Source organism: Gordionus sp. m RMFG-2023, chromosome 1 (genome assembly GCF_954871325.1).
Source record: "Gordionus sp. m RMFG-2023 chromosome 1, tfGorSpeb1-WG-v2, whole genome shotgun sequence".
NCBI classification, from domain to species: domain Eukaryota; kingdom Metazoa; phylum Nematomorpha; class Gordioida; order Chordodea; family Parachordodidae; genus Gordionus; species Gordionus sp. m RMFG-2023.
In genome coordinates, this window is record NC_088775.1 from 8,363,210 (window position 1) to 8,507,388 (window position 144,179).

General features: G+C 27.0%; 5 protein-coding genes and 2 long non-coding RNA genes across 9 annotated transcripts; 3 read left to right on the forward strand and 4 right to left on the reverse strand.

Annotated features, from left to right (window-relative positions):
• Window positions 1–6,790: 6,790 nt before the first annotated feature.
• Window positions 6,791–60,142, reverse strand: LOC135931015 (synapsin-3-like). The gene is made up of 11 exons (XM_065467864.1): window positions 59,032–60,142; window positions 42,272–42,329; window positions 41,660–41,751; window positions 38,946–39,096; window positions 38,739–38,828; window positions 21,216–21,278; window positions 17,234–17,376; window positions 10,813–10,887; window positions 9,386–9,488; window positions 7,977–8,086; window positions 6,791–7,786 (listed from the first exon to the last, which is right to left on the reverse strand). Exons 1-11 carry the CDS (start codon window positions 59,715–59,717, stop codon window positions 6,943–6,945), a joined length of 2,415 nt encoding a protein of 804 aa, XP_065323936.1. The 5' UTR covers window positions 59,718–60,142; the 3' UTR covers window positions 6,791–6,942.
• LOC135931016 (uncharacterized) lies at window positions 27,391–37,204 on the forward strand. The gene is made up of 6 exons (XM_065467865.1): window positions 27,391–27,722; window positions 32,185–32,270; window positions 35,295–35,403; window positions 35,632–35,771; window positions 36,581–36,687; window positions 36,831–37,204. Exons 1-6 carry the CDS (start codon window positions 27,494–27,496, stop codon window positions 37,021–37,023), a joined length of 864 nt encoding a protein of 287 aa, XP_065323937.1. The 5' UTR covers window positions 27,391–27,493; the 3' UTR covers window positions 37,024–37,204.
• Window positions 60,143–73,307: 13,165 nt separating the features above from the next.
• LOC135923047 (uncharacterized) lies at window positions 73,308–84,218 on the reverse strand. The gene is made up of 6 exons (XM_065457653.1): window positions 84,115–84,218; window positions 77,829–79,562; window positions 77,323–77,663; window positions 76,739–76,893; window positions 75,561–75,738; window positions 73,308–74,704 (listed from the first exon to the last, which is right to left on the reverse strand). Exons 1-6 carry the CDS (start codon window positions 84,115–84,117, stop codon window positions 74,560–74,562), a joined length of 2,556 nt encoding a protein of 851 aa, XP_065313725.1. The 5' UTR covers window positions 84,118–84,218; the 3' UTR covers window positions 73,308–74,559.
• Window positions 84,219–89,956: 5,738 nt separating this feature from the next.
• Window positions 89,957–91,230, forward strand: LOC135931855 (uncharacterized). 3 transcript variants are annotated; one of them, XR_010573186.1, is made up of 4 exons: window positions 89,957–90,074; window positions 90,135–90,737; window positions 90,774–90,884; window positions 91,022–91,230. It is a non-coding gene; the product is annotated as an uncharacterized LOC135931855 (long non-coding RNA). The 3 variants fall into 3 exon arrangements; XR_010573187.1 differs by having other exon boundaries at window positions 89,979–89,994; XR_010573185.1 differs by lacking the exon at window positions 89,957–90,074 and having other exon boundaries at window positions 90,120–90,737.
• A 1,190-nt stretch (window positions 91,231–92,420) lies between these two features.
• Window positions 92,421–93,301, reverse strand: LOC135931191 (uncharacterized). The gene is made up of 2 exons (XM_065468132.1): window positions 93,098–93,301; window positions 92,421–93,029 (listed from the first exon to the last, which is right to left on the reverse strand). The coding sequence occupies exons 1-2, from the start codon at window positions 93,299–93,301 to the stop codon at window positions 92,421–92,423; spliced, it is 813 nt and encodes a 270-aa protein (XP_065324204.1).
• A 9,785-nt stretch (window positions 93,302–103,086) lies between these two features.
• On the forward strand, window positions 103,087–109,403 carry LOC135931852 (uncharacterized). Its single transcript, XR_010573183.1, has 3 exons — window positions 103,087–103,769; window positions 108,172–108,368; window positions 108,662–109,403. It is a non-coding gene; the product is annotated as an uncharacterized LOC135931852 (long non-coding RNA).
• A 17,005-nt stretch (window positions 109,404–126,408) lies between these two features.
• LOC135931206 (probable G-protein coupled receptor B0563.6) lies at window positions 126,409–128,382 on the reverse strand. The gene is made up of 2 exons (XM_065468154.1): window positions 128,041–128,382; window positions 126,409–127,242 (listed from the first exon to the last, which is right to left on the reverse strand). The coding sequence occupies exons 1-2, from the start codon at window positions 128,380–128,382 to the stop codon at window positions 126,409–126,411; spliced, it is 1,176 nt and encodes a 391-aa protein (XP_065324226.1).
• Window positions 128,383–144,179: the final 15,797 nt, after the last annotated feature.

A 144,179-nucleotide genomic window follows, 5' to 3' on the forward strand; every position in this document is an offset into this window, starting at 1 on the left:
TTTAAAATAAATATTAAAACAAAATCTGGATTCAAATTCATGTGCTTAAAATGTAAAAAAAATATATCATCAAATCAATCGAGTAGCTATAACCTGAAGAAACACCTAAAGGTAAATTGTTATTTTTACATTATAATAATATTTATTTTATTAGGCTGTTCACGCCAATTGCTATAAGGAAATAGAGAAACATATAAAAAATTTTGGTATAGAAGAATCTTCATTCAAAAAGACAAATACTATCCACACCAAATTAACCAATAATAAACATGCCAATATTTCACAAAAATTGGCTGATAAAGTTATTGTTGATTTTATTATTGACACAGTTCAGCCAGTGTCTTTGGTTGATAATCCATCATTTACTCTGATGATTAAAACTTTATCCCCTGGCACAACAGTTTATGTCGCCAGACACTTATGAATAAAATAGCCGACAACTTCAAAGTGATGAAAGATGCTCTAATATTAGAGTTATCAGATATATCTTATGTATGTACCATAGCAGATAGTTGGACACATAACAGAAGGTAAAAACTTATTTATATTTATAAATTGATCTGATTAAATATTTTTAGAGCTTATTTGGGAATCACAGGCCATTGGTTAGACCCTAGGACTTTAAAAAGAAGATCTGTTTTTTGAAATTAAAGATGATACGGGACATGAGTTTCTTGAGGCCATCCCATCTACCAATCTTCAGCTTCAACTATCCAACAATGAATTTACCCATGCCATCGGCATTCGTCTAAATTGTTCCATCACTCACCCCCACATCTGCTCAGGGTGCAACTCCTCAGTTGACTCGAAGGGTAGACATAGTTTACATTGTCGCTCCTGCAATGGACGATTCATCAGACACAAGCAATGTAATACAATCATCCAACATGCTCTGAAATCCGCCCAAATTCCTTCCACGTTAGAACCACAGGGTCTTTTTAGATCTGACGGTAAACGTCCTGATGGGATCTCTCAAATCCCATGGAGGAGAGGCCAACTTTTGGTATGGGACTATTCCTGTATTGACCCCTTGGCCCCATCCAACCACGCCATCAACATCCTTGACCAGAAGGAACAACTTAAAATTTCTAAATACACAGAAATAATAAACGATCATTGCTTCATCCCAATCATATCAACCACTCTTGGCACCTTCGGCAAACTCGCCTTAGCATTTTTCAAAAAATTAGGATCACAAATCAGCAAACTCTCAAAAGAACCCCGAGAGGGTTTTTTTCTTCGTCAACGATTATCCATAGCGATTCACAAAGCTAATTATATCAGTTTCTATGGTAGCCTTCTAGCCAAAGAGCTATCATAGACAACGCTTACGTCCCTTTTTTATTTTTGTTTCCCTGCGTCACACCATCTCCGTTCTTTTTTTTAAAAGTATTATTATATATTTTTCAAACATTTTTAATTATACAAATATATTTTAAAATCCAATTGATATTTTTTTTCAATCAAAAAATATTGAAATGAATATTTTTGATAATTTTTCATATATTAAAAATCTATATATAAAATTTAATACCCCCTTGCCCTCAAGTGCTAGTGTCGAGAGATTATTTAGTAAAGCAAAGCTTATACTTTCTGATCGTCGCTGACTTGGAGATGATAATATTGAAATGATATTATTATTAAAATGCAACAAATTAAAATAAATATTTATTTATATTACTTATTTTTTATAATCTAAACTAACTATATTTTTATATTTATAAATGTTGATTTTTATATATTATTTATTATACATTTACATTATAAGAAAAAAAAAATTTGTTTCATTTGTTTCTAAATTTTTTTTTATAAAAAGTAGCTTAAAAGTAGCTAAAGCTACTTTTGAAAAAAGCAGCTAATAGCGCGCTACTTTTTTTGACAAATAGCGAAAGAGGTAGCGCGCTACTTTTTTTGACAAATAGCGAAAGCGGTAGCGCGCTACTTTTTTTGACAAATAGCTATTACGGTAGCGCGCTACTTTTAAAAATAGCGTTTAACAACTCTGGTCGCACCACCCCTAGTTGGTATATTATATCTTAAAATAATAGTAGATTGTAAATATTAAAAATATATTCGTATTAAAAATTTAACTCAAAACTGTTTTTCAAAGAAGAAAAAAATAGCTTTCCTAAAAACACGTAAAAAAGAGAAAAAAAGATATCTAATTTATTACATCCATTGTAAGATGAATAATAAGAAGTTTAATTTTAATTATATATTTAATGAATAGATGGCGTTAAATAATTGAATGCTAAATGTTATTCATATTTATTATCAAAGCATTTATTATTAAAATTTTAAAATTATTAATTGTAATATATTATATAACTGTCAAATATGTCTGTAAAAGTGGCATTTTACCTAATATTTTATAAATAATTATATATTATAAAGGGTTATAAACTATAAATCTACTTACTTTTTATAAATAAATATCTTATATATACTCATTTGGATTTGGACCTCAAAAATAATTTTAGGAAGAGACATGATAATTAAATTTAAAAATCAATAATGTAGTTGATTAGTGATTTTGAACTCGGCTAATTACAATATTATATTTGTTAATTTTCAATTAATAAATGATTATATTTATTTAATTAAGGTTATATAATAATTTAAATAATAAAAGTCAATTAAGCTTCAACTGTTAATACTAAATTAATATTTATTGAGTGGTATTATAAATTTTTAACACAGAATTTGATTGCAAGCTAACAGAGTGAACATTATTTATATGTATTAATCTAATCTAATAATTAAAATAGTATTCATTTAAAAAAAATTTAGATAGTTTTATTAATTTTTAAATAATAAAATTAAATCTATATATTATTCAATAGAATTATAAAAGAAATCGTTCAGGGGGCAATTAAAAAAATTATTTTTAGTTCAAGGGGATATTAAGGAGCAATTAATAAAAAAAATTTTTTGCTTCTGGAGGCTATTCAAATTTTTTAGGGCCTAGCGACACCATTGGAGCATATAGTGAAACTCATTTCTCTACCAGTTCCATTTTATAGTTATATTTAACAAAATATTTATTTTTATTTTAGACTTCCAACTTGAATATTGAATACTAGTTATACACTTGAGTCGAGTAGAGGACCTAGTATTTATGAATTCGCGTCATCAACTTGAGTCAACTAGAGGACGAATTCTAAAATTTGTATTTTTGTAGAATTATTTAACAAACAACATTTGGTCGACTAGAAGACCAGTAGTTGTTATGAACTCGAGTCAACTTGAGGACGAGTATTTCAGATTAGTTATTATTAATTAACAAAATATTTATTTTTACTTTAGACTTCCAACTTGAGTCGTGAATACGAGTTATATACTTTTCGTCGATTAGAGGAGGAGTAGTTCTTATGAACTCGAGTCATCAAGAATCGACTAGAGGACGAGTAGAATAGTAGGAATAGGGAAGATCGGGGCAAAATTGAATTTAAGCTTTAAGGCTTTTATCAGAATTGTAAATAAACATATAACAATTTAATTAATCCATACACTTTATCCCAGCAAGATGTTTATTATAAAAATGGGGAAGGGGGTGGGTTATTACTAAAAACCTATTATTACTGTGTTGTATTAGAAGAACCAGAGATTTTAAAATTATCTTTATCGAGTTAATTTTTATCGAGATAATTTTTATCCCACAATATTATATTAGCTAGCTCACTATTTTACAAATATTATTTATATTTAATTACTTAAACTTAAACAGCTTTTTAAAAAGTCATATGTCCTTTTTGAAAACTTAGTGTTCTTCTTTAATCCAAATAAGCAAGGTAAATACGTGATGGATTTGGAAAAGAAGAATATGAGACTAAAAACTCAAAAATTCATTTTAATTTTTTTTTAATAGTGCAAGAAAACGAGCATTGGTTTGATTCTGAGATATATCTGTTCAGATTTCTCCCTCTATTATATGTAAGACTAAGAATTATTATTTTTATTTTTTACTATAAAAAATTTTTTTAAAAAAAAAGATTTTTTTGGGGAAAAACGGCAACTGATTTATGTTTTCCTTCTTTAGGCTGTGTCCTAAATATAAAAAAGCTACTAAAAAATTTTAAGAATTCCATAACTTTCGTGAGTTTGAGAGATATGAAACATGTTCCAAATCATCTATTTTCAAATTTTAATTTACAGCGTTTCTTAAAGTCACCCGAAATATCATCTCAGACTTGGTGCGCGAATCAAAATATCGGCTTAGCCTTATAGTGCGAACAGAAGGAATTGCCTTAGCTTTGGAGCTCAAACAAAAAAGATAAACCTTTCAGCGCTAGCTGAAAAAATCGGATCCGTCTTGGAATGCAAGCCATTAAATTAATTAGCTAATTGCATTGATTTTTATTTAAAAAAATTATATAATTTTATAATGATAAAAAAAATCATCATTAAAAAGTATATGTGTTTCTGTTGATAACTTCAAATTAGAGGATGTTTTTACAGTAAAAGAAATATGAAATGTTTTCATTGAAAATGAACTTCCCCATATTAAATGAGTGGTAAAATTTTTTTTATTTTTTATAATTTGAAAAGAAAAGTAATAAATTTATTTATTATGAAGAAAAGAAAAATAACAAGTTAAAATTTTTTTTAATTAGGATGTTATCTATAAAAAAAAATATACAAAATTGTGAAATACACGGAAAAGAAAACGTGGGTTTTTTAAAAAAAAATCTGAACCCGAACCGAATCTGAACCCCATTTATAAAATTTTTAAAACCCCGAACCGAACCAGGGAAATGTATTTTTAAAATCATATATTAAGATATTTGTATAATTGTAAATACAAATATTAATAATTTAAAATATTTTCAAATTTCTAATTAAGTGAAGTGTTAATAAATTTTAAACAACTCAATTCATTTATGCCATTTTTAAAATTGCATAAATTTATTCTGAAAGATTCCTATTGGAGTGTTAATAAATTTTAAACAATTAAATTCATTTACGCTGTTTATTTTTAAATTTTAACTTATTCTCAAAGATTATTAATTAGATGAAAATGAAAGTGAAAGTGAGCAATTCAAAGTAAAAGTAGATTTCGATGTTATTACTCTTACCTCATTCATCGTTACTTTCGAGGCTTAATATTTTAGTGTATCTATGGATATGTACGTTTTACCTATCCATTAGATTTGGATGGTATGGCGTTACATATATTTGAATTGAATATTTTCTTGCTTACAAAAATGTTTAAGCTCCGCCGAAATCAATTGCAGTCCATTATCAGACACCAGTTGTCTAGGTGTTACCAAATCTCGCAAAAACTTTTATCATATTTTCGGCTGTCGTTGATTTAACTCCACTTCCACCCAATTGGAATATACCCCGCTCCCATGGACTTGTTGGGATATAGAGTATAACGGCGTTTCTGCAATTCCTGGCCGTGTTGTTTTACATTTCCGATTAACGGTACCAACAATAAAATTCTAGTATTGACTTTATGGTCTCAATTCCCGTGTGACCCCTACGGAGGTACATTAAAAATTTTTTAAGCAAGACATTTGAAATAACTAATCTCCCATCTAATTCTAATATACCGTTATCTAAGGATAACGCATTTCGTTTCCTCGCAAACTGTTGTAGTTTAAAATCTGCGTTATTATAATCCTGACTAAGCTATATATCTACATAATTTTTTACCTTATATAGATATCTTTAATGATCTCCTCTTTGAGCCGTTTTTCCGTCAGATCCATATACTCCATGTTGATACTTGATATTTCCTGAACGTGCTTTTCATTATTGTTTTCGTTATTTTCATAGGTAGTCGGGATAGTGTATCTGCCATCACGTTCTCGCTTTTTGAATTATAGTGCATCTGCTAGCACGTTCTCGCTTTTTCAATTGGCCATTTTTCAGGCCAATCTTGATTGTCGATTATTTACATGTTTCATTTAGTTGCGCAAAAATCATTGGTTATTTTTTATTTTGTAATCATAAATAATAAAAATAAGTTATTTAATTTTACAATATAATTGAATGAAGAAGCATCGATATCATTAATACAGACTTAAGCGATAATATTAGATACTCTTTATTTGCATTTTTTAAAAAGGGAACAATTGACTGTTTGGCCACTCTATAGCGGCCGACTAGGAGATCTAGAATTTTTAGTTTTTTAAAAAAATAAAATAATTATCATTATAGATGTTAGGGATCAGCATCAGCCATATTTTTCAGGTCCTGCCCGACACGAAATTTTTATTTTAATTTATCTGACCAGACCTGATTCCTAACAATTTTTTTTTATTTGTTCCTGTAACCCCTAACCTAAATAAAAATTTGTCAGCCCAGTCTAGCTCTAAATTATATTTAAAGATAGAATTCAAATTTTAAGCCCCGCCCTGCCGGCTCTTATTTAATTTTAAAGAAATATTAAACCAAACTCAACCCGAACCCAAATTTTTTTCCTAAATATAGGCCCGGCTCGAGCATAATTTTTCAGATATACAAATGAAATCAAACATAAAATATAGTAGTTATGAAGAATAGATCTCATCTAAAGTTTTTAGAACTTTGATCATATGACCATTGATTTTAACTTTCAAAATGTTTAGCCCTTTGATAAAGCTTGTATCAAAGTTATATTTATGATATGATAATATATAAGTATTTTCAAAAAGAGCATGATTAAATGTTTTTTAACCTTTATAGACTTAATCATTATTATTTTATTTAATCGGAAATATTTTTATTGGTTGAAACATAATAATAATATTATTATGCTTGTATTGGGGATACACTGACAATCAAAAAAAAAAGATAAAAACAACAATATTATACAAATTATTGTAGATCATATTATAAATATAAGCGAAAGCTGATCATAATTCTGTGTGTTATAAAAATAAATAATTTATTTATAAAAAAATACAAATAAATTCCGTTTGTTTTGTGTACTGCTAAAAATTTTTTAGAGGATGTCTATAAATCTCCGAAAATTCCGGCAAATGTTTTCCTCAAATTACCCATAGTATCTCCTACAATATCTTTGTCAACCTTTTCTTTGCTATAAGAATTAGATCTAGATCGCACGCTATCACCGAAATTATCGAAAGTGTTTGAAGAACCACTATAAGCACCATAATCAAGATCCATAAGATCTCTATGTTGCTGTTTAGGTGCATTACTGGTGGGAAAAGTGATATTATCTCTTTTGGGGGAAGACATTACGCTATCCTGGTGGCCAGCAGAGGAATCCAAAATCTTAACTAAAGAATTTTGGCGAGACGGGCTTTGTCCCGGGTAACGAGAAGCTGGTGGTATATTGGCCATCGTAGAGGAAGCCACAGTCGATGGAGCTATATATGCTGCTTGAGATTTTTGCGACAACCTATTTGTGGCATCGGTCGTGTTAGTAGATTTAAGAGTATTATAATTAGCGGTATAATTCTTTGGATGAGGTGGAATTGGGGGTGGTCTAGAGTCGCCAGCTCTTGTCGTTTGAGAAGTCTGCCCACCACTACTAGTTGCTAGGCCGTACAAGTTATCTTGACTACGCGCGTTTCCTTTGCCATATTCCTTAACATTGGTGTTTGGTATAGACAAAGGGATCGACGTTGTGTGCTGATAATAATATAAATTATCAGGAGAAGAATCAAATTTTTCTCGACTTGAATCGGTGGCATCACGGGGAGTGAAATTGCTTTCGATATCTTTCATGCTTTGAGATCGCGTTGCTAAGGATTGCTGCAACTGTTGCTGAGGGGTCTTGGATTGGATAGATGATTTTCTCTTATCGCTTTGATGTTCGGTTGGTGAAGGTTCACTATTTTACATATTAATAGTTTAGCTTTAAAATACCATTTTATAGAAACTGTTATATTTATGTTTTTACTTATTGAGGTGTTATTAAATATTTTCCAAATATGCTTTTCTCTAATTTTTAATGAAGGACCACAGAATTATTTTCTTTCAAAATAAGTTAAAGTTCTTAACAAAACACGAGCTTGTATAACCTGATAAGAACAAGTAACGACTGCTCCATTTTATTCACAGTTAACTCAGCTATGATTCTTCTATCTTCTTCTTGCGACTCTCCTAATAGATTCATCGAGCAATCGTTCACCTTTTTTTTAAAAAGTAAAAATATAAAGATTTATGAAAATTTAATTGTAACCTATCAAGAAGTAGAATCATTTTTTCTCAATTTTGACAGAGCTTTCAACATTATGATAGATGGGGAATTCGAAGAAAATAAATAGTCGGGAAGAAGGGTGATGATTTCTCATCACAAAAATTTGAAATTTAAACCATTCTTCAAAAAATTTCAATCAAAATAGCCATACCTCAAGAACCTACATTTTTTTTAGGTAACCCAATACGAAATTTTTTTTTTTCTAATCCGATAAATAGATTATGGAAACAAAGTTTTATTTTGTTGAGCTATTCCCGGTCGGAAATTAATTTTAAAATCGATGCAAAATGAAACTAAATCAAAAAATAAATGTCTGCTCGAGTCAGATCGACCCACATGCCCGATCGATATTAGACCGGATTGGCGCTCAGGTCTGTCCTCGTGTAATTTAAAAATATTTGTCAAAATTGATTGGCTAATCCCGAAAAAAAAGATTACCCCCCCCCCCCCACTTAAGACAGTGATTCATTTTATTTTTAAATAGAAATCTGTTTACCATATTTATAGCTTCCTCTAAACTGAATAAAAAGAGTCAGGCTATTCAGATTTAGTACACACTTAAAAACATCACAGAATAAGGTTGTTAGTTCAAAATCTGAATTGGCTGGTCTAAACAGAAACAAGTTTCAAAAATAATACACTGGCACTGCCTAACCACTCAATTGGCTTTTCTAATCATTTATATAAAATATATTAAAATTGGCTAATTTTTAGGTATGTTCTTGTTTGTATTTTTATTACAAATCTGGCGTTTAGTCCTTAGTTATCTGTCATGCAAATTTTTGTAAGATTTACATTTAAAAAATAATAATTTTTGTTTGAACCAAATTTCTTTATTTGGGACCCACAATTAATATTATTTGATTTTAATCAAAATTCAATCTTCTATTGCATTCAATGCAATGAAACCTCTCATTTTTTCAGAAATCTTAAACTCCAGGTAAAAGTTTTACTTACAAAGTAATAATATTATAGCGGAAATAAAAAAAAAGGAGTATTCTCATTATTGTTAAAAAAAATATCATTACCTATCTATTCGATAAATTTTTGTCAATATTTTTTTAAAGAATATTAAGCCATCAATTTTTAAAACGGTTTTTTTAGATTTAATTAAATTTCGCTATAGTAAAAAAAATGAAATATTTAATCTATGGACACTTGTCAAATTTATACAATTTATAAAAATTATTTATTTTTTTGAAATATTAATTTTAAAACTATTTTTTTTACCCCTATAATATATTCCCTTCCTTCTCTAGCCTTGATGGCCTCCACCGCCAAAATATCCAACCCGCCGAATAATTTAGAGCATTCGTCTACCCAAAGCTTGTATCTATATTTTAAAAAAATCTAATTATTTATTGAATCGAAAAGCGTTAAAATTGTTTCTTTTTTTAAGTCAAAATCTAATTTAAATATTTATACTATTAATATTTTTTATATTTGTCTAATCGATAAGTATAACGCGGTTCGGTTCCATTCCAATTTTTGGTTTAAAATTGCACAAATGATTGGTTCCAATTAGGTTATTTTTGAACAAATCGAATATCGACTCATTTTGCGGTATCTTTTTTGTATAATTATCAGATACATGCAGGCACGGTCCTAAGCCCGGCCCGGATACACGGGCCGGAACTTATTTTAATTTTTGATATACCCGTACCAGGCCGGGCAGCGCGTATATTTTAAAACCTAATATTTTAAATCGCAATTATATATATAAATTTAAAATAAATATGATATATTTTTAAAAAAATCCAGGCTAGGCCTGAAAATTTTTTTAAAAAAAAATAGGGGCAGAGCAGGTCCTAAAAATATAAAACAAGGGTCGGGCTGGATCGATATTTTTTAAATCCGGTTCGGTCCGTGTAAATGGTACCTCTGCAGGTCTCTGATATTTATAAATCATTAATATATTGACTCAAAATATTGATATAAATATATATATATTTTTTTAAATTAAGACGAAGCAAAAATATTTTAAAAACTTAAGAGTAAAAAACCAAGCAAAAACTAATATAAAAAAAATGAGTTCAATTTATTTTATTTCATAATAAAACATGAATAAAAAATAATAAATTAAGTAACGAACTATAACATACAAAACATAAAACCTGTAATTTTTTCTAAAATATTAAATAATTCTTCGATTCCTTTTAAAGTCAATATAATTTCAAAATCGGTGTGACAGTATTCATAACAGTTCGACTTTCCCTTTTCTAAATATCCTTATGATGGTTCATTTACGGTTTGGAAATTTACGGTTCATTAGGTTTTGTGGTTCGGTTCGACACCAAAGTTAAGTTTGTCCTGATAAAATGAATATTATCAGTAAAATGCTACTATAACGAATATATTCACAATCCTGTTTTTTATCTTTACACATTATATTAACTGATTGCCGGAAATATTTAGTTCAACATGAATAAGGAAAGTTTCTCGTAATGGGTATATAATTATAGGGTGGTTTCAAAACTGACTATATATTTAATCTCTAAGTACTAAATAATTAAATATACTGTCAAATATGATGTTAGAAAAAATTCGTTAAAATTAAATTATATTCTGAAACTTATGTATATAATTAGGTATTAGAGGGGAGTTATTAGGCATAATTAGATGTCTATTATATTTAAAAAAGAAAAATTCAAATTAACTTTTCATTGACAGGTATTTCTTCCAATATAGACGATCCCGTATTAGCTTTCCAATTTCCGGAGATGGATTTCCTCCTACAAATAAAATAAACAGTTATGCAGTTATGAAATCAAGTATAGGTAAAAGACAGGCGCGTACGCAGGAATTTGGTCTGGGGGGGGGGGGATAATAAATTTTTTTAAGAAATAATATTTTTAATTAAAAATACTAAGCATAAATTTATTAGGATTAATAACTTTTCTAATACACAATTTTAAACTAATGTGAATTAAAAAAATTATATATATAAACCGGCATTTAAATGTGAATCATAAAATATAAAGTGAATATAACCCACGATATGAATCACCTAAATGACCCAAAATTGAAATTTGAATTTTTTGAGCTTTTAAAATATATAAAGTATAAAAAATTTAAATGTTGTAAATATAAATTAATACACAAAAAGTTTCTTAGGAATAATTGTATTTTGTATGTTTTGAGCTAATTTTTCAATTATCAATCCTTGCTTGGCGTTAAATGTCTATGAATATTCAAAAGATCCAAATCATTCAATCTACTTTCAGATGTTGTATTTCATAGGTATGTTTTTCACAGACTTGCAGGCCCGGCCCCTGAGCCGGACCGTATTTTAATTTTTTTAAATATACCCGGGCCGGGCTCGTAATTTTTTTTTTAAAAACAACCGGGCTGGGCCTGAAAATTTTTTAAGAAAAAATATCCGAGCCGAGTTATATATTTTAAAACCAAATATTTGAAATCGCCATTATTAGCTATAAATATCAAAAATAAATATAATTTATTTTAAAAAATTCGGGCTAAGCCAGCCGGGCCGGGCTTGAAAATTTTTTTAAAAAAAACCCGGGCCGGAAAAAATTTTAAAATAAAATCTGGGCCTGGTCCTGCAAATGGTACCTCTGCAAGGCTCTGTTATTCTTCTTAAAAAAGTGAATGTTCTCTCATTAGTTTACTAAAGAGCTGCTAATATATATATAACCATTTTAATAATTGGGAGTATAATCTAAAATGTGTTTGAAATAAAAAGCATCCATAGCATTTTTTGGGACTGTATCAACCATAGTTAATCTTTTAATCATAGTTATTCAGCTAATAAGGCATCATAAGATATTTTAACATCTTCATGATAAAAATATAACAAATATTTATATTTTTTTCTATCACCATATGAAAAAGGTTGGGAGAGGGGACATTTGTTTTATAATATTCTACTGATCCTATATTAATGTTTTGATGATGAGCTTGCTTGCTGCAAGTCGAGGGGGACAAATATTTAACACGTATAGCTCTGCTTTTGACTCAACAATAACATATAAAATATGAAATTCTTCAACAACACTAGCTCTATTTCCTTGAGTTCTAATAAAATGCTCTCCGCTATTCTCATCTTCTTAATCAAGTCAATGTTATGTTTTTGAAAAGTATTACATAAAATAGTTGTATAATTAAATAATACATTCTAATGAGAAAAAAAATTTGGAATAAGTATTGAATCCAATAATTTTCTTGCTTCTGAGGAAATATTTCTTTCAAGCCATTGTGATATTTCAGTAATAGCATTAATAATCAGCTCTTCTAACTCCAAAATAGCTGTTACTGTGGCGGAGACTCGATCTCGTTGGACAAGCTTGCAATTTTTTTCTCCCTGTTGGACAAGGAGTTTCAAAGATAATTATTATTTTATTAGAAATTTAGATAAATATTACGCCACTAAAATTTGAAAATAATAGGTAAATTACGCCAAGGAAAACTTGAAATCGAAATTGATTGATAAAATAACTTAGTAGATGAATGTGATAAATAAATGTAATTAAATATATATATATATATATATATAAGAGATAAGAATAAATATTAACAAATATAAATTAATATTAACAATAATATTTTTGAAAAATATAATCCGGCATCTGCATTTTTTGGCTTTGGGGGGGGGGAAGGGATTTGTCCCCCTGCCCCCCCCGCTGCGTACGCGCCTGGTAAAAGAAGAATAGTAAATTAATCATAATAAAGCAGACCATAGAAGAAATATGATTTAGTCACACGAAAATATAAAAATAATGTAGATATACTAACCAGACATTGAATTAATGTATAATATATAGAAGATCTAAACTAAATAGTATTTTGATAGAAATATATACTATCCATCCTTCCTCTCTTATCCTTATACACAATCATATATTTACAACGCAATAATCTAATAATATAAAGCTTTCGACAGCATTGTTAGGCAAGTAACATGTTATTTTTACGATTACGAACGGAAAGACAGTAGGCCAAATAAAAATGGTAAGATTTTATAAGTAGACGTTACTCAAAAGGGTAACGTAGTTATATTTCGCGTTACTCTTTCTTAAAATAATAAGCCCCAGTTACATTTAAAAAGATAACGTGGTTATTTTCCCTTTTTAAAAAGTGCCCAAGTCATTACTTTGAATGAGCTTGCTTATTATATAAATCTCAAAATTCAAAGATATAATAACACAGATTTTTTTTATTACGACTATGCTTATTCTATAAATATATTTATTTTTTAAAAATTTTTTTATTAACTTTTAATTTTATTATAACTATTATAATTGTTTGTCAATTATCCTATAAACAATTTCAGCCAGATTTTTTTTATTACGACTATGCTTATTCTATAAATATATTAATTTTTTAAACAATTTTTTATTAACTTTTAATTTTATTATAACTATTATAATTGTTTGTCAATTATCCCATAAACAATTTCAGCACTACCTATTAAACAAGTCAATAGATGCTGAGGATGGCGAGGGGTATATTATTCTATCGATAAAGTCTTAGTATTTTAAAATTTTTCCAAGGATGTATCTATTAAGGCTAAAAATTAAATAATAAATATGATTGTAATATGAAAATAGAAAGTAAGGAATAAAGTGAAAAGTAACAAGTTACTTTAATTTATTATTTTTGTAACATGGTAAAGACATTACCTATTTAGGAGGGAGGGGAGGGTATATATAACGCGTTATATACAGTGCTATTATATATATTAGCGTCAATGTGTTTTTTCCAGCAATTTACAACTTTAAATCATTCTTTGAGCGTATTTTTTTAAGTTTAAAAATCATATTTTACCTGAAAAATATTCTACCATGTTTGGCATACCTATCTTATACATTGTAGACAATTTTTCTGTTAATCTTTAAGTCATTTAAAATTTATATAAAAAATAGAGTCAATACCGTTTAATTGTATAACGCTTAAGTGTAGTGTAAATATTTTTAAATGTGAAAAAAATTCGCCATTTTGTTGAAATCTATAATGGCATATAGTTTTTTAAATGCAAATGGTAATTGCGAAATATCGGTTAAATGAGAAAAATTTTAAGTCCCATTTATATGTTAACAACGCTATTTTTATTGGATAATTGCGAAGCGGTAAATTTTGAATTGGAGATTACCAATAAATAATTAAAAAATTATTTTAGAATTTACATCAACCCCTTAAATTTATGTTACCCAAATGAGTTTTTTTTATTTGAGGGTAGGGGCTTAATTACCGAGTATCACATAATTCTTATTTTATGCTTAAATTATTATAGAAAATTTAGTATAGATAGAATCAAAATTATCACAATGCCTTAAATAAACTACCAGCAACTAGGAAAAATAGCTTTCCAAAAACAAAGACAGCATTATAAATTTGGCTTGCACAGATATTGAGCCCAAATTGCAATCTGAAGGGCCTTTTCATGTTAGAAAAAGATAGAATTTACAGCAAAACATTTGATGAGGTGGTTCTTATTTTATAAATATCTAAAATTTTTCATAATTCTAGGTGGCTTCAGAGATTTATAAAAGGAAAAGATATTAATTTCACACATCTGCTATAAAAGAGTGAGCGCCGACTTGGAAAGTTTATTTTTTTTAAATATAAATAATAAGATTTGCTTTATTACCTATAAAGGTATGTGCAGAAAGTGATTTGATTACTTAAATAAAGTTATAAAAGAGATAGCCAAACCTCATTATTTACCTAATAAAAGCAAAGCTATAAATGAATATGACATCTTTATCCCGTATGCATAACCTAATTTGTAGGACCAAGAATCATTAAGAAGGCTATTATTTCAAATTAATTAATTTTATAAAAATTATTTATCTGTTTATATATTCAATATGATAAAGGAAAATAAAATATCATGTGTGTTGTAATTTTAATTTGACAATTCAAATTTTCAAATAGGAAATTAAAAACATTTCTCATTAAGTAAAATTGGATTATCACTATTCACTCATTTGATTTATTCATCATTGATTGATCCTAATTTATTTAACAGAGTCTTACATAAATTTAAGTATTATCTTAGTTAGCACATTTTAAAGTAAGGTTTAAATATTATATTTCTTGTTACAACTTTCAAGTTGTTTAGATTTCTTATCAAATTTTGCTATAATTAATGAATTTAAGACTTTATTAAGTGTTTTAGATATAAATATAGACAACATTGTAAAGAGGTAACAAACAATATTTTTCTTTCATCCTTATATATATTTATTAAATGTTTCTCTAAAATTATTGAATGTATAAAATTTGAAAAGAAATCTTCATATGATTTTATTTGTGTATTTTGGATCATCCTAAACTAATTTATATAAAAAATTTTTAAAAATATCCCGATTAGAGACAAATTGGAAAATAATATTTTTAATCATTAATTTTTTTTTAATAAAGGCAATAGGTGTACTTTAAAGATGCCAAATTTGATAGCTGTAAAGCTTAATAACACAAAATTGACGTATATTAACAAAAAATTATATTTAATCATATAATTGCGAAAATTAAAATAAGTGCGAAAAAATAATTTTTTTCAGTCCCAACGCTTCGCAATTATCCGGGTTTTGACTGTGTAAGGAAAATCTAATATATGGAATAATGTCTGAAATTTCATAGAGTAGTCAAACATGATGGGATACATTTCTAGTAAAATCAAATAATGATCTGTTGAAAAAATAACACATTGACGCTAACATATTACATTTAAATTATTTAATTACTCGTCACGTTCAATTCTAATCAGCAATTTAATAGTGAACAAATTTTTAATATCAACGGGTGTCATATAAAAAAATCATTGAATTTTTTTTATACATCATAATGATGGATTATATTCCAAATTTACAATTTTGGCAACATAATTCTCGCAGGAGTTTCTTAAGGTACCAAAAATTAAATTCCTAATCTGATCTTTTTTAGATGATGAAATTTCCTCCTCTAAGCAATCAAGCAATTAGCTCTAATAAGGAAAATTCGAGATCAGAATCAGCTCCAATCATGCTGTATTACAAATAAAGATCCCCCTAAACTGAAGTTTAAACAAATCGATTCTGTGTAACAATCAAGAGTAGCGTTCCAAAAAATTTAGTATCGTTTCAAATACTTAGCCATAACAACCTTTAGAGACTTAGATTTAATTGGAGATTCGATAGCACGCATAAAATTTTTAATGAATATATATACTATCTGCTTAACTATATAGATTGGAGATGTGGGTCTTAATAAACCAAAAACCTGCCTCGATTCTATATGTTTTTCAGACAAACTGCCTCACATGCATTATACCCATCATCAGCGGGAGACTCCCGTATTTTTTAGTTTATAACCTCTCGATAAATTCGCACACTTGTTAATCTCCCGCAATTTTATGATTTCTACCGCATTAATTTTTTTCTAGCATTTTAAGGTTTTTATTTATAATTAATAATTTTATAAACAGTAATTGATTATTTTTTCAAAAAACATGTTAGGTTTATCAATTTTCTTCATTCTAATATGTTTTATCCAATAATAACACGACATCATAATAATCATGTGTTTATTTTTTATCTAGACTGAACTATATTTCCTTGAGATTGAATCTGTTTTCTCTTAACACCTGGCAGCCCCGATTTACCATGTATATATTAAACTTTATGTTGAATTTTTAAAGTTATGAAGAAAATAAAAGTTATGCTAATCCAATTGGAATTATGGTAGTATATATTAGAGATCTACAAAGTTAGGCCCCCGTACCCGGCCCGAGTCGCTTGGGCCTAATTATATTTAAAATAATCAGTTCGGGCCGGGCCTTATATTTCTAAAAAATTCGAGCCAGATCGGGTCGGACCTTGGAATTTTTTTTAAATATATCTAAATTTATCAATTTTATATTGAATTTTTTATGTAAAATAAAAATATTTGATTTTATTTATTGAAACTTAACGACATATAACATATATTTTTTATTTTAAGTAATTATAAAAATGAATTTCTATATTTAGATAAATTCAGGCCGGGCCGGGTCGTTAAATTTTTTTTAGAAAAATTTTGGGCCGGGCTTGAAAAATTAGGCCCGATGCAGATCACTAGTATATATATATAAAGATTTACATGAAGGCTTTATAATGCTGTCCGATTTTTTGAACGTGAATATCGTACTTGCTCTCGATGTAAGGTTCTATGGTAGAATAACATTCGCTAACAGCTATAATACTTGTTATGTCTTGGAAGTCATAATGGTTATCTATCTTTATCTTGATTTATATTTAATTTTTTGCATTATATTAATATTTAATTATATAATATTTATTTGATATTCTATTCACCCCAACATATTTTATTATATATCAGATATGGGGATGCCATACTATTGTAAAATAATAATAATAAAGTTATTTTAGAAAATACAAAACTATAAACTTCTGCTTATTTATATTTCAAATTGAATCTCTATTTGGACTTCTCCATAAGTCGCTGTTAGTTATATAAGAAAATCAAACTAAATGTTTATCAAACATGCCTGACATTCAATCCAATTAGAAAAGGGCTTATATAACAATTCCAAATTTTTAAAATATTTGAGTTTAATTCATAATATTAATTCAAAGAATGATTAAAGATATTTCAAGATCTCTATAAAAATAATATGCACAGCTCACTATAATTCTAAATCGGAGATTAGGCCTTATATTCGTATTATCTTAAGGTACTCGAATATACCATGACCAAACGAACATATGTTCCCTTCTGAAATTAAAACAAATCATGATTTTCTATCGCTTAACTTTCAATTTAATGTGGTGATAATTGATGTATCTTTCCAATTATATGACGAAATTATTGATATAAACATATAATGGTATTACAAATAAAACACTATCAAATACTAGTTTTATAAAGGAAAAAAAAATATTTGGTTTAATGTGACAAAACAAAAATAACCTAGTGATTCAGCTAATCAATTTAACTATGGGATACTAATGAATTTACAAAGCACACTAAGTATATTCCAGCAACAAAGTTTTTTGCTAGGTTGCTAGGTCTACCCAAAAATGTATACCACATGTTCCTCTCTGTATATTAAAATTTTTTGAATATACCAAGTTCGGACCTAAAATATTTTTTCTATAGTACCCGGGCCGGGCCTAAAAATTTAAAAAATCAGGGCCGGGGCGGGCCGGACCTAAAAAACTAAAATCGGGGTTGTGCAAATGGTACCTCTTCTGCAGGTCTATGAAATATTAAACCGAAGCTTTCTGCTCTTATCTAAAAAAAATGTATTGAGTTAGAAGAGGGGAGTTATATGAGCTTATTTTGAGATAATAAATTGTCAAATTCATTTTTTAGAATTAATTTAAAAAGATCTTTTTTTTTGAAATTGCAAAAATTATTAAAAAAATATGAGTTTGTATTTTATTTTTTATGTTTCAATCAACATATTTTCTAAACTTGTGTTTTATTTTTTTTTTCTAACTACACACATTTCATGTCCGTCACTAAAAAGTCCCTAGAATTTATAATATCATGTCATGTCATTCTATTTAGTTCTTTTTCATTTAATTTTTTTTCTTAGATTATAATTATCAATTTTGCTAGCAGTGCTTTACTAGATAGTAAACCCTATAGAAGGCCCTGATTTCACTATAATAACTTAGTATCTTCATATATTTATAAAATTATAGATAGAAAGAAAATGTCAGAAGGATATTTTATATTTTTTTAAGAAGCATTATTTTACAATCATATACATATATAGACGGTGGCGTATCCAGGATTTTCTTATGGGGGGGGGGGGGGGGGTAATTTAATTTTTTTATTGAAAATACTAATAGTAGTGTGTATAAAATATTAATGTTGTTAAACGGCTCGTTTTGAGCCGATTTTTAAAAATGGCTAACTCAATATTTTCGCCAGAAAAATATTAACTAAGCCTCGAAATTTCGATACTATATGTCTAGACTTTTGCTCCTTCTATGAGAAAAATTTTCAGGCTTGCATTATATTTTTCTGGATAAATAACTGAGTTAGCCGCTTTTAAAAATCGGCTCAAAACGAGGTGTTTAACAACACTATAAAATATTGACTAGAAAATAATTTAAAAAACAAGTTTTTTTAAACTTCTTATCAAATACAATATTATACAATTTTTTTTTATTAAATACTATAATTATAATGTGATTTTTAATTTTCGTGGGAATGTTGCCAATTCATCTAGAATTTTGTTTGTCGTTGGAACCAAATCTCTGTGAATATTTAACAGAGCTAACCCATTTAGCCGAGATTCGGAAGTAGTACTTCATAAATATGTTTTCAACCTTCTTAAGTTGGAAAGTCCTTTCATTCGTACATGTTATAATAGGCAAACATGGTAGAATATAAAACAACTTCAAAATATTAAGAATTTGAGCCAAGGTTTCTTTACACCGATTGAGCGCATCAATAGCATGCTCAGGTAAAATAGCTAAATATTTATACCACAATTCGAATTCACTGATTAAATTGATTTCAGTATCAATATCATAGGAATAAAATTTTGCTAAATATTCAATTTTACCAATAGTGGCATTAGAAAACGAAGATGGATCTTTGGGTATTAAAACTTGAAGATTGCTAAAGACTTGTTTTATCTAAAAACCGTACTTTTATTTGCGATAAAAAAGTATCTAAGAATGGGATGAAAGTTGATATTTTATAATATTCTTCAGTTGAGCCAATATTTATTTTGCATCTCAATAATTGCCCAGGTGCTAGGCGAGGTTTAATTAGTGTTATATCATAAAATTTAGCCTTCGATTCAACGTCTATATAAATATTATGAAAATATTCATCTACATTCATTCTTATCGTATCTACCTGTTCATAGATATTTTCCGCCAAATCAATAACCTGAACCAAATCTAATGGTTTTTGTAAATTTCTACAAAGTAGTGAGCTATAGGAAAATAATTTATTGATGCAACTAGCAGCAATGATAAACTCTGATTGATCAATTGAATTCAAATAATGATATCGCTTCTGACGACACATTACTTTTTTTCATGCTCAGCCTTATTTAACTTTTGTATTTCTATTTCTTCTGTTCTACAAAATCGAAGTAAAGATAAAATATTTAAAAAATTATAGATATTTATTAATAATTAATATTAAAAATACTTATTAATTCTAACTTACTAATAATTTTGAATTTAATAAAATAATTATATATAATAATAAAATAAATTACCATTTGATTTCAATCTCTATGCTTAAAATTTTTCCATTTTATTAATATTTTTGAATAATGTTAATGTACTCACAAGGAAAGGAAATTTTAATAAAATTTATTTATGAAAAATAAGTTTTATGTTAGAAAATTGATACTCAAATAATTGTAAAATTTTAATTGGGGGGGGGGGGGGTGGAGGGTAAAATTTTTATTAGCTTAAAATGTGCGATAGGGGGGGAATCCCCCCCCTCCATTGGTTACGCGCCTGATAGACGACAAAAGGGTAGTATAGTATATTTTCCCATCTCGTTCTGCCAGTGAGAATGGCTAAAAGAAGGTTTTACCAATTTAAATTATTTACATTAATTATACATAGTATAATCTTATATGCAAAATATATATATATATTTATGACTTCTTTTTTTTTGTCGTATAATCTTTGTATTAGAAATATTACATGCATCATTGCATTTTTATAATTTAAAAAAAAAAATATATAATAATTTATTTCAATTTAAATATAACATAAAATTATTTATGTATTTTTTTTTCTCCCATAGTTATTATATTTTTTTCTTATAAATAAATTTTCTAAGATTAGAAAGCTAATCGCCACACTGTATTGCTGGAAGAAGAAAAATTTAAACCTAGGACTTAGAGTAATTTTTACACAATCGGTGCAATGATAGTGGGGACTATTTTTTAGAAATTTTTTTATACCACAAATTTTAGGTAATTTATAGAAATGGATAGACTAATAACTCCTTTATTTTTATTTGCGTGGAATTGTTTTATATAATTACCACCTCTATTTAAATATGCATGTAATAAAAAATTTAATAATCAATCAATGATAAATGTTTCAATATAAAAAAAAAATTAGCTAACCTTTCCACTCCCATTGTGAAAATGTCCTATTTTGACGACAATCGGAAATTTCGGCGTAATCATCTATCGATAATAAAGAAAAATTATAAGGTTTGAATTAGATTACAAAACGAAATTAATCACGTATTTTTTTGAACCCTGGTTCCGGGTAGTGTTATTAAAAGGCTCTATTTTTAAAAACGGCGAACCCGATATTTTAAACAAAAAATATTACGCAAACTTAGAGGGTTTGCTCATAAAGAGCAGAATGGTTTAGACATCTATAAACTGAATCTCGAAGCTTGCGTAATATTTTCTTTGGCTAAAATATGAATTGTCCGTTTTTAAAAAATCGAGCCGTTTAACAACACTAGTTCCTGGGCTTATAAAAAAAATATGGATAAGTTTTATCAGATATTTATAATATATGACCATATTTTTAAAAAAATATATATTGAGAGGTTACATTATAATTTATTTTCTCTTATAATACATTATTCTTTATTGCTCTTTTTAAACGGCCCGATTAAGATTTTAGCCATAATTATAATGTAAGCCTCCAGGTTTGGCATATAGAGGTCGAAACCCTTCTGCCATATCTACGAGCATAGCAACACTAAATCGTATCCTCAAAATAATTAATTAAGTTTTTTAACACCCCAAGAACCTATCTAATATTTAAAAAATAAGAAAGAAAAAAAAACTTTGTTTTTGAATAAGATATAAATTTATTTGAACAAGATACTAAAACTTATCAAATAAAATTTTTTTAGAGAGTTTTACGAGAAGTGAGTAATTTACAATTGACATACAGTACATCAAATTTGAAAAATATATATGATCCAAAGAGTTGTGTATTTAAATCTTATAATAATCGGTTTATAAGAAAAAAAGAGTTTATCCTACTCCGCATATAATAGTTCATGTCAATAAAATTATCAAGAAAAATTTATATTATAATATATTTAATCCTTATTTTATTATATAGTACATAATTAATGAAATAATATAAGAAAAGAAGGAACATTCATATTTTAATTAAAAATAAGCAAATAGGTACTTTTAAACTTATTGATATGCATCATTTGAGCAGGGTTGTAAACCAGAATTTGGGTTAATAAATTTTAGACTTATTAGCGGAAATTTTTATAACAGGAATTGAATCAAAACTGATTTTCTACAAAGAGGTCCGAACCTGCCCCATGTTCATTTTATCCCGGATTCGATGGGTTGTCAATAAAAAGTCTCGGTTTGGTCTGTAGCCTCAAAATACCCAATAAAACAATTTTAAATTTCTGAACCTGAACTCGGGTTCACAATCCTGCTTTTGGAATTAGCTAGTTCCTTAAAAAACTATGGAACATAAGACAAATTATTACGGCAGAAAAATTTATAGTAAAAAAAATGAAACTGGTGTTGACACCAAAGTAAAATATTTGCATCTATTCTCGTTGTTCATTTGGTGTATAATATAAAAAAAATTTAAAAGTGTTTAAAAATTTATAACTCTACAAAATAGTTTTTTTCTCTATTAAAAGGATTTCTAATGAGTTGTCACTCTTTTTCCCGGTTGATTAGCTTTAATTTAATCCTAGGATGACTCCAGATCCAACAGTGACTTTCGCCCCAGCGTTTAAACTGAATCGTGATTTTAATCACCAATACGTTATATTACTTGAATAACTTTAAAAAAATTAGGTTACCATCGTGATAAATCTTAATAAGTAAATATAAACTAACCTAAAATCAAGCCTGTTTTTTGATCACGGGTATATTTTTAAAAAATATAATTAATATTATTACCCAGCAGAATCGTTGGGTAGGGGCACAACTTCGGTCAAGATCATCTAATAATCTCCTAAAAAACTCTTTTTTTCTCTCTTCGGTTAATTTTAAAATAAAATTTTGCCTCCTTAAGTTGAAAAAAATCTTGCGATACTATTCGTGTTACCAGATTCTTTGTTTCCCTACTAATCTGACAAGAGTTAACTAGAACTTTAAAGTTCCATTGAGAATTAAATAAGTGAAATTGAGGGACACCAAAGAGTAGGGTAAAATACAAATCTAGGGATGTCAAAATTTCTTCTAAACAATGATCGATATATGAACAGTTGTGCTTCAAAATTCAGATCGTAATAAAAATTCATTTAATTTTAATATTTAATATATATTCTTTTCTTTTCTTTACATTTCTTTCCATTTTTAATAAAAATTTATAACCAATTTGTTGCGAAATTTCATGAAAATTGAATATGATAAATATTTACAATATTATTTAATGATTTTATACATTTTTAAATAAAAAACTTATACAAGATAAATTTTCATCTCCGACCTATTATTAATTCTTTTTTTACAGTTGTTCATATTACATCTTCATAAAATAATACTACATTGCATATATAACATACAGATACATTAATGAGATTGGTTAAACCTCTAAAAATGACCATAGTTTTATATTCTAACGAAGACTCGGCCTAGTTCAGTGCCTCCCTATTAAAACCTTACTTAACATCTTCTGTATATTGATCACATCTTTCCATTTTGAAAAAAAAAACGAAATTATAATTGAATGGTCAACTTACAAAGGTTAAATTTCATAATAACAAACAACCAGAAATTAATGTTAAAAAAAAGTAAATTCTAAACAAAAAAAAATATAATAATAGTTTTTTAACGTTTATTAGCAATTTAGCACACCATCAAAATTTGTTAAGGGAAGAAGATGTACTATTTCTTTATAATAAACAGATGTATATCAGTTCCAACTAGGAACGTGTCCAGTTTGGACAAAATTTTGCCTACTCAACAAATTAAATTAAAAAAAACCCTAATCTTCACTGGATTGGTAAAAATTAATATTTTACTATTATCCACTGTATTTAAAACAAAAGAAATAGTGTATTTTTTAAAAAAATCATATTTATTATTTTTGATTTTACATGTTTTTATCTTAGTTTATAAAAATTTTATATAAATATATCTTACTGTAATATATTGGTATTTTTGAGTACAGATTATTACATAGTCATATATATGTTTTTCAATGCAATTATTTCTTTATTTAAATTGTATTTTCCTTTAAACTAATTTGATGAAAATGAGTGAAATTTGTTTGTGTAATAAAAAAATTAATAAATTATGAGTTATATAAAAATTTAAATTATTTAATTATTCAAAATGTAACATTTAGCTAGTTACTTTTCAAAAGTAACTTTTTGCAACACTTGTATTTTCCATATTTCGAGCCATATACCATAAATAATATAAACGATTTAAAGGTATTATGACAAAGTTTTCATTATTTTAAAAGGTACACCTAAGGCTCAATTTATAATAAACGATTATAAAAAGTTAAATTTTTGTCATCAAATATATTTTTAGTCCATATTTTTTTATTATATTAAATTTTTTTATTATATATAAAATATTTTTTTTTACAATATTATATTACATAGTAATAGAATATAAAAACCCATCTCATAAATCATCTCCATTATAATATTTTTTTAAAAAATGCTTGTAATATATATTAAATATCTCAACAATTATTTTGCAATTACATAATTGTAACTTATAAGTGTAACATTTACGTTTGTATATTGAAAAAATGACTTTAAAAAAATACACTTGAAATTTCTTGATATATATATAATTGTATGTAGATTTATATAAGCATATTAATATTTAGAAGTTAATAGTAGTCATCATACAATAGAGTTTTGGTAGGGTAGGTGAAATGTGACATTTTTATTTTACGTATTTTATTTATTGAAATAAAATAACCATTTTTAAATGTTATTTTATGAACAATTATCTAAGATATAGATTATTATTAAATATTTTCTTTAAAAATAATTCGTTTTTATTCTTTATATAATTAAAATAAGATAAACTTTTTTAAAAGATATATTCTTTGCAATTATTTTTTGACTTTTATTGTAAATATTATATTTTTATGTGTATTGATGTTGTGATATTAAAAATTAAACATTCATTATTCACTAAAAAATATTATCGAAAATTGGCGAATGGCGACTTGCACACATTACACACTTACTATGTATTAATTACACATATAAATATAAAATCTTATTCATTTTACCATAATAAATATTATACAATCATGATAGTCAACTGGCTTCTAAACTTGAGTGGCGCTGTATTTATTTTGTCTTTTACTTTCTATATTTTATGAAATGCCTAATCGTGCGACATGGCTTACCTAACATCTTTTACCTTTTTTAAAACTTTAAAAAGTATATAGGGAATCAAAGTTTCTTTATAAATATTTATATAATAAAATTGAGAACTCTTTAAAATCCTAGTGTTAGATTTATATACATTTTACAGTTTATTATAAAGTGGGAACCCATTAACTCTTTTTTCTTGTATTTAAAAAAAAATCTAATTAAAAAACTTGTCCTAAAATTGAATAAAATTATTATTTTATATAATATTAAAAAAATATAATAATTTTGGTCTTGAAAATCTTCAAAAAGATTTTTTTTTTCTAATATATTTCCATAATATTTAATTTATAATATAATAATAAAATAAAATATTAAATATATTCTGTTTCTCAATGATAAATATCGTTATATTTTGATGTAGAATATTTGAATATGTGATTTTTCTTCTCTTGCAATTTTTTTGCACAACCACCCTCTCTCCCCCTAAATATTTATGAATATTATTTGGACAATTATTTTAAAAAAAATATGAATTTCAAAGCCCAGACATTGTGTTATGTTACGTTTATCTTATATTGTATACTATCTATACTATATTAAGTGTAGTTAGAGAAAAATATTGTTTTTTTATTTGCGTTTTATAAAAACGAGCTTGTGGCAAATTATTTGAAAGTATTATAATTATGTATATATAAGTATATTCTATATTATTATAATAATGGCTTAAATTATAATAAAAAGAGGCTTAGAATGTAAATAATGTTATATATTAATATAATAGGTGAGTAGTATAAAATAATTAATCTTATAAAAGTTATTTTTATGATTAACTTGACTCAGGAGGAATTAATTATGTATCATTTTTGTCACTTATTCTTTCATATTATTAAGTACTTAATGTTCGGGTGCGGGAGGTATACAGATTATTTTATTTGTGTCAAAATTAGACAAAGCCTAAAGATTTACGATGAACTGGTTAAAAAATTTAATAATTGAGCTGCTGGGGTTGAAAATATTTTTAAAGTAATAAATTTCAAATTATTTCTTAAATGAGTAGAAAATGGGTTTTTCAAATTAGTATATATTTTAATTTCATAAATATTGCGTCTTTTATAAGTTTAAAGTAAATAAATAAAGAAAACCAAACAAACCCCATCAAATAGTTTTCAAACATTGGGCGGGCCGGAGAGTTAAATTTATATTCAGATAAATGAGAGGTCACCCGCCCGTCCACTCAGAGCCACTATAGTTCCAATTTTAAATCATTAATTGAGCACGTTTTTTTTTTAAATTTAAAAAAAAATTTGATTTTGCGGGAAATTCTAATAAGCATAATTTTTAAATCATTTTTTAAAATAAATTTTCAAAAATTTTTAATATATTAATTTTCCCACATTTTTTTTTTAAAAATAAGATATTTTTTATATATAAATTAAAATCTATTGCATATAAAATTATTAGAAATTTATAAACAATATTTCAGTACATTTCTGGGTAAACTCAAAATTCATTAAATTTAGAAGTGAGCAAATAACAATAATAAAGCAAAACCCATCAACAAAACTATCGCCTTACCAAAAATTTAATATCATTTATCTCAAATTAGCAAAATATATTGAAGAATCTACGAATTTCGCAAGTTTTTCGAAGATAAGTGATTATTTTAAATATTTATTATATTTTTGTGAACCAAAACTATTTTTTTTTTTTGAATGATTAAAAAAAATATATAAAGAATAACATTATTATAAATTTTTTCCACACGCGCAAAAAAAAATTAGCAAAACGGCAAAATACCGAAACGAAAAACGAGTAATAAAAATAATAATAAAAAAAATATATTCTTTTTTATTTATTATTAATTTTTCTTTATAAATTTCACCACATTATCAATACCTAATTAATTGCTCAATTTAAAATTTATTTAAATATTAATATTAATTAGAATATTATAAATAATCATTTTATCTTTTTAAATTGATTTGAATTTTTCTTTTTAAAGTAAATAATTTCCTTCTTCAAAATAAAAGACTATAGAATTATGAATAACATATATAAGATTTTAAATAAATTTAGCTATGTGCGTTCGCTAACTAACACTCAATGATAAAATCAAAATTCTGTTTTTGGACACTTGTCCTAGGCGGTCTCCAGAATATTCTAACCTTTATATGGCATATTACAATTGTCTGCTCTATGGGCTGTAATATTCAAGCATTCATGATAAGCGACTCCCTGATCAAAGGAAAAACAATCAAAAACATATGGGGGAATCCCCAATTCTGCACGTCCCAGAAACATCCACAATATCATGCGTGCCATGACGATTTCGGTATTTAATTTTTTTTCTATCATTTTTGCATATAACTGAAAATAAAAACAGGCAGAGAAAAGAAAAAAATGAAAACCAATGGCATCTCTAGGACTGGGGCAAAAGAGACCTTTTTTAAAACTCTATTTAATTCGGCACGCTTTGAATCCTTTCTTTTTTTCAAATAATTCTTTAAACGGTTCCCTTTTTTGCTATGTAGGTCGTAATCGGATATTTTAATGTTAAAAACATAAAACACGGTATTTATAAATTTAAGGTAAAAAAAATTTAAAAGCACAATCAGTTTTTGATTATCAGAAAAATAATTATTTTTTTAAAAATTGATAAACTATTTTACATTCAAAATGTAATTATTTTAATGGTATCTAATTTCTTACTAGGGGGGCAGGAGTGTGTCAACTTTTTGAAAACAAAATCAAAATATAATATTTAAAATTAATAATATTTAATATTGGTAATAATGGTTAAAATAAATTTCTATTATGTATAATATGAAAAGCGAAATATACTTAATTAATCTTGAGATTTTTGTTTAAATTAAGATGATCGTAACAAAAACTTCTTTAGTTTTAGATCCCCAATCCGTAGAATTAGGTACAGCACAGTACGTGCACTTCAGTTGTGCACTTTAGCGAATTCTTATTTAACTAACACACTTCACAAATTTATTTAGTTTTAAAATAAAGATCACATACTAAACTAGAACCCACTTATAAAGAACCCGCCAAAATCGGCGAAATATGGACTAACTGGCGGATTATCTACATACTATCCTGTTGCTAAAATTCTGCTAAATTGGGTTTAAAATTCCTGAACCCTAATTAGGGTTTAACAACAAGCTTGAAATAACCCGTACATTATTAAGTGCCTATTCGGTTGCTAAAAATAAGAATTTTAATAATAACACAAAAAATATTTAAATATAATATTAAAATCTATACATATTTATCAATTGTATATAATGATTATGATTTATCGATCATTTAATAAATATTTTTAATTTAGAGCATCTTTAATTTTCTTTTAAAGTTTGTCGTCATTAAATAAATTGACAATATCAATTAGCGTAAAATAAAAAAAATAAAAATCAATCATTCTAATTTCTTTTATTTCTCATCTTTAAATTTTTAAAATGAAAAAAAAATGTAAACGGGGTTAATATTCTCTAAACGTAAATGAAATGCACATTACATTTTCCCTTTTGATTTACGGAACTAATCAACTCCCGTTATAACCATCCTATTTTTTTAGATCTGTTTTACGAGCGCTTTACCCATGAATTAATAAAATTTTTTATATGACTTGAAGTCTACTACTTACCTAAGCAAAGATAATCCTAAGATTTTGTTCATTTCTTTCGGTATCAGATTTATTAAAATTACTATTCGAGAGAATTCAAATTTTTCTCTTAATGAACGACTTATGGCCATGATCAATATTGGCATTTAAAAAAAAATTATTTTACACAATGTTATGATGGGAAAGTATAATTCTTTCCTAAATCTAAATCTAGTATATAAAGTGCCAAAATTATAGATTACAAATAGCGATCCGAAATTCACCATTTTTTTTGAAAAACTTTAAATACATAACATAATAATTTTTTTATATATTAAAACAAAATTATTATTGTTTTTAATGTCGTGGTTCTATGGTCAAAACGTTCGAGCTATATTTTTGTTCGAGAACGTTTTTCTACAGCTGGTGGTCTTTTTTTTGGAGTTATAAATAAGAGGCCTACAATGGGAAGGTTTTTAACCGTGACGCCTGCCTGCACATTGTTATAAGAGAATTTAACCCGAATTCCCATATCCGTCTTTGGTTTTTTTTAAAAATCTCCCACCCCCATTTATCTGAAAATATTATTTAACCCGCTATCCTACCGAATATTTGAGAATTTTTCTTTATTATATTTTAAATATATTTTTACTTTTAAACTTATAAAATGTGCAATATTATGAAATAAAAATATATTACTTATTAAATATATGCCCGTTATGCTCAAATATTATTATAAATTCACCAGCCAGTCCGCCCAGTGGTTTAATAATTATTTTAACCAGCTCATCCGCCTGCCAAATGTTTAAATTTTACCCGCCCGCCTACATCCACTCATATTATGAGCGGATCGCCTATTATCTATTATGAATACCCTCTATAATTCTAAGATTCATTATGCATCAGCTAAGAATAAACTCTTCCCCTTTCATACCTAAATACTCTATTTTAAAAGCACATTTGTCCATTTCTAATAATGACATTTTGACACCTTCTTTGAACTTTATTTTTTTTAAATAAAACTTTGGTATATATCCATTATTATTGGGTGATTGTTTATCTTTCTGCATTACGATACATAATCTTCAGAGCTATGGCTTAACTAGTCTTCACAATCTTAGGGGACTTAAAAATGACCTTTTCTTTTTTTTAGCTAACATTTTGAAAATGACCAAAAAAATACAGGGATTTTCAAATTTTTTATGGGGGGCTCGAACCCTCTAAGCACCTCCACTTTCCTAGTAACGCTACTGCTTTAGAGACCCTAATATAACAATGCTCTATAGGCACTCCCATAAAAATATTTTAATTTTATTAAAAAATTTTGGGTCTACTTTATCTTTCTCGTTAGGAGGTCCGATACCCTCGTCACATTCACGTGACTATGATAAAACCTTAAAACAAAACAAATAAGACATTTTTAAAAAAGTAAAAAGGAAATTTTTTTAAAATAAAAAATATTATTTTTTTGTCCAGTAAAATGTGCTATTATTGTTTTTTGAACTGTCCCCATTCTGGGATATATAAAAATTAAATATATATAATTGACCACCATTAAATGATCTCATTGATTACTAATTATTAGGTGACAATTTTGTGTCATAATTTAAAAAAACAACGACATGTGTCTTAAAGTCAAAAATTAATCATGAAACATTTGTATAATTTTAATTATGTATCATGTCATTCATTCATTATAAAATGTTTTTTAAAAAAATACTTATTTATACATATCAGCTTTTGTATAAACGATGGATTTTTTATTTAAATAACATGTTTTGCTTAAAATCATTTATCGAAATTCAATATCATAACAATTTTAATGTTGTAATTGTAATAAATACAATAAGAAAGTCACTTAATTTTTTCTTTGCCAGATTATCATCATCTCCCTCCCCTCTCCAATTTTTTCTTTGCTCAAAGTGATAACATTTGGTCATAATAGAAAATATATAATTTCTAATCCTACAGTTAAATATCCAAAAGGTCAAAAATGTCATATCTTTCTTGATCCATAAGGGTAGTTCTTCTGCTAAAATCCTCTATTTAGATGTGTATAAAAAATATATTTTGACTGTAATATTAATAATTATTTATTAATTAAAAGATTTTTTTTAAATCATCAAATAATCTGATATTTGTAATAGGATATCCTGATATTTTTTGAATTATAAACATAAATTAACCTTCTTTTTTAAAAATATATCTGTTTATTATAAGATAGATATAATGTATTAATGGGGTGGTTAATAATGAACTTAACGAAACTATCATATTTATTTTTTATATAAGAACTAATCTTTGCTCTACTTCCATCTGGAATATATGTGGTTTCGTAATTATTCTTTTTTTTGACTATTTATTATGTTACTTTAAAAAAAATCTTAGAGTAGTAATATATTTTGTATCGCATTGTTGGTTTTTGATGAGCATAAGGTCTATCTTTTATATCTATATTTCATATTTAAATATTAGTTAAATTTGACAATGAGCGAATCAAAAGCTCTATATTTAGCCAAAGTTTAGAAAGTGAGCTTATGATAAAAAAAAATGTTATTGCAATCTGTAATAATACAAATTAACTATACATTTCGATTAATCATTTATACAATTTTTTTTATCCTTTCTTCCCTTACTCCTAGTTTTGGTAACGATTTGGGTCGATTTTTTAAAACTCCCTGATTAAGATTATAGCCAAAATAATATTATGGAAGTCTCGAGATTTGGCAAATAGAAATCTAAACCTATCTGCCACCTTGGAAAATCTCCCACAAAATATTATTATGGGTAAAATCTTAATCGGATCGTTTTTAAAAATCAAACCAAATCGAGTTTTTTTAGCAATACTACTTCACCCTTTTCAATTCTCAAAAAAAATTCTAGTGTTTATTTCTAGCAAAATTCTTTTTTTAAAAAATCAATGTAATTTTTAAATTTTATACATTCAGACATTATACTATCCAGATTACCTCAGTTCTATTAACCCCCCCCCCTCCTCCATCCCTATTTCTTACCCTTTATCTAAACTAATATTTAAACAGAATAAAGTATGGCTAAATTTTAAGCTAATGAATGTTAAGTGTCATTCAGTTTATTTTTTTTTAAGAAACGGGAATCCAAAAGCCATTTAATCAATTATTAAACATTATAAATATTTTTAATTTTATTTTAAATTTTAAACAAGTTATAATGGCAAGAATCAAAGAACCTATTCAACCCAATACCGATACAAATACCCTCTACAAAATAGATACAAAAAAGATATACAAAGTTACTTTTCTTATATTATTTATTCATAAAATATACTTTATTTTATTTATATTATATAATTATTATCGCTTCTCAAATCAACAATTTTCATTTTATAAAATGTTCCTATAAACCCAGTCTTGAGAGATCAAAAGGGAAAAACTTGCTTTGACGATAATTATTTGCCATTTAGTATATTATCTTTTACCAAAGTAAAAATGAAAGCTGTGGCTCAGAGTCAGATGGTCGAAGATTTGAACTGAGCACATGGGACAAATTTTTTTATAAAAAATCCAACCAATTGGAAGAGATTAAGGTAAGGTAATAAGGGAATTAGAGAGATATGGAGTAGGGTTTATTTTAATAAAATTTAGCCATTGTTTAAGATGTTATTAAACATTGACCTAGACATACTACTAATATCATAACTTATAATTTTAACCGCTTAAGCTAACCAATTCTTAGTCGGTTAAAACCGAGTTTTTAGCCCAAAAAATCAATTGGCCTGGGGTTTTTTTTTCTTAAAAAAAATATAGCAGTTAAAATTTGAAAGAAACTAATATAAGCCTTAATTTTAATTAATTTTCTCCTAAACGTGCCCGTAGATTAAGGCAAAATTGGCGGACATTTTAGCCATTTTCATATTACTCCTTCCTCGAACTTTTAATTATTTTGATCTCTTTGGCCCACCCATCCTCATAAAAGATGCTTTATTTTTATTAACTTCTAATTTGTTTATGACCCTTTTTTTTCTAAAAAAAAAGTAACAACTTTCATTTTTATTGGATTTTTTTTTGAGGCTAATTTTTTAAAATATTATTTTTTAACGACCTTAAAATAAGGAGAATTTTATGATGTAAAAAAAACACATTAAATTCATTTCTTTTTATTTAAAAAAAAAATTAAGTAAAATTCTTGCCTTCATTTCTCTTTTAAATTTATATTCGAGATCGTGAATATAAAATCCGTATTGCAACCGGATCAGGTGGATCCTAAAGAAAAAGAGAAAATTTACTCTTTTTCGGGACAGTTTTGAGGGAATATTTTGAATTTGGTTTTATATAAAATATTGGCCAAAGTCTGTTGTGGATTTGTGGGAATATTTAATACTAATATGATATTAGATGATCTAGTATCTTTTTGCTCTGATTGAATATGCTTAAATTATCGCAATATTCTTCGCTTAAATAAAAGATTTGATTGATTTAATTAGAGGTAGGATTATATATTTTTTAAATAGGTGTATATGCTATAACTTTTCAATAGGGAAGGGGAGAGGGTTATTTACCCAGCGGTTATATGCGGCATGATCTTGAATGAGTCAAACCAGAAATTTAAAACTTTTTCAAAATAAATTTTTTTCAATGGTCATAATAAAAATAAAATTTAGAAAAAAAATTTAAATATCAAAAGCAATAAAAAATTTTTTTAAAATATAATTATGTGTATTTTAATTGCCAAAAAAAAGTTCAAAATTAAGTTTAAAAAAAAATTAAAATAAAACTCTCCTATGTCGATACTTAATAGCCGACTATTTATTTAAGTAAGCCAAAAAAGCAAAAAAAAAAACACTTTTTTTTAAAGATCGAAAAAAAAACAAAAAATTAAAAAAAACAAAAAAATTTAAAAAAAAAAAACTAGAATGCAATACGAAAAAATAGCAATGCCACAAATACTTAAAATAAACCAAAATTAAGGCATCTTAGATAAAATATTTTCATATACTAAAAGCCGACTTAGGACACGTCCTAAGCTTTTTTGAACTTTTAATTTTGGGCCATCAATTGATAAGGGGTCTACATAGCCTGATTCGCTTCCGCACGTTAAGTATTTTTTGCAAACGTGACCCATAATTTTTTTTAGAAAAGCAGGTCCGGTCTAGTCCAAAGAAAGTTCATCCTAGCACGTGATTTTAGGCAAATTTTCTAGAGATGTACTGATACCACCTGAAGGCAGATTCGATAGAATTTTTGGATCATCACATTTTTAATATCTATATCTAATTATCATTTTTTTTTCCAAAGTTAATTAAGTATCTCTCCTCTATGGCTATCTATTTCTAAAACTAAAAGTTTTATAAATCAATTGTGTTTGATATATGTATTGTGCATTTTTGCAATTGTAACCAAATCTGAAATAGTTTAATTTTTTTGTTAATTAACTATATTATTGATTCCTTATTTTAGTTAGACAGTTCTTAAATCGCAAAGATTTAAGCATATTGTAATTTATTTTCAAATAGTATTGATATAAATCAAAATATCTGTTTGGAATTAGTGTTGTAAAAAATCCCAATTTAGGTCGATTTTTAAAAACGGTCCGATTAAGGTTTTAGCCAAAATAATATTATCTAGGTCTGGAATTTTACTCATAGAGAATAGAAAGGTTTGGACCCCTATTTGCTAAATCTCGCTTATATAATATTATTTTGGCTAAAATATTAATCGAGCCGTTTTAAAAATCGACCAAATCAAGGCTTTTCAAAAAATATATAATAAAATTTTAATGCCCTGGCTGGCCTATTAAAATTTTACGAAAAATTAGAGATGTGCGAGTTCCTTGATATTTTATGTAAAAATTGTTAAAAAGTTAATCAAATTAGAGGAATAAAAGCCTTGTTGATTTTGAGTTTTCATTTTTTAAAAATTCAATTTTTATATATATAATAAAATGATAGTAGTTTTGCCAAAAATGTTTATTCCAACACGTCCAAAATACCTATCTTATGAATTTTAAACAATTTTTTTCTTTTGCAGAATTTTAAATTTATATAAATAAAATGTGTGAAAAAATTAGTAGAGAATAGAGATTAAAAGTGTGTCAAAAGTGCAAATTTCTGAAATTAATGGGTATTATATATATATCTGGAATGATTTTTAGGCAAATTTAGATTTAAATAAAAAATTTACTTAATAAATTATCAACTTCATAAAACGGATATGCTAAAATAATAAAAATGCGCGTTATTTACAAGTAAAAAAATTATATTATTTTCTTATTCTCAACTTGTAACTCTATTCAAAAATTGAATTAAAATAATTATAGGATGCAAAAAGTATCGCTATTTTTCGTTATCTCTCTATCCATCAATCACTGACCATGGGAAATTGCAAAAATTTTAAATTAATCACAGGAAGAAAATATCTTTTAACGGGTAAAAAAAATTTAAAATATGTTTTAATGAAATATAAAGAGTTAATATATCTATATAAATTTATTGTAGTTCATTTATTTTATAATTAAAAAAATTAGAGATATATAACTATATTTTCTACAATACAATATTTGTTAAATTTATTTATTTAATATTCAATATAAAGTTAATTTTAACTCGTTAATTAATATACAGACATACTTATATAGAAATATATAAAATATATAGGTCAAATATCCGGCTCGAAATACAAAAACGATGACGTTATAAAGATAGACAATCACAGCTGGATCCGGTCATGGCAAAACGTGACCGTGAGACAGAGGAAAGGATTTCACAAATCATATCACAATTATTGCCAATGCAAGGTTAGTATCGTTTAAACAAATTAAAAACCTGCTTATACCTTTGTGTATGTAGTAAGAAGACATTTAAGAGAGATTTGTAAGATAGTTTATTATAAATAAGAGAGAGAGAAAGAAAGGAACAATGTTTTTGAATAGTGTTATTAAACGGCTAGCCGATTTTTAAAAACGGTTAGCCCAATATTTTTTCCAGAAAAATATTACACAAGCCTAAAGATTTTGCTCATAGATGTCACAAAGGTCTAGACATCTATTAGCGAAATCTCGAGGTTTAGGTAATATTTTTCCGGCTAAGATATTGAGTTAGCCGTATTTAAAGATCGGCTCAAAACGAGTCGTTTAACAACATTATTTTTAAGGAATGTTTGCATGTGACAAGGTTTGAAAGGAGACCCACATATAACTTTTTAGAAATTTCGCTAATGTAAATAGTCGATATTTGTATGATCTCTTCATTGTACACAGTTTTAATTCTTCTTCTTCTAATTAAAAGTAAGACCAGTGAATATACATATCACAAATTAAACTGCATCTTATCAGTGGCCTAACAAAAATGTAGCAATGGCTGCGCTGTAGGCTGACCCTCATCTCTAGAGGGTAAAAAATTTCATTTAAAGTTCATATTAATCTTTGAAGAAAATCACTCTGGCTAACCTCACTTACGAATGCTTGTATTGTGTGCCGTCAAACCCAATACATCGTTTGTTACGTCACATTGTTATGTGTGCTTAATAATTTGAATAAAAAAAATTTTTTTATTCTATTTAAAAATAAATTCTATCCCCATATCCCAAAATCTCAAATTATTTTAGATGAAATTTTGCAAATTCAGTTTCATTGATCGATGTAGTAAAGAACCTCCACTGTCATCTAAAAATAACTCGCTATATCTCAAAAAAATGGAGCTATTACAAAATAGGTATATATATATATAAATATATAAATGAACGTATTATCTTTAATCCGAAAATATTTAGGGTTGTTGTCATTTTATTAAAAAATTTATAAAACCTTAATATAGCTTTGTTTTTTTTTAAAACAAAATAAACATTTAATAAATAGCGTTTTGGTCGATAACACTTACCATAACCTTTGTAGGTTCGGCTCCCTTCGACCTAAATTGCTCAAAGATTGCCAAAATAAGTGGACATTTTGCCAACAAATAGGCCAAGATGCCTACGAATGGAACAGAAACGAATACTACATAAATTGTTTAAACAGAGAATCACAATCTAAATTTAACAACTTTACTTAAGATACAAGTCTGATAAAAGACTTATGAAGAACAATTCATTGAATGTGTTGTTATAAGGAATCTGTCTTTTTTACATCTTACTAAAAAAAAGAAGAATATATGTATTTTTTTACCTTATCCTAAGGTGGTCTAAAGTTTTTTTTAGATATCTTTTACTTTATTAGTCCTAATCTATTTTTGCAAAAACTTTCTAATAAATAACTTAGGAGAGCTATATCAAAAATAGATGAATACTATCCAAAAACATTGAATAAAAATTTTGCTCTTAATATCAAAAATACCTTTAGAATATCTATTTATAAAAAATTGTTAATTATGTATTAATGCCAATGTGTGATTCACGAGACCCAAGAATTTTGGAAAATTTTTATAAGTTTAAAGTCACTTATCTACTTCACTCAAAAAATAAATAACAGAGGCTCAATTTATTGAAATAAAAAGCAATCATTCCTTCCTCACTCCCTCCATGCTTTCGTCCTTAAAAAAATTTACATTTAAGAAAATATATCCTCGTAATATATAATATGCAATTAATCTATAATATAGAATAACCATAAATTAAATCAATTAATAAATGTATAATGATGTATTATTACATTTTTTCATTATGTTTTCTATTATTATAATAATATATTTATATTATATAATTAAATTAAATTTATGTAAAATAATATGTAAAATAGCATTATGACAATCGCTTTTTTTATAGCTAAATTTTGAATATAGAATAAAGAATTCAAAAAACTTAGAATAGATATTAATTAAAAATTTCTTCATTATCTTATTGTGCTTCCTTCCTTCCTTTTCTCCAGATGTCAGCTCAGAGTTTTCATGATGAGGCAACCAGACCATATTTACTCCACCCCCCCTTCCTACCTAAGATATCTTTATTACCTATCCCTCTAAAGAACATACCTTATATATGGTGGTGTATGTCACTTATCCTTTCCACCCTCCCGATTATGTATACACTCTGTCTATGCCTCATATCCTTCAGGAAAATAGCAAAAATTAAAAATCATAATAGAATTGTATTGAATGCAAAAATAATTACGAGAATAAATAACAATAGACTAGAAATTGGAAGTAACAAAGTTTTTAATGTAAATAATATTAACGGGGCTCTACTAACGTCTAAAAAGGTTGTTAAAAAAAAAGAAGCCAATACATTATTAGGCTTTAAATAATATTTAATTATTAAATATTAAAGCCAATACATTATTAGGCTTTAAATAATATTAATTATTAAATATTATTTCTGGTTAAGATTGTCCCAGAGATTACTCTTTATCGAATTATATTCAAATGTAAACTTGTGATGTCATCATATTCTTTTATAATATCAATGATATAATACACAAATTTTCCCTGAAGATAACTAAGAAATTTTAAAAAAATGTATAATAATTATAGTTATAGTCTGCTAAGCGTTATAGTGTTCAATGTCCGCTTCAAAGTGCATTTGGCGCAAATTCGAGGAGAAGTATACAAAAATTAATGCAAAATTATTATTTATATAACATATTTTGCATATTTCGCCTTGAATTCCCTCTAACCGTGAACGCATGGTTATTCGCATCATTAAATTGTGACCTGCTCTATTAAAAATACAAAAATTATTTTATTTAAAAAAAAAAATGGTCTCCTGGAATATTTTTATAAAAATGGATATAGAACATTATTATACTCAGCAGACGTGATTCTATTTATATTACCATTTCCTTGTAGTTGGGATAGTAAGCCTGTTCTATGAGAGGGAATTGCTCCTTTCCAAGTTTCTGCTGAATTTGGATTAATTCCGAAAACTAATATAAAAATTAACTTCGAATAAATTCTGGAGAAGAAAAAAATGGAAGCTAAGAATTAATTTTAAAAAAAATGAATAAAAAAAAACAAAGAGAGAAAGGAAAAAGTAAATTTACAATTTTGGGTTTGTCGTGGAAATTGTAAATTGATTCGAGAGAATTGAGAGTCGGAACGTTGCCGTACATAAATCCCAATAGGATATTCTTCCAATCATCTCTTACATCTTTAACGTACTGGCGGATGAGTATGAAATCCGGTTTAAATGATCTGAGGGGGTGGAGGGATTAAGAATTAGGAAATATCAAATTTATTTTCTTTCTTTTATATCCTCGATAAAAATTAGGGGATTAGAAAAAAGGGGCATTTAGGAATTTTTTCTGTTATTAATTGTAATACTAATAATTAATAAAGTATGGAGTCTGTAACCCTTTAAATCGGGTAAAATCTAGTTACTGGAACCAGAACATTTTTTACCACAATTATTTCAAACTAAAAACAGGGGCGAAAGTATGATGATCAAAAAAAATTATTGTAAATATTATCCATTTAGCCTCGATGTGCATTGAAGCTACTAAATATTAATCGTCTATTTATGATATTTTATCCAGTTAATTCGTTTATAAATAAGAATTTTAAATACAAACTTAAAAAAACTACAATAAATTAACTAACTAGGAATTTTCACTTAAGGAAGAGATAGGGCGGTAGGGCATTGGAGTGCCGCAATTTAATTTTTCTTTTTAAACATATTTCGATCATATTCATTTTATTATCTTATTATGTGTTAATAATACTAGATTCGTCATTTAAATGGGATTCTAGAATAAATAGTCAAGAATATAAATTAGTTTATTATGTTAGGTGTTGTAATTTATAGTAGTGAAGTATAAATAATTTGTAATAAATGACGAAATCGGGAAGGTTTATAATAATAATTTTTATTTTTTTTAATTATAATTCCCTTTATAATGGCAAATAAAAATAAATTAGTCAATTTTCTGTAGGCCATGATATGTTTTGGGGATGAGTATAGCCCTTAAATGTTTTTCCTTATTTATGGTCCTTAATATAATATGCACATGCATCCTCAAAATAATTTCAAATATTCACCAGATTGCAAGAGCACTGGTAGGGATGAATGAAGTATAATACTTTAAAATCAACCTCATTAAAGGTTTCTTAAAGGAAATAAAACATATATTAGCCGGTTTTCTTAAATTATTTTTAAAAGTAGAAAGGTTTTCGACAAAACCCAACGCGCTTAGTTAATTGTGGTGATTCAAGAATGAATCAGATATAAATATTCATGAGAATCTACAAATTCCCTGCCCTGATATTCACTCTTAGCTTAATCTATTTCTATTAACCCGATATTTAAATTCTCATGGGGGAAGAGAGGGCATTAATCATATTTCCCTGGGTAGTGTAGATGGAAACATCTCGCACAATTAGATAATAAAGTTTCCTGAGTTTATCTTAAAAACATGCAAAAGTGATTGATTTTAGCCGGCTTTAAGTAAATGTGGGCTTTGTAAGAGTCGAATGATGCCGAAATTAATTTCAGCTCAGTTAAACTCTCTAGAAACTAATAAATCTCTGCCTAAACCTAATTAATATGTTAGTTAAAAATTTGTTAAGCTCTGAATTTCCCTAATATAATTTTAAAATGACGGAATATTCGCTTATTAAATATAATTTATCATCATCTTCTCAATTTAGATTTTAGATCTCATAATTTATGTCCATTCTTTAAAAAAAGTCAATGATTCTATTAATCTTAATTATAAAAAATATCAAGTTAATATTAGCCATTAAAACAAATTAATTAATAGACATTTTATATTTACCCGATTGTCTCTGGAGTTAAACATGCCTTAGCTGGAGTAAAAATTGATTGCAATGAACAAGTATCTGCCTTTCACCGTTCTGTTACACAAAATAGTGTTTCTACCATAGGATATTTTAAAAAAATCTTTGAAAGTTAATAAGGGATATTTGTTTTAAAATTGGAAGACATAAAATAAGCATTCAGAATTTCTTCAAGAAAATAGCACCTTCTTCATTTTCCAACACAAGTGGTTGGATTCAATTAAAGAGAATGATTGAATCTTTGTCCGATGAATATAAGTTCTAGCCGATCTAGTGGTTATCCAGCCGAAAGAAATTTTTTAATTACTAATTTACTGATGACATTTCCTCATTTGGTAACCTTCTTTAAGAAATTCAGCCATTAGTAGATAAACATAATAGTTAATCTCAAAATTATTTTAAAATTTATGAGTAATAAATAGATTAGTCTGATATGTTTTAATTACCTGCTAAGGCGTAGCCTTAACTACATATTCCTAAACTCACAATCAAAAAAACTATATTAAAATAGAAATGGCAAAAATAAGGGACAGAACAAAGATTATCTTTCCAAGCTTGCATTTCACAATATATTATATTTTTATAAATTGATAAATTTTATATGATACATTTTAAAAATATACAATTTTAAAAAAAAATGATTTTCTTCCTTCCAACGATAGATAAAATAATATGATATGCAAAGAATAGCAGTTAAATGGCACTAACTTGTGGAGGATCTTTTTTTAGCAAGATGATAATAGAGAATGGTTCAAAATCGATTGGGTTTATTACGGTGGAAAATGATTTAAAAAGCTTTTTTTTAAAACTCAATTATCATTATAAAACAACAATAACTGAATAATGTCATTATGGTTATAGGTAACTTTAGAACCTGGTATTATATTAATGATATATTATCATTTAGATATAATATAATATGTTTCGTATTTATCAACATTATAATTAGAAATATGTTTACCTAATAACCTTGGTTCCCCCTTTCATCAATTGCATATCAACCACAGTCCCAGTGTCGGTATAAGCTGCCACATTTATCTCCTTGAATTCGGCCTTTTTTTGAAATAGTCAAAAATTAATATAATATTATATATTATAACATTTTGAATTTATAATGGTTATTTTTGACTTAATTAAGGTATTAGTTAAGTACCAGGTCTGCTACCGGCGCAAAATTTATTTTCTATGCATCTCTATGAATTAGAATCTTTATTCCTTTAAACGATCTCGTTTATTTAAACCCTTCAGCCAAAATATTACACTCACTATTCCTTCCTTTAAATCCTAGTTCGAATCGAATCATTATCCAATTTACAGAGTTAGAAAAGATACTTTCTTTTTACTTTGTAATACAAAATTAAATATTGTAAAATAATAAATTAAAAGTGTAATTATAAAAAGGTGACAAATTTTGCAAATAACTAATATTAATTAAAATAAAATTTTGGTCCTTTTAATAACAACCACAATATTTTTTTCTATATAATTATCTTTAAAAAAGTGTATGATTGAAAAGGGGGGGGGGGGGTTAAATATTCAAAAATATTTTTAATTTTTTTGAATTATTAATTACTTGTTCCAATCTGATTTCCCATTCATCGTTCAGCGTTTTCCCTTTGAAATATTTCGACCTTTAAAAAATAATATCATAATTATAATATAAAATTAAACACCATTATTTCATATTGTTGGTTAAAATTGCGTAAAGCAAATGTCACGTTATTATATTTATTTGAACCTTTCCTCTGTTTGCTTCCACCGACAAATTAATCACTTAACAAAACATCACAAACATAATATTTCGTTATTTCAAACAAGCCATTATGATGGCTATTCATCAAATGAATGTTGTTAAACGGCTCGAATAAGATTTTGCCCAAAATAATATTGTCTAAGCCTCGGAATTTGGTAAATAGAGGTCCAAACCTTTCTGTCATCAATGAGCAAAATCTCCAGGCTTACATTATATTATTTTGGTTGAAATTTTAATCAGGCCGTTTTTCATGAAAATAATTGCATTGTTATTCATGGTTCCATATAGCAATGCAAGTAAACCGACCTTTTAATTAGATATTTGCAGGCAGGGCTGGGTTATTTAAAAAAAATAATTTTGATTTGAGTGAGTCGGGTCTAATAATTTTAAAAAAATTTTGGGTAGGGTCATGCTAAAATTTTTTATTATGATATCATTAAATTTTGTCAAATAAATAGATATTTAAAATTCTTGCAAAAAACAAGGTATTAATATTTTATTTGACCTTTGTTTTAAAATTCGTTTTTTAATAATAAATTCAATGAATATAAATAATTCTTCATTTATTATATAATGTTTTAACCAGGGATGCGAACCCGGCAAAATTTTTGCTCGGGTTCGGTTCGGGATCGGTTTAAGGTTAAAAAAAATAGGTGGGTTCGGTTCGGGTTTGGTTCAGGAAATATTTTTGAACCCGGGTTTGATTCGGGTTCAGCTCGGGTTTAAGAATTTTGGAATTGATAAAAAAATATTCTATATTTAAATCATAATAAAAAAACTAGACATAAATTTGGTATAAAAAATAAATTTTTTATTTTATTTATAGGCAAAATATAGTTAAAAATACAAAGCATAATAGTCATGTATAAATTTAAAAAATTTTATTTAGACTTATTTGAAAATATTATAAAATGTCAAGTAAATTATTAATATTTGTATTTACAATTATACAAATATCTTATATTAATTTAAACAACACTGGACCTGGTTGAATCCGGGTTCAAATATAATTTCCGAGTTCGGTTCGGGGTTTTGAAAATTTTATAACAAGTTTCAGTATCGGTTCGGCTTCAGGTTTTTTCCCCAAAAACTTGGGCTTTCTTTTTTGGGTTCGGTTTGAACCACTGGGTTTTTCCAAATATTAATAAGAATGGGATATTTATATTTTTTAAATTAAAAAAAATTTTTTTTGATATAAAGGTAGAAGGATATATATTAAAATTTAAAAATAAATATAATGTTTCTATTTTTCGGCATATTTAATAAAATAAAATAAATGATTATATCTTCTGATTAAGCTCGTTCTCATCACCCTATAACTTTTAGTGATAGATTAAAGTTCAACCCTATCGATCTCAGAGCCTAAATTAAACCTTTTCCGAATAACTGGTAGGTTCTTTTCTTTAATAATGGAGGCCTAGTCAGGTCTCTGATATTTAGTTCATACCGGTCAAAAATAAATAAATTTAAATCATTTTCTTTCTTCCGCAATCCCCAATTTTAAACAATTTATACTAAGGAAGGACGATTTCTAACTTTTTAAGAATTTGATATTAAATATAAATTTGAATTAATAAAAATATTCGTGTCAAAATTTCTTAAAATTTAAAGGTATTATTGTATATACTGAAATATATTTTCGGCAAAATCACGTTTTTAAAAAAACTTAAAATCGCGCCCAAAGTAAATGGTTCTAAATTGAGAGATTCTAAATCACCATGGGAGGATTCTGACTTGGTCTTTATTCCAGATTAACTAACCACATATATATAATTTAAAATTTAATTAAATCCGAAATAAATTTAGGTTTAACGTTGTTCTGATAGTATGTTAATACTACGCACTAGAATTTTAAAAAGAAAGAAAGAAAGAAAGAAGGAAAGAAAGAAAGAAGGAAAATAAGAAAAAAGAAAGAAAGAAAGAAAGAAAGAAAGAAAGAAAGAAAGAAAGAAAGAAAGAAAGAAAGAAAGAAAGAAAGAAAGAAAGAAAGAAAGAAAGAAAGAAAGAAAGAAAGAAAGAAAGAAAGAAAGAAAGAAAGAAAGAAAGAAAGAAAGAAAGAAAGAAAGAAAGAAAGAAAGAAAAATATATCTTAATCCCATGAAATATCAATAATCATAGCTCCTTGTCATAACCCTGTTATAAAATTGTATGAAATTTAATCAAATACGCCATCTTGCTGAAGAAATATTTTAAAATTATATATATTTTTATTGTAATTATTTTTAAAACTACTATATAATCGAAATAATTATTAAAATCATAAATTATTTAATTTAATAATAAATTAATGATTAATTCATACATTATACTTTATTTTACATTATGCGAAGATTTAATTGTAATGACATTTTTTATAAATGATTTATTCAAATCATAGTTAGTAGAGTATTTAATTAATTTGTTACACTTGTGTAAATAAAACGCGTTCGTTTTTTACGTTTGTTCAATTATAAAACGAAAACAAAATTTTATTTTTGTTAATTTTTATTGGCCAGTTTTTTTCCTCATATTATTTTTTTTCTATTTTAGTAAGGCATAATCCCATGAAATCTTATAATAATATATATACCATACCAACATTTGTAACATCCCAACAAAATCCTAATTAAAACTCTTATAGCCATCATAATTATTTAGGTTAGGAATAATAAATAAATATTAGTTATCCATAATCAAACTTATTTTATATTAAATATTAACCCACCAAATACATTTAACTATCTCTATGGTATTTTTAATCTTAACCTAATCCAAGAGATTGAATTCAGAAAAATAATAATATTGGCTCCATAGGGGAATCGAATAAAAGAAGAAGAAAAAAGATAAGTATGGAGGATTTGAGAATATTATTATGTTAATTTTTATTTTAAAAAAATTGTGTATTTTTTCAATTTTTTTTAAACCAAAAATAGGGGAGTGATATAGATTGGGAATGGGAGAAAAATAAATCGCATCTGTATATAAAACGGTAAGCGGAAAATAATTCCCCGGAAAAAAATTCCAGGAAATTAATTGCCTGGAAAAAAAATCCCCGGAAAATAAATTCCCGGAAATTAATTACCCGGAAAAAAATCCCCAGGAAAATAATTCCCCGGAAAAAAAATACCCGGAAAATAATTCCCCGGAAAAAAATTCCCCAGAAAATAATTCCCAGGTAAATAATTCTCCGGAAAAAAAATCCCCGGAAAAAATTTCCCCACTATACATTGAATTGCTAATGCATTGCTAAACTGCATCGCTAAAAAGCAATCAATCATAATTAATTATAAATCAATCAAAAATTTATTACGCATATTTTTTTAATGATAATTTTTTAAACAGTAAGAAATTTATTTTTCTAGCTTATTAAAACAAATATACATTTTATTTAATTTTAAAAATTAACAAATATATATCCGTAAGAGGGCGTTATATGTTTGAATATGTATCATTTTAGGAAACCTGAATGATGATTGGATAGCACTTTTTTTATATTTGGGTATATATATACATATGAAAAACCTAAAAATTAAAATTTTTTTTTAGGTTTCTTTGATGTTTAATGAGTAGGTTTAGAATAGTAAAACAATGGAAATTTTTTAAAGTAAATATTGCTGGCGTTATTTATCAAAATCTCTTCATTTTTGTTTTATACGTGTATATTTACGTGCTAAGCATTATTCTAAAAAATATTTTGAAAATAATTTGATTTGACCGATTGCCGAGCTCAAAACCGACCACTCACTAAATATTCGATTGACCAAATTTATTATGAATATAATTTGAAAAATGTTGATTTTCGTTTTATATATCTATAAATACGTATAAAACATAATCCTAATAATTCTTCAGAATTAATTTTATCAAAATTTTTAAATATTTTATTTGAGAATTATTATTTCGTTGATTTATTTATAGGGAATTTTTTCTCCTAATTTTGTAATTTTAATTATCTTAAAAACGGAGATTTTTTTTCCGGGGAATTATTTTTCTAGATTCTTTTTTAATATAGCTTACATTTAATATATTTATTGTAGCTTTCGTTCTCTTCGCTACACTGCACAAGGTACGATTCCCAAACAATTTATTTTAAATGAAATAGTTACATTTCTCATATTTAAATAAATATATTATGCTAAGCTAACCTATCTCATATTTTACTTTTAATAAACCTTTTATCGGTCCGTTGTCTCACCCCCTCCTTCATTATTATATAGGATTTAACTTGTAATATACAATAAATTTATTGAATTTAAAACAAATTAAACAATAACATAAAATTTATCGAATTTAAAAACATTTAATGGTAAATCTAAATATATTTCCGCGAATATGAAGTTGATGATTTATTTTCAAAAAAGATACTCCAGCAGTAGTCCGCCAACATATTTATACGATTCTTGCCGGGAAAACTTAAGACCCCCCAAAACGAAATTCTTTACCATTTTTCTCAAAAAGCAATCGATAAAAAATTATAAAAATTAATAAATTTATAAGGAAATATAAATCTAACACTATCACCAATTTTCAGGGATTTTCATTTGATACTTTTTAAAATATATCCGTATTACCATTTTTGAGATTTCGAAAAGTTGCCTTTATACGATAATATAAAACTTGACGTGAAGAGAAAACTTAGAAAACGAATTCGAACTCAATGTCAAATTCTACACCAAAACTTGTTTTTATTTATTTTTTCTTCCATTTTTCTTGTCACACAGTACAATTAATAAAAATTGATAAAGACATAAATATTAAATAAAACCTATACAATAATTTTAATCTATATTTTTTCAACTTTTAGGTAGAGATATCAACATCCAAGGATGTTTTTATCATCTAACTCAATCAACTCATAGAAAGATTCAGGAATTGGGGTTAGAATCATCATATCGGAATGATCCAATGTTATGCTTATTTGCAGCTATGATCGATGGATTAGCATTCTTACCTATACACGATGTCAAACAAGGTATGGAGTATTTAAAAACCATTGTATCGGATGAAAACAAAGAATTATTGTTTTATTTTGATAAAAATTATGTGAATGGAGAATTGAGACATGGGAAAAACTCTCAAAGGCAAGTAGAGCCATTGTTCCCACCAGAAACATGGAATGTGTTCAATGTTACGATTGCTGGGGAAAATCGAACAAACAATGTATGTGAAGGATGGAATAACCGATTTAAGCATATTGTAGGCAACAAAAAACCGAAGATATGGGAACTACTCGAAAAAATAAGGATGGAAATAGCGGTTGATATGGGAAAAATCGGCCAATGGAATATTGGGACATACACTCCCAAAAAAAATCGTATTTATGAACGAAACAAACTATTTTAAAAAATTTATGCATTGATTATTTAGAAGAGAGAAGGGACTTGCCCAATTTTCTCTCTTCAATTGGAGAACATATACGTTCTAGAATTGTTTCTTTTGAATAATATAATTTATTATTCTATATATCATTTAATAAAATTATAATTATTTCTTTTCTGTAACTTTTGAAAAAAATTCATAAGCAAAATAATAATTGTTAGATTAGAAAAATATAATACTCACTGCTGATAATCACCTCTGGATGTATTTTGATTAAAGTGGTCAGCATTTTTCATTACTTTTGGCAGTATTTAATTAAAATTGGGCAGTAAAAAATATAATTTTGCAAGTTTTATAGTGATTTTGTATTCAGTCAGTTAAATTCTTAAAGTAGGTAAATACTTCAGTAAAATAATTATTATCAAATAGAGGGTATCAGATTGAATTGCTAATTTCCTATTTAGCCACAAAATTTATAAAATTATATTATTTAATAGCTTATCCTTGTAAAAACAAAAAGGGGCGCTATTTAAGAGTCAGTAAACTGTGAAAAGCCTTTTATCATATTTCTAAAAAAATGATTAAAATTTGTGTAAAAATAATTTTTCAATGAATACCTAAAAGTTGATGAAAGTGTGTAAAGGTGAACTAGATTTATTTAACTTTCGTTTTATTATTTAAAATCTCAAATCCTCGAAGAAATTTGACTTTAAAAAACATTTCTATTTAATTAAATACTGCAGAGCAGATCCGGGTCACGGGATTTTTTTTCCGGGGAATTATTTTCCTAGATTCAAATTTACTAGTAATATAATTTGAAAATTGTTCATTTTTGTTTTATATATCTATAAATACATATAAAACATAATCCCAAAAAATATTTTAAAAATATCGTGGTTTGGCGGATAACCGACTCGTATATGTTTTACTCGTAATTATAGATATATAAAACAAAAAATGAACATTTTTCGAATCATATTACTAGTAAATTTTATCAATCGAATATTTAGTAAGTGGGGTTTTGAGCTCGGCAATCAGTCAAATCAAATTATTTTCAAAATATTTTTTAGGATAATGCTTAGCACATATATATATACGCGTATAATACAAAAATGAAGATTTTTCCATGGATAACGCCAGCAATGCAGTATTTGGTCATTCGGTCGGTTTTCGGGTCAAATCACGATATTTTTAAAATATTTTTTGGAATTATGTTTTATACGTATTTATAGATACATAAAACAAAAATCAACATTTTTCAATTTATCTTAATAGCAAATTTGATCAATCAAATATTTAATAAGTGGTCGGTTTTGAACTCGGCAATCGGTCAAATCAAATTATTTTCAAAATATTTTTTAGAATAATGCTTAGCACGTAAATATACACGTATAAAACAAAAATGAAGAGATTTTGATAAATAACGCCAGCAATATTTACTTTAAAAAATTTCCATTGTTTTACTATTCTAAACCTACTCATTAAACATCAAAGAAACCTAAAAAAAAATTTTAATTTTTAGGTTTTTCATATGTATATATATACCCAAATATAAAAAAAGTGCTATCCAATCATCATTCCGGTTTCCTAAAATGATACATATTAAAACATATAACGCCCTCTTACGGATATATATTTGTTAATTTTTAAAATTGAATAAAATGTATATTTGTTTTAATAAGAAAAATAAATTTCTTATTAATAATATTAAATAAAAATAAAATTATATACTATATCATTTAATCAGTATTCTTCATTTATAATAAAAAAATGATTTAAATATATTTTAAAAAAAGTTTAAAAAATTATCATTAAAAAATTATACGTAATAAATTTTTGATTGATTTATAATTGATAATGATTGATTGCCTTTTAGCAATGCAGTTTAGCAATGCAGTTTAGCAATGCATTAGCAATTCAATGTATAGTGTGGAAATTTTTTCCGGAATTATTTTCCAGGGGAATTTTATTCCGGGGATTTTTTTTCCGGAGAATTATTTACCTGGGAATTATTTTCTGGGGAATTTTTTTCCGGGTATTTTTTTTCCGGGGAATTATTTTCCTGGGGATTTTTTTCCGGGGAATTAATTTCCGGGGATTTATTTTCCGGGGATTTTTTTTCCGGGGAATTATTTTTCGGGATTCCCCTCCTAATTAAAAACTCCTGATAATCATTCTAATTAGTTTAATTCAATATAAGGTGCTCATATACTTTGTGGATATTAGGTGCTTTATTCATATCTTGAATAAGAAGTTGGAGTTATAAGACCCTTTAAAAATACCACCTTTTTACATTTATTAAAAAGAAATTCCTATTCTCTTTACGTGCGCCCAAATATAGCGTTTTCCACTTTTGCATTTTTTATAATATTAAATTTCAACTAGGAAGGGATTTTTAATGAATTTCCCCTTATTCCTCTCTGTGTAACAAGGTTTTGTGTTATCTTGAGAAAAAACCAAATGCTTAAATAACTGGTCGTAGACTATAGGCGAGAAATGAATTAAAAAATATATATTGAAAATTAAATGCCAAGCTAATCCAACCAATTTGCACGGTATCATTTAAAATGCACTTATGTTTTTTAAAACACCCAATTTGTGAGCACTATTACCCCGAATTCACAGTTAAAACAAATTCGAGAAAATATGCTGTATTTTTGCATTCTTTTTGCTGCGAATTTTGTAAACTCGGCCGCAAATTCGCGAGAAATTGTGAATTCGTAGTTCGTTTAGTATATATTTTTTTTCTATAGTCATCATCTTATGATCAAGTGGCCCACCTTCTTATATTTTTTTTCAAAATGGTAATTAACTTTTTATAGAGCATCTCATTTAAATAAATTTATGATTGGGGGAAGGGAGGGTATTTTAAATATAACTTAAAACGGTTCTAAGAATTATTCGAAGTTTAGATTAATTATTATTACATCCATTTAATATATATTTTTATAAATTATTTTGTATATCAAATCAATAAATAAATCGTATAACAAAATGAACAAATAAATTGTATAAATTTTTTTATTGTCAAATCAATAAATTGTATTGTATTATTATATCTAATCGTATTATAAAAAATATTCTAAATAAGTACAAATTTTATTTTAAAAAATAGGAAATTATGTGCTATAAGAAGGTGCTCAGGCTCATAATAAGATAAAAATATTTTCAAAAAAAAATCAATATTTAAATTATAAGAAGGTCTCCACAATTAGTATATTATCATTTTTGAAAGTTTTATATATTAAAAAGAAAAATTTTATTTATGTGGTCACTCTAAATATCTGATCATTTTTGATAGGTTTTGAAGAATAAGATTTAGAGAGAAAAAATGTAATATTCCTCACTCTTTCCTCCATTTATCCCCCATCCTTCCTTTTTTTAAAATTGATTAAAATAAATAGCACCCTTTCTATACACTTACCAAAAATTATGATTGGTTAAATAGAACCTTATAAAAAAATAAATTATGTTGGAAAAAAAAGACAGTCAATTAGAAAAATATTTTTTAAAAAATGTGTATATGTTATTTGTCATATAGGGCTATGGAATCTCTCGATTTTAAATAATTTATTGAAGGCAAATTTTAAATATGAAAAATTTTATTTGACCGGAATTGTATTCCAATTCCAACATGTGTAGAGCATACACTGTAAATTTTAGATAATTTTACCTAGAACATTTAAATTATCTTTAGTTTATATCAACTTTTATACAGTTTTTTTTCAAATAAATTTAAAATAAGACACATCATAGGGTAGGTATTCTACACTTGCTGGAATGCATTTCCAGTCAAATCAGATTTTTTAACCGAATCCCCGTGTGTTCCATACCTTTAGAACTGACGATTTATTAAAAGTGTACATATATTGAAGTCAATTTTAATCAATGTCATTGGCTATTGTAGATGCCATTGTCTGAGATCAACAAAATCTATACATATTCATTAAGAAAATGCATTCAAAAGTGTACATACATTGAAGTCCGCCATTGAAATTCAATTATGAATATTTAAAGAAAAGATGATTAACGCAGAAAAAACTACATATTATTTTCCCACCTTTCTCAACTTGCAAGAATGACGTTATTATGGCAAATGTGTTCTACTATTCAAAACTTATTATAATTTATTTTCCCCACTTTTAAAAATAACAAATCCAGGTTTGTTATTTTATGATTTATTTTTTTTAAAAAAACTTAGGTAAATTCAATTTTTTAAAGGCATAATTCATTTTCACTCCCGGCCATTAAAATTCTAAAAATGGTTCTGCGTAGAATTTTTAATTCCTATTTATAAGATAGTTAGCTTTTATAATGGATTTTTTTGCTTATTAAGCATTCTATGTATGTAAACCCAAAATCATTTAAAAGAGTGAAAACGAATAAAAATTGAGCCGATGTACCATTCAAAAATGGAGGGCGGGGGTTATGGAAGCAAAGGATAGTATAATGGCTCATTTTTTTCAACTTTATTCCTTTGTATTATGTATGTTTATTAAATTTTGATAAATAAGTACATTCAAAATGTGTTATAGTGCGCATATTAAGCGTTCGCGTTTCGTCATACTTTTTTTTAAAAATAAAAAGTAATTCATCCCATGTTTGAATTAAGGTTGTCTTTTATAATAGAATCGTCGATTCAAAATTTTAACTAATATTTAAAAAAAAAGAATTAATTTTTGTAAATTATACTTAATCGTCTGCCTTTTTATTTCATTAATTTCTAAATATTCCATTTTAAAAGTTAAGTTAATTTGTTTACATTATATATAATATTTAATTTAATTTTCAGATAATTAAACAACTAGGAAAGGATTTTTAATGCCCCTTTCCTTATGATTCTTATCTGGGTAAAAAGGTTTTGTCAGATTTCTTTCGAAAAAAACCATATTAAAAAATGATGTTAGACCCAAAGTGCAAAATCAATGAATAAAAAAGTATTGAAAAAAAGAAAATATCAGTTAGCGTTTTATTAAATGGAGGCCAAGCGATAATTTGGCCAGCACCATATGTTTTGAAAAGCATTATTTATGTTTGAAACGCTCAATTTGTTTGCCCTCTTACTTTCGTTCGCATCAATTTTCGAACAATCAAATTTTCGAATCAAATGTTTTTTTCTTAGATATCGACTTTTAGCCCTTAATTTATGGCACAAATTTTCAACAATTTTATATAGAATTATTATTATTTTTAAAAAGTGTTCAAGTGTTAATAACAACATTAATTGTTATTTATGACTTCGATTTTGTTTTTTTTATCGATTACAGTAAAACTTGTCTAATTTGGGCTCATGATAATTTGGACAATCTTTCTAATTAGGCTCAGATTTAGACACCCAATCAAATTCCTTTTAACTGCTGTTGTCTTGATAAATTGGGCAACTGTCTAAGTTGGAAAATATCTTGTTGCCTAAATTAGACAGGTTTTACTCGATCAATATTAGCTAATAATTGGTTACAATAAACATTCCATTATAGTACACATAAAATATAATGATAAAAAAAAATATATCTCTTGGGCTTATTGAAAAATAAAATGATTCGCAATCTTCTTTTTTTTATTAAAAAAATCGATATGACCATTTTTTTTTCAATTTTCAGTTAAACCTAGTTTGAAACCGGAAACAGAAATTCGGGATCAATCTGTGAACCGAAATCAGCAACCAGAACAACTCTTTCATTGAAAGTTATAGGAACTGAATCCACAATCGATTTTAATTCCCGGGAGCCAGTAATTACGACTAATTTACATTATTTTGTTCAAAATAATGGGGGGTGATTAATTATTTGGGGGTTCATTTTATTGCTTATTAAAAAGAGTTTATAAACAGAACATGGAATCAAACCATGTGATATAAGAATCGGAATTAATTTTTATAGGGTAAGGTGGGTCTCCTCGTCAAGCTCGAGATCTAAGAGAAAGCGACAGAGAAGGAAAAATGATTTATAAAAGAAAACGGAGGGGACGCAGAGCTATTTTTTTTATGATACCATCCTTGCTCCAATCTTGATTTATAATTAAAGAATTTATTTTGCAATCTTTATCTTAGAAAATTTTTGGGAAAATGTAGCACTGGAGTCACAAAAGTATAAATTATAAATTGGTCAGAACCATTGTCTTTGTTGACCATCATCGCTTGCTATTTTAATTTGTTTGAACTGATCTCTAAAAGCCATTAATATATATACTACAAAGGGGACATTAAATATTCAATTAGGGTCATTAAATATTAATCCCCTTTAATCACGTGTTTTATAATAGTTTTTTTAAACCTTAAGACATCGATCAACTAGCAATTTGTAGATATAACAGTAAATAAATCATATCGCCCTTAAAAAAGGGAATTTATTGTATTTTTTGATTTCAATATGAAATATATAAAGTATTATTATTATTTTAACACATATGAACTTTACTTTAACTTAGTGAATATAGATTAAAAATTATCATTAAAAGATTTTGCAAAATATATATTATAAAAACTTGCCCTAAAACATTATTTAAAAGTTATATAAACCCCACCTCCCCTATCCCAAAAAATTATTTGGCCAATAAACTAAAATACGTTCTCTCTCATCTTTATTTATGCAACAGGGGATTTGCGTAATTCGCCAATAGGAATATTCGTAGTATATAAACTAAAAATATGTTTTCTACAACATTCTGGATTACATTTTTTTTTACAAAATAAAATTAATGTAAATTGGCGGGGCTTCAAGTAAATGATTGTGCTATTTGTTTAATAACTTTAAATTATTTATTTAGCGCGTTTTTTTAAAAAAAAATCTTAATAATCTAATTTCTCCCGAAATGGATCTGATCACGTGATTTGACTGGTTTTAATGTATATAATTGTATGGAAAAAGTTAAAAAAAATAATTCAAAATTTTTTTCTGGGCGAAAAAAAATGGCTATTTAAAATTCAAGAAAAATAAGGGTTATAATGAATTATGTTTGAACAAATTTGCCTAAATTCTGAAAGTGGGATAAGTAAATAACCGGAAGAGGGTGGGGGGGGGGGTAAGAGGAGAAAATTATAATATCTCTTATTTAAGCGGTTGAATTCGGGGAAAAAAGTCTCCTAAACAACGATTGTATTTAAGAGCTTCAAATCCTTTTAGACTCATATAAATTGCTTGCTGCGTTGTATGTTCGCTATAATTTGAGAGAAGAGTCAAGCTTTTTAAAAATTCTACTTATGAGGTGCATTTTTAATAAAAAAAATAATTATTTTAAATATATTTTGGTTACATTTTATATAATATCGAATATAACTTATAAAAATTAGGAAGGGATTTTTAGTACCCCCTTCCCATTCTTTATCTGGACTGGTTAACAAGTGTCACCTGTGTTAAAAATAATCGAGACGATTATGCAAGGAAGGACCTCTTCTTAATTCACTTGAGATCTTATGGGACATTGAGCCTTTGATAAACCATACAAAATTAATAAATTGTAGTAGGTTTATTTATAGTATATTTATCTGTCATTATAAGATTAATAAAATATTTTATTTTACCTAGGTAGTTTTCTATCATTTTTTAAAAATATGTTTATTTCTAAGAAATAAGTGAATTTATTACATTTTTATTTTTTGGCAGTTAAACATAATTTATTACTATATTATAAATTTTCTTGTTTATATCGAATTAATAAAGGACACTTAAATCTGATAGATGTTAATGAACTAATAAATGTCACGGTAATTTTGTTTTCGATCATATTGGAGTTTAGAAGATAATTTAAAATAATTATGTATAAGATATCCGAACCCGACCCATAATTACATTTTAAATCTTGAGCCATTTTTGATATTAAAGCGATAAATTAAAATTAAAATTATATCCTTTAAAACAAAACGATTGGGATTATTTCTACTATTTCTAGGTACCTTTGATCACCTATATTCATCCCCCTGCAATCAATGTTAGCCTTTATAAATCAAGGCTACGGAAATACTTAAATGTAATATTTTCTTTAAAAAAATGCCTTCGATATATTTGTAGCAGTTAAAGGATAAGGCATTTTTTTGGCGACTTTGGAACCTCTGATTTTTTTTTAATGACAGTAGAAGACCAAATTGAATTATCAGGATACCCAGAGAAACGGTCGACTTCTAGTGAGTTTACTTGGGTTAATTCTCTTTATCTAACAATGAGAAAGCCTTTAAGAGAAAGATAAAATGGGATTTAAAACCAAAAACATTCTCGTATTTTTTAGGGGTCTATTTCTAATTTAAAAACGATAATCTATATTTCCGAGACCAAACACTATTCGCATCGATATTTTTATAGTTGGGCATAGGTTATATTAAATTATTCTAGACAGGATCCAAAGTGATGAAACTCACTAAAGAAGGTGTTTTCTCTATGTGAGCGCTTAGTAATATAAATTTTAAAATTAAACTATATTTGTTTTATGGATTCCTTGTAGGACTAACATTAGTTTATATATTCTTCGACTAATATTATATATATATAATTGAATAAAAAATATAAAGTATATAATAATTATTTTTTAGTTTTAAATTAAAAAAAAACTAATCTGTTAATTCAAATTGATTTTTTTTAGAACAAATTTAAGATGAAGAGACAAATATGTTATAATAACCAGAAATATTCTTAATTGGAATTGCTTTATATTATAAAACATTTGATTGTATAAGACATCTTTTCCTTGTTTTTAAGCCCCAAAATTATTTGTCATAACCAGTATACAATCGATAACCAGATTTTAAGAACTCTTACCTTATGCTATTATAATACAATCTGTAAATTATAAAATAAAAATAAATTTTAGGCTTTTAAAATCTATATTTTACCATACTATTTCATATTTATTATTTATAACGAGGCGCATTTTCCAAATTTTATTATAGAAATAATTAGTATCATTACCATCATAATACTAAATTATTAAAGGGGTGAGGGGGGGGGGGGTTGACTTTAAATTAATTTAATGTCTAAAAATATCCAACAGTTATCTTTGTTAGATATTGCCTGGCTCGGTCCAGAATATCCCTTTCGATTTTTTCAAAATTATGATTATATATACAAAATAATTTTATAACCGTATTATAATTATAAAATAATCAGAGGTTAAAATTGTAGGGCCCGGTCAATTTTAATAAGAAATCCCATTTTCAAGCTCGACCGATCTTTTTAAAAATGCGACCCTCGGAATTGTCTGGCCCTTTCACTTTTTATATATTATGACCCTATTTAGGCTTGTGAAAAATATTAGGCCCCACTTTCATTTTTTAAAATTATATATATTTTAACGGAATATGTTTTAAGCGAGGCTTGTGGGCCTCTGATGTTTATAAATGAATCCTCTCCTGATTTATTTTATAGGGTTTCTTTACATCACTTAGACGTTTATCTGCGATCCGCCCCGTTGGGATCGTATGCCAATTATGCAAGGGCCTTTCAATTATGCCGTTTTTATTTTATAAGGATGTCATCCAAATCCAATTACCAAGAAGAAGGTAAATCACATTATGAAGGGTTACTCTAAGAAATCAGTCCTATTCGCTTATTTAATATCTCTAAATCCAATCCCATCCAAGAAGCCCAATTTAAAAGAAAACCACGATTCCTTTTCCATCCCATCTGGGTAACATGGAAGGACTAGGGTTAGCTGAGGACTCCTAGAATATTGTTTTGATCCTAATTTGGCCCAAAAATAATAGAGTTAGAATTAGAACGTTGTATTAATTAAGTGATAAAGTTTTGTATTCTCAATAATTGACGCCTTTATAATAATATTTTATACCTAATTAATATAGATTAAATTTTCCAAAAAAAATAATAAAATCAATAAAAAATAAATAAAATCATATTTTCATATTTTATATATATATATATTATATATTATATATATAAATTTGAAATAATAAACCCATAATCGACATTCGCCTTGAAATTTATATGGAAATTAATTATTTATGACAACATATAATAAGCTAATAAGTGCATACTTACTTTGTACTTATACTTTAAATTCTATTATAATATCTTAATTATTATGAATATTATTAGAAGCTACACTTGAAATTATTCATAATTTGATGTGTAGAAATAGGAAAAAAATAGAGTGTTAATTATTATAAGTAAATCGCTTAACTAGTTAAAATAAATAATTAAATGACCAATCAAATGGCTTGGGAGATCTACTCCTTAAAAAGAAATTTGTAGAAAATGGAACAAAATAAATGGGCACTTGAGTATGATTATTTACATTATTAATTAAATAATGACAAAATTGAGGGTGCATTGACTTTTAAAATATGTATGATATTGGCCTGATGGTGGGGTAGGCAGAGTAATCTTAACCCCCCTTAAACCAATTATAGTGCCCTCCCCCCTCATCAAAAATGGTATAAAATGGATACTGACTATAAATGTTCACTATATTTAACCCCCTAAAATTACAATGACGCAATTGTATCGTACCGTAACCTCCCCTGTTAGAGGGCAACTATAGTTAGTCTACATGGCTGCTATTTTAATAACAAACCTAATGAGAATTCGATCAGCTCCATAATTTCGGTTCGGGCTGGGTCGGGCCTAATATTTTTTTAAAATATCGGGCCCGGCCAGGTCGGGCCAATTTTAAATATGATATCATTACATTGTCAAAATAATTGATAAATTTTAAACTCTTGCAAGAAACAAGGAGCTAATATTTTTTTATTTGTATAATATTTTTTTACAATCAAAAAAAAAATTAAATATTTTTATATTTAAATTAAATTCCGGACCGGTCAAATTTTTTTTTAAAAATTGCGGGGGCTGGAAAAATTCGATGCAGATCACTAATGAGAATTATGTTACTACATTAATTAGAACTAGTGTTGTTAAATGGCTCGTTTTGAGCCGATTTTTTAAAACGGCTAACTCAATATTTTAGCCAGAAAAATATTGCCGAAGTCTCGAGATTTCGTTAATATATTTCTAGACCTTTGTTCCTTCTATGAGCAAAAGCTTCAGGTTTGCGTGGAATTTTTCTGGATGAAATATTGAGTTAGCCGTCTTTAAAAATCGGCTCAAAACGAGGCATTTAACAACACTACTAAGAAGACTTAATAAAAAAAATTTCAAATATGCATTTTTATGCGAATATTTAAAACATTAAATTATAATTTAAAAAAAATAACATTTGAAATGAGAAGGGATTTCCAGAAAATATGGAGATTCCAGCTTTAAAAAGACTTCATTTTGTTTTAAAATTTGATTCATGAGTATAAAATATTTTTTTTAATCATTTTTTTTTATTTTTACCAATCAGTGTGTCTTTCATCTATGACAAGCAAGGTTTTGTATTTATCGAAAACTTTTGAACTACCCCGTCTATTATAATTTACTACGGATCCTGAAGATCTTCTTTGAGAGCTCCCTAAACTTCCTATGAAGTTTTGTTGATGATAGAAAGAAGGGTTGATCATACTAGTCGGTGTAGCGGATGCTACCAAAGATTGAGCTGCGTTAGATAGGTTAGATAGGGAACCGGAAAATAGTCCTTTTAAATTTTCCGCAAAATTGGAAGAAAAACTGCGCCCAGAATCACCACTTGCCCTTGACGGTTGTTGATCTATCGAACAATTGTCAAAGAACGTGTTAGAATTTTTTTGAGTAAGTGGCGCGATGTTGGAGTCAGGAGTAGAGGGACTCGCGGTCTGGCTTTGGCTTCTGACATGGTACCGCTTGCGTCCTACTGGGGCGTCCATACGATTTATCCTGCCGTCTGGTCCTTGCTTCATTTTTATAACTTCTTCGTTCCTTGAATCGACACTGACGTTGATAGGAGGATTTTTAGATGGCGGAGATCCGTATTCGGATGTGTGTTCAGTATTAGCCACATCCTTAGTCAATTGCCTTTTGGGAGGAGAAATGGTTTTATTTTTAAGGGACCTAGACTCTTCGCCAGGAGTCAGATAAGCGATGTTATTGCTATTATCAGATTCCATTTTTTCCTCTTGTGATGATAAATACGAAGGAGTTCGATCTTTGGTTAATATATTTGGCGGATATTTTTCCTTTGGCCGACTTAAAGTGGGTATCCTAGCATTTTTGTTGGAAGACTGGGATATTTTGGATTTGATTTCTTTATCGCTGTAACCACTGCTATCACTGTAGTCTACGGGCGGAGAATGATAATTACTATTATTTATACTATTACTAACTGAATCGCTGCCCGAAAGATTTAAATTTGTGACCTTGGGGTGTGTATTTTTATCGGGGATTTTTGCGTCTTTCGTTAGATAAAAACTTTCGGGATCGGTATTTTCTGTTTCTTGCTCGTCGCTCGATGAAAATCGCCTTCTCAGAGAATTTACTTTCTCCGAGAAGCTTGATCTCAAATTTTGAGTTATCGAAATTTTAAGGAAAAAAAAAGACTATATAAACAATTTATTTTTTTTTAAATTTAAAATTTTTAAATAAATACCTTTTGTTTATTTATTGTTTATGGAAGATGGATTTATTTTTAAAGACTTTTTATATCGAATAAATCTTTATTTATCGTAAATTATGATAATTTCAGCCAATTCCTTATTAAAAGCATTTTATTATTACACACACACATACAAAATATAATTTATATATTCAAAAATATTATTTTATTTTTTTGATACATAATTTCTTTTATTAAAAAAAAGTAATATATATATTTTAAAAAATTGCGTTTAAATTTTAAATAATTAAATCTTATAAATTATAATCATGTTAAGATATTTTATTTATTACTATATAAATTTTATTTATCCTTTCTTTTCTTTTTGAAGTAAATGAAACAGGAATTTATTATAAATCTAAATGAGAAATTCAGTTACGGTATTTTATTAATTTATAATAATAAATAATAAAAATTGGAAAATAAAATATTTTAATGTGTCGTTGTTATAAAAAATTATATAAAAAAAATATAATTTTGGTTATAGATAATCGATAATATAAATAAGTATAATATAATTTATTAATAAATGACCGGGCAATAACTCTTAAGTATAGAGAGCAAGGCGCTGTTCTAATAAGGTAGGTGTGAGGTTTCTTTTGATGTAAGGTATGTGACTAAGTAAAAGAAAGACAAAAATTTTTTTTTTTTAAATATAAGAACTTCTTTATCGCCTTGTCAACATGTTAATAAATTATTTTGGAAATATGGTTTTCGACAGTAAGCTGGGACCCGAACCTTTAAACCGGCAGCATGCTAAGTCTACGCCTCATTTGTATTCTTCGTCGCGAATTCGCGATAATTTTTATGGAAGGGGAGGGGGAGATCTTCCCGTAGCAAAGAAAAAATATAAATGATATCTGCGGATTGTGAATTTGCAAAGTATTCTATTTTAAATAGGTTATTGTATTTATAGCAAAATGTTAAAATTAATTTAACATATTTTTTCCTTTTGTATCAATACTTTATTCCGCAAAATTTAAAATATATTTTCTATTTTTTTTAAACCATCTAATCAACCGAATATAATTTAATTTATTTTGGTAAAATTTCTAGAGTGAATGAAATGTTGCTGAATAAAATTATTTCTGAGATAGCTAAAAGTAGAAATTAACTGCAAAAAGCATGCCCGACAAGATGGAGACTTAAAAATCTTTCATTTTCTTTAAATTGATATAATCCCTTCCTTAATTTTTAAATTTTTTTTAATTTATCTAAGAAATTTATACTTTTATATAAAAAAAAGTGCTTGTAAGAATCTTAAAAATCTACGACTAAACAATAATATACTATATGCACATATTTAATTTTATAATAGAATATTCTCATAAAAAATTTGTTATGAATTGTATTTAAAAAAATACAAGAAAACAAGAAACTGGACGTTTTTCAGAGTCGCTAAAATTGGGATGGGACGGTGTTTGAATTATATTTTCAATTGTAAAAAGGTTTGGTATTGATTACATTACTAAACAATCGTTCAACCTTAATTCAGGGAATAATTATCTATTGTAATTGTCTTCAATTTTGCCATAACTAACTCGTTTTATTTTGGTGTCACATTTTCAACAACTATTATATATCACCGCTACTAAATTATAAATGTCAAAACTACAGCCAGAGAGACATCGAATCTCATATTTTGAAATATGATAAAAACTTAATTTTTCTATAATAATGATAGTGATGTTTTTTTTATATATTTCGTTAATTTAATTATTTAATTCTAATTGCTTTAGTGCTTCTTGATTCTTCTTTAAATCTCTAAATTTATTTAAGTAAATTTCGTATTTTTCTAGTAATCTTTTTATATATACTGATTACCAAACAAATTGAAGGCATAACTGAAATATATACTATCTATGCATTCCTTTCGGCCGCTTTAAAATTAGTTCTTTATTTGGAAAACTTCATGTTTAGGACTGCGTTTTATTATGATCCGATTCAAATCGAATTTACAAAGTATAACTCTATACATCATGCTAGGTAGAAAATAATAGAAGCATTGAAAATCTGAGGGCGCCAATCTTCAATCAATTTCCCAATCAATATATAGAAACTTAAGCTAAATAACAACTATAATGGTAGCCTTAAGCTGAGTCTTAAATATCGGATTTTAAATTTCCTTTCAAAAATAACACGTGTTAGAACACGTTAAAGTTTCCTCTTCCCCTATTTTTAAATATTTTTTGATTTTACGAGTTTTTATAGATATTATTAGTTCTTTTGGCGTATAAAATAGTTAAAAAATCTCATTATATTCTGAATCAAATTATATATTCAAAAATTTGATATAAATGTAAGTCTCTTATTAAGAAGCAGTCCTAAGCATGGTTTGCCTAACTTTTGAAAGCACTATAATGTTAAAGCTTATATGCATAATGCTTAAATAGTATATAATTTAATCAATGCTTCAATTGTTTTGTGAACTATAAATATTAAAATTTATTGGTAAAGTAAGAAAATTTTTAAAATGGGTATTAAGATTTGAGATAGAGCTAAAAATATGGAAGCACTATATAATTATAAAAAAAATTAAGTAAACGAAATATACAAACAATTATTACATTATTATAAAAAAAATCAACTTTTTATTGTATTTTAAAATGTGAGACTCGATGTCTCTGACTGTAACTTTGATACTTTTATAATTTAGTTGCGGTATAAAAAAAAAGTTACATGAACTTTTGGCCTCTTTTGAAAATTTAATACAAAAATAAGTTAGTTTGGTTACGGTAGAATTGATAACTCTCAAAATATAGATAATTCTTTACTTTCAGATTCGAAGGGGTGAGGGTTGGAGTTAGGGTTTTGTAGAATACTTATATTAAGTTTTGAGTCTCACATTTAAAAATACAATAAAAAGTTGATTTTTTTATAATAATGATAGTAATTGTTTGTATATTTCGTTTACTTAATTTTTTTTAATTATAATTATATAGTGCTTCCATGTTTTTAGCTCTATCTCAAATCTTAATACCTATTTTTTAAATTTTCTTATTTTACCAATAAATTTTAATATTTATACCGTACACCAAACAGATTGAACATTGATTAAATTAAAATATATACTATTTAAGCATTATGCATATTTAACATTAAAATGAAAAAAGTTAAGAGCCTATTCCATAAGCATCATAGCGTTCTTAGGAAGTGTCTCGTTTTTCGATTTTTTTAATATAATTTGTAATAAATAATTTTTATGTAAAAATTGATTTTAAATAAAATTAAATATGTCTGTGATGATGTTTATTTGTCAATTTTTAGGATTTTTTCACACACTTTTTTAATTATAAGAAATTTCTGAGATGATTTTATATAAATAGAAAATTAAAGAGGGGATAATATCAATTTAAATGAAATAAGAGTAAATTTTAGTCTGAATATCGATATATAAGTATTATAAAAACTTAAAATAATCAATCATATTTCCTTTAGTGAGATGGGTGGTAACCCACAACCTCTACTCTTATCTATGCTACAGCGATTATCAGGCGCGTACGCAGGAATTGGTCTGGGGGGAGAGATAATAAAAATTTTTAAGAATTATTGTTTTTTAAAAATATCAAGCATAAATTTATTAAGAACTAATAACTATTTCTAATACACAATTTCAAATTTATGTGAATTATAAAAAAATTATATGTATAAACCGTCATATAAAAAACTATAAAATAAATGTGAATTAAAAAATATTAAACGGATATAAAAAATAAATGTGAATTATAAAATATAAAGTGAATATAACCACTATATGAATCACTTAAATGACCCAAAATAGAAATTTAAATTTTTTGAGCCTTTAAAATTTATATATATATAAAATTTAAATGTTGGAAATATAAATTAATACACAAAAAATTTATAAGGAATAATTGTATTTTGTATGTTATATATTATTTACATGTAAAATCGAATCTTCGTTAGGGTTGAGCTAATTTTTCAATTATCTCATCTTTGCTTGTCGTCAAATGCCTATGAATATTCAAAAGATCCAAACCTTCCAATCTACTTATTTTAATTTTTTAAATATATTCGGGCTATTTTGTATGTTTTATATTTACATGTAAAATCCAATATTCGTTGGGATTGAGCTAATTTTTAAATTATCTCATCATTGCTTGTCGTCAAATGCCTATGAATATTCAAAAGATCCAAATCTTCCAATCTACTTTCAGAAGTTGTACTTCTTGGTATGTATTTAAGGGACCGGGCCGTATTTTAATTTTTTAAATATAACCGGGCCGGGCCAGGGCTTGAAATATTTTTTAAATAAATATCCGGGCCGGGTTGTATATTTTAAAACAGCCTATATTTAAAATCGTTATTTAGCTATAAAAAAAATAAATAATATAATTTGTTTACTAATGAGAAGAGTTGCTAATATATATGAACCCTTTTAATACTTGGCAATATAATCTAAAATGTGTTTGAAATGCAAAGCATCCATAGCATTTTTTGGGACTATATCAACCATAGTTAATTTTATAAACATAATTAATTAGCTAATAAGGCATCATAAGATACTTATACATCTTCATGATAAAAATCTAACAAATATTTTATTTCTATCACCATCCGAAAAAGGTTGGTAAGGCTCTTGTGGAAGTAATATCTGCAAATTGGTAAGTGCTGCATGATGAATTAAAACCATTCATTTATTTGGGTTATAAATAGATCTAAGAGAGGGGACATTTGTTTTATAATACTCTTATATGATCCTATATTAATGTTTTAACGATGAGCTTGTCTTGCTGCAAGTCAAGGGAGACAAATATTAAACACGTATAGCTCTGCTTTTGAATCAACAATAACATATAAAATATGAAATTCTTCATCAACATTAGCCCTAATTTCCTTGAGTTCTAATAAAATGCTTTCCGCTATTCTCATCTTATTAATCAAGTCAATGTCATGTTTTTGAAAAGTATTACATAAAATAGTTGTATAATTAAATAATACATTCTAATGAGGAAAAAAATTTGGAAAAAGCATTGAATCAATTTCTTTCAGGCCATTGTGATATTTCAGTAATAGGAAATAATCGGCTCTTCTAACTACATAAAAGATGTTACTGCTTGATGGCGATAACTCTATCTCTTTGGACAACTTGCAATTTCTTTCTCCCTGTTGGGCAAGAATTTTCAGAAATAATATTATTTGACTAGAAATTTGAAAATAATAGATAAATATGACGCCGGAAAACTTGAAATCGAAATATTGATAAAATAATTTAGTAGATGAATGTGATAAATAAATGTAATTAAATATTTAATATAAGATAGTAATAAATATTAACAAATATATATTAATATAAACAATAATATTTTTGAATTTTTTGGCTTGGGGGGGGGGGTTTGTACCCCTGCCCCCCTCCCCGCTGCGTACGCGCCTGGCGATTATAGATAATTTTTAAAAAATCAAGAAACAATTTAATAATAAAATAGACGCCCGCTCGCGGATATAATATTATTATCTATTTATCCAAATTTTGCGATAATCTTAAAGGAAATGTATTTATAATGTAATAAAATTTAGTGAATTTATAAAATAGGCTTTAATCCGTGTTGGCCATCGTTATTCTAAAAAAAATAATTTTGTGTAAATTGTCTTAAAAAAATGAGACATCAAAGAACTCTTTTTAAAATAAATTTATTATCTATATATGTGAGACTAAAATTTCTTATATACTAAGTTTAAATTCTTATTATTCTTGATATTTTATAATTGAATAGCATTTATTTTTATAATATATTCATTTTATTAATATGTCCAATTATACACAAATAATTTTCTAAAAAAATATATAAAAAATTCATTCTATAAAAATGGAGGTGGGTTCCCAAAAAAACATGAATAATTATATTTAAAAATGGTAATTTGTATATTTTGTTTTAAAAAATAAAACTCTTTGGGTTCTGATGTAAGGGCTATTATTTTGCAGCCTATAAATTTTAAAGTTCCGCATGACATATGTCCATGGGAAGAGATGGCGATTGGTTAAAAAAATGAAATTTGTTAATTTCGAATATTTAATTGTTTTTTTTCTCGGCTATATCAACCAGGTAAGAATTTAAATTTTTTGGAAATGAAGAGACGCATGTCAAGTCCCAATTTAAGGATTTACCTAAAGTCCAAGACACAGAAGTTAAGTCATCTGGTCTTAGGCCATCATATAATGATATTTGCAGGCTTCAGGATGTTTGGTGGGTCCCCTTAAGAGAACGGTTAATAACTGAATTAATTACTGTGTTCCTTCCATGTCTGCCTTGACTATATATACAATTAAGACCTTGTCTCCCTTTGTAATCAACTAATATTTTACATTTTCTGCATGTATGTAACTGAAATATGTTACATCCAATTCGATGGGCTATGGCAACTCTTAATTGTTCATCTGATAAGAGGTTACCTAGGTTACGACTTGGCAATGCTTAAGCCTCAGCATTTTGTAATAGTTGAATATATTATAAAGGGTGTTTGATCAGAATTATTAAAAAAAATTTTTAATTAAAGGTTTAAAAATTGATTGATTTGTTAAAACTGTGGGTAAAACAGCTTCAGCTAGTGCTAGAGATATTCAAGTTGTCCAAATTTAAAAGGTTAACTTTAGGAGTGATAAAAGAAGATATCATGGCATTGTTCATCAATCGCAATGTCAGAGATAAAGAAAGAGATATAAGATTTAATGGATATAATTCTAAACCACCCATTTTCGAGGATAATTGTGAGAAGTCCCAGTCAAAATCTTTCATTTTAATATTTAAATTATTTTCTAATATTCTTCTAAAGAATTCATGAAAACGATTAATAATTTCATTATTTAAAAAAAAAGGAAGAAGATCTAAAAATATGTAAAATCTTTGGTAAAAATATATATTTTTTTAAAAGAAAAAGACTTTGGTGTGAAGCTATTTCTTTTAAAATATTTTTCAAGTCCTAAGAAGCCTCTAATTTTCTATGAACGCTTCATAGTTGGAAAAACTGCTTAAAAGTGAACCAAGAAGATTAATTTCACTTTCTTTAATGATTTTAAACCCCTGGACTTCAAGAGCATTTGAAATTAAAAAGCATATTTCAAATTTAGCTTTATTTAGAGTAAGACATATGTTTAGAAAATTCTGTTCTATATAATATATCGCTCTTACAATATTTTTAGAAGGTCCGTAGATGGTGCCATCATCCAGATACCATATGTTTATGTCGAAGTTAAAAAGGGTTTATAAAGAATGAATTAGGTTATGTATGCCTAAGCTAAATATGAGAGGAACCAAAGGACCTCCATGTTGTATACCCTCATCAGAAGGAATTGTATATTCCCCGAATTTGGGAGGGGTTCTACAGCCATATGACTGTATAATAAATTTTCCATAAACTGGAATTTTCATAAAAAAAGTTCTAAAATACTTTTCTGGATAAACAATTAAAAGCATTTTTAAAATCAAGTTTACTGAGTAATGCATCTGGAGGAGGATCTTTGATATATATACAAAGAAAGTGGGCTGCTATTTCGCATTTCCTTTTATTACCAAAATCTAGTTGATATCTTTGGGACATTTTTGAAGCATCAAGTTTGATGTGCTCAACGATTATCTTAGCTATTAATCTCCTAAAAAAAGACCCTGCAATCGGCCGAAACCCACCACCAGGCTTAGATAGTGCAATTAATCTTGCACCAAAATGGATTTGGTGAACTTGACTAGGTAAATCTTTGTTCAATATATTTTCGTTAATTATTACCAACGAATTTACAAATGAATCCTGAATAGGATTTTTAGGGTAATTAAAAATTGGAAATAAGAAGGGCGAAAACCGTCAATTCCCCTCTGCTAAATTTTTATAAAAAGATAAAACTGTTTTAGTAAGTTCTTCCTTGCCTATTTCGATTGAATTGTATCATTTCAAAATATTTTTTGTTTATGAAACTAATGAAAATTAATAATAAATATTATATTTTTTGAATAATTATTAAAAATTAATGTGAAGAATTTTTTCTTATAAATAAAAATATTTTTTTATTCACTTAAAAGCAGATACCTGCAGGCCTTACCTTGAGCCCGGCTCGAATACACGGGCCGTGCCGGATCGAATTTTAATTTTTTTTAAAATATACCCTGACCAAGCCTGAATTTTTTTTAAGTAAGAAGAGGAATAGGGCATGGTTTCCAGGTTAATAATTTCAAAGTGGTAATTTTTTATTTTATTTATATATATTAATTTTATTTAAAATATAATGATAAAAAGATAAATTTTATTAAAAAGGCTCAATTTTTTTAAAATAATCTATAAATCGTTGATTCAGGATGAACATCAATATAATTTTAAAACCTGGTAAAACCGAAGTTACCGATTTATAAAATAATTGCTTTCTTTATTTTATTTGTAAAGTGACTGAAAAAGAAAATAATAATATAATACAAATTTTTACTTTTTTTGTTTAATTTTTTTAAAGTTATATATTTAAAAATTTATTTATGAATAAAAATATGGGAGATTTTGTAATCGATTTTGGGTAGATCTGTGGTAATTTCAAAATTGTGATATATTATGTGTAAGTTTGATCAATGCTGTATATTTCTTCTTCTAGGTTTGGTAGTCTAGTAATCAAATGTAGGTCCGGGGGTAGAAGGAAATAGGGGATAAATATGTACCTACTTGATTTTAGTATCTCATTGCTAAGGTATATTACAATATGTGAAAATATGATTTTAAACTTGAAATATATAATTTAACGTTTTAAAAGCACCCGTCGGGATCAAAAAAATAGCTTAGACAGCATTCTATTTATAAAGGTCATTAATAATTAATAAACTGTAGCTCGCTTGGATTGGGAATTAGGACCCCTTAAGTAATGCCTAAATTAGATATTCACTCTAAATTACTTTGTATAATAAATGCAATACAAGTAATTTTTTCTCCCTTTATGAAGGCTAACAGTAATCTTAATAAAAAATAATCAAAGATATTATGATATCTAATAACTTATAGACCAGTTATGATCACAAGTCTAAAAAATTATCCCTCAACAAATACCGCGGATAGAAATCTTCAAATCCTTATTTTTCAACCGCATAGGATCTTCTACCCTAAGCCTATCAATCTTCTCAGGCTGGTTATAACGGCAAGCCTAAATAATTTGACTAAAATTTTTCGATAAAAATAAACCACATAAAGAAGATTCAAATTTTTCTACATAAAATTACTTAATTATAATATCACAATTTATATCATCTATACTATATTTTCACCAAATTGTTGCTGAAAATAGTGTAATTATTTTTATTTTTAATTAAAATTTTTTTTTTGGAAATTACATCTTTATGGAACAAATTTTATTTTTCAACCAATTTATAAATAAAATAATTTGTTTTATAAAAACTAAAAAATATATATATACTAATAAAAATAATAATATAAGAATTTTTTTTGTCAAGTATGTTTTTTAAATTATTTTTTTTTTAATTAATTTTTATAAAAAAAATTTTTAATATATATTTTTTAATTTTATTTTATCTCTAAGAAAACATGTAGCAAATACAAAGAAATGTAATTTATCTTTAAAATTTTTTTTATTTTATCATGAAACATCCTATTCCCAACATGACCACACTTCTTAGGTTGTTAAAAACCCCAATTCGGGTCTTTAAAAAGGAATCGATTAAGATTTTCGCCAAAATAATATCATTCAATGGAGATTTTAATCATAGATGGCAGAGGACCTCTATGTCAAATCTGGATGTTTATATAATATTATTTTGGCTAACATCGTAATCGGGTCGTTTATAAAAATCTCCCTGAATTATAAATTTTTTTAACAACTCTAAAAAACAAAAATATTTATCCAAACGCAGCAGTATATTTTTGGTGTCTCTCCTATGCTGACCCAAAGGCAACATCATCTCTAGAGAGGACTATTGGCTGCTCAAAACTCGTCAGTTATTTGCAACAGAAATTTTTTTAAAGTGAAGCAAAAGAAATTTTAAAAAATATTGGTTTTTAATCAGTTTTTTTAAAGATTTTAAGCACCCATTGAACCCCAGCAAGCCTATAGATCTCGTCCGGAGCAAAAACCTATCTAAAGTGATAAAGTGAAAGGTGATTACAACTGGAGAGGTGAGAGTCACGTCTTTATATATTTTTAATAGAAATTTAACAAGGATTATACGTCCTAAAATGGTTAATAATATCTAAAAGTGGTCTGTTCACTTTTGGAGGTTTTACTAATGTACTATTATAAAGCTAGAAAAAAATTAATCAATGATATTAACCGTTTATCGTAATTTTTAGAAATTTTTGGCCAATATTTTTTAATTATCTTTAAACCATTATTGTAAAAAAAAAGACATAAAAATTTTACAATTTATAACAAATTAAAAGGAGGGTTCATTTTTTTTTATTTCGCAATTTGGTTAAAATTTCTCTAAATATTAAATATTTTATTAACGGTAAAGATTTTATAAAGGTATGAAAGACTTAATAATATCTCTTAAAATAGAATATGCGGGTTGAAATCATTTGGTTAATGTTAGAAACTACTGAAGACAGTGTTGGATATAATATAATGTAAGCCCTGGAGATTTTTCTTCACTTCTCTACTTCATTTTTTATCTCATTATTTAATAATTCTTTCCCCCTTTTTCATCCTACATAACAATTTTTTGACTTTTTTTAATGATTTTTTTACCTTATATTTTTAGCTTTTAAATTTCACTTGATTTTTATTTCTCTTTCGCAATCAAATTTATTTATTAATATTTTTTGCATATAAAATTTTCATTACAATTACGATGTAACCTGAACTGTTAAATGATTTTCTACACTAACCTGAACTGAACAGCGAAAATGTCTATAAACGGCTTTCCACCCTAATGATTTTATACATATAAAATAACGTGAAAGTTATCATTAGTATATTGCTAAAATTCTAATTTATATCCGAATTATTATAAAGATTATTATCAATCAATTTTGTTTGATAAGTGTCAGTCGCAATTTTTAAGTACTTTTGTATATTATGTCATTTTACAGCATTTTATAGTTTATAATGACTAGAGATAAATTGAATTCAATATATAAATTATTTACATATAGTATTATAAATGACAAATCAAAATGTAATATTTAAAATCCCAAAAAATTTTGGAATAAAAAAATAAACATTTTCCTATCCTTATTATATTTGACAATGGCACTTTACTAGTTTGAATTATCTTTAAAATTTTGCAACAATTTATCTAGGTATACAAGGTGAATGGTCTGGAGAATAATGTTGTTAAATGGCCCGATTTTTAAAGACTAGATAAAATTTTAGCCAAAATAATATTATGATTGCCTGGAGATTTAGCAATCTATGAGCAAAATTTGCAGGCTTACATAATATTGTTCTTGATAATAACAAAACTACTGGAATAGTAGTCTTGCAGTAACTGGGGAAATTCAGAATAAAAATAGATAGAATTCGTCTTAGAGCAAGGAATGCATTTAGGAAGTCACTTTAAATGAGAACGTCACCCAAGGGATTGGTTTCTAAGTACATTCGGGCTATCTTAATTGCAGCTTTGCATTTAACGTTATTCCAATTGGTAGAATGGGAGATATTGTAAAATGCGTCCGACTCATTATTTATTTGGTTAGTGATCGACGTCAGGTAATGCCGATGGCTATGGGTCTAACGTCTAAGCTTTAAATCTATAAACATGACCCATAAAAAAATTGTGAAGTAACGCAGGGAATGCCCGTATTGGATAGTCGATAATGCCTTTGTATGTTCTTAGCACTGAAGGCCTATTGAATAAAAAACACTATTTAGATTTCTAATTGAGGATAGACATTGAGAAAAATAAGACATTTATGGAAGAAATTAGTGTCAAAACTCATTTCCCGGATAAAAAAAAATAATTTGTGATTAAGATAATATCTGATCACCATGATTATAGTGAAAAAAACATATCTTTAGAAAAGATAACTAGCAATTTCAAACATTAAAACCTTTTTATAAATTGTAATAAACCCCTGCTATCCTCGTATCTATTGAACGGATGTTCACTATAGCAAACGTGGTGTTGAGAAATAACCAATCTTAAAAAGTTGAAATACAATCATCATTAAAATTTGTTAAAATATTAAATTATGAATATATGCAGAATAATATAATAATAAAAATTCTGAGCAATTTATTTGAATTATGGGATTTGTGTTGAAAATATAGATTGATGAAATAAGAGGAAAAGAATTTTCCAATCTTTTTCCATTGCGGAGTAAGGTTAAATATAACATTCCTTTTTTAAAAAAATTAGATTGACAGCACTAATTAATACCCAATAAAAAACAAGGATTGCCCAATTTTTTTTAAAAAAGTGCTAAATATTTAGCTCATTTATCAAAATATACCTTAGTAATTTTTTACCAATCTTTTTATAACCCTTAGACATATGGTAAATTAGCGAAACGCTTTATTAATGATATTGCTTCTGGATAACCACGCCTACCATATTGCAAATTAAGTATGCTTCATCAATTTACCACAGTTGATTAAACAATTTTTCTTGTTAAATTACTAATTAAACCTTTCATTATATTATGTTTACTCGGAATGATTTATTATATATCATAATTGTTAATATTAATAAAGCCAATCTAATAGATAACTTTTTTAAAATATTTTTTTTCTATTTATAGCCAAATAAATGTATTTTTTAAAAAAAGATCAAATAATCCTATATCTTGTCTATTAAAAATGATAATTTTTATTGAAAAAATGGAAAGCAATTTTTATTTAAAGAGCTGCTTGAGATATGAATTTTTTATCTTCTAAATTTCGTTCATACTCATCTATAAAAAGTTAATTTTTAAAAAAAATCATTTTTAATTTTATTTAGATTATAGATTCGTTAATACGTGCAGATTTTAAAATATCAAATAATTAATCAAAAATTATCAGGCTGCTAAATCTCGTTAGATATATATTTTATAATTGATGTAATAATTGAGGTGCTTATAACTTCATTAATAGTTCTTAATCAATTTTTACTTTTTTTTTCAAATCAATTATTTAATTTGGCAATTTTTTCTTCTACTACAGATCCTTCTTTCTTATATTTCCTTTATTATTTGTTAGTATTTTTCTTTTTAAACTTTTTATGAACAATGATTGCAGAATATAGTAAATCTATCTACATTTGTATAAATAAATTTTATCGTCAAATTGGCTAAAAAAAACATGATCTTACAAGTATGATAATTAAAAAATATATACAAAAATTTTGGGTTTAGTAACAAAAATAATGGATAAAGAAATTATATAAAAATAACAGGTTCATTAAAAAAGACTTAATTTTTTTTTGCAATCTGAGTAAAATTTACCGGTTAGCAACAATATTTGAACATAAATATCGGGTAGATTTTTCGATACTCAAAACAAAACTCTAAGTAAAGTAACATAAGAAGAAAAAATATATAGTATATTTATAAAAATTTTCTTGTAAAATGCTTTTTATTATAGCGCGGTGTAAATTAACCAATGAATGGAGAGAAATATTGGTCTCGATTCTGATTTTGAATAGGGACATGCGACGCGTCTAATTCTAGCACTTGACCATAGAGTATCGATATAATAAAAATATATATAATAGTCATGATGATGGTCGCGAATTTTAAAAAGCATTAATAATATAAACGAAATTAAAATAATTAAGTAAGTTCATTATACTGTTCTAACCTAAAATAGTTTTTTATAAACATACGTTTTATAGAGAAGGTATATATATGTTTTAGGTATGTATTTGAATAAAAGTTTATTAAGCCTATATTCAATTGATTATAATAAAAAAATAATTAATATAAGGTATTTTAATTGTATATTTCTAAAAAAAAATTTATCACAAAGCCTCCAAAAGTAAGCACCTATATATACAAAAGCATAACCAACTTGAGTGGGCATCTATATAAATTTAATTATCACTGGTATTTAAAAAAAATGTTTGTGTGGGATGGAATGAGATTCAAGATGTCAATTCTTAAATATTGTGGAATTGTTTCTTTTTTCCGTAAATTTTATTCAACTTTTAGAAAGTTTGTCCCAGGATTTTAAAGGAATAATAACGGTATAAAAAAATTGAAATGCTTATCAAAATTTGGCATTTGTAACTCGTTTTTTTGAATTTGTGATTATCAGTTGAAATTCATTGTTTATAATTGTGTTGAGTAAGTATGAGGTTTATATTAATTCATTTCTCCATTTTTCTTGTAAAATTTTTAGGGATTTTAACCCAGGTAGAAAAAAAACCTTCGAGATTTTATTTTTCTATTTTGCGCCTTAAATACCTGGTTAGTTCGGCAACGTGCGTTAATATAACTTCTCAAAGAGAATGTCCGGTGAAAGCTGTTTCAAATCGTTTCTTGATCTCCAGAAATAAAAGTTGCATATCCTCCATCTTGGAAATCAGTTCATTGGCGTTAAAATTTTCCAGATTATTGTCGCGGAGCGATACATCTTTAAACATACTAATAGTTTTATTTTTATGAAAATTTAAAAAAAATTATTTTTAATAAAATAATTACTTTTCGGGATAGATAAATCTAAAATAACATCAGTTCGATATTAAACCTCGAAAAGTGAGCAAATAACCATATTGTTACACTTAATTACCCCTTCCCTGTCTAAAATCATATTGAAAAATAAAAATAAATGCGTATCGACTTCTCTAAGTTGAAACCGTATGCCCCTCAAACTTAAGGAGGTTTTGATGTCGATAAATTATAAAAGGAAAGATATGGGATAAATAAATAAATCAAAATATCATCGGTTGAGTATTAGAGTGTTCTATATCCACTCTTTGCAAAATGCTTTCCTTTTGATAAATGAATTATTCAATACTATTTTCTTATATATCCACAATAAAAATGTTAAAATATAATTTGGAAAGATCCTTTATTTGTATATTATTAAATTGTGATATCCTATTTAAAATATATTACGTGCTCTCCTGAATAATTTTTAAAAATGGACATAGAACACTATAATACTCAGCCGAAGATTTATTAAAACCGAATTTGGAAATAGTTTTGATATTTACCGTTATTAAGAATTAAGAACTGCCCAAAGCCTTAAAAAAAGAAATTTTAATCAAATCAGTTATTCGTTGTAATTCTATATCTGGGCGCGAAAATACACAAAATTTTCGTATTCCTTTCATCTTTTCCATTTCCTAATAGAGATTCGAAGGGGTATTCTTTAAAATATCTGGCCTGAATGTCTAATTTTTTTTATTCTGCCATTCTAGAAACCCCCCCTTCCCAGTTGAGACCGTGAATTGGCTTTCTAATCATATTTCTAAAAAAATGGAAGATTTATCGCGACTTGATTTTTCGTTTCTCTTCTCGGAATTTGCGGCGAAAGATATCTAAATCCCTGGCGCTACAGGAAGGCATATTAAAGGGGACTGTGTCATGAAAGCGAGAATAATCAACGTTGTAGTCACCATCTTCTCTCACGAAAGTTATCAGTTTTTGAAACCTGTGGCCCCAAAGGATCTCGTCTGTATAATTTAAAAAATATATATTCCTTTTTAATTATTCCTTTCTTACTTTACATGCTTCACTAAATTATTTTATTAACTAACATTTGATTATTAAAATAAATTTCATTTTTTTTTCTTTGACGAATGCCTTTCGGTATAATAAAGCGACTTTTCAAAAAAAATTTCTTTTTTATATAGATTAAACATGTATTGTTTTTATAACTAGTGATTGATAGCAGATTTTATTTAAAAATAATTAGAAATTTTCAATAAAAGGTAGCTTTATGTTTCAAAAACAAAACTTTAGATACTTAATTGATATACCGATTTTTTGCCGATATTAAAATTGTCAAGATATAAATGTGTATAGTGCCAAAAAATTAACAGATATTTACTTAAAAATAGTTCAAACTAAAATATTTTATGAAGAGGTTGATAGCGACAAATATAATTAGCCGCATATTTGGATAGGCTAAAATCTCCAATTTTGCAAATTTTAAATAGTCCGATAACGAAAGTGAATCGATAAATTTAATAAATTTCTTAAATACAAAGGTTAACAATAATAATTTTAAATTTGATGAAATAATTATATTTTTTTTTCGTTTTGAATGAGAATTTGTTCAAAAGAATGATAAAAATAGGGGTATTGACATTATTTTTAAATTAATTTTTATATGATGTTAGGATCGAAAAAATATATAAAATGTTGTTTACGTAATTTGTACTCTCATAATACAACGGCAAGCCCTGTATATTGATATTCTAAATAAAAATTAGCTGCCAATCTTGTGCCAATTCTGAGATATACATATTTATAATTATGTCATTCTAATATGGGTAGCGCTTGTTTTTTTAAAATGGTTTCTAATGCTAAACAGTATTTTGACCAATTATACGATACCATTTGAAATAATTTATCAAAGTCCTCAAAATTATATCAATATTAAATTACTATGATTTTTCTAGAACTCGAAATAAGGTAAATCATAATAAGCGTTCAAAAATTTTTTTTTACTAGGCAAATAAGAAGTTCTGGCTTGCATACTCATACCGGAAGCCTCTATCATACCCTCCAGGATGACGACCATTTCAAATTTTTCTTCGGCTAAATCTTTAGCGCCCAGGTTATAGAGGGGAGACCGACCCGGGCCGCTATAGCCACCTTCTAATCTACATTTTTTAAAAAAATAATTATGAATGTTGATAAAAATAGATAGCTGTTTTGGTTCCTAAACTTACTCAGGGTAATTCAAGAAACCTTAAGTTTTTTTCTGTTATAATTATATATTATAATTGAATAAAATAGTTGATCGTTGAAATCTATTTTTTCTGAGAATTAGATATATTCTATGCAAATACAGCTACTGTCCAAATTTTCTAAAAAAAATTCTCTTGGTTTCTAAATTCAATCTTTTCTATAAATATAAATAAAAGAAATAATGTTTCAATTATTGAATGCCAAATGCTTATAATTCTTTCATTTAAAAAAAAAAACTTAACTAATCACAATCAGGGACTTAAATTTGTCATTTTCAATCTAGAATAGGTTCCAAGTCCCTGGATATAATTATAATCGAAAGACTCGGTAAAATAGTATACCCTAAGCCAGCATCCCCTAGGTCGCCCTCGCTTATCCTATGCACCAGGATACTGGGCCAGCCCAAGAAAATTCTATCCGTGACTCCATCGGGATCAAAACTGAGAGACATGTGATGGGGGTGCAGAGGTATGACCTCTCCCTCGAGAGTAACTTTTTTGCGAAATAGGTAAGCCCTGGTGCGGGCATCTATTATGTGCGATTTTCGCATGTCCCCGATACGAACTAGCAAGCAAAGTTGGCCGTCGCGGGTACATATAACGGCGTTACGACTGAACATGAGTGTTACTGCCCGCTTTTTCGGCCGGGATAGTTTGCTAAAGATGAGACCTATCACGAAGCCCTTTATTTATTTATTTTTTAAAATGAAAGGGGGGTTAAAATAGTGATCTAAAAAAGTTTGAGATTAGTTAACGCGCATATAAAAAAATGCGCGAATATTTACTAAGACACTCACATCTGTTTATATTGTATCATTGATGAGTAATAAATAAAAAATAGCTTAAACCTGTATCATGGCTCCAGTTATGGCCTGAATCACGAAGAGAAGTACCCCCTCCGGACATTCTGTAGTAATGTAGCGGTATCCGTAGCCTATGGTGTGCTGCGTCTCGATGGAGAACAGAAGGGCCGACACGAAGCCCTCGGCGTGAGCAAAGCAGGTTCGCCTGACGCCCAAGCCATGTTGAATTCCTCCCTTTTCTACCTCTTGGCGTTCGTCAATGTCAGGGTTATAAACAACGGTAGGACCAACTTGGCCAAGGGAGGCTTCGAGATTATTGTATTGTTCAAAATCGCCATGAGCAAAGGCTACGAGCCACCATAGAAGGGCAAATAAAGTCCAGGAAAGGAGAAACGCGGCGGCGAATATGAGCACACTCCAACGCCAACGCGTGTCTAAGAGAGTGGTGTATATGTCAGATAGGAAGTGCTGTTTGCGGTTGCTGATGTTGGATTGGACTACGTTAGTTGAGCCGCCGATTTTATTGACAAGTCTTTTGCGGACTCGTTTGAAGACAGTGGGATGTCGAGGCTTGTCAGAAGATTTAAATGGTAGATAAGAGTGAGCGCGGTATGGGAGAGAGTCCGCCATAACTTGAGCGTCCATAGAATCGAAAGGGGGATTTAGGAGGTTGGCAAGGTCTTCTTTAAGAGGGCGTGAATGGGAGTTTCCGATGTCATCGAGGTTAGATTTAAAAAGCTCAAAGGTATGATGCTCATCAATGAGCGATTTACGGCGCAGGTGATTAAATGAATCGGTGTCGTCATGATCAACTAAAAGATCAGAATTTATCGGGATGCGTGGCTGTTTATTTCGTCGTAAGTGCTCGGCGCTTAATGATAAGGCTGTAACGATGTTGTTAGGTATATCGATGTTATAGGTCTCGCATATCTGTTCCTTCGACCTCGAAGAGTGCATAGATAACTTTTTAGAGTCGCCGTGATCGTCCGGCTTGGCTGACAGGAAACGAGAAAATATCGAGGTCTTTTTGAGGTTTGAGGTCTTGCGAGTCCTTTTAGATGGGTTGTATAGGGATAAGTGGGACACGGATGACCCTTTATGAATAGGTTGACGGCCGTGATCCATCAATGTTTCCCTCTCCCTAATCTCATCGGGCTCGATTTTATCGGGATCCGTAACGATTTCCAGATTGGATGGCATATCCTCGCCAGTTGCGGCATCATAGTTGGGATCTACTATGTTGGCTAATTTGGCGAAGTCCAGGTTCAGTTTGCAGGCCTCGAAGGTATCTAGCGTATCGTAATTATCGTAAAAAAGATTGCTGTTGCCTTCCGGAGTGTTTATCATCGAGGAAACGAAAATTTTGTGATTTCCCACATTTAATATTCTTGTGTGGAGAGGTGAATTGGTATATTGAATGGGATAGGAAATAGTCGTAGGCGCGAAATTGATCAATCTGTCGTTCGATTGAATATTCGGCATGATGAAAGTTCGATTTTGATCAACGGCCGGAATTCGAGTTATATTAATTTTTGATGACATTATTGTGGATTTTTCAGGTGATAGTTCACTACCCATGCTGAAGGAAGCGTTGGATATGACGTTTGTAGGGTGGAGAACATGGTTAGTTGGATTAAATTGTTGGGTGATAGTAGATGTTACATCGCGATTATTATTAACGGAATCACTGATCGCATCTTTATTTTGCGTTTCTGTAACTGGGACCCTTTCATCCTCAACTCTATTGCTTCGTTTTGCTAATGGTTCAAATATCTTTTTCTAATATTTTTAAAATAAATGTTTTATATTTAAAATTATTAAGGATGTAACGAATTCTTAATATCGGGTTCAGAGTCCGGGCATCCATTTTTAAATTTTATTATTCGATCCGACATGACGGATAATTTTTATTTTTTTTTAAAAAAAAACACTATTTAGTTTTTATATAATTATTATTTTTGTAAAGTCAATATCATGTTTTTTTAAGATAAAAAAAAGGTAACAAAATATTTATAGGGATTTCGTTATGGGTGAGAAAACCTTGAATTTAATTTAAGATTAACAAAATATACCAAAGTCTTATTAAAAAATTTTATATATTTTTCATTTTCAAATTTAATTTTATTTTTAGGGGTATCTATTTCAAGTATTATTTTATTGTTGTTTAGCAATTTCTTGGCAGTTTATTTTTAGTGTCCTGTGATATTTTTATGCTTAATCATAAGATGAATTTATTAAACTGAATATCTGGGCGCTTTTAGACGAAAAATGAACGCTGAAATTACTGGTCAAAAGTTACCATTTTAGAGAAAATGTTGTAAGACTAAGCTAATGCGACCCGAAAAATGGCTAACCGTTAGAATTGCCTTTACTTAAATACTTAGAAAAGTATAAAAATGATTAAGCTATATAATCAAAATTGCAATAAATATATGATTGAGCTAAAAGTATATAGAATTAACATGTACGATAAATTTGATATTAAAAATAATACACGCATCAAAGTCCTATTTTTTTTTCTTCGTATTTTTAGAGAAAATACTCTCTAAAGATGCCGAATTTCAATCTATTTTTGTGGTGTTTAAATTAGCAGTAAATGCCATAAACCAATATTTCAAAATTTTTATTTGAATTTAAGCTTTTTTGGCTTCATATAATTTATTCATTTCCTTGTAAAAGTTTAATAGAAAAAGCAGACTAAAGAGAAACATGTTTAATATCTAAAATATAATAACAACGAAATATAAATTTAAGGAATTAAACAATATGACAGATTCCATTTTAAACCGTTTTATATAAAGATTTTTTTAAAAAGAGAACTAAAAGTTATAAATCAAACGTCATACTAAGTTATTCGTACATGAGTAATCATATAGAGAGGGGTTTGGTTATATTTCAAAAATAATATAAACAGGAGCGTTAAGGACTAGGTTCCTGACTTTCATGTAAACTGTAAGAAATATATAATCATATGAATACGTATTCAAACTAAGCCGCAACCGAATATATAATAAAATAATACCCATTGACGAAGATTTTAAAAACAGTTCATAAAAAGAAATTATAATTTTGTTTTACTCTTAACCGGCATTCAAGCGGGGTTACACTTTTTATGTTCCCCTCGTCGAATGGTCATTCCCGTTCTCAGGGTTGGGATTATAAATAAGATGTTTCGCAACCATTCAATTTCAATAGGTATACATCTGCTATTCTATCGAATAAAGATTATTTAGCCTTCATATTATTTTACCTTTCATCCTTATATTATGCTAATATTTTCAGGGAAAAATACATAATAGGCCGAAATCGAAAATCAAATGAAGAGTTGTATTTTCGTAAACCCATTTAAAGCAAAATGATATAAGGAATTCCAATTGTACGCGCGAATCTCTGGGTTATTTCATGCTAGAGATAGATTTTGCCTTAAGCTTAAATTTTCGTAAATATCACTTTAAGCTAATAAGCATAATCTACACCCCCCTCCCCACCCCCACCAGAAACATTATTTATAAAACGTGAATAATTTTTTAAAATTAATTTATATAAATTAAAAAAATTTCAGAAAAAAAAGCAAGGTGTAACCGAGTTTAGGCTGCGCTCAAAATATCAAAAATTTTAATTCGAAAAGTTTCCAAACTTTATCGAAATACGCCTTTTTCAAAAATAGAAAATTAAAAATGTTGCCAAAACATATTATCTAAATTTTGTGAAATTTATTTGCGAAAGTTTTGGAACGAGTTTTGTATGAAGAGCTTTCTAAAAAAAATGTCTTTGGCATTAAGAACTCATTAAAATTTTATGAATATAAATCTAATATTTCCAAAAGGTTAGGAATGGAAAAGCTATAGTAGTGGGTTATTCAAATTTTAATAAAATAAAAATTTAAGAGTGCTAGATCAACCCTAAGATATACGTCCATAAAGTCGGAAATAGCGCTCATTTAAATCTTTATTTTTTAAAAAAATATTTGATAAAATATATCATTTATTGACCCTTAAAATTCTATGTTAAAAAAAAAATATTGATGAAAAGGGAATTTTTTCGAAAGCTATTATTCGACAGGAATACCGTCATATTTAACTGTTTAATCAAAAAAAATTGCGACCGTTTTTTAGTTTAATTTGATTAAAAAAAATTTCTTTTTATAAATAAAAAAAATATAATATAGATGGCATTATATTAAAAATCATTATAATATATATATTTTTTTATTTATAAAAAAAATCTATTCAGTATAATCAATATTATCTCCTGGGGCACTATGTAGCAAACAGCACATACAGATATGTTTATTATTAGGAAGTTATATTTTAAGGTAAGCATAATTTAAAATTTTAAATATAAACTATTATAAACAAATATATAACATGTTTTTATCGTATTCCATTTTGCACCCATTAATAAATTTTCATGAAGCGATAATTTTATAGGTAGCCTGTTGCTGTTATGGGATCTACCATCATTATTATTTGATTAATGGGCAGCCATATCTTTTTCATTGTGGGGTAAAAGAAGTATGGTTATGGTCTATGTGGATATAAAAATAAAATATATATCTCCTCAGTAATTTCAATAAAACGAATCCTTTGATATTGACAAAAAGCAAATTATCGGCATTTGAGATATTGCTAATTTTAAATTCCTCTGCATATGAACATATTTTTCTAAAGTTTATTTAAACTCGAAGGAAATATATTATTTCCCGAGTTCCTGGAATGAGGAGAGCCAAATCAAATCTTTTTCATAATATAATATCTTCTAAATTGTATTGTTCATTGGTTATATATCTGATGGCATGTTTTGTTTTGTAAATGGATGTTAAAAGCACTGGTGTGCTGAAGGTTAAATGTGTTGCTAATCTTTTTAATGTTCATCCAATGCTGTTGCATGTACCTTTACCATAAGATGTAGATTAAAAGCAGCTTCAGCTGCTATACAATCTGAAATTAAATTTTTATATTGTGAGTATCAATATCTAAACTATAAAAGAAATTATAGTTAAATTTCCTATTTATCAATTTAAAAATATTAAAGAAAGAATAAATAAATAAATAAGCTGGTACCATAAAAATAAATATTTTTAAATAATATTTTAAATCAGATTCAATCAACAAATATTTTTTTTTAAATTTTCAGATCGGAGCTGAAAAAAAATATGTTTAATATAGGGCTTTGGTTTCAACCTAGTCCAGCCAATTAAAATTTGGCTGGATTAAATTGAAATCCCCATTCATTTTTTTTATTAAAACAATTTCAAGCATAGTGCCATCTATATTATATTTTTTATTTATAAAATAATAAAAATATATAAAAATTATAAAACCAAAAATGGCTATTGATTTTAATTTGAACAGTTTAATATAAAGGTAATAAGCATTCTTAGAGAATATCAACACCCAAAAATTCTTCTTAACAATGTTTAATTTTTACCAGAAATAAAAAAATATTTTAAATCAAAAACTTCCAATATAGAATCTTAAGTGCTATAAAATAATCTATAATTTGTGAATCTATCATATGTATTTTTTTTAAATTGAGATTTATGAAATCATGCTTTATAAGATTTTCAACTTTGAAGACACATATCTTTGGAAGTAATTGTAAATTATGGGAAAATTAAGCAATACTGAAATTTATTGTTTTTTATGATGAAAGTAATATTTAGTAAATTATCATGATAGAGGTAACAAATTTGCCAGTTCTCATAAATATCATTTTAAGCTAATACAAATCCCCCCCCCATCCCCCTACATATCACACTAAAAATGTATGCAATATATCCTATAAGGAAGAATTTAGAAGAAAAATTAATAAAAGTTAATAAATTTTTAAAATAATGACCATAATTTAAAATTTTTATAATATAGCCAAAGTACTACAATAAATGAGCCTAAAGATCTTCAATAAAATTTACAGGGAAAACCCCATCTAATAATGCTTCTTTCCCCTCTTATCAAAATTCTGGATATCTCTATATCATGAAATGAAAGATTAAGTTAAAAAAAATTATTCTTATCTAATTATCTCATTTAAATAATATGAACTTTCTTGTTACAAAAAAGAAAAAATGAATTTTGATTCATATCTATTTATTATAAGAAAATTATGTATAAAATAAAAATTATATATATACAACCATAAAATAACCCCAAACAATAAACTTATAGATAAATACTGAGAAGATAAATCTTAAGTTCTTGAATTTTATTATATGTATAACATAGTAATGTTTATTAATTATTTATGGAATTTAAATTAAATATCTAATATCTATATTCAGAAACTAAATATTATAAGTAAATTAGTTACGTTTGAATATAAATATACTTACCATTTAATGAATTAGATTTGATTATTCCATCTGATTTTACCCTTTTTCAAATTTCAATTGATGATTTAAAACATCATAAACATTTTAGGTACATTTCATTAAATTTTATAAAAAAACCAATGACATAATGTCATTGAAAAAAACAGAATGGTTACCAATTAATAATATTTTAAGAGGCTTGCTATGAGAGATTTTGGATTATTAAAATACATAAAAATTTATATACTATTTTTTTATATTTTTTATAACTATATAATGTTCACTATTTATAATTTAGTATTTTTCTATTCACTTACAGAATGCTTTAGATTATTACAATCGCAGGAAGCTATTGTCTTAAATAGAAAGGTATAACAATTTATATAGTCTTGTCCCTCGTAGTATATTGTTCTCATTTCCTTCAGGTATCCCACCTAGAATATTTTCCCCTCATTACTTTTTCCTTTCCTAATGTTTTAGTCCTTAATAAATAATTATTTTATCATATTTCTTTAATACTCAGCAAACATTTTCCTAAATTTATTTTAACTTAAATCGGTAATAATCTTTGAGTAGTCATAGTTTTTCTCGATTCAAGTATACTTATAGCAGTTTATAGTTGTAAAATATTTCTCACCACATCAAATCTAATTTCGTGGTTTTCGAGCGAGTACACAAATATGGAGATAAACTTATGATAGATTATTACCTTTCAATTTTATTTTTCGTAAAGTTTACCTATAGCTATCAGTTATTTAGTTTTAATTTTTTATGTTCTCTATTTCTTCCTTTCTGAAGAAATAAATTATCCTTTGGTTAGAGTTATTAATAATTGTTTTACCTGTTAAATCTCTTAAGATCAATGTGGTCTTTATCACAGAAGCATCATCTCTTAGGTGTCGTAATACTCGCTTCTTATTTTATATAATATTAATGATCAATTCTTTTAGAAGGGAGAGCCCCTAGAAACCCTTATATATACCAGTTTCTGCTCAGCACATAAGCAATAGTTATATTACTTGCTTTATGGTTTTAGATACCTTTTCTCTATTTTTAGTATCATCTAAATTATCGCCCCCTTTCATATATTCATATTGCACCTTTTGTATTCAAATAAAACCATTTAGATCATTCTTCTTACACATGAATATTACCCCTCTACTTTGTATTTCATACATCGAATCCATATAATATATTGATTTAATTATGTTCCTTAGCCATTCATCATTTTATATCGTTTTCTATGGAAGATTTATTGATCATTTTCCTGTACATAAAAGTACCCTTCTATATTTATTTTGCATTTTAAGGAAGCGACAATAGGTCATATTCTTATACATATCTTGAAGGAAGAGACATAGATCATATTCCTATATATGAATACTACCCTTCTACTATTTTTATATAGTATATTGTTTAAAGCTAGCAGAAGGTTGATTAACGACTCCCCTCCTCCACTAGCTCCATAAAGGAAGTGTGAGCTACTTATTTAATTATATATAAGGTTTTTACTAAATTTAAATGCAAAAATGAAAAGTAATTTCATGCACATCCAAAGAAATATATAAATCCCCTTCCTTTCCGTAAAGTATACCCTTTCCTTATTAGTATACACTAGATAGATTATCATAATACGCTTTACATATACATAAGATTATATGAAATTTCACAAAGTATACTTATAAATATTTTTCGAATATCGTGCTTTTATAAAGGATTTTTTTAGCTATTTTCTTTTAAAGTTGGTTTTTAAACCAACATTATATATAAGTTATACTTTTCTGATTTTTCAACATCATATATATTTTACTTCCTTTTTACTTATCAAATAATTTTATTAATTGTGTTAGGCGCCGACTAGGCGATGATTATAGGAAATTATTTCTCTCAAATAATATTATTTTTCATACATTCGGCGCCAGGAATTTTACATTTTCTTTATTTATTATTATTATTTTCAATTCTTCTACACTCCTATTCGTTTTATAAAATCTTTAAGAGTTTCACACATCTTATTATTAATACTCTATAATTTATGCCATTTTAATGTTTGTATTTGAGTAGAGGGGATATTTCCCTTAAATTTGATTTATTAAATAGTTTATTAAAACATTGATCTGTGACAGTAGCTTTTATTAAAATTAAAAGGAAGTATTAGACGTAAGGAATCCCACCCACATATACCTATGCCTTTCACTTATTTCTTTTCTACCTTTTCATATTATTATTTTAGTGCTTGATTATACTTAAATTTAATTTACTGTGGCTAATTCCTCTTTATCACTCCCAACACGATCTTATATTTAAATTCTAACAAACCTGTATTCACGAGAGTTTACCGTAAACTGGGGTAACATATTTTTTTTATTTTTTTATTTGTGTTTTCTTAATTTTCATTAGTTTCAAATTATACAATAAATTTTCTTGGTTTAAAATATACTAAGAGGATGATCATACCCTTTGTTCCCCCTCAACTCACCAATTAGGTGTCCACACTTTTTTCCTGATCTTGCAGGATGAGCAGAAAACCTTTAGCCCCCACTTTTCGAATTATAATTAACCTTGGCTAGTAATGGTCAATCATGTATAAAATTAGTTTCTCCCTCTCATAAATATTTGGTATTATATCTTTCTTGCTCTACTTACTTGTTTTATTTATCGCTACCTTTGTTTCTTAATTTCTGTTTCCTCTAGGAATATTTCACCGGCAAATCACTAGGGCATCCCTTATATAAATGAGTTAAAACCAATAAGTGCTTCTTAGATACATCAGGAGTAAAGGATTTAGATATTATAGACATATTTTGTCATTTTATATAAGATCTGGTATCCCGACAATTACTTTATTCATTAATTGTTACTCTACAAATTTAAATTCCTTAGAAATTAAAAAAATTTTTGTTTTGTTGTTTTATTTATTTTAATTTTTATCTTACTGTTTACCCAAACACCCGGATTTAGAGAATTTTCTATTGAATTAAGGGAGTATAATTATAGCAGAACTATACATCATCTTAAGGGACAGCTACTTATTTTTTCACTAAATATTAATGGCCTTTGGAATAAACTCGCTATTTTACTGAGATTAATGGCAGACGAGAAAATAAATATAATTGCTCTACATGAGACCCGGGACAGCGTTACTGCAACCTTTAATCACTTTATTTTATACTGCTCTGGTACTACTTCTAACAGTTGGTCAGGTGTCGGATTTTTGATAAACAAGAAAATATACAGCCATATAAATAAGTTTACACCTATTTCAGAGAGATGTGGGTTATTATATATCAACACAAATTTTAGGCCAACAATACTGGTGAATGTGTATGCCACCCCCCCCCCCCCAACAGGAGAGATAGATTACTTTTTCTCAACGATCTGGAAAATATAATTAACGCTTTACCCAAAAGATACAACATAATTTTGAAGGGTGATCTAAATACCAGGATTGGTTCGGAGGGATTTATAAAAGGAACAACATTATTGGAAATGCAGCCCTGGCTCAGCCTAATGGAGACGACAGTAGGAAACTACTTGAGTTGTGTGGTAGTAAAAATCTCAAAATTGAAAATACTTTCTTCTATCATAGAAAGAATAATAAACTCACCTTTAAAAGGGAAAATTACAAATCGCAAATAGATTTTTTTTATTTCAAACGTCCACGGCTGGTTCGAAGATGTAATGGCCATAACTAGTGTTAATCTTTCTGACCATAAAATGGTCAAAGCCAAGATCCTGATATCTTTTCCAAGCTACATGTTGACTGACGTTAACTTCAGAGAAAATTTATGCCGGTTGCTCGAAAACTTAGTAAACCATGTAGTATTGTCAAACGACTCTATTGGGCCGATTTTAAAAAAAGGCCGATTAAGATTTTAGCTAGAATAACATTATGTAAGCTTAGAGATTTTGCTAATAGATGGTAGAAAATTTTGAATCTCAATTTGCCAAGTTTCACGGCATACACTAATATTATTTTGGTTAAGGTCTTTATCGGCCGTTTTTAAAATCGACCCAAACCTCGGGTTTCTCTCCAGAACCTAAGATTGTTCCATTCAGGGGGGGGGGGGGGTATTTAATGTTAAAGCCTGATAATTATATTAACTTTTCATATTAGGTAAGTAAAATAATTTTGTATTAATTATTACTTAAAAATATAGATCGATTTTATTATTTGAAAATATAGAAGGATTTAATAAAAATAATATATGAAAACTATGCATTTGAAATTAAAAAATGTATAAATAATTTTTTTTTAAAAAAGCCTGTGCATTTCAATTAAAAAATTTTCGTATAACTTATTCTCTTTTAAATAATTCCTCATGGGGCTTTTACAGTGTTGTGATGAATTAATGACACATATTGAAGATTAAATTTAAACCCATTCATGTATAATTAAATTATTTCTTTTGTTGTACATTTGTAAAGATTATAATTATATATGCATGTGTTTAAATTAAGTCGTTAATATGTTAAATTAAATACTAATAACACTGTATATTATTGATATTAGTTTTCAAAACATAATATAATATAAATTTTATCTATAATTAAGTGATATTGATATCCTTTTTTTTAAACCGTAAAAAATATAAAATAATTTGACTGATAAAAATATGCAGAAACAGAATAATATATTGAATTATTAATTGGATTTTTTTAAGAGAAATTCCTAGAGAAGGGGTAAAAAAATTTGTTAAATATACGCTCTTATTTATATATGGAAAAGAGCAACTTTGATAATTATTTTGATTTTGGGACTCATTGATAATTTATTGGGAGTTATTTTTATATATAATCCATCCGTGGTAATTGATTTATGCGATCAACTTGATGTCTTCTTTAAACGTGGGAAGAATTTGATAATTAAAACCGTGAAATGGTCAACTGGAAAATGGTTGTGTATAAAATCAACGAATATATTAATTTCATCTTCAGACCCTCAATATTTGTTGTCAATAAATAGAAGGTATGGAAATAATGGTATATTCTCCTCTAACATGCGGGATCTTAATGCTAGTCATTATTTGTTAAAGTGGTTTTTCTTAATAAATTCATTCATTCATTCATTACCACGCCAGAAATTGCACGAAGTGCAATTTCATCACCCACCAGGAGTTGAAGCGTGCATCATGTATTTTCACTAGTATATAGATCCCATACATGATGTCTACCCGTTTTATTATAGTGGACGGTACCACTATGTAGCCTGTTAGCAAAGTGAAGAAGGAAGAAGTACAATAATGGTGATGTATTAGTTCCGTTTCCGGCAGAATAGTGTTAAGGAAAAAATAAAAATAATGTCATATAAAAAAATGTACCTGTGTCCTTAAGTGGTATTTAGTGAGGCAACAAAAAAATAACCCTTATATCTTGTTAAATATTGAGAGTTTATGTTAAGTTTGCATGAAGAGTCTCTTCCTTGTTTGTTGTTCGGTGTGCCAAAATATTGTATGTCCTGTAGATCTTGTATGTTCTGTGCCAATGGTATTTGGGTTCGTCCGATTTATTGCGTTATTATTATAGCCAGTTTATCTTCTCATTGCCTGTTATACAGCTAATATTTTCGTAATTGTTATCGTTATCGTCGCCGATATCGTGTGTCCAGAAAGGAAGGTCGTGGGTTATTAAAGGAAGTTAAGTTCTGTTGTTGTTGTTCAGGTTATTATCATTATCAAATACACTTATTCCATTTATCGCAAGAAGGTACAGGTGAAGAACGGTTGCGATCAATGATATATATAACTATAGATTGACGATTCATTCATTCAATGCATTATAAAAGTGTCCACACATTGTAATCAGCTGTAGCGCCATTTTGTAGTTTGGTTATCCATTATTTGTCAGCAAGAAATTTTAATATATAGAAAACAAGTCTACTACGATAATTTAGTTTTAAAGGTTTCGATTTATGATATAATATTTTATAGTATCTTTTATTCTTAAATTTTCATAAGACTTTTTTTATGAATGTGGACTAGGTGATTATATTTAAAAAATGAATCTAAGACTAACCCACCTTTTAATTTTTTAAAATATAGTTTAACTTAATTCTGCACGGATTTATAAATCTTATATGCTACAATTACAGGAAATTGCATTTCCTTAGATAATACTCAATTAATATGTTCAAATTTTCAAAATAATCATGACGATGATTTTAATTCTATCAAAACTATTTCAAATCCAATAATACCCCAGGCATTATCTTATTATTTTAGCCAAACAAATCCTCATATCCCAAAATTATCATTATATTTAGATAATGTAACAACTTATATTTCGGGATATATAGTACAACAACTTATTAAAGAAAAAAAGGTACGATGTGATGTTTGCATTAATGCAATGGTCAGTGATTCATATATTGATAATAATATAAATAATATGCTCATAAATTTTAAAAATAATGGGGGGTTAGTGATTCCTTCATCTAGTATGTCTATATTATGCCGAATTTGTGAAAGTTCATTTAGAACTTATCAAAATGATATTAAACGTAAAAATATTATTAAAAAAATGGAAGTGTTGGTTTTTTCCACAATAATTGGTACAAATATTTTTATTGATCTTACTGAACATATTAATGAACATGAGATTGGTTACAGCCATTTTCAAATTCTTGTAAAATTAATTGTTCAAAGGTAATCATTTATTAGTTTTATACTATTTTTTTAAAGATATTTAAATATTAGATTTTTTCATTTTGCTGACTTGAGAAACCAGGAATTGAGAACTGGTATGAGGCAAAATCTTACAAAAGCAATACAATTTAATAATCAATAAGTCATGTAAATTAATATTTATATCTTCTTTTATTTTTTAAAAATTATATTGTATAAAGAACAGGCCTTATATAAGACATATTATAAAAATTATGATATTATATATAATCTATGCTAATGTAAATATATTTTATTTTTTATAGGTGATGATAGAATCAAAAAGGATGAATGTTTATAATCAAAGATAATATGAATGTGAATCATCACATTGTTAAAAATACATTTTGTTTTTTAAAGTGTACTCTATATTTTTATATATTTATTGTATAAACCTTATTTAAATGATTTATATAATAATTTAAACTCATGCAAAAAATGTTATTATTACACTATGTTTTTATTGAAAAAAAAATAAAAGATGTTTTCATTTGTCATTTATAATTAAGATGAAATAATTAAAACAAAAAAAATTATAAATGATTATTACAATAAAAATTAAGTAAGATGAGCTCTCAACCCATCTTTTAAGATAGTTTAACTTATTTCATCTAGAACACATAATCCAAAATAATTTTTAATTGACAGGATATTTTTTTATAAAATCTTATTTTCTTAACATAATTAATTAATCCTCATCTACTTTTAGAGTATTGTAGATTTTATTTAATTATATCTATACAGATCTCTTTTTTTGTATAAATTTTGATTATTATTTTAAGGTATAAATTACTTACCTAAAATTAAAAGTACCAGCAACTACAATAAATATAAGTACATCATTTTTATTTATTAATAAGATATGAATCATAAAATATTATTATATTTAATAATAAGGATTCCATAAATGAACAATAAGTGGATAATAAGATTTTTAATGAAACATCAAGTGAATTTGATAAAATTATAAAAACTAATTTTATTAAAAAAATTAACAAATATATATAAAAATATAAATGATTTTGATATTTGCAATTAATATGTATAAAATAAATTAGATATTCTAATAAATGATTGGGGGTTAAATAATTGAGGAATGTTTAAAAATAAATTTATTTTTATAATAATATTAATCAAATAGATAAATTAACTTAAAACTATGATTGAAAGATGTATTTTCTTGACTGAGTCAAAGGAATCTGTGTGATAAGTTTTTTTGGCAATTATATATAGGCAGTGGACCTTATTTGGTTGAATATTTGAGGGTGTATTAGATATAAGTATGGAATATTTTGTATGGGTATAATTTTGGTGATTTTTGTTTCAGTGATGTTGTAGCAATCTATGTTTCTGAATAATTTCTGGGTGAAAGTAATTTAATGATATTATGTACTACTATTGGATTAAATGTTGAGTTTTTTTATTTTAGAGAATACCCATGTAATTTAATTGAAGATCAGTTGAGGTTAGGATTCATTTGATTATTTTACATAATTACATTAAAAATTATTAGTAAAATTGTTAAATTTTTAAAAATTATTATCATTATTGAGGCATTTGATCAACGTACAAGCTACAAAATGGCGCTACAGCTGATTTCAATAGGTGGACGTTTTTTTATGCATGATCGTCAATCTATAGTTATATATATCATTGGTTGCGATATTAATTTAGGCCATATTTTAGCATGTATTGTAAATGTTCCTTTAGGTATTTTTTGTTTTTACTAAATGCCCTGAAATCTGCAAACGAAAGGTTAATCAGGTCCATATCTTTCAGACATTTCGCCAACCAATAGTATTTAGGGGTTTTCCTCCTACCGTCATGGCACCATTTCAAGGACGAAAATATCATATTTTCCTGCGAGTGTCTTAAGCTATGGCCTAGTAATTCTAGTCTCCTCATGGGTATGAGATGATTGATTGGTAGGATGTCGCATCTATTCCAGAGGGTTGTATTTGATGTGTTGTATGGGTAATACGTTTTGGTGATTCTTCTAAGGCATTTGTTTATAAAAGTCTGAATTGTGCTGATGTTACTTTTTGAGTCTTGCCAAGTCTCCAGGCCGTAGGTAAAAATGGGTATAATTAGGGACTTGAAGAGTCTTATTTTTAAATTAGTTGATATTTGATTGGATGACCATAATTTCGACAGTTGATGATAGCGGAGTCTAGCATTATTCGTTCTCGATTTCGTATCTAAAAAGGTGAGGCCTAATGACGTTATCCTGGTTCCTAGGTATTTAAAATCTGACACTAATTCTATCGTATTACCCTCAAAGTTAAAGGGGTTTGACTCGCATCAGTATTTGAGGTGATTAGTTTGGTTTTTGTGTAGTTTACTCTTAGACCATATCCATCACAGTTGTTGACAAATAATGATAAAATATTTCTTAATTTGTATTCCGAGTTGGCTAGAATACATACGTCGTCAGCATAACATAGAAAGTTTAAAGAGTTGTGCATATCATTGAGGTGTTGTTGCTCACTGTAATATGTGTTGAGTGCATATTCCTGTTTAAAGGATTTATTTAGAATATCGTTCATTATTACATTAGAAAATAATCGGTGAAAGGATGCATCCTTGTTTGAGGCCTCTATTTGCTTTAAAAGGTTGCGACTTCATATTTAAATGCTGAGGAACTACGCTATGATTGTCGTAAATTATCTTAATTAGCGCTATCAGATGTTTATCTATTCCAATGTTTTCCAGCAAGGGCCATATCTTATTCTGACTTATGGAGTCAAAGGCTTGACTTAAATCAATCATCAGGGCAAAGATGGGGGATTTATGCATTCTGGCCTTTTCCAGAATGACCTTAAGTGCCATGGTAAACTCCGTAGTATTTCTGCCCTTCCTGTATGATGTGATAGCATTAGAAAGGAATCTGTTAATGATTGGTTTAATCCTGACTGATATGATGTATGTGAACATTTTTAGTGTGACTGGAATTAGTGCAATACCTCTGTAATCTTTAAGGCAGTTTGGGGACTTATTTTTAGGGAAGTTTAGTATAATTGATGTCATCCATTCGTCAGGAAACTTGCCCGTATTCCAAATCTCCCTAAAGAGGGGAAGTAGTAAGCTGGCACTTAGGTCTACCTCTATCTTCCAGAGTTCTGCAAAAATTCCATCAGCTCCAGCAGCTTTATGCATTTTTAGACGTTTGATGGCACCGACTATATCAGACTTGTTCAAATTCTGATTGGGAGATTGGAAGGGGTAGTCACATCTAGGTCTAGGCCATCTCGTTTTGTAGAGGTTCATGTAGTGGTCTATCCATAAGTCTAATTGTTCCTTAGGGTCAGTTATAATCTTGTTGTTGTTTAATTGTAGTCTTGGTAAAGGATTGGTTTTAAAGGTGGTGAGTAGTTTTAGAGATTGGAAGGCCTTATAAATATTATTATTATCAAAATTGAATTGGATAGAATTCGATAAGTTAGCAATAAACAGTCTTTTGTCAGCTCTTATGCGGTGGGTAATGTACCTTCTGCGATGTCTTGCGAATTGATGGTGGGATATATTTGTTGTAAGATTCTTAATTATTTGTATTGTTGAAGGGGTAAGCCACTCTCTGCGCTTGGTGCGTGGTCTTAAGCATGATGTTATGATTTTGGGACTAATCGGTAATTTATTGAGTTATTTTGACATATAATCCACCTGTGATTATTGATTTATGCGCTCATCTTAATATATTTTTTAAATGTGCGAAGAATTTGATAATTAAAACCGTGAAGTGGTCAACTTTAAAATGCTTGTGCTAAAATTCTACAAATGTATTAATTTCATCTTCAGATCCTAAGGATTTGTTGTCGATAAATACAAGGTGTGGAGATAATAGTACATTCTCCTCCAACATATCAATATTTGTTAATGGTTTTTCATAGTAAATTTTATAAATGTTTTGTGTTTGACCATTTCGCCCTTGCTCAAAATTTACGAAAGTGAACATCCAGGAAACTCTATCTGGACTTCTAAAGGTTGAATGACATATTTGGCGCATTATCACTATCCCATATCGAAATCATTGTTACATTTTAGTTTCTTCATTTATTTGCTCTTCTTCGCTAATCAACTAAACGCAGTTGTATTTCCATTCAATTACAACGTTTTAGTTAATATTAAAAGAATCAGAATTGCTATGCTCTTGTGTCTCACATACTCAATAATATGGTATTTTCCTACTTACAAATGACTTTGCATAAAACGAAATTATGTACAACCTCATTAAACATAGCACATAAATTTTACACAGAAGATTATGTATATTATTACCAATTCCGACGTTTTGAAGTCAGGACAATAGATCTAGGTATCTTTGGATAACTTACCAAATTTGCAGAGAAATATTTGTTGTTTTAATACTCTTTTTCCTAATGATTTTATGCAAAATTGTACTTATCAAAAGAGGCAAAAAAGTTGCTGATAATATTCATAAATTTTTAAATAGTAGGAATGTTATATGCGTGCCTGTCAACGATAAAGAAGATTATATTGATATTTCTTAATAACTATATAAAACCTAACATTCATTTTATTGATTCAGTTGGGAATAATCCCATCCTTAACAAAAATTCTAATTTAATTAAGGATGGACCAAAGTTAAACAAATCTTTAGACAAAAGAGTCAGCAGCTTAAATATAGAGCTTCTGGAATGAATTCATCTAATAGATGGCACTCCAAAAAGTTATCCGAAAATAAGTAACACATAAAAACTTTAACCATCTTAACATTTCAATTTATATTTCTTTTGTTACCAATATCCAAATGGTAGTAGATTTTGATCACGATATATTCTAGGAAAGCTCTAGTTAATATTTATATGTTTTTTGTTGTGTTAGAATATATATATATGTTATTTGTACCTTTTATTGTAACTTTTCATTCAATTCCAAGAATCCTGATCATTGAAAGTTAAAGATATACACCAGAATTTTAAAAAATAAATTTAAAAATTAAATTTTGTGCATTCGACATTATATACTCATATATATTATTAATTATATACTATTTTAATATTATAATTTTATATTAACACTCTTTATTTTTTTAATCTTATATATTTAAACTTAAAAAAATTATTACAATTATGATCACTTTATCTCATTAATAAATAAAGTTCCAAAAATAAATCATATTATCTCTTAAGGAAGTCTGCTACAAATTAACAGCCCCAATCATACACCATCTAGTCAGGTGGTATATTTTTTTTAGCCTTAATGCCAACCTAATCTTAACACTAAAACTTTCCTAGATATTTTTACATTAGTTTAGATTTGTAATATAAGAGTTAGAGGTCTGAAATTCCAAAATTTTTGACCCTCCTAATATTCACCTATTCATCCGCTCATGGTTTTTTTTAAAATAAATTCGGCTCATTTATTTCTAAAAATTTGTTTAGGTTGCCTGCCCGATATTTAAAATTTATTTTATTTCGTTGGTCTGGTTTATGTAAAATTATTTAAAAAAATTTTAATTCTAAAACTTTCCAAACTTTATCGAAGTAATTCTTTTTCATAAATAGAAAATTAAAAATTTTGCAAAAATATATTATCTAAATTTTGTGAAATTTGCAAAAGTTTTAAACGAGTTTTGTATGTATAGCTTTCTAAAAAAAATGTCTTTGACCAATCCGTAATGTAATTTAACACTCAATATATTTGCCAGTTGTGTTAATTTGTCCACAGAAATACCTTTACTATTTATTTCATCAAAATGCCTTGGATGCAAATATTGCTCATTCAAAATAAGCTCTCTATTTTATTAAAAATTTCCACATATATTATAGCTGTACTTAGAGTCTAAAATAAATTATAGATCAAAGACAGCGCCTTCTATGAGATTTTGGCCTTGAATAATTCTATTATAAATTGAAGGGCTTATCTTTATTGGGAGCAAGATATCTATACCATTTATCCATCTAAGGGCTAGTGTTTCAATTAAATTATAAGCCATTTTTATCACGGAATCAATATATTAGTTATCGATGATACAGAAGACTTAGCATCTTTTATCATTTTTCATGCTGACAAAATATCTATTTTTTTACTTTGAAGATATAATGACAGTCATTATTAAAAATTTCCAAATATATTATAGCTGTACTTAGAGTCTAAAATAAATTATCGATCAAAGACAGCGCCTCCTATGAGATTTTGGCCTTGAATGATTCTATTATAAATTGAAGGGCTTATCTTTATTGCGAGCAAGATATCTATATCATATATCCATCTAAGGGCTTTTTGTGTCCATCACATTTCTCACTATTTTTTGCAGCCTTCTCAACTTATTTTGTCCAGATGAATTATTCTGTTTCATCCAAGCATCCATCCTTATATATTATTCACAAAAGATAGTTGCTAATCTGTTCAATAATCCTAATATATGTATGAATCACAAAGATTTAATATGTAAATATACCTGGAGGCTCTTATCTAGTAAGAGCTTAGAACCTAACAAATTCACCTCGCATCATTGCATCACCATGAAATGATTCTCCAATTATATTTCTCATTTGTATTCCATATTTTAAAAAGCATTCACTTTAAGATATCAAAAAATCCTTTTCCAGAAGAGTTTGTAACTTTTGTAATTGCTAAAAGCCTTTCTGTTATTTCCACTATATATATATCGTAGGCAAATGGTTGCTTGATCATAAACGCGAATGTCTTGAGTACTATCAATTTGCAAACTAACTCGTTTGTTACCAATTTACTTTTTTTTTATTAAATTCCTGATTTGATCAAGAACAACATCAATAACTTTTTTAACAGTTGTTTTTGACAACAAGCTGCAAACCAAACAAAGAGCAGATTGAGCAGTACACAGTTTTAGCTTTATTGCATATTAGTTTTATTGTAATCCATTTTCTAGGTTGTCAGAAAGTTTAAGCTTTTCTTTTCTACGTTTGCTCTTTAAAATAGCCTTCTCTAAATGATCTGAGTACTTGATCATTCTAATACGAATCATTTCCAGGAAATCCTCATGATTCAAATTTTCATATTTAAAGTGGCTAAGTGTTTCAGTAATTTGATTTTCTGTAGGGTAAGTTTTGTTTGCCTAAAAATTTTATTCTCACAAATATTTGTTTTATTATATAGATATTGTTATAAATTTATCGATTTTTTTTTCATTTAATATTTTAATACTAATTGAATTATCAAATGACTTGTTTTTTGATGCTATGAGATAGGCCTCGACTGCACTAATATGTACTATTGAATTTTCATGTATTTTAATTACTGAATGTATATACCAAAAATTTGTTGAGCCTATAGTGAAGTGAAAATGTTTTCGCACATTGCAAATGATAGGGCAGATTGAGCAATACGCAGTTTGGGCTTTATTGCATATTAGTTTTATTATAATCCATTTTCTAGGTATTTTTAACTTATTAACATTCGATAATATAATTCATATTATTGGTTGTATAAGATGTTGCATTAAAAATGTAAGTTTTTTGAGGTATAGTAGCTGTTAATTGCAACTTAAAATTTTCATGTGTATGCATATCCATTTCTGAAGGAGATACTATAAGATCCTCTGAATTGATTTGTGGCATATCTGGGAAGGAGCTCTTTAAAAAATAGATGATAAAATTGTTACAGATGAATGTAACGTTAATATTCCAACACATGGTAAATTAATAAATAACTTTGTGAAATATCTGAAGGTATTATTGATGTAGTAGCTTCTAATAAGTGTGAGGATAATAAATAATAAATTGCGTAGATAATATAATGTATTTTCAAGGTATGTGAATGATTAATCTCCTGAAATGGTGAATAAGATATTTAGGTGGGTATGGCAATGATTGAACTGATGCAGTAGCGTCACTGTATGGGGGAGGGAGTAGCTCTAAATGGCTCGAGACCCATGAAAAATTTGAATAGCCCCCTGAAGCGAAATTATTTTTTAATAGCTTCCTTATATCCCCCTGAAATAAAATAAAATTATTTTATAGCCCCCTGATTTATAATTCTATTAAGTATTGTATATAGAGTTGATTTTTTAATAAGACTATTAGTGCTATTTTAAATATTAGATTAGATATAATACATATAAATTTTATTTTCACTATGTCAGCTTGTAATTAAATTCTTTGTTAAAAATAAAATATCAATTTCACTCATAATGTCTAAATATTAATTTAGCATTAACAGGTGAAGCTTAATTGATTTTTATTATTTAAATTATTTTATAACCTTATAATTAAATATATATAATGATTCATTATTTGAATGTTAACAAATTTAATAATATTGTAAATAGCAAAGTTCAAAATCACTTATCAATTATATTATTCATTTTTAAGTTTAATTAACATGCCTCTTCTTAAGAATATTTCCAAGGTCCAAACAACTAAAATTTCTTTATAAAAAGCAAATAGACATATAGTTATTAGTCCTCTATTAAATTGAATTTATTATAAAATATTAGGAATGCCACATTTACAGATATATTTGACAGTTATAGAATTTATTACAGTTAATATTTTAATAAACCTTACTAATCAATGCTTTTGATAATAAATATAAGTTAAAATTTGCATTCATCCCACAATAGATGCAATTTAATTAGATATCCTTTTTTCCTTCTCTTTCTTTTATGTGAAAGCTATTTTTTCCTTCTCTTTCTTTTATGTGAAAGCTATTTCTTCCTTCTCTTTCTTTTATGTGAAAGCTATTTTTTCCTTCTCTTTCTTTTATGTGAAAGCTATTTCTTCCTTCTCTTTCTTTTATGTGAAAGCTATTTTTTCCTTCTTCGTAAAACTTTGAGTTAAATTTTTAATACGAGTATATTTTTGATATTATTACAAACTACTATTATTTTATGATATAATGTACCAACTAGATGTGGTGCTACAATAACATATAAAATCTTAGTCGCTTTTATCTTATCACTCTGGTCCTTATTTTATGTTCCAGAATGAATTATTTCTAATATGGCATTCTTACCATCCAAATAACTCAAGGCTTCAATATATTTTTATAATGATTTCTTCTAAAATTTTAGTGTTTTTGTTTTGGCACTGACTACAAATTAACCAGCACCTATTATTTGTGTGGCTATGTAATTTAATATTATTACTCCTACTGCTGAGAACATTTGATTGCATAATTTAGATCATCAATAACTGTCTAGTCGTTAATATATCATTAGAAGTGGTACATGATCTTTTAGAAATTTAATATTTTACAATAATTTTCTCGATTACTTATCTAGTTACCATAATGTCATCTAGGCCTTACCATATAATTTTATGATTTGGATTAGTCGTTTATATTCTCTTCTACAATAATTATGATTTGTTTTGGCCTTCAAATTTTTCCTTATTAGTCAATTCTATAAAACATTGCCTAAAAGTTAACACAACGTTATATTGGTTTAATGACCTTTAGGTTGCTAAGAATTATATTGCCTTGTGTTTAAAAACCATATCAATTGAGGTTAACCTTTTTTATCACTTGTATTTTAATTCTTTAGACAAATATTTTTTTTATATTCGTAATCGAAAATATTTAATATTGTAGTTAATGGATAAATATTTTGTATTAAAAAAGTCATCAATCTATATTTATTTATAGTAATAGATATAAAATTGAGAAACGAAATAAAGAAAATTATTTTTCTTCTAAATATTTGTATAATTGTTTTTGGTCCATATTAGTGCCAATTAGTAGGAAGAATAAAGGATAATAAAAATAAAGATAAAACATAAATATATTTTTTGTAGAGCAAACTACCAAAGTAAATTATAAGAATATAAACCGAAGAAAAACCACCGTTTCCACTTCAAAATAAATTATTCTCATAGCCCCCCCCCCCCATTTTTTTGAAACTATTTTATGCTGAAATCTTTTTTTTTCAAATAAATTCTTTAACCTTTTTACTGCTAATTCTAACCTATTTAACACACCCAGTTTAATTGAATTTTTATTATTTATTTTATGAATTTATATTATAATTAGTGATCTACATCTAGCATAATTTTTCAAGCCAGGACCGACCCGAAATTTTTTCAAAAAGGTTTTACCGGCCTGAATTTTTTATTTAAATTATTTTTATTAAATTATAATTTAAATTTTTTTAAAAATTTCACACCCAAAATAAAAAAATTTGGTCATATGGCGCCTAGTTTTTACAACATAAAAAATATTAGCGCCTTTTTTTGATATATGATTCAACATAAAATTTTTCCAAAGCCCGACTCGGCCAGATTTTTTTAAAAAATATCAGGATCAACCCACCCCGAACCCAAATTTTTTTAAAAAATAGGGCCGGCTCAGCTCAAGGACCGGATAGAGCCAAACCTACTTTGGCAGTTCTCTAATTATAATTATATTAAAGTCCAGAATATACGATAATATGAAAAAATAAATTGTTTTTAAACCCGAGCCAGTCTTCAGGCCTATTTTCCTGACTCCATTATATATGAAAGTCCATCCAGATACTATATTATGTTTCACAGAATATCTATAAAAGATCTTCAAATTTTAATTAAAACGGATAATAGAAAATGTAAAAAATAAAATAAAATTTCCAAGCCCAATTTTATAAAAAAAATTTCATAGACTCGAGCCAGTCGTCAGGACTATTTTTAAATCTTCATTGTCTAAAGTCCGATATAATTGCGATAATACATTTGTGGTAATATTTTGACTGAAATGTAATTGCAGAAATGCGTTCGCAATAATTTAAATGAGGTAATATATTCGCGATAATACATTCATGATATTATTTTCATGTTAAAGCATTCGCGATAAAGCTTTCGTGGTAATACATTCACTATAATATTTTCGCTAAAATATATTCGCGAAGATGTATCCGCGGTATTATTTTTCCGAATTTTTTTCCTGGTAATCGACATTTCAGGTAATGCACTCGCGCTACATTTTTCACGGTATTAACATGTAACTTGGGGTAATCATGATTGATTTAAAGGGTATTTTTTGATAAATCTTGGATAACTAAGATGAAAAGTGAAGATAAAGACATTATTTTAATTAAAAACAATACATTAAATACAATTAAGCGCTCTCGATTTATAGTTTTTTAAGGCCATTTTTAAAAAAATTATCATAAAAGAAGAATTAAATAATTAGCTAAATTACCATTTATTGCGCCATATGTTTTCCAAAATAACCAAGAAAATTAAAATATATTAATACGTATATTTCTGAGAAAATTATTTTTTGATAGAATGAGATAGTTACTTTTCTTAATGGGAGATAGCTAATTGATCTATAACGCCTTTTTGAAAATAATAACTCTTTAAATGATTTATTTCTAATATAGTGTAAGTCGAAAAAAGTCAAAAAGGCTTTAACATTGTTACATATTAGGCACGTTGATGTGAAATTGCTCGCTTGAAACTTTTGATATTCATTTTCATGCCCATTTTAACCTAATTTAATTATAAACTATCTATTTTAAAAAGATAAAATTTAAAATAATTTTTTAAAATAAGTCATTTTATAAATATTAAAATGAATATATATATATAAATGATTCGTTTCAAACTTCAAAAAAATTACCTATCAAGCTTCATATTCTAAAGTTATTTTAGATTTTTTCTTTTATTTCAAATAAAATACAGTTATTTTTGTGGATACAAATCGTACATTGTTTGATATAAAAATTTATATTTATGAGTGTAAAATATTGGGGAATAAGTAAAATAAAGAAACGCATGTACTATTATTATGTAAATGGTTATAACAACTTTATTCAACTCATATGTGTGAAAACGAACCTTAGCTGACATCTGGCCTTAACCCTATATTGACTAGAATATAATTGTTTTTAGTCATATTTGCTTATCAGAACAATGCTCATTTTTTTATCCTATTAAATAATATATAATTGGATATTATTTGGTTTGATTTTATGAATATAACAAGCAATTATTTTATATTATTATAAAATATATTACTCTAGATTCTTACTAACATTCAAATTACAATATGAAACTTATAATTGTATATCTAAAAGGGGTAGACTATGTTAAAATGGAAATAATTTATTTTAAAGTGGAATCGGTGGTTTCTCTTCGGTTTATATTCTTTTATTCACTTTGGTAGTTTGTTCTACGAAAAATGTATTTATTTTTTATTTTCCTTTATTCATTTTTTTCTTTTACTAATTGTCGCAAATATGGACCAAATTTTTTTTACAAATACTCACAAGAAAAAAAATCTGTTTTTTTCTCATTTTATATCTATTATGACAAACAAATATAGATTGATTAATAATACTAACATGACGACATAATCTCAATTGCGACAAAAAAAAATAAAATAATATTGATAAAAATAGTTATAGCGCTAATAAGAAAACAATATATTCAAAAAAATTTGTTATATAATTCTTTACAAAAATCCCTTGTCCTCTCCCAGCACAAATTCGAGTTCCGAGACAGATACGGCATACTCCAACCAATCTACAATTTCTTCCGTCAGATAGATGGCCGACAACTCATTTCCCGGCCAATTATCAATTTCACTCACAACTCTTGATCCAAATATGCGGGTGTGGGGTCTTCCCACGTTCCTCTCTCCACTTTTGGGTCCTCTTTGGCTACTCCTCCCGACTCTCGTTCCTCTCGGTTCCAATTACCTTCAGTATCAGTCACGGCTTCACGATGTCATGGACGTCCATGCCACCTCTTCGGATCTCGCTTGGGGACTCGTGTTCTCCAGTCATTCCACGAACACCCGATGTTGATACTTTCGGCCCTTCCGTCTTCCCGGCTATTCTACTCGTTGACTCATAGTTTTCTCTCATTCCCCGAACGCCCGACTTCGATGATCGCAGCCCCTCATCATTTACCCTCCTTTGGGGACATCGGCTTATAACGTGTTCCTCTTTCCCGCAATGGTAACACCAACTGGGATCAACCTGTTTGTATTCCTGGCCGCCCCTCAAGTGTCTGCCTTGGTCTTATGATATAATATATATCTAAATCTTCGATTCAGCTTCACTTATATCCAACCTAAATTTGAGGCTTAATAGTATGTAACATTTGTATATTTACCTTTATTCCCCTTTCAATTCTGACTTACAAGATTTATATTCGAAATAATATTCTAATTTACAATTCAGTCCCTCTCGCTATTATAACTTACTTACCTACTCTTTTTTTCTCTTTTTTACCACATAATTTATATCCTAATTAAATTTCAAACCCTTATTCATGAGTAATTATCAAAAATAATATTTTCTTTACCTTTTCGTATCTTTATATTAGAATATATTAAAATATTTTTCACATCTATCCCTTTTTCTTCCAATTTAATTTTCTAAAAAAAATTATTTTCCATGTCCCTTTTATACTTTTTTTTACAATAAGTAATAAACTTTTAGCATATCATCCTTAATTCTCTAGATTCTAATTTTATCTTAACTTTCCTAATATCTTTCCCTACTTCTATGATTTATTACTCTTTTCCATACTTTTTCTCTTTAAATAAACAATAAACTTTTGGTATATCATCCTTACTTCTCTAAAATCTAATTTTATCTTTACTTTCTTCTTTTTCCTGCTTCTTTCGCTAGTTCTATGATTTATTACCCTTTTCTCTCCCGTTCCTTTCGTTTGCCAAATTTTATTTCGATAATTTAAAATTAGTTAGATGTACGAAATTAACAAAAGTTAAATTTATCACTACATTTATGAAAATTAATTAAAATCAAATTTGTTCAGCACCAGCTGTCTCCTTAACTTATTTTTCTTTTTCTTAGTGTTTTTTTCTTAGTCTTTGTCTACTTGTTATTTCATTTATGGAGAAACCAGTCGACAGGGGGGTGGCGAGGTTTGTAAATATGTTTTGTTGGTAGAGTCTTTCCGTGAGTGATAGACTATCATATAACAATCAAGCCATAATGCCTTTTGTTAATCCTGGCCAACAATTACTTTTCCATTTCCTAAAACTTACAGAGCTGGTTCCTATTTATGCGTCATAGTTTCCTTTCTCTCATATCTTTATCATTATCAAAGACCTTTTTCGCTATATAATCTATCTATCACTCCATAGAGTATTTTGTTTCTCTGGAAAAAGAAAAAAAAACCTTTGTTGTGTGGTGTTCGTTGCTGGATAGTCATCAACCGATTACTGACTAGTTTTTGCCTATTCACTGGAATCTTCACCTATTTAAACAATTTGCGGTAAACCCATTTAGCTTTTCCTTATTTTCATGAATAAATTCTAATCTCAATTGATATGAACACATTCTCAATTATTGTTAGTAAATATCAAGGCTTACATTAGATGTTAAACTTAAAATTAGCCACCACCCACCCTTAAAGTAATTAAATTATTTTGGCAGTTCATGGGTATAGGCTTTTGTTTTGCCCATTTCTTTTTGTTTATTAGCCTATAGACGTTTAAGCAACAGTTCTCGGACTGTTGCGCGTACAAGTACGTGCGACTTGCCCACAAACGTGTGAAGGGCTCCTCATTTTTTTCCCCTTAATTAACTATCCAGTTTGATGGATTTTTGAGGAAAACCTAGCGTAGCTCTGTTGTATCCACAACCAGAGGGCGAAAACGCTTTTATCACGTATCACGTAAAAACTTTTTTTAAACAAAAACTTCCTCGTATTTACATTTGCCACTTCTACCCCTCATTATTTTTCAAACTTACCCAGTTGGATTGAAGCACGTTCATAATCTCCCCTTTATTTAAAATATGTATATACCCCTTCAATTTGTTTGTGAATATTTAAGACAAATATTAGTTTAAGAATTTCCAAAAATAGGAACCCCATGATTTCTACTTAATATCATAAAATCCAAAATCACATATTACATAACTCCCAAATTAGCTTAAAAATCTTCAAACATTATACCATGTATCTCTCGATTAGTTTGTGCAATAAAGAAAATACACACCCGAAACTCTCAATCACTTTAAGAGTTCCAGATCTCAATTATTCAAGAGTTTCAGAAATACATACCCTATAACCCCCCAATTATTTTGCAAAAACAAAATTTTTTAAAATCTGATAATACTCTCAAAATGTTCCCATTAAGATAGGATCCTATGGATAATACTCACTCATAGGAAAGATTATTCCTTTAATTAACTATAATAATAAATACATGATACCTTTTTTTTTATTACCGCATATTTACCATTATATATATTACCTATCATGATTTACTAATTGACCCCTCACATTCCTTGAAACCTCCCTCAACCTTTCGGGCTCTATCTTGGGGCTGATCCTTTCGTAGGTCAAACTCTACTCTACTTACTTTGCGTCCCATATTTTATAAAATCACCCCGGACTCCCATTTTTTGTGACCACCAAATATTCTCGCCTATACTGTGCCCTATCATAAATTCAGATTCATTCTTTGTCTCGGTCAGCTCCCTTCTTTGGATTGCTGGTCTAAGAAAAATCCAACCAAATTCTGGTTCTCCTTTCTAAAAACCTCTCTGCTGGCCATTGCTACTCTCCTTTTTACTGTTATTGTAATACGCCACTGTCACTCACTTCTCTCCGCCTCCATCCTTTGATTTCCTCAACCAATTTTTGACTACAGCGACCATTCACTCTGCCTGTGTTCCAGTTTCCGCACAAGAGACTTTGAACTATCGACTAATAATAGCTGGACCTCTATCCGATACTATTGCTATAGCGACTCCGAATATATCCAATAGATTTTTCAATGTTTTTATCACTACTTGAGTTATTAATCCTCTTACTTCCTCATCTCCACCAACTTTAAATAAGCGTTCATAATGAGTAATAATACTTATCTTTCTAAGTCAAAGAAATCCAGTTGTATGCGCTCTCAAGGCTTTGTAGGCTTCGGCCACACACTTACACTTTCCCTTGTCCTTTCGAGGCTTCGGAGCCCACATCTGACACACGCTCGGCTGATATTTTCAATCACTTTATTCATTCCCGGCCACACACATATTCATGTCCCCTTTCTTTCATTCTCTCCTTTCCCTAATGTCCAGCATAAATTATTGCCATCACTGCTTCCCTCTTGAACGGTATAACACTCCGATTTCCTCGTTCTAGACATTCATCTATTATTGCAACTCCTTTTCTCTATATTTGTACATTTTATCTCCATCTACATCTTCCATCCTTTTAGGCATGCTTTGATTCGTCTCAGTTCGCGATCTTTTAGTCACCCATTTAATTTATTTCCATGTCACCGGCCCACCTCTGGATATTCCGGCCATCATTCTAATCAGTACTTACTCATTTTTCTCGCCTCATTCTTCCTGTTTCTTCTCCCCAAAATCCTCCCCAACTTCACATCTAGATAAAATGTCAGGTAAATAATTTTCTCTCCCTCGTCGATATTTCACTTGCAAGCCAAAACTTCCCACTAGCATTAAATATCTTTGTAACAGGGGCGATAGCATTAATTCCTTTTTGTCCGTTTTATGTAAATAACAAACCTGCGTCCAATTAGATATTCTCGACATTTGTTAATCCAGAAATGATGGCTAACGCTTCTTGCTTAATAACGGAATACCTGTTCTCTTCTGCTCTAAATATTTTTGAGAAAAATAACTGGGCCTTTCTAATTCATCAATACAATGCAACAAAGCTCCTCGTATATCTTTATTAGACGCGTCCACAGCCTATAAAATCTCCAATTTATCATTAAAGCAAGCTAAAATAGATTGCTTTCCAGCATTTCAAATCCTTAAAGGTCGCTTCTTGTTCATCTGTCCATTCAAATTTGTCTCCTTTCTTCAGCAATTAATATAATGGCACTGCTATCTGAGCAAATCCCTCCATGAACCGATGAGAATAATTGACCATTCCCAAAAAGACCTGCACTTTGGCTTTATTATTGACTCTCATCATGGTAATTCCTGTCATATTCATGTCTAAGGGTCTTACCTCTTTTCCCATAATTTTGTGTCCAAGATATGTCACCTCAATCACTCCCAACACACCTTTCTCCGTACTCGCCCGAAATCCTTTTCTTTTATTCTCCTAAATACTTACTCCAATCTTCGTTCAAGCTGTTCGGGAGTTCTTATAGTCACCAAGAAATCGTCCATATTGTAACCCCCCCCATTCCTTTAAAAACGGCCGCCATTGTGGAGCCGATACACTAAGTTTAAATATCAATCTAAATGCAAACAATCCCTTAGGTGTAATAATAGTTAATAATTTCTTTACCGGTAATACACAAAGCTGCTGATATGCATTCAAAAAACCAACATTTGAAAAATAAATATTTTCTTTTAAATAAGCCAATATTTTTTCAATTTTAGACAACGGATATCTGACCCTCATAACCCAAACATATATTATTACTAATATAGTCAATAATCCCATAATACACATATACATCCGTTTTTATGGTATTTAACAAATTAATTCCTTATTCACAGTACCTATCACTTATTCTCAAAATATATCCCCTAAAGATAATTTCCTAATGCGACGCTTAACCAATTCCTTAACTTAAAGATCCGACACACAGGTAAACTAATTGCTCGATTAACGAATCCTCAACTTAAACGTCCACCATATGGGTAAACTTCCTCGATTAACTAATTCCTAAAAAAAAGAAGAAAAAAATGGATTGCTGTGAAAAAATATTATAATATAAAGATATGAAAAGGTAAAGAAAATATTTTTGTTGATAATTACACATGAGTTAGGTTATAAGGGTTTGAAATTTAATTAGGATATAAATTATGTGGTAAAAAAAGAGAAAAAGAAAAAGGAAAAAGAGAATAGGGAGTAAGTTATAAGAGCCAGAGGGGCTGAATTGTAAATTAGAATAGTAAGGTGAAGTGTCAATTGTAAAAGAATAGATTATTTCGAATAAAATCATATTGTACAAGTCAGAATTGAAAAGGGAAATAAGGTATGAATATATAAAAGTTACAAACTATTAAGCCTCAAATTTAGGTTGGATATGAGTCGCAACTGGATATTGGAATATTTCGAGATACATTTTATCATAAGATCAAGGCAGCCACCGGATCGTTGGGGGCGGCCAGGAATGCAAACTAGAAGAATGCCCCAGCCCCAGGTTGAACACCGTCGGTGCTACCATTGCGGTAAAGAGGGGCACGTTATAAGCCGATATCCCCAAAAGAGGGCAAATGATGAAAGACCGTGAGCATCGATGTCGGGTGTTCGGGGAATGACAGGAAACCATGCGTCAGCGAGTAAATAGCCGAGAAGGCAGAAAGACCTAAAGCATCAATGTCAGGCTTTCGTGGAATGACTAGAGAACACGAGTCCTCAGTCGAGATATCCGAAGAAGTGGCATGTATGTCAACATAGCAGCACGAAGCCGTGTCAGATACTGGAGGGAATTAGAACCGGTAGGAACGAGAGTCGGGTGGAGTAGCCAAATGGGACCTAAAAGTAGACAGAGGAACGTGGGATGACCCCGCACCCGGAGGATTGGGTCAAGAGGGGTGAGTGAAATTGATAATGGGTCGGGAAAAGAGTTGTCTGCCACCTATCTGACGAAAGAAGTTTTAGATTAGTTGGAGTATGCCGTATCTGACTCAGAACTCGAGTTTGTGTTGGAGAAGGAAGGGATTTTTGTAAAGGAAGAGTTGTGGTGAAAGAGAGATTTATAAATATATATATAAATAAATAATTATTTAATCAAATTTTTTGAATGTGGTTTTTTTATTAGCGCTATAACTATTTTTATCCATATTATTTTGTTTATTTATATATTTTTTGTCACAATTGAGATTATGTCTTTAGACTTGTATTGTTTTACTTTCATTATTTGTATACAGAATAAATGAGAAAATATGAAATTCAAAATAATTGTTCAGAGTTTGCAAATTTCAATTAAAAAAGTATAATATAATTTTTAGTTGATCCCCCTGAGACTGTAAAATTTAGTGACGCCCCTGAACTGATTCAATAATAAATGAAGATATTGCAGAAATGTAGTTGTTTCAGGTAGATATGAATGGGAGGGATTGTTGATAATCCTAAAAAAATATTTATTATACATGAAGTAATAGTGTTAAAAATACTTGTTATTGATTTATCAAAGAAAGATAATATAATTTGTTTTGAATCAGCACCAGCTACTTTGAGACCAGCTGCATTTTTTTTCTCTTAATTTTTCACCTCCACTATTAGCATTTCTATCCATGATATTTTAAAATATATGAATTTAACTAATAAATTACATTGTGTAAAAATATAAACAAGATATTTGTAAAATTAAATTTAATATAATTTTTTTAAAGAATTGTATTTTAATGTAAGGCAATAAAGTCATCATGTTGAGTTATCCTTTCATGTGATATTGAATAAAAATTCACTATTATTAATAATTTAAGGCAAAAAAAATATCTCAAGATGTGAATTGGAAATTCAATTAAAATTCATATTTCACATAAAATTACTTATTTTTATAAAAATCTTATGAACTAGCCAGTAATAATAAAAAAACATGACTGTCTATGGGTTATGAAATATAAATAAGTTGTTTGCTTTTGACTTTTTACATACATCTCTTAATAAGCATATATATATACAGGTATGAAAATAACTATATAAAGTTAATTATTATATTTGGTTTGTGCAATTAATTTTACTAAAATATTTGCAAATGATAAGTAAATTGTTGTAATCTAAATATTAGGTAAGTTTTAACAATCTTCGTTGAGCTTAGTTAATAATCATTCAATTAATTAATATTAAAAAGAAACACTAGAAAATCAAATTGTCAAAAATTTATTTTATTAAAATTATTATGCCTGAGGTTTATTTAATTTCAATGAATTAAGAACAAGAAATACAATCACAAATGTTGACTATATTATTTCTACAATAAATCAATGCATAGAAATATAATATAAAAATTAATTAAAACTTAGCTTTCACTCTACTCAAACTCAAATGGAAGCTTTTTCACTTCATTTGAAAAAAACAAAGAAAAGCAAGTGGTAATGATGTATAGCGTCAAGCGACTTTATTGATAATTTCTGCATTAAAATATAGTAAACGACATGATAATTCTCAAGGATTGTGATATTTAATTTAACTAATAGAGATAACATTAAAAATAAATAAATAATAATAGAAAATAATGCGAACATAATAAATTTTTTTTCTAATCTCCTCTTTTATGATATTTTCTTCTAATCGGTAGCGGCCTCGTGGGCAAAATACCCCCCTGCTGTGTTGATCACCTAGTCCTAGTGTTATTAAAATTCCCGAGATGGGTCGATTTTTAAAAACGGCATGATTAAGATTTTTAGTTAAAATAATATTATGTAAGCTACGTCATTTTTCAAATAGATATCCAAATCTTTCTACCATCTATGAGCAAAATCTCCAGGCTCACATAATATTATTTTGGTTAATATTTTATTGGGCTTTTTTCTAAAATCGGGCTTTTTAATAATACTAATTAGCCCCCTCAAATTTATATTCAAACATCATTGATCTCAAAAAACTGTCTAAAATAAATTAATATTGAAATATCCGAAAATTATATTTATTTACCTATAATCTCCTCAAAGGAGAATAGGTATGCCAAAATCAATTTATTTATTTGATGCAATGATGGTTTTATATGTGCAGGAAATCAATCATAAACTTCAGTTTTTTTTAAAGTTTAAAATTCTTATTTTACATGAAACGTCTATAGATGCAAAAATTTATGTTGGTATGTTAGGATATCTACCCACTAAAATCCAAAGATTTAACCAAGAATCTTTATGTAGTATTCAATTTATTCTATTAATAAACCAGAGTTGTTAAAGTAGCGCGCTATCTTTTTTGAGCTATAGCTGCTACTTTTATAAAATATAATGAATGTAAGTATAAACATGAAAATTTAAATATAATATCATAATTAATTATAATTTTTATAATTTATTATTTAATTTTGAAATTTAAATATATTTTCAATTTTTAATTTATATTTTCAATCTGTGTTAATAATCTAAAATGGCATCGCCCATGGATATCCAAATCCTTGAAAGTGATTCAGACATGGAAGATTCAATGGAAGAAAATGCACTTAATAGCTCTAATAACGATTTCCCATTCCCTAGATTTGAAAAAATTTTTAAAATAAATATTAAAACAAAATCTGGATTCAAATTCCTGTGCTTAAAATGTAAAAAAAATATATCATCAAATCAATCGAGTAGCTATAACCTGAAGAAACACCTAATGGTAAATTGTTATTATTACATTATAATATTATTTATTTTATTAGACTGTTCACGCCAATTGCTATAAGGAAATAGAGAAACATATAAAAAATTTTGGTATAAGAGAATCTTCATTCAAAAAGACAAATACTATCCAAACCAAATTAACTGATAATAAACATGCCAATATTTCACAAAAATTGGCTGATAAAGTAATTGTTGATTTTATTATTGACACAGTTCAGCCATTGTCCTTGGTTGATAATCCATCATTTACTATAATGATTAAAACTTTATCCCCTGGCACAACAGTTTTATGTCGTCAGACACTTATGAATGAAATAGCCGACAACTTCAAAGTGATGAAAGATGCTCTAATAGTAGAGTTATCAGATATATCTTATGTATGTACACCGGCAGATAATTGGACACATAAAAGGTAAAAACTTATTTATATTTATAAATTGATCTGATTAAATATTTTTAGAGCTTCCTTGCCATCAAGTGCTAGTGTCGAGAGATTATTTAGCAAAGCTTATACTTTCTGATCGTCGCTCTAGACTTGGGGATGATAATATTGAAATGATATTATTATTAAAATGCAACAAATTAAAATAAATATTTATTTATATTGCTTATTTTTTTATAATCTAAACTAACTATATTTTATATTTATAAATGTTGATTTTTATATATTATTTATTATACATTTACATTATAAGCAAAAAAAAAATAAATAAAATTTGTTTCATTTGTTTCTAAAATTTTTTTTATAAAAAGTAGCTTAAAAGTAGCTAATAGCGCGCTACTTTTTTTGACAAATAGCTATAGCGGCAGCGCGCTACTTTTAAAAATAGCGTTTAACAACTCTGTAATAAACGCGTTTTGAAAAATTTTTATTTATCGGCTTAATCCGACGTTGTGTAGAATACTGTCTAGCATTTTTGCTATATAAATTAGACTACTTTTTAATTTATAATAATTTTTTTCCTAGATTTTTTTAAAAATATAAATTAAAAACTACATTTCATGGTAAATTTTTATTCAAATTCATAGTGTATATAAACATCTTAGAAGACGTTTCTAGTAAAATCAGAATTTTGGAAATTAAAATAATAAAGGAATTGACAATTAATTTTCTGCACTGATTACGTCTAAAATCGTCACCGCATCAAATAATTGTATCTCTCGTGATTAGCATTTGTTTTACTAAATCTAAAATTTTTTAAAGAAGACCTTAGACCAACTCTAAATCTATGTAAGAAAGACAACTTCCCACCCACTCGAAGTTGTGTAGGTCTTATGTGATATCAAGAGAACATATGGAATTTACCTAAAGCTAAATAAAAACTATGAAATAACAACTTAAGGGTGGATTGGACAAATTTTTGAAACATTATTTGTTCTCAAATTTTAAAATAAAAATCGTAAATGTGCATCTCATAAGAAGTGAAAATTATAACTAACATGCGCTAATATTTTGGGTTGGCTGTACTTATGAATTCATATATAATTTAAAATAATGAACCAAAAATAATATTTTTTGAATTTTATTTTTATTCTTAACGCTTGAATAGGATAGGTTCCCAATTCTCTAATTGAGTTTTTTTTTTTAAAAAGTGCCTTTTTGAAAATTTAATGACGCATTTGATTCTTACCCCCCTCCCCCACCCTCTTCCCCATTTTATATACCATATTTAAAAGCTTTTCCTAAGTGTGACAATCATTCTAATTTTATAATAAATCAAATGATACAATCAAAATGCTCATTTTTTAAAATTAGTATCACAGCGTTAAAATTAATTGATTCATAGATAATTAATCAAACCTTTGGTTTAATTTAATGATTTTCACAATTTTAAAATAATGAATAAAAGTTAGCTCATTAAAAAAAATATATATTCCCACTTTAAATATATACTAACCTTGGCCCCTAATATATATCTCTAAACATTAACCTTATGCTCTTTCCCAAGCTACCTGTTCGCTGACGTTAAGTTCAGAGAAATATTATGACGGTCACTCGAATATTTACCAAACTATGTAGTATTATGTAAGCTTAGAGATTTTGTTAATAGATGGCATCTCAATTTGCCAAGTTTTGCGGATATAATAATATAATTTTGGGCTAAAGTCTTAATCGGCCGTTTTTAAAATCGACTCAAAAACAACACTAAAACCATGAAAATTAGCTTTTCAAATTTGGCAAGTAAAATATTTTTGTATTAATTATTAATTAAAAATATATATCGATTTTAATAGAAGGATTTTATTATAAATAATATATGAAGACTCGGCATTTGAAATTAAAAAGTGTACAAATCATTTTTAAAAAAGACCGCGCATTTCAATTAAAATTTTTCTTATATAATTTATTCTCTTTTGTATAATTTTTCATGAGACTTTATATTACCGATATTTTTTAAAACAAAATATAATATAAATTTTATTTATAATTAAGTAATATTATAATATATTTTTTTTTAAACTTTAAAAAATATAAAATAATTTGACCGATAAAAATGTGCAGAAACTACTATGTAATATATTGAATTATTTATTGAATATTTGTAAAAGAAATTCCTAGAGAAAGGGTAAATAATTAGTTAAATATACTCTAAATCTTATTTATATATGGAAGAAGAACAACTTTGTTCTGAAAATTATTCGATAAAAACTTTTGAAAGTTACAACACAACATTTGCTAAAATTTTCTGTATACTTATTTTGATTTTGGGACTAATCGGTAATTTATTGAGTTATTTTGACATATAATCCACCCGTGATTATTGATTTATGCGCTCATCTTAATATATTTTTTAAATGTGCAAAGAATTTGATAATTAAAACCATGAAGTGGTCAACTTTAAAATGCTTGTGCTAAAATTCTACAAATGTATTAATTTCATCTTCAGATCCTAAAGATTTGTTGTCGATAAATACAAGGTGTGGAGATAATAGTACATTCTCCTCCAACATATCAATATTTGTTAAAGTGGTTTTTCTTAGTAAATTTCATAAATGTTTTGGGTTTGATCATTTTACCCTTGCTCAAAATTTACGGGCGTGAGCATCCAGAAAACTCTATCTGGACTTCTAAAGGTTGGATGACATATTTGGCGCGTTATCATTATCCCATAACAAAATCATTAGTACATTTTGGTTTTTTCATTTATTTGCTCTTCTTCGCTAATCAGCTTATTGAAATTATATTTACATTCAACTACAACATGTTAGTTGATATTAAAAGAGTCAGAATTGTTATGTTCTCGTGTCTCTATTTACAAATGGTTTACTTTGCATAAAACGAAATTATGTACAACCCCATTAAGAAGAGGTCATAAATTTTACACAGAAGAATATGTATATTATTACCGATTCCGAAGTTTTGAACATCAGGGCAATAGATTTAGGATCTTTGGATAACTTATCAAATTTGCAGAGAAGTTTTCGCTGTTTTAATACCCTTTTCCCTAATGATTTTATGCAAAATTGTACTTATCAAAAGAGGTAAAAAATCAGCTGATAATGTTCATAAATTTTACAATAGTAGGCAGGTTATAAGCATGCCTGTCAACGAAACTAAGGAAGATTGCATTGGTATTGAAAACAATCTTGATGATTATATAAAACCTAACATTCATTATATTGATACAATTGGAATAATTCCATCCTTAGCAAATATTCTAATTTTGAGAATGGACCAAAGTTAATCAAATTTTTAGATACAAGAGTAACCAGTTTAAATATAGAGCCTTTTGGAATAAATTCATCTAATAGATGGCACTCCAAAAAGTTATCCGAAGATAAGAAACACATAAAAACTTTAACCATCCTAACATTTCAATTTATATTTCTTTTGCTACCAGTATCAGTTTTTCAAATTTTGTTCACGTTATATTCTAAGAAAGCTCTAGCTAATATTTATATGTTTTTTCTAATTTTAGAGTATAAATTTGTTAGTTGTACTTTTTATTTTAACTTCTTATTCAATTCCAATTACAGATTCCTGATCATTGAAAAGATTAAAGATATACACCAGAATTATAAAAAATAAATTTCAAAATTAAATTTCATTCGACAATATATACTCATATATATTATTAATTATATACCATTTTAGTGTTATAATTTTATATTTACACTCTTTATTCTTTTAATCTTATATATTTAAACTTGAAAAAATTATCATAATTATGATCACTTTATCTCATTAATAAATAAAGTTCAAAAAATAAATCATATTATCTCTTAAGGAATTCTGCTAAAAAATTAACAGCCCCCACCTTCCAGTCAAGTGGTATATTTTTTTTAACCTTAATGCCAACCTAATCTTAACACTAAAATTTTCCCAGAAATTCGTACTTCAAGTTATCTGTGATCTCAGAGTAAACGGCTCGGCAGATGGGCCTCTAAATGTAAAAAAAATGTAGCATTTTGGGCAAAATGCACTATCTTTAATTATAACTTTAAAAGCAATTAAGATGCTTCAATTTCTTTATATATATATTAGGCCTTTACAATGACGAAATGTTAAATATTGTTAAAAAATTTTAAATGTCAAAAACCGGAAATATAAAACGGAAATGATCATAAAATCAAATCGGCCCTTTTTTTTATCTCTCTATTTTATTTACGAATAGCTACTGAGATTAATTGATAAATATGCAAGGTTTCAAGTTGGTCAGAGCACAGGTTTAGGAGAATGGTATTTTATTCATTTGTCTATTGAAAATAAAAATATTCTTAATAAATATTAGACATTAATTTATTGTAATATAAATCGATATCAAATATTTTATGTTTAATATTTAAATGAATAGTTATTTAAGATCTGAAAAGATATTGTGGGGGAAAGGGGGATGGTATGGTTAGTTTATCTGATGAATTGAAATTTCTATAAAATACAATCAATTTTTGATTATAATTTTATTGGATAAGATATAATTTTATAAAAAATTTTAATTTAAATAATCCACAAAATGAATATAATTTAACTTTAATTTTATTTTCCATAAGAGGTACAAATGCATAAAACTTTTCTGCTCCGGGAATGCGTTTCTTTTGAAACCTTGTTCAAAATTTTTTCCATTTTTTCATATTTAATGTAGTTTACCAGCGCGTAATAAACTTCTGTGATGTTTGCTATACAAAAATTAAACAAATCTAATATATTTCTGGTTCCCATAAGGACGTTGAAGGCTCGCTCTTGTTACTAATTTTTTGGTAATTCCTCCAAAACTATCGCGAGCGATTTTGCCATGGGCTGTTGCGAAAAAAGTGCTATTCTGTTCATATTTCAAAATCGAGTTCATGAGGGCAAAGAGTATGAAAATTTTTTTTTATATTTTTATATTGCGTTACTACTCTATCAGAAAAATAAAATATTTTTGTTGTAATTTGAAATTTTGATTTAAGATAATTGATCATTTTATTTTGGAATAAATAAACTGCACATGCGTTGTATTTTGGACATGATGACAGCATCACATAGTTAATATTGTTTGAACATATTCTTTTCACGATAATACACCATAAAGGAATGAATAGTAGTCTGGTTATTATTCCAGTGTAATCCCTGGACGTGGTCAGGTGCTACAAAAGCATAATTTTTTGAATAATCACATAAAATTAAAATAATTCATTAACTTATAAACTTGATTTTAATAAATAGGATAATGTTGACTGTTGCGAATCTATAAATGAATGTGGGATTAACTTATTTAATTTTGCGAAAAATAAATCTATAGAATCGGGATTTGCAAAATGTTTCAAGAGTCGCAATCAACAGATAACCTTTGTTTGAAAGTTATATAATCAATTGTTCTGATGATACAAACTTTTTTCAGATTGAGGAACCCCGGGCAAAATTATCCTATATGGTAACAATCAGGAATTGCAGGATTACAGAGAGATTGTGCAATACAATCTTAATAATCATTAATGGGGAATATATCATTAGACGTTAACTGGGTAAATCTCAGCATCAATTTAAAATTTAATGAATAGTAAATATACACATGACATGGGTTCCTGACAAAAGACACAATATTAAAAGCGAATTTACTAAAGCCCACTTTCATGTCACCATATGTATCTGTAAAATTACAATATAATCCCTTAAGATGGTATAAAATGAGTCTTTTCAGCAATTGGCACGTCTCTCTTTTAAGCTTTATTGATATAAAATTATTTTCACAAGACATTTTAGGACTATTTTCATTGGAATTATAAAATATTTTTATAATATCGCCTTGAAAAACACTCCCAGAGGAAGTAGGAGTCTTATACCTACACATCTTATATGTTTATCCAAATTGTGCGAATTTTAGGAACGATGAAAATATGTTATATAAATTAACAACTCCCCCCCCCCCCCTTAAATATATTACAATTATAAACGTTAAGCAAAGGTATGCTATTGGACTCATACTTAATTGCATGACGTTATTATTGATATGAACCAGGTAAATCTGCCAAATATTATCCTGTTTTACCTCCCAACCATTTATTTATGCCAATAATTGCTACAAAGCTAACTTCTTTGGAACTCACGCCCCACCCGTTTTCAAGGATCAAGGGCATCGCATTACATCGAAGACCAAAAATTCAAAATGGCTTTTACCTGATACCTATAAATTTTGCTAGATTACACAAAGGTTTAGACATCTATCAGCGAAATCAATCTCTCTGGTTAAAATATTGAGTTATCCGTTTTTAAAAATCGGCTCAAATTGAAATATTTAAAAATATTACTTTAGAGAATAAACAATGTTGAAAAGTAAATTCAATTTATATTAGGAGAGCCAATAATATATTATATTATTAAAAGACCATCAGTCGTGACTCGAACTGTTTTGAAAATTTTTTCGACCGCGATTAAGTCGAAGCCCCCCCCCCCCCCAAATAAATGACCTTGTGTGATAAAACATTTTTTAAAACCTAAAGAATTTATTCATTTGAAGCCTTCTCCGACACTAACGTCATACCTCAAGTAATCAAATATTAAAAGAGCTGCTTACATACCAAACATTCTCTAACCTACCAATCTATCATCATAAAATAATCTAAGACTATAAAATTATTTGGGACTTTTGTGCCTCCTCTTTCCCAAGAGACAAAAAATTGAATCCCCTACTAACAGTCGAAACATGAAAAGTAAAAAATATTTTATTTTATGTCTCCTCTTCCCCGTCACAGATAAATTTGAATTCTTTACTAACAGACGAACAGGAAAATAAAACATATTTAAAATTAAAAGGTTACATGTTCACCAATCGTAGTAAGCAACATTAAGTTTTAAAAAAAATGAGAATTTACTAAAAAAGAAAAAAAATGAAATGAAGTATTAGCCTTATAAAAAAAAAGTTTAATAACTTTCGCTAATATATAGTGTTGGTAGTAATGTTGTTAATCGACTAAATTTAGTTAACTGACGACTAACTAATAGTTATTGTCAAAAAATTAGATTAAAAACTTTTACCACTAAATTAGCCGACTAATACTAAAATTATTTATTTTTATTATATTTATTTCATAAAAATCTCCTAATTTTCTATTAATAAAATAATAATTTTGAAAAATATACAATATTATATTGCCAGTCAGACGTTAAAAATAAACAAATTCAAAATTAAAATAAAAAATTAGTCCTGTCGCTAAATACGAATATTAGTCGAATAGGAAGAAGTCGACTAATTAACAATACTAGTTAGTAGTATATATTTATATTCATAAGAAATATAATTGAGAATTGATTTTTTTTTAAATAAAATATCTGAGGGAGGGAGGGGTGTGGGTTTCAATTATTAATCTAAGTGCTCTTTGCAAATGTAATGATGCATTAGCTTTGTACCCCTCTCCACCCACCCCCCACTGTTGCAGAAATAATTTTTAAAAGCTTTTCCTAGTTATGATGAAATAAATATATGCATTTCAATCTAAAAACTGCGTTGATTTTTTCTATTTCTTAAATAATTCTTCTTAATGGAGTTTAGCATTATATTATCCTAATATTAAACCAAAATATATTTTAATAATTTTTTTAAATATTTTAAAGTGCAATAAAAATAACGCAATGTATCCTTTGTTAGCCAATATAGCTCGTTACTATGAACTATTAAACATGGGCAAATTTCAAAATTTCTGCAAGTTTAAAAAAAAAAAATAGGACAAATAAAATTACAGGAAGCCGTCATCAAGATACAACCAAACAAGTGCCAATTGCGCTACCGTCTAGAAGAATTCCATTTTCGTTGCGTCGAACCGCTCTAGGAAAAAGAGTTTCGAAACCCCTATTACGTTATTATGATAAATTCAATTTACAGTGAGGAGAACTGTAATGTATTAATATAAATTGATTTTGTTATAATATGTAGACAAAATAGAAAAACATATAAATATATTTTATTATATTAAATAAATCACTTTATATTATTATTTCGAATTCATTTCATGTTATATGCTATAATAATAATTATGTGTCTGCAAATAATACATTATTTGCAATAATTATGTTCAAATTTCTATTTTATAATACTTTAAATGTTTAATTAATGGTATATGCAATTTATAACATAATTTATATAGTATACTGCTGCAATAAATATAATATTTTTAACGTTTGTATTACTACAGATAAAATATAATAACTAGTAAATTTTAAATACGATAATATTATTTACATAATAAGTACTCAACATATTTGTATTTAAGTATTATTTTCGATTTTTTTTGTAGGTATTTAATATTTATTTTATTTGAAATACTATAATTAATTTTTTTTATTCCTATTACTTGAAGGGTATTTGTATATATATTCAAATATATTTTTTTTGAAAATTTGCCCTAACCTTGACTGTGCATTTCACTTAAAAACTACACAATTAGTTCTCTTTTAGATAATATCAGGGATTCGAACCGAACCCGAACCCGGAAAAGAAAACCCGAGTTTTTGGCGGACCGAACTTGAACCCCGTTTATAAAATTTTTAAAACCCCGAACAGAACCCGGGAATTTTTTGGAACCCGGGTTCAACCGGGTGTATTGTTTAAAATCATGATATTTGTATAATTATAAATAAAAATATTAAGAATTTAATTGAGATTTTACAATATTTTCAAATTTACAATTAAGTGAAGTGTTAATAAATTTTAAACAACTTAATTCATCTACGCCATTTTTAAATTTATTCGAAAAGATTTCTATTGGAGTGTTAGTAAATTTTATACAATTAAATTCATTTGCGCCATTTTTGTTAAATTTTTAACTTATTCTCAAAGAAGATTATTAATAGAGGCAAATGAAAGTGAACAAGTCAAAGTAAAAATTATTATATTGGATATTGTTAATTTAAAGAAATAAGTCTAAATAAAATTTCTAAAATTAATACATTATGCTTTGTTTATTTAACTATATTTTGCCAATAAATAAAATAAAAAATTTATTTTGTTCAATTATGATTTAAATATTTTTTTTTATCAATTCAAAAATTCTTAAACCCGAGCTGAACCCGGAACCAAACCCGGGTTCAAAAATATTTCCCGGAACTAAACCGGAACCGAACCTTGACGATTGCCGGGTTCGCATCCCTGAATAATAAAATACTTCATGGGGCTTTAAATTATATCATCCACATTTTAAAACAGAATATATACTATAAATGATATTTATTATTATATATAATAAATAAAATGATTATATTATCATTTATATATAATAAATAAAATGATTATATTATCATTTATATATAATAAATAAAGTGATCATATTACAAATTTCATTTATATATTCTAATTAAAACAAATTTACAAAAATATTAGCCGAAATTACTTAATATATCTAACTATTTTATTTAGTTTATTTACTTTAATTAGATTTTTTTTTATAAATACAGTTGGCGCATTGTAAATTACAAGTTAATACATACGTTAAATCTTATTTTGATGAATTCACAATTTATGGAAGAATTACTTCAACTATTCCTCGATTAAAATACTTGACAATCACAACATAAACCTGTTTACCAAAATTTCCTGTATACTTATTTTGATTTTAGGACTCGTCGGAAATTTATTCGGAATAATTTTGACATATAATCTAAAGGTAATCATCGATTTATGCGCTCAGTTTAAAGTTTTCATTAGGTGTGCGAAGAATTTGTTAATTAAAACGGTGACCCCTGGAAAATGGTTTTGGAAAAAATCGTCGACTATATTTATCTCGCCTTTGGCTCATCAAAATTTGTCATCAATAGATAGAATGCATGGAAATATTAGCACATTCTCTTCCAAAGGAATAAAATGTAAGGTTAATGTTAATCAATATTTGTTAAGGTGGTTTTTCTTATTAAATTTTATGAATGTTTTGGGCTTGATAATTTCGCCCTTGCTCAAAATTTACGGGATGGAGCATTTAGAAAACCCTATCTGGACTTCTAAAGATTGGATATCATATTTAGCACATTATCATTATCCAATATCGAAATCATTGTTAAATGTTAGTTTCTTCATTTATTTACTCTTCTTCGCTAATCAACTGATTGCAATTGTATTCCCATTCAATTACAACTTGTTAGTTAATATTAAAAGAATCAGAATTGCTATGATCTTGTGTCTCACTTACTCAATCATATGGTATTTCCCATTTTATAAATGGTTCACTATTTATAGGACAAAATTATGTACAACCCCAGTAAGCGGAGAAAATAAATATTACACAGAAGATTATGTCTATTATTATCGACCTCGAAAATTTGAACCCAAGGACAATAAATCTATGCATTTTTGGATAACTTACCAAATTTGCAGGGAGGTTTTTGCTTGCTAATACCCTTTTTCCTGATGATTATATGTAAAATTATAATTATCAAAAAAAGTTTAAAAGTAGCTGATAAAATTTATAAAAATTTATCCAATAGTAGACTTACTATAAGCCCACCTGTCAACGAAACTAAGGAAGTTTGCATTGGTATTGAAAATAATCTTGATAATTATATAAAACCTAACATTCATTTTATTTATAAAATTGGGAATAATACCATCCTTAGTAAAAATTCTAATTTAATTGAGGATGGACCAAAGTTAATCAAATCTTTAAATAAAAGAGTCAGCAGTTTAAATATAGAACCTTGGAATAAATTCGTCTAATAGATGGCACTCCAAAAAGTTATCCGAAAATAAGCAACACATAAAAACTTTAACCATCTTAACATTTCAATTTATATTTCTCTTACTACCAATATCAGTCTATCAAATGGTAGTAGATATTTTGTACACGAATAATTCTATGAAAGCTTTAGTTAATACTTATATGATTTTTATAACGTTAGAATACATATACGTTAGACTTTTTATTTTAACTTGTTATTCAATACCAATTACAGAATCTTTGTCATAGAAAGATTGAAGAATTATACAAAAATCTTTTAAAATTAAAATTTTGAGCATTCATAAATTCGTATAGTCATTTAATTATATTTTGTATTATTAATCTTTTTTAACAAATGTTAAATTTTTTGTTTTGTATTTTTACAATTTTATTTATAAATATACACAATATTATCATAAAACAAAATTTCATGGAATTTATTGTATTCAAGCAAAAAATTATAATCGATATAAATATATTATACCATTTTTATCTTATTTAATTTTTTTTATACCTATTTTTTTTTAACCATATATTTAAATGTAAATAAATCAGTTTGTTCCTGATCTCCATATAACATTACTAGTTTCGATAAAATATAATTTCTTAGAAAGGTCTCCTAAAAATAAACTGACCCAATCATACTCCATCCCAGGTAATAAAACCATGCTATTTTTTCTAAATTACAGGATATTTATTTTTTTGACCTAGACCCATAATTTAACCTTAACATTATCGTGTCCAAGAAGTTAATCTATCAGATCTGTAACTTCTGAGTTAGAGGACTGCAACTGGCGGGTTTTCAACTCTCCCCATACTTTCTATTGTTATAAAAAAAATTTAATCCAATCCAGCCTATGATTTTCAGAAGAAAATAAATTCCCGCCAATTTATTTATAAATTATTTTATATGTTGGTCTGGCTCTTTATTTATTTGGAAAAAATTATTAAACTTATAAGATATGTAAAATTATGATATAAAATAGTATTTTCTTTCCTAAAAAATGTTCGAAATTTATTACTCCCTTATCCATCCGATGTTTTTTAAATATTTTTAACGCATCAGGTCAATGTATAAAATTTTTAACTCCCATCCCTGTTGTAGGCTTCACTAGGATCTATCAAGTAATAAAATGATAAAAAATTTTTTTGTTAACTTCAATTTAACAGATAATTATAAAAAATTGGAGGAATTTTTATCCTTATTTTTACCAGATATATACAATGTAACTACGCTTCTCCTACACCTTTATTTAACGAATCCATGGCCAATACTAATTTAAATCTTTATTAAAGCACACTAATATTGGTTCACTTCAGATTCTTCATTTTAACTATTCAAAGACCTCCTTCTGCTCATTTTTCCACTAATTTTTATTTCTATAACAATTTATACGACGGGCTGCGATCTGCGCATAACCATACATAAATTGATGATAACCATTCCAAGAAATGCATGCACCTCTAATTTACTATTTTCAGCATATTTTTTATGCCTGCCATATATTTGTTCAATAGCCTCACTTCTTTTCCAGCAGTATAGAAACCACTCCCGTCACCCTTACACATTTTAGGGCACTTTCCAGCAACACTTTATCTTTAATTCTTCTAAACACCTCTTCCAATCTTCATTCATGTTGTTCAGGAGTTTTTCCATCACCAATGCATCATTTATATAAAAAACTCCTTCCAAGCTCTGGAAAACGTCTGCCATCGCTCGCTAAAAAATTGGAGCCAATACGCGTCCGAAAGGTAATCTACAAAATGATTACAACCCCTTTGGAGTAGGGACAGTTAATAGCTCTTGCACCTTAAGCTACACTCGCTTTTCCTATACCTTCCATAAAATTTTCACAGATTTCTCCACTAGTAGCCCCTCTCCCGATTTCTCCCTAGATATTCCCCCGATTTTTCCTCTAGAAACGATATCTTCCATAGAATTTGTAAAAGTCTCACCTCCTTCTCTTTCCCATCCTTCCATACTACTATCAAAGATAGTCTCAATCCTTGACCATCTTTCTTCACACCAATATTTTGTATCTATACACTCATATTCACTCTTTGTGGGTATACATACACCCCACCACACAAATACACCACAAAAACTATTCGTAGGACCTATTTGAGTGATCCAGTTACATCGATAGACATATAAATATTAAGATCTTTAGGAGAGATTATGATTTCTTAGTATAAATCCTAAATACCAATTATAAATAGCAACGAAATTATCTTTCCACGATTTTGAAATTTATTTTATTAACTATCATAATTGATGTATATGGTTTAGCAAGCTCCGCTTGCTCTGAATTGACTAATCATGATTGAAATAATATCTAGGCAAAATAAATACTCATAAAAGTTTCTCAAATTATAAAAAAGGGTTAAAACATTTCTAAAGAATTTAATTTACATATAAATGATAACTTAATAAAAATTGAAATTCTGTCATGTATAAATTTTACTTCAAAATTTTATTTATTTTATAAAATTTTAAAAAATTAAATATTTCAAAAGATTTTTTTTCGAGATAAACATGATCAAATTGATAAAATATTTAACCTCTAGGATTCTATGGATTGTGCCCATAAACTCCCAAATCTCCCTATGAACACTAATGCGAAATATGCTATTAAGATGACCCCTTCTCCCTATATCTCAATGAGGCCGCTTTAATGTCACTTAAAAATTGCTGTTCGTCCCAATAAATCAATTTAATAAACAAACATTTAATTTTTTTTTATTACACAAGAAATAAAAATAAATGATCTTTACAATATTGTATACATTGATAAATAAAATGATTCCTTATATAGAAAAAATAATTCGATATTTTAATTGCACAATAGTATTACAGTAGAATAAAATGTGTATATACGTATTCTACTGTCCAACAATTTTGATTATGAATTTACGATTAATTTTTTTATTATATTTTTTATTAATATATTGGCTATTATAATTATCTTAAGTTTATAAAATGGTTGCGTTAACACATTCTTAAAATTTTTTTGAAAGTCATTTCGATTTCATGAGTGGAGTTTCAAATTTTATTCAATAAATATTTTTTGAAAGTTCCTTTCGTTCCAACAAATAATCCAAAGAATTATAAGTCTTTTAAATAATTTAAATTTAATTAAAGTGCAGACAAAGTTTAAATTCATTGTTTAAAAGAATTAAAAATTAAGCGATATGGGAATAATATGAACAGAATAATTTAACAAGTTAAGATTTATAATTTATTAAAATGCCTTTTCAGACACAATAATATTCAAAAGGTGAATAATTAAATTAAAATATCAATTTAACTATTGAATTATATTACAAATCCAATATTTAATCATAGAAAAATATATAAAATTATTTTAATTGAATCGTGGAAATATAATTAATTTGTCTGAATCTAACATTTTGAGTCTTTTCTGGACGATGAAATAACTGACACAAGTGACGTCTGATGACTTTGTTGCTAACGCAATATATGTAAAAGTTAAAGATGTAATTAGATGACTCTAGCGTATTACTAATGATATTAAAATTATTGTTGGCGATCCTCCATCTACTACCATAATATGTATCCATGATCAATATAATTGACCCGGGAGTCATACATATCAATAGAAATATCAATACACCAAACATGGTAAGTGTCAATGATTTTTCATCCCTCATAGTTTTAGTGTCATGGATCTTGGGACGAAGATTTACAATGACCCTATAAATTATTAGGATCTTCACCTTTAAAACTAATAGTAATATTAGGGGTATAAAGGTCATTATAATCTCTTTAGTTATTTCGTATGTTCTATATTGATGAGATAATATCTTTATACCGAATCCATAACAAATCATTGATTTTTTGAATAACTCAATATGATTATTAATGTTGTTGCTGATATTATCTTTAAGAATAAAAGAATAATTTTTAGACATATCATAATTTGTTGTTAATGTAAAGGCGGCGTTAATAATAAGTTTTTCGATTCGTCTCTTGGCTGAAGCACTGGACGCGCAATCAATCTCCACCACATCGTATTTCAGGGATAAAGGTATCATCCAACACAAACATGTCAGATATATGATTATGAGTCCTATCCTAATGTTTCGGACTGTGCACCAGGCTCGGTATTTTAAAATGTGGCATATCATGATATATCTATCAGCTGTTAACAAAACTACTATCCAAACGCTTACCTTCAAATAATTTAAAAATATATATTTAAAATATTATATAATCATTATTATATCGATTTCATACAAATCCGTTTTATCCATTAAAACATTTATAATAATATCTTTTATATTTTATTGCAGTTTCTTGCGACATTTTCCCGATATTTATATTTTCTAGATAATAAACATTTAACATGCCAATAAAGCATAATAGGCTATTTAAGACAGGCCATTGATATATGGCTTATAATTTGATGAAGACTTTTATCTACATTTGATTTTATCAAAGAAAATTGGGTATTTAGTCAGATTTTTGATTATATAATTATATTTATGTGCCGAGTGTTCGATCCATACGAGGAGACCTAAAAGGCTATTTTGAGCAGAGTTCAATCACCGGCTATGGTCCATTTTTTTCTTCTAAAACTAACATATGTACACTAGGGAAAATAAATAGGGCGCCAACCTCTTGGGAGCTAAGGAAAAGAGATAGGCATTAAGTGCTATAGATATGAGTTAGGGTTAGGTTATATAAATTTAAAAAAATTTTATTTGTAACTAACTATCCGAAAACTAGTTTGTGGATATATCATCATCAAATCGCATGCTAAATTATAATTAATCCATACGCTAAATAAACAAAAAAAATTTAGCGGTTTTATAGAAAATATGAAAGTGTGAGAAGAGGGAATACGTTTCCGAAATTAAAATTTAGGAATTTCATGGTGGAAAGAAAATAATAATCTAAAACCTAATTCTTGTTTATTCATGTCTTGCAATATAAATTATTAATTATCAACAAATACTTCTTTTTTTTACCTTCATAAAATAATTGATTCCAGCAAATGTTATTCTAACTGTGACCCATACCAAAGCATAAGACTTATCCCAATCATTATTAGTGTATTTACCTATAGTTCTCACGGCATTTATTAGAAGCAAAACGGACACGCATAAATCGGCGAACGTTAAATTGAACAAGTAAGTATAGGAAGGGACTTTAGTACATTTGATCAATCTATGCATGACAATGCATCCTAAAAGATTGCCTACGATACCGTTGATAGCCAAGGCTGGTAGAATGTATACGTTGAATAAGTGATCAGAGTTCGAACGAATTTGCGATATAATAACATTGTTAGCTAAAGATAAATTCGTCATTTTATTAAACTTAAGAGTTATTTTTTATTTTGAAAATATACAAGTGTTTCGGTAGAGAAATAAAATGTGGAAGAAAAATATAGTGATTTTTATATGATTACGTGTTTTAATAAATAAAATAGTGTTTAATTTTACTTCCTTTTTTTTTCCTTTTTACACAAGAAATAGAATATATTAAAAACTTCGCTGGAGAAAATATAATTATTAATATTTTATTTCTTCTTCCTTTTTTTTCAAGGATGACTTTAAAAAAAAATTAATTTCAGAGAAAAATTTATAATTAAAAACGACATTTATTTTAAGCTTTTTAACTAAACTTTCTAATGAAATATTTATGAAATAATAATTACTGAAGAAACTTTTGTATAAATTATAGTTTAAGGAATGTGTTTTTTTTAAAAAATTATCCATAGAATGTTGGTCCTCAAAAATGTTGAAATATTATCATTTGTAATTTAGTAAAGTTGCCTACCTATTGGAAATAATCAAACAAAGTTTGAAAATTTTATTAGTATTATATTAAAATTTATATTTAGTAAGACTTATCTAGTTTGATTTTTTTAAAATTAGTACTATAAATATTTTGTAATAGCATTTTTTAAAATAGTTATCACACTAATGTATACCTTTCATAAAGATAATGTAGGAAGTAGATGGTCTTCAGGAGAAATGTAACTTTGTTCTATACAAGTCGACACATTTGATTAAATCGAAAACAATATTTATTTATAAATAATTTATTCTTTCATATCTCTAAATAAAATAAATATATTAAATAATATCAGCTATATTTATAAAACTCGTAAACTTCTAATAATTCTAGTAGTTTTTTTAAGTCGCTTCATGCGCTTCGCACCCTATTGGACCTTGACACTTTTTATAACGAAGATCCTAGACTTTAGAGATTTGACATGAATATGATAGTTATTAAACCTCAAGTATGAACAGAATTGTTGTTTAACTTGGGTAGTTACTATTTGAAGTGGGCTTCATGTGTAATCCACATAGTTTCCTGAAACTCAAAAAGATTACTGCATTTTGAAGGACATTAGAATAAAATTAAAAATGTCCAGCATGAGTTGCAATGTCAAATATCAACATGATGCATACATCGAAAAAGTGCTTTTTTTAATCAATAGTTTATATCTAAAACAATTTTACATACCAATGCCTTTATAACTTTAACGCCACCTAATAGACCAATTTTATTAAATTTTATTTTAAATTGTATTTTGGGCCATATAGAGTAAAAAATATGTCTAAGAAACATTAAATTAAATAAATAAAGTAGACCTAATATTTCAATAATCAATATGGCATAATTTAGTGTATATAAAAAATATTATTAGAAAATTTTAAAATATTATAAAAAATCACACAAAAGTAAAATAATAATTTTCTATGGCTACATGGAACTTGAATTAGAACGGCATATCTCCAAGCCAATATTTTTACTAAGATAAAAATTTTTTTTAGGGTCATTGTAGTGATCATTTCCAAAAACTTCTTGTAAGAATAGGGCCTCGTGACCTAAGGTTTTAAAAGTGATGGTGAACAACCTAAATGAAATGTATATTGTTTATGGATATTTGTTCCTTTTTGTTTTCGGCGGAGGATAGGCAATTTTCATGCACATTAGATTTGGCAAGCACAATGATGCACATGTAATTCCATGCAAGAGGTTGGTTCATCTCCCAGGGATTAGTCTAAATCCATCAGGTCTCTTACCATCATATTTAATAATGGTTGATTGCAGTGTCTTGGGTTGCTTCCAATCATCTCGACCTAAGCATAGGGAGCATGAATAAGAAGGGACTAATTATTATTTTAATGATAAAAAAATAAAATGTTTCTTCATTATCTGCTAAATGCAGTGGAGTAATAATTTTTCTCAAGGCCCTCTTATTGTTTTTTGGAACCCTATTCTAATATTTTTTCATATAATAAGCATATTAATCAAATAAATTACTATTTACCGTAGTGATAATTTATATTATTTGAAATTATTGCAATTACACAAAGTCCCATCATTAATTACAAATAATGCAGAGGTAATATAATGATATTCAAGTGAATAATTTATAAATTTAAAAATATATCTTCGATATTCCGAGGTTTGTTACGAAATTATTGGTTATGTCTCTGTCAAAAGTTTGGTCCATTGTATGCGCAATTCTTTATATTAGCTAAAATCACTTGTTCTCATCTCTGAGATTAAACTGAGGAAATAATATTTTTGATTAGCCTTAACTTTGAAAACAAAATCCATAGTTGAAGCCATAATCTATAGTATCATAAAGAGATGATATGCTGTTCTAACATTATAAGCATTAGATCCTACAGTGCATTTTGTATTTTGGCTCAATATGAGTATTGTCAAATCTCTTATTATTGCCAATATTTTGATTACTTTACGAAATATCATATGGTAAAACAATAAATTTATTTGAGAATGAACTGCATAAATTTTTATTAAATATATGCATTAGAAAATTTGCTATATTATATAATGTCTCCCCTAATAATTTTACAAGATTATTAGGCGATTAAGAAAATTAAAAGTAATCCAAACCTGATTAGAGATAATAACACCAATAAGTAATATATTTTCCATTTATAGGGTTATTTATCTATTTATTCATGGCAATATCAATATCTTTTTCATCTATCAAATAATGTAAAAGAGGGTTTAAGATGTGTTTGGGTAATTTCATGAAGTTTAATTTATTTTTACTCCAATGATTTATTTCCTTTACATATATCTTTAATATAAGTTATCATACGCTATCAAAAAATATAAACAAGGTCCATAATAGATATTTAAATTTATGAAGTAGTATAGCTAACTCTTTTATATGATTTCTTCATGGGTTATAAAAAAATTATACATAATATTTGACAATTTTCTCTGCGTTTTATAATTAATTTGAAAAGTATATTGATAGTGTTGTATGCAAATATATATTTAGTTGAGCCCTTCTTAATTGGGTGGTATTCAAATTTATATAAATGAACTTTCATCGTATGCAAATAAATATAATTATTTTAAAAATGTCTATGAATATGAATATTTTGGATTATAGTTGAAAAAGAAATATATAATTTTTCATTACTTATTTTTGTTATGAATTTTTACGAAATTATAATTTTTGGAATATTAGAAGTGGAATAAAATAAAAAGATTAGAAATAAAGGAAAATCATTTTAGGGTATTGAGTAAGATCACCAAATTCAATAAATTATATATATATTACATTATGTTCAGTCTCTCCCACTAGCCTCAGCAATATAAATATCAATCCCATATTGGTACAGATAGAATTTTTTAAAATATATTTATATTAAAAGGTAAATCTTGCCAGGTCAAAATAAATCTAAAATTTTATCTGAACTTTCAGATTCAATTAATTTAGCCTTTTTTAAACCCTTAAATTTTCATTTATATTAGTATTTTCTATAGCCGGTTGAAAATTTTTAAAAAAGTGAAGTAATGAAAATGCAATTTTGGCATCCCCCATTCAAACAATCAGTTTTTTTTTAAATAGGCAATATTTTATTCTTAGTTTTAATTTTTACTTCTTTGTAATAGATAGAATTATTATATTTATTAGAAAGCAGGGCCGTAGTATTTTTTCTATTTTTATTAAAAAATTATTAATGTTATATGAATACAAAATAATACTACAATATAAATATACAAAATAATATATAATATATACGACAATTTTTTAATAAATGAATTAAAAGATTAATTCATAATTCTTTTTTCATAAGCCATTAATACTACATTATATTTACGTTGATCTATCATCGACTCTCTAGTGCTCGATAGAACTCTCACTAGTGTAGAGAGTGATGCTTCACAAGAAGCCGTTGATACCCCAATGATGGTCGCTGAATAGTATTTATTAAATTCTTTAAATGTAAGATGATATTATTTTTTATACATAATATTTTAGGATATTTCAAAATTATGTGTTTCTTTAACTTCTGCAGCTAATAATCCTTTAGGGGCCATTTTATCCGATATAAAATAATCACTATCAAAGGGGGACAATACATTGAAACTTGATAGAAGATTATATCTTGTGTAAATCTATCTAATAAATTATCAACAAAGTAAACAATAATTCCTTTTAAAGAACTCTAATTGGAATCTTTTTCACAATCAAATTATAATTTGATCTCGACTAAAAAATCTTGAAAATTTATAGGCGTTTTACGTATCCTTGATGATTTAGTAGATTAAATTTTGCTAAAAGTTTTTCAGCCTTTATTCTAATTAAATCAATTGAATTATTGCTTCCTATATTTTTTAAATATATTGATCCTGGAATCAATATAATATTTAGCATCCACTTGATAAGTAAATACCTACTGACTGTAGATACTTATATAGTGGATCTATTGTTATTAATATCTCATAAATTATAATAACTAATATAACGTAATTTATATTAACGTATAGTCCATTCAATCGATTTTGAGATGTGGTCCGATCAAAAAAGGAAAAGGGTATGCTTTGAGGTTATTGTAAAACGAAATAAATAAATCTTAAAGATGGGTTTTTTGTACTATCATACAGAAATAGATCTTTTGACGTAACTTGAATGTATATAAGGTTTATTTTTCCCCAGATAAAATACCAGAGGCTTAGACAAAATCATGAGTGGAAACCTCTGAATTAAGAGCTTTAAAAGTAAACTAATATTTCACCAATAGCCTCAAAATTAACATAAAATGCGAGATGTTTATAAATGGCTAGCCCACCTCTGGTCCAAAAGTCTTTTAAGTATAGCATGCTATTTACAGGATACGTTAAACCGCCTAAAAAATTATGCAATGCATTGAATAAATTTAAAAAAATTAGAAATGATAACAATATTATTATACCAATTTTTAACCACAAAATGCAACATGTGGTTTGTATCTTTTTTATTAGTTTTTTTTTGAAGTAGGGTTTGCATTCCTCCATTTCGGCCAGACATAACGTTTACACCATCATTGTCTGATTTATCACATTCGTTGAATTAATATTTAACTCATTAAGTTGCTTTAAAATGCAATGTTATGCTTTAAGCAGAAAGACACTGTAAATTAATAATCCCTATTAAATTTTCTTGGACTCCAGAAATATATATAATTATGCTCAGGTTTTTACAATCTTTTGCATCTTTTGTCACATAGACAAAAAAAAGGCATCTCACTTTTATTATATTTATCTGAAATAATCAAGCACCATATCTAATATAATAGATATTATTACTTCGTTTTGAATCTGGGTGATGTATATCACGTATTTTTGTATATAAATTTCGTATTTTAATTTAATTAAGGATATTTTTGGATAGTATATAAAAACATTGCTATAAATAGTCCAGAAAGAATAAATTATGTTTTCTACATTTGCAGGATCCGCAATTTTGTTGAACCAGTCCCACGAAAAGGTAGCTTCTGTATGTTAAGAAATATAATTTTTTATTTTAGTAAATATTTACGGATTGGTATCAATCTGTTTCCTTAGATTCGATATGTAACCACTTGATTAGCTTCAGAAAATATTGTTTTTATGATTTGCACCCAGATCTATATCAGAGACCTTCAAAAGATAATAATATTGTGATTGAACCATAATAAATAAAATAATTATCATTGAAATAAGTACAATTTAAACTTTATAATAAAACGCCTATATAATGTTACACACAAATACACATGAAAATGATAAAATTTGAATGAATGATGATTTATTATTGGATAAAAATAAAACAGGATACGAAGAAATTTACAAACAAGACATGTTTTTTGAATAAATATTTAAAATTTATTTTCAAAATGTAATAATCAATTACAAAAATTTTTTTAAAATTTGGGGGGCCGGAAAAATCTATGGGGGCTATTTTTGGGATTTTTCTGGGGGCCAGGTTTGGGGGCCAAAAATTTTTTTCTGGCTACGGCCCTGAATGAAAGTAAATAAACTTTGTCATGATCTAATAAACGAAACAAAATTTAATAAAAATAATATTCTTATTTATAAAAATATATTAATTTTTTATAAAAAAACGCCTCTATTTTCCAACTAATTCTCAAAATCTTTATCTATAAATTAAAAACTTAAAATTCTAAAAATATTAACGCGCTAGAAATTTTAATATGCAGGGGATTTTTTCGGGAAATTTTCAATTGCGGGAGTTTTGCGAGAGGGAGATGACTGCGTATTGACTAAAAAATTGTGGGTGTCTCCAGCTGATGAGGTGAAACGAAATCATCCTGCATGTGAACCATCATTCTACGTCAAATCAAAGGTGTACCTGTGTTTTTATAAAAGCCCCAACAAGTGCCAAAAGAGCAAAGTGAATAGTTTAATACTCAAATTATATAATAAATAATTTTAATTGTATATAAAATTTAATAGTAAATGGACGAATATTCTAACAAATTTGCAAATAGTAGTTTGATCGAAAAGTAGCAAAGGACAATTTTATAGCAAATACTCAAATCATATAATAAATGAGTAAATGTAATAGCAAATTGGAAAATTTAGGAAAATAGGCAAAAATACAATTAGCAAAATGAAGTTTCGCCTAAAAGTTCCAAAAGACCAAATTTAATAGCAAATATTAAAATTATATAATGAACAGATGTAATGGTAAATAAGAATTGATAGAAAATGACCAATAATACTAGCAAATTAGCAAAAGGTCATTTCGCCTAAAAGTGCTAAAAGAACACATTTAATAGCATACCAAATTATGCAAAAATTAAATAGCAAATACCCAAATTATATAATAAATAAAAATTTTAATAGTGAATTATAAAATACTAAATGAGCAAAAGTATACTAGAAAAATAGCTTAGTCTTTTCCAAAAATTTAAGAAAATACCTAAACTATATAAATTAAATAGTAAATACTAATATTTTATAATAAATGAGCCAATATAATATCAAATTATAAAATTTAATGAAAATAAGTAAAAATACTAGCAAATTAGCAAAATGCTGCTTCGCCTAAAAGTGCCAAAAATCAATCCTTAAACAACCATTTTAAATTAGTTATATAAATATTTAAAGTTTAAAAATAACATGAAAAGTAACTATTTAATTAAGATATTTTGCATTAAATAGAAAAATAGCAAATATTATAAAATTTATTGCTGATTACGAGTTTTCTTATAAGCATTTTTTACAATTCGGGCTCCGAGCTGAAAAGGTCATAGGATCGGCATATAACTTACAATTTACATGGCCTAGAACGGGCCGGAATAAAAAAAAATCTATTTTGCAGGTCTTTATTTTTGACAGATTATTTTTATTATGATTACAGAATGCATAGTTGTTAATAAAATAGGTAAAAAGGGGAAGTCTTTAGTATTTGATATTTATTAAAATAAAAAATTTGTAAAAATATCATTTTTAACTAATATATTAATTAATCACGAAGCGCACAGATCAAGAAGTACATTGACTAATTCTACCTATAATAGACGCTTCTTTCCTGTCTACAAGTCTCTCTTCCAAAACCGAAGGTATAAGAAATAATCTTTCCATCTTTTATTCACTTCATACCTTCAAGTTCAACCGCCTCTTTAGTTGAGCGAGCGTCTACTAAATTTAACAAATACCTCTCACATGTCATTTAATTCTAGGATTATAGGTTGTTGTTCTCTCAAGTTCCTCAACGTTTTAAAAAGATAAAAAACATTTTACCGGTCGAACGTTTCTTAGAATTCCTTCTTTCTAACCAACAGCTGAGAATTTTATCTTAAATTAGAAAAAACTACGAATGGTTGGAAATAATCTCCTGGCTAAACTATCGGCATCCCTCTTTCAGTTGAACAATTAAGAATGCCTATCAGACCCATACCGACATAAGTTGGAACATTGTTTCTTCCTATACATGCTTCTTGTGCATGTAAAGATAAACGGACGCTACCCTTTACAATTCAAATTTCCAAATGAACGCCATCCAAGACACCAGACATTTAACACCCTTCTATTCAAGGTCTCAAAAAGAGCCAACATCCTTCTCATGCTCCCTAGAACCTTCAGGTCTAGACACAACTGATGGTAAGAGACCTGATAGATTTACCTAACACTATGAATGCAAACTAACTTTCCTACGCCGAAAACAAAAAGTAATATTAATTCAAACACAATGCGCACATTGTTCCTGTTACATTTTCACCTAGGAAACTTCGTCACGAAGCTCTATCTTTCCATAAAGTAATAGAAAAAAATATCAGCACTTTATGGATCCCTCTTCCTTTTTTTTTTATCTTTGGCCGGCTTGGAAATATGCCTAATTCTTTATAAATTAATGGAAGATAACGATGCATCAAAATTTAAAAAAAGTAGGCCGATATAAATTGATACAAAAAAAAATAATCCTACTTCAGCTACTCTAAAAAGTATGTTTATTTATAAATAAACTCCTTTGTATGTATAATCTATCTATTGATAAATTATGATTTTAAAGAAATGGAATGAAAAAAAATAAATTATAATATATTATGTACCCTATTTGGAAAATGAATTTAAATATTTATTTACTAATTAGGATGAATAATTATATTATAAATTGAAAAAATAATAATCATATTTTAAATGAATTGAGATATACATATAATCTCTGAAGAATAAAATTATTGTGATTACACAGCTGGCTGCTCTGGGTGCGGTTCTGCAGGTGAAATAGAATTTGTAAATTTCTTCTTTATTTTTTGGATGAGTCTATTGATTTCATTAAAAACCCCATGCCTTCGGCGTTGCACGTAAAGAGCATAAATGTAAAAACTGGTAGAATAATACAATGTTTCTGGAATAGATATATAATATATCACTTTTACCATGGTCATTGAGAATATAAATATCAATATATAATAGCAAAGGATGGGAAGGAGGCACACAAATTGAAAACTTAGTAAGCACATTAGCAACGTTTGATTCCGTTTACCTTCTCTGAGTAGAATTCGTCGGGAGACGACTGAACGGTTCCTTTTATACACGAATCTCGTTATTGCCATTTTATAGGCAATGTTGATCATGACCTAGGTATTTGTTTTTTATATATAAAAGAGTTAATTTACAAGTAAAAAAATAAATACCATTATAAATAAATTTTTTTTAAATTTCTTAAAAATATGGAATTTTTTTAAAGAGTATTTTAACGAAATGGGGAAGAAATTACAAAAGGATTGTGATTAGAGGAGTGCAGTCAACCAATCCACCCATTGTTTAAAAAAATTTAATTATCTAAAAAGTTGTTTAACCAACTCGTCCGCCCAATGATTAAAATTTATGTTATTGATCAGTTTCACTCTCTATTAATTTTGATGTATTTTTACTTAAAATTAAAATATACAATATTATGAATCCACTGTAAAATATTTCAAATTTACCAGCTCATCATTTTAAAAATATTTTTTAACCTACCAGCCCACCATCCTAATGTTTATAATCTTTGAATCACTTCCCCTCCACCCCTCTTATTTTAGATCTCTAATTATAAATTTACAAGATATTTAATGGATTATATTTAAAATGATTATTATAATAAAATATCTGTAATAAAATGGTCTTAATAAAAAAAATTTTTTAAAAAGAAAACAGAAAAATTTGGTTTGTTTTTTCTATCCCTAAAAACATTTTTTTTTATAAATAATCACCTAGAGTTAGTATAGTGAAAAATCTAAGATTTTAATCAAGCAAATATTATTTACTTTTTATTTGCACTTATTACTAATTATGCATACTTTATTAGTTGTAGGGATAATCGGGGCATTCCTGCAGGTGTTTTGCATATGAGTGATAATAACATTAATAAAATGATAACATAAACTAGTAGTATCCATTGATAGCCACTACATTAATTTTCAAAATTTAGTTAAAGACTTTTACCTCCATGATATAGTTATTGTAGAAAATCTTTTTTAAAAAAATGCAATTTTATCCTCATACACGTAATGTTTTCAAATGCATGCGGAAATTTCCCGAATTTTAAAACTTTTTTGCTGTTTATCAAACATAATATTACCCTGCCCTATGTAAAATTTTATCGGTTCTGTTACATTCTTTTTGAAGGAGACAATTTAAGAATTATACGATAATCTAAGATAATTTATAAAAAAAAAATAGGAATCTTAGAAAAGTACATACCATAATGAGGAACAAGATTACTCTAAAAATCAATTCCATATGAATGTATATTTTGTACACTGGTATTATATCTAAAGAAGGATATTTGATAAAAGACCCATTTGTTTGTTAGGGCTCATAAATCAGGTCTTCGAGATGATTTACAGAATAGATGAAAAATTGAGCGAATTGAAAGTATATGTGATAAAGTGGAAATATTACAACGATGCTTATAATTATCAGGAGCAGCACAAGATATTTCATTCTGCTCATCAAGAAATATACTCTGTACCTTTGAAAGCAACCTATTATCATGTATCTCTCCAGACTCAACGACATTATCAGTAAAATGTGAAATACTTTCAAAGTCGTGGATATGATTTCTTTAGTGCAATACAAATACATGGCCAAGATCAAAATCATCAATTCATCATATAATAAAATTAATATTCGATTGAATATCCAATATAAGAAATAAACAAAATTGACACAAAAATTGGTGATGTTTATTAGTTGTAGCAGAGTCAAAAAATATTGAGAATTTTTTCTTTTGAACATATTCCAGAAAGCTAAGAATATTATATTTCCTAACATCCCATGCAGAGCGAAAAAAAATCTCGATCCTATCTTAAATTTGTGCTGCAACGTTGTTAGAATATTATTGCCTTCTGTTTCTGTCAAGTTAAAATCTGATACATTGTAGAGATTCATTATTGATGTTGTTTCGAAAACTAAATATATATTAGTAATTACGAAAAAATTTTGAAAATAAAAGAAAAGGGGGGATTTTATTTAACTGGAAATGAAAAACAACATGTTTTTTAAAATATATTATATAATATAAATAAATAAAAAATCTCAAATTTAATAATTATAATTGATGGGGTTTAAAAACTGGATCAGATTATTCTATAGATAATAGATAAAATATTATTTTTTATACTATTTACCTTAGAGTTCTTAGACCTTTCAAAATAATTAATTAAGTTATAAGATAACTTAAGGAGTGCATGTACATCTCCTTAGATGTTTTTTAATTTATATTTTATGCTAGCAATATCTTGGTATTCAATGTATGTGAAAATAATAAAAAAAAAATTTCGTTGAGCAAATATTTAGGCAATTTAAGACCAGAGAAAACTTATTATTTAACAAAAGGTCACAATTTAACACTAAAGAATTTATTACTTAACAATAAGAAATTTTCTTGATATAAATTTGTTTTGATAAAATTTATGAGTGTTTTGAAACTTTATGAAAACAAAACATAGGTTTGAAATATTACTATTCTTTCAAAAATAAATAATTAATAAATTATGGAAAGAATAAAAGAAAAGTGAGTAAAATTTATAATGTTTATAAAAAAAAATGAAATAGTTATATTTTAAAATAATTTAAAATAATGCTATGTTGTATCATAAACCAAACCAAATAATATCGGATATATATTATTCAATAAGTTAAAAAAATATATATAACATTGTCCTGATAAATAAAATGACAAAAAATACAGTTTATTATTATATTCGAGGTATTAGAAAATAAAGGTCTGATATGGGCTAAGGTTCGTTTGTTAATCTAAATCAATATAAACGTTGGAATGCGTGATTTAGATATAATTATATTAATTTAACTACCATTAATAAGTATTGTATATGAATAAAAATCAAGTCTTTTTATATAAAATAACATTTCCGCAAAATATAATCAAGTTTGTTAATTTAAATTGTTAAGCATATCGTATAAAGAACGAAGTTTATCAAATCATATATAAAACTAATTGAATATTATAAATAAAGAAGACAATTTAACGATATTCGGTATTATGTAACAATATTACATGCCCCTATGTTCCACCATATATGAAATCTAGATTAGTAGTAACATTGGAATACGAGAATTTAGATATAATTATATTTATTTAACTATAAGTATTATTAGTTGTTGGCCACAATAATTATATATATGTACATACGTTTTTTGGTTATATATAAATCAGAAAATAAAAAATATATAATTAAATATTATCTTGTATAAATAGTATAATAATACAATTAACTAAATAATATTATCATATAATATATCCTAAAGGTTTAACTTTGATGACCATATTATATAATATAAATACAAAAATGAATAGTCTTGTTTGTTATAGCAACCAATATTTTATTATCTAATAAGAAAATATTAATGAAAAAGAAAATTTATCCCTTTAACTATGGCTCTAATTTTTAGAAAAGATAGTGGAGACCCAGCTACTTATGAGCCTAGTTATTACAAGCTCTTTTTATGATTATTATTATTTTGCCATAAATATATTATGTTTACAATTTTTATAACAGAATTAGGTTATTTAAAAACGAATCGAATAATGAATTATTACATCCAATTATTTTAAACGGATTTAATAATTTTCAATGGGTAATTATACGGTTATTATTCACACGAATATACAAATAGTAAATTATTCGAATTGTTTCGAATTGATTCGTATTTATTTTGAATAAGCATAAACGTAATGTATGATATGATATGTATCTTAAAAAGTATCTTTTCAAATGCTTACTTAAATATTTCAAAAATAAAAAAAAATAACACACTAATAGATTATATTATATAGTAAAATCTTTATTTTTTTTAAAAAATATATATTTATTTTTTAAATATATTTTTTATTCCTAATTTATAGTTTAACATATTTCTTTAAACTATGTAATTATTTGATTGAAAATAATATTAAAATGTAATTTAATAAAAAATATGTTTAACCCTTTAAAGCTCGATTTTTTAAAATAAAACTAAAAAATTTTTTTTATAAAAATCTTCATTTATATACACTAAGGATGTAAAATTTTTATTTTGACTTTTGTTTCATAGTTTACAGGTAAAAAAAAATCATGATACAATTTGACATCATTGAGCGAAATGCATGTATAAAAAAATATATATGTATTTATCATGAAATGTTTTGAAACAATTTCTATCCTGGTTAGAGTATAAATAAATTTCACATTTTTCACACTTAGTCCTTGAATATTGGCTAACATAGATTACTTACACCTTTTTCGAGTTTTGGACGCTTCTGACCAATGCCCTATATTATTGTATCTAACTTATGATATTACCTGAGGTAACCTAGATCATTTTCGTAATTTAGGAGTTTTATTTAAAGGTCTCCCTATTTTTCTTTTACTAGTTTTTAATAAAGCAGTAACTATTTGGGATTTAAATGTTATAAGTTTTATAAAAAAAAATTCATTTTTTTAAAGTAAATGTCTTCTATACAATAACCATGCATTCACAATGCATGCATCTATCTGAAATAACATGAACAAATTTGTTGTCAAACCATTTGACAATTATTATATTATTAATGTCAGTTTTATAGTCGAAACTACCTCTCCCCTTTTTCTTGAGATCGCGATAGTTTTTCGAATTGCAACCTAATTGGATTTATGTGGAGTGCATTTGTGGATGAATCTATCCATATTGTCAATAGGATGATTTAAATTGTCCTCACTATCAATATCTGTTTCCGAAATATCACCTTCAATTTAATCATTTTATTTGACATCTGTAAAAATAATATAAAAATTCATTGTTAATAAAATAACTTATTAAATTCCCAATAATTTAATTTGGGATCATAATTTTAAAATTATATTTACAAAAATAATTAAAATTTAAAAAAATATAAATTCATCATGACATACTTGAATATTTTATCTTCTTTATAAAATAAACAGTTTTCAGAATTTTTCAATTAAAATCGATATAAATAATATGTAAAATAAAGTAATTTAGGAAAAATCGAAATGGAAATATAGTCAAAAGTTAAGTGATAATAAACTAAAAACAAAAGCATATTTTTTTTTGATTATTAATAAAATAAGATTGAATACATTATAAATTTATTTTAAAATGGTAAATTAAATCATTGAGTGGTTTTAAACGTTAAAAATAGTGTGCAATATGATGATGTAAAATTAGCTCACAGGATAAATAAATCCAGCTTAAAATGATCAGTGCAATATTTCATCAACAAGTCTCTGCTTGGACCATTTTACGTTATAAATAAATTTATTATGCTGAATCAATCATTAAGAGTTATTATTTTTTAAAATAGGTGTTATAGTTTCATATTTTATCAAAGAATAATCGTTTCGTAAATATTTTTTTAAAGATGTGCTTAATTAAGAGATATCAATTTTATGGGTAGCAAATTTTTTAATTTAAAAAAAAAGGGCCAAAAAAGCAATGTATTTTGCTTTTTTTCAATTAAAATAATGTGTTTACCTCAATTTTCATTTTGTATTACTTATGACAGATAGGGTCAAATGATAAATCAGTACCAGAAGCATTATTTGCCTTGTCTAATAAAAAATATGATATAAATATTGTTAGTTTAGTCTAGCTTAATTATTAAATTATTTTACTTTAGTTTTATGTTTTAACTTGGCTTCTAGAATAATAAATTAAAACATGCTAAAAAAATTCCCTATGGAAGGATGGAGAGGGGGTAGAAACTGAGGCTGCTTTTTGTTAAATCGAATTATTTTAATTATATTCTCGCTATTTTTTTTGAGCGTTAATAATTTAAAATTCTATATTTTTATCATGGGTCCGCGAAGTAGTCCAAAGAATATGAATTATATAAATGTGCTATGTTATAACTTAATTTGCGATAAATGAATGAATTGGGTAATTATCAGTGTAATTTATATAATATAATATCAAAAGTTTCAAGAGAGCAATTTCACATCAATGTGCATAATATGTAACAAGGTTAAAGCCTTTTTGACATTTTGTCGATTTGCACTATTTTATGCTATAAATTTATTATGCTGAAATAAATCATTTTAAATATTTATTATTTTCAAAAAGGTGTTATAGATCAACTAGTTATCTCCTATAAAGTAACTTTCTCACTATCAAAAAAAAATTTTTTCTCATAATACATTTTAATTTTCTTAATTATTTTAACAAGATATGGCGCAATAAATGGTAATTTAGTTAATTCCGGTCATGGGTTACTTTATTTGGTTTTTTATTTTTCTATGAGCACAATAAATAATTTATGAGGCAAATAATTTTTTATTTTTTTTAAAAAAAGGTCTTAAAAAACTATAAATCGAGAGCACTCAATTGTATTTAATGTTTTTTTAAAATTAAAATGATGTGTTTACCTTCACTTTTCATCTTAGTTATCCAATATTTATCAAAAAATACCCTTTAAATCAATCATGATTACCCCAAGTTACATATCAATACCGTGAAAAATTTAGCGCGGCGAGTGCATTACCGTAAATGTCGATTACCGCGAAAAAATATTCGGAAAATTAATATCGCGGATACATCGTCGCGAATATATTTTAGCGAAAATATTTTTAAACATCTCTAAAATATATAAACAAATATATGCATCATAAAAATTAACTTTATTCCCATTAATCATATTAATATTACAATCATAATCATAATACAAATTCAAGTATAAACTCTTGAAAAAAAGATCATCTGATCTTAACTACAACCCAACTCCTTCAAAAGATCACTTTTGATTGACATTTCCTACATATCATAATTTTTACATTTCATACATATCGTATATATATATAACAAAACTACAACAAATATTATAGTGAATGTATATATCGCGAAT

Excerpts from the sequence above, each read along its gene's own strand:
- LOC135931016 (XM_065467865.1), top strand. The coding sequence starts at position 27,494 with ATGATAAAATCAAAATTCTGTTTTTGGACACTTGTCCTAGGCGGTCTC. Across the intron at positions 35,772-36,580 it reads ACAATTATTGCCAATGCAAG|ATGAAATTTTGCAAATTCAG; the intron begins GTTAGTATCGTT and ends AAATTATTTTAG. Across the intron at positions 36,688-36,830 it reads ATGGAGCTATTACAAAATAG|CGTTTTGGTCGATAACACTT; the intron begins GTATATATATAT and ends TTTAATAAATAG.
- LOC135931015 (XM_065467864.1), bottom strand. The coding sequence starts at position 59,717 with ATGGAATCTGATAATAGCAATAACATCGCTTATCTGACTCCTGGCGAA. Across the intron at positions 9,489-10,812 it reads GAAATACCTGTCAATGAAAA|ATACAAGCTTTGGGTAGACG; the intron begins GTTAATTTGAAT and ends TTTAAAATATAG. Across the intron at positions 8,087-9,385 it reads GAAGGGAATATATTATAGGG|GTGAACGATTGCTCGATGAA; the intron begins GTAAAAAAAATA and ends TTTAAAAAAAAG.
- LOC135923047 (XM_065457653.1), bottom strand. Across the intron at positions 77,664-77,828 it reads TAACTGGAGCCATGATACAG|GGCTTCGTGATAGGTCTCAT; the intron begins GTTTAAGCTATT and ends AAATAAATAAAG. Across the intron at positions 76,894-77,322 it reads CTAGGGGATGCTGGCTTAGG|ATTAGAAGGTGGCTATAGCG; the intron begins GTATACTATTTT and ends TAAAAAATGTAG.
- LOC135931191 (XM_065468132.1), bottom strand. The coding sequence starts at position 93,301 with ATGAACGATATTCTAAATAAATCCTTTAAACAGGAATATGCACTCAAC. Across the intron at positions 93,030-93,097 it reads GTGATGGATATGGTCTAAGA|GGTAATACGATAGAATTAGT; the intron begins GTAAACTACACA and ends TTTAACTTTGAG.
- LOC135931206 (XM_065468154.1), bottom strand. The coding sequence starts at position 128,382 with ATGACGAATTTATCTTTAGCTAACAATGTTATTATATCGCAAATTCGT. Across the intron at positions 127,243-128,040 it reads GAATCAATTATTTTATGAAG|GTAAGCGTTTGGATAGTAGT; the intron begins GTAAAAAAAAGA and ends AATTATTTGAAG.